The sequence below is a fragment of the Salmo salar genome, chromosome ssa29, assembly GCF_905237065.1.
Source record: "Salmo salar chromosome ssa29, Ssal_v3.1, whole genome shotgun sequence".
NCBI classification, from domain to species: domain Eukaryota; kingdom Metazoa; phylum Chordata; class Actinopteri; order Salmoniformes; family Salmonidae; genus Salmo; species Salmo salar.
Window position 1 is genome coordinate 27,085,024 of NC_059470.1, and position 143,571 is coordinate 27,228,594.

The window sequence follows — 143,571 nt, forward strand, 5'->3', positions numbered from 1 at the left end:
TTTGTTGCTTTTATGGATTTTGTCTTGTTGCTTTTTGTTCTATGTTGCTCTGTCTGTATGCTACATCTTGCTTGTCCTATGTTGCTCTGTCTGTATGCTATGTCTTGCTTGTCCTATGTTACTCTGCGTGTGCTCACTGTTCAATGATTGTCTATATTGTAATTGTTTTTAATAACCTGCCCAGGGACTGCGGTTGAAAATTAGCCGGGTGGCTAAAACCGGCACTTTTACTGAAACGTTGATTAATGTGCACTGTCCCTGTAAAAATTAAATAAACTCAATCAATCAATCAATCAATCAAATGTGAAGAAATCCAAGGGTTCTGAATACTTTTGCAAGGCACTATATACAGTGCATTCGGAAAGTATTCAGACCTTTTCCACATTTTGTTACGTTACAGGCTATAATGGAAGGACAACCATCTCTGCAGAACTCCACCAATCAGGCCTTTTATGGTAGAGTGGCCAGAAGGAAGCCACTCTTCAGTAAAAGGCACATGACAGCCCACTTGGAGTTTGCCAAAAGGCACCTAAAGGACTCTCAGACCATGAGAAACAAGATGCTCTGGTCTGATGAAACCAACATTGAACTCTTTCGCCTGAATGCCAAGCGTCACGTCTGGAGAAAACATGGCACCATCCCTACGGTGAAGCATGGCGATGGCAGCATCATGCTGTGTGGATGTTTTTCAGCGGCAGGGAATGGGAGACTAGTCAGGATCGAGGGAAAGAGTGAGATCCTTGATGAAAACCTGCTCCAGAGCGTTCAGGACCTCAGACTGGGGGCGAAGGTTCACATTCCAACAGGAAAATGACCCTAGGCACACAGCCAAGACAACACAGGAGTGGCTTCGGGACAAGTCTCTTGAGTGTCCTTGAGTGGCCCAGCCAGAGCCCAGACTTGAACCCGATTGATCATCTCTGGAGAGTCCTGAAAATAGTTGTGCAGCAACGCTCCCCATCCAACCTGACAGCGCTTGAGAGGATCTGCAGAGAAGAATGGGAGAAACTCCCCAAATACAGGTGTGCTAAGCTTGTAGCATCATACCCAAGAAGACTCAAAGCTGTAATCGCTGCAAAATGTAATTCAAAAAAGTACTGAGTAAAGGGTCTGAATACTTATGTAAATGTCAAATTTCCGTTTTTTTTTAAAATGTACATTTTCAATAATGCGTCATTATGGGGTATTGTGTGTAGATTGATAAGGGAAAAAAAACGTAACAAAATGTAGAAAAGGTGGTGTCCTGAATACTTTCCGAATGCACTGTATCTATGTTATAAAGGTTTTGTATAATTTCAGCTAGTAGTTTTGAAAGTAGTGCTCACGAGCCAAAACAGGCCCCTGAAAATTGTTTACTATTGTGTACGTCATCCATTTTGTATGATATGTTACGTTCTGCAATTCGCATGATATGTTACGAATTCCAAAGCGTACAATATGTTTCAAGTTTGTAAGTGCTTAAGATCTCGTTCAATCTCTTTAACTTGTGTGTGTTCGTTCTCCAGTGGATGTTCCAGAAGGTGCTCTCCTCCACAACATTCCTATTGATCACCAGGGAATGATCTCCCGCGACGCGCCCAGCCCTGTGCTCGAGGAACCAGACAACCCAGATCCCGAGGAACCCGAGGAACCTGACAACCCCGAACCCGACAACCCCGACCCCGAGGAACCAGACAACCTTGAGCCCGCGACCCCTAACTTGAGCCCTAACCCTCTCTGTGTTCTAGTGGAGCAGCTGCATACATCTTCCCTCTCCTTCTCTTCCCCAGTCTCCCCCGCCGAAAATATAGAGCAGATCATCATCATTAGAACATTGGACAACGACCTCTGCCCTGACCCCTGACTTGAACAACTCTGACCCCTAACCCAGACCCTAATGTTACTCTCTCAGGCTTGGAGTCGGTCTGCCGTTTCGACTGGATCACATATGAATCAGCTGTAGTCAGATATAGAACTGTGTGAGTAGTGGCGATGTTGACAAACGTTGATATGTCATGTAATTCTCTCCATCTCTGATCTAAAAGTGTTTTATTTTTCTGGTATGTTTTTAATTGCTGTATATAGTTAAGTGAGAGTCACTGAGGACGTACCCACAGAAAAGCCAGGCTCTCACCGTATGCTGGCTTGCATTTCTCTGATGGTTCTCTGTTCATTGTTCTGGTTTTAAACCCACGTCTCAGTAACATGGGGCTTATGTATAAGCTAGAGGTTATATTGAGATAGGATGGATATTTATGAAAAGTCAACTTTTTCTTTTCTTTAAATAAACAGCTATATTCTTTATTCTGAGGAATAAATATCTGAAATCTCTGGGCTTTCTCATCCTTTCCACAACATTTCAGTATATTTATAGATGCACCACTAGGATGCAATTTCACATCATTGTGGATTAAAGAGAGTTAACGTTTTTAAATACTGTTGATTTTTTAAAAAACAATTTCAGAGAATTAATTGTAATGAGTGTTGGCGCCCGTTTCCCCTTCCGTTTTCCCAGCGCCTGTTGCCATAGGAACGTAAACATTTTATTCTCGTCCTAGGCCTGGTGTTTTTTATATTCGCAGCTAGCCTCGTCTCTCTACTATGGGTAATATTACAGAAGTTTGTTTACTAATCTATCTGCCAAGAAAAACAACTACCAGCCAATAGATACATTTTAGAAGTCCTGCGTGAGATGGAGGGGAAGGCAGGGTAGGTTCGCAGCATCATGCAGTTCATTTTCTAGCCGCAAAAGCAACTTCTTGTACTGGCGTTCACTTTTCCTTCAGGAGTTTGACCAACCCCAGCATGTCTGTCTGCATTCCGTAGAAACATCACACTCAAACGGTCCAGACCCCTCTGAGACAACGACTCAGTTACAGGTAGCTAGGTCATGTTTACTGTTGAGACAACACATAGCTTGTATTGGCTGCATTCTAACACAAGCCTCAAGTGGGAACATCCATCTGCTCTGAGAAGTGAGTGAATAGGATAGGTGAACGCATGGAAGCACGGGGATATCATGTTTTCACCTGTCTCGTTCTCTCTGATCAGTGCAGGTAGAGGAAGTCGAGATATTGAGATGCACACGTGTGTTGTTATTCCAGGTGTGTTGTTGATTGACAGGTCTGGACTTGAGGTACAACTGCATCACAGACGAGGGCGGCGACACACCTCGCTGACCTCGAGGTGCTGTTCACATATATTGGAGGTTGATGAGAACACTGGTGGGTGCACCGTCTTATTAGATGTGTATTATCCTGTGTGCTATCTGTGTCAGGAGAATGTGCGTCTGCGCTTTCTGGACCTGATGTGTAATGACAGACAGACAGAGATGAATACATCGCCAAGAGTTTCACTGTATTTATTTATACATTAATTATAAACACTGGAGTAGCTAAAGTGCCATCAGAAAGTATTCATACCCCTTGACTTATGCCACATTTTGTTGTGTTACAGCCTGAATTCAAAATGGATTACATAAATTCAAAAATCTCACCTATCTACACACAATGCCCCAAAGTGAAAACATGTTTTTAGAAATTGTACATTTATTGAAAATGAAATACAGAAATATCTAATTTTCATAAAGCATTCACTCCTTTGGCAGTGATTAAAGCTATGAGTGTTTCTGGGTAAGTATCTAAGGGCTTTGCACACCTGGATCGTAACCGGAACAAAATATAAACGCAACATGCAACAATTTCTAAGATTTCACTGAGTTATAGTTCATAGAAGGAAATCAATCAATTAAAATACATTCATTAGGCCCTAATCTATGAATTTCACATGACTGGGCAGGGGCAAAGCCATGGGATGGCATAGGCCCACCCAGTGGCGATTTTAGCATGTAAATCTTTGTGGGGCAAACAACAAAAAAATGTGGGATGCATGTCAGCAAAGCCACAACACAACACTAAACAATACATTAATTGCACTGAAACAGTGACAAACTGTTAGGGCCTACACCTTAGTACTGCTACGGTTCATTCAGCCTCATTTACTGCCTTTTAAAAAACAGCTGATATGGCTGACTTGCTTAAATATGGTTTCTACTGACAATTGAGATGTACAAATTATGGCATAAGAGGCGATTAAGACAATGAGCAAGCGACGACGTGCACCACCAAGTTAGAACAGTAGGCGATTTAAGAGGTGAAAATAGACCAAATTATTAGGGTGAGGCACATGGACTACTAACAGCTTACTACACAACATACACTTAGTATTAATTTCTTAGCCACAGTATACATTTATCCCTGGCATATTTAATAATTTATGCAACAGCATACAAGACATTTTTGGACTCACCTTGTGAAGGTGGCCTTTGTAGGCAAATTATGTCATCAAAGTCTGGCATTCTCTGGATTTATGGTGGTAACTCAGAAAAAAAACTCAGCCACTCCATTGAGTAGCAGGCTAATGTTAGTGGTTTCTTTACAACGCTTGCAGTTAGCCACCTATTCCTTCCAAACGACTCATTGTTGAATTTACGATTTCCAACTTACATTTACATTACATTTAAGTCATTTAGCAGACGCTCTTATCCAGAGCGACTTACAAATTGGTGCATTCACCTTATGATATCCAGTGGAACAACCACTTTACAATAGTGCATCTAAATCTTTTAAGGGGGGGGTAGAAGGATTACTTTATCCTATCCTAGGTATTCCTTAAAGAGGTGGGGTTTCAGGTGTCTCCGGAAGGTGGTGATTGACTCCGCTGTCCTGGCGTCGTGAGGGAGCTTGTTCCACCATTGGGGTGCCAGAGCAGCGAACAGTTTTGACTGGGCTGAGCGGGAACTGTGCTTCCTCAGAGGTAGGGGGGCCAGAAGGCCAGTGGTGGATGAACGCAGTGCCCTTGTTTGGGTGTAGGGCCTGATCAGAGCCTGAAGGTATGGAGGTGCCGTTCCCTTCACAGCTCCGTAGGCAATCACCATGGTCTTGTAGCGGATGCGAGCTTCAACTGGAAGCCAGTGGAGAGAGCGGAGGAGCGGGGTGACGTGAGAGAACTTGGGAAGGTTGAACACCAGACGGGCTGCGGCGTTCTGGATGAGTTGTAGGGGTTTAATGGCACAGGCAGGGAGCCCAGCCAACAGCGAGTTGCAGTAATCCAGACGGGAGATGACAAGTGCCTGGATTAGGACCTGCGCCGCTTCCTGTGTGAGGCAGGGTCGTACTCTGCGAATGTTGTAGAGCATGAACCTACAGGATCGGGTCACCGCCTTGATGTTAGTGGAGAACGACAGGGTGTTGTCCAGGATCACGCCAAGGTTCTTAGCACTCTGGGAGGAGGACAGAAGGGAGTTGTCAACCGTGATGGCGAGATCATGGAACGGGCAGTCCTTCCCCGGGAGGAAGAGCAGCTCCGTCTTGCCGAGGTTCAGCTTGAGCTGGTGATCCGTCATCCACACTGATATGTCTGACAGACATGCAGAGATGCGATTCGCCGCCTGGTTATCAGAAGGGGGAAAGGAGAAGATTAATTGTGTGTCGTCTGCATAGCAATGATAGGAGAGACCATGTGAGGATATGACAGAGCCAAGTGACTTGGTGTATAGCGAGAATAGGAGAGGGCCTAGAACAGAGCCCTGGGGGACACCAGTGGTGAGAGCGCATGGTGCGGAGACAGATTCTCGCCACGCCACCTGGTAGGAGCGACCTGTCAGGTAGGACGCAATCCAAGCGTGGGCCGCGCCGGAGATGCCCAACTCGGAGAGGGTGGAGAGGAGGATCTGATGGTTCACAGTATCAAAGGCAGCAGAGAGAGAGTTAGCTTTAGCAGTGCGGAGAGCCTCCGTGACACAGAGAAGAGCAGTCTCAGTTGAATGCCCAGTCTTGAAACCTGACTGATTAGGATCAAGAAGGTCATTCTGAGAGAGATAGCAGGAGAGCTGGCCAAGGACGGCACGCTCAGGAGTTTTGGAGAGAAAAGAAAGAAGGGATACTGGTCTGTAGTTGTTGACATCGGAGGGATCGAGTGTAGGTTTTTTCAGAAGGGGTGCAACTCTCGCTCTCTTGAAGACGGAAGGGACGTAGCCAGCGGTCAAGGATGAGTTGATGAGCGAGGTGAGGAAGGGGAGAAGGTCTCCGGAAATGGTCTGGAGAAGAGAGGAGGGGATAGGGTCAAGTGGGCAGGTTGTTGGGCGGCCGGCCGTCACAAGACGCGAGATTTCATCTGGAGAGAGAGGGGAGAAAGAGGTCAAAGCACAGGGTAGGGCAGTGTGAGCAGGACCAGCGGTGTCGTTTGACTTAGCAAACGAGGATCGGATATCGTCAACCTTCTTTTCAAAATGGTTGACGAAGTCATCCGCAGAGAGGGAGGAGGGGGGGGAGGGGGAGGAGGATTCAGGAGGGAGGAGAAGGTAGCAAAGAGCTTCCTAGGGTTAGAGGCAGATGCTTGGAATTTAGAGTGGTAGAAAGTGGCTTTAGCAGCAGAGACAGAAGAGGAGAATGTAGAGAGGAGTGAGTGAAAGGATGCCAGGTCCGCAGGGAGGCGAGTTTTCCTCCATTTCCGCTCGGCTGCCCGGAGCCTTGTTCTGTGAGCTCGTAGTGAGTCGTCGAGCCACGGAGCAGGAGGGGAGGACCGAGCCGGCCTGGAGGATAGGGGACAGAGAAAATCAAAGGATGCAGAAAGGGAGGAGAGGAGGGTTGAGGAGGCAGAATCAGGAGATAGGTTGGAGAAGGTTTGAGCAGAGGGAAGAGATGATAGGATGGAAGAGGAGAGAGTAGCGGGAGAGAGAGAGCGAAGGTTGGGACGGCGCAATACCATCCGAGTAGGGGCAGAGTGAGAAGTGTTGGATGAGAGCAAGAGGGAAAAGGATACAAGGTAGTGGTCGGAGATTTGGAGGGGAGTTGCAATGAGATTAGTGGAAGAACAGCATCTAGTAAAGATGAGGTCAAGCGTATTGCCTGCCTTGTGAGTAGGGGGGGAAGGTGAGAGGGTGAGGTCAAAAGAGGAGAGGAGTGGAAAGAAGGAGGCAGAGAGGAATGAGTCAAAGGTAGACGTGGGGAGGTTAAAGTCACCCAGAACTGTGAGAGGTGAGCCATCCTCAGGAAAGGAACTTATCAAGGCGTCAAGCTCATTGATGAACTCTCCAAGGGAACCTGGAGGGCGATAAATGATAAGGATGTTAAGCTTGAAAGGGCTGGTAACTGTGACAGCATGGAATTCAAATGAGGAGATAGACAGATGGGTCAGGGGAGAAAGAGAGAATGTCCACTTGGGAGAGATGAGGATTCCAGTGCCACCACCCCGCTGGCTCGATGCTCTAGGGGTATGCGAGAACACGTGGGCAGACGAAGAGAGAGCAGTAGGAGTAGCAGTGTTATCTGTGGTAATCCATGTTTCCGTCAGCGCCAGGAAGTCTAGGGACTGGAGGGTAGCATAGGCTGAGATGAACTCAGCCTTGTTGGCTGCAGACCGGCAGTTCCAGAGGCTGCCGGAGACCTGGAACTCCACGTGGGTCGTGCGCGCTGGGACCACCAGGTTAGAGTGGCAGCGGCCACGCGGTGTGAAGCGTTTGTATGGCCTGTGCAGAGAGGAGAGAACAGGGATAGACAGACACATAGTTGACAAGCTACAGAAGTGTTGTTTCTTGTATTATTGTCTCCTGTGTCTTTAGAGAACTGTTTCACTTTGATATCCTTTTTCTTCTGTCCTGATTTTCTCTTTCTTTTCTTCTGTTAACTAGATATTCTTTGTTGTTCTTCATTAGCTAGCTAGCTTCTTCCAAAAGAGTCCCTAGCAACTGCTTAGCAACTGGTAAACAATTCAGCTTGCTAAGATAACTACAATTTTATGAAAAATAGTTATTTTTCAAAAGCCTATCTTCTTTGTTTGTTGCTTGTTTTTTCTCCTATTCAGTCTTGCAGTTTTCTTTTGCTTTTTTCCGATGTACTTCACTCTAAAAACCATGTAAATTTCAATATTTGTAGGAGCTCATTTTTCAGCTGCTGCTGCTCAAATTGGAGTTCCGGAACCCAAAACTTGTTGTGTAATGTTTATGCACAATGGCCGATGAGCACCGATACATTTTATCTGTAATTTCTCTTCATTATTTCTCTTCATATGACAAGGATTAAAAAGGATTTCCCAGTAGATTGTTGACAACTGATGATCACTGCTAGCTAAGACTTTGAAAGTAAGATGTTGATCAGTCCAATCAAAGCTACTGTTGATATAACGTGATTTTATGTCATTCTATCTGTGGCCAATGACCTTGAGCCTTCTTGGATGGGCACTTCTAATATAACTCTATGGCAGAACCCAAGGGGCAAAATTTTCGAGCTCTACCTTCAGAATTGGGGATGACGTACTGTCCCATGAGGGACAGAAAACTAAGACAGTCATGACAGAAAAATGAGCCAATCAGGTGCAACACACTGTATTTTCTGCTGGCTTGCCCCACCACCACAGAAAGCACTGAGCTAGGCTGAAGCACCTGCATTTTGGAGCTGCTTTACTCAAGAAAACAAAAAAGAGACCATGTTTGTATGCGTCTTTATTAACTCCATGACATTTATTTTTATTTATTTTTTACATTATTTGCAAACTGATATGTGACATGTATTAATGCCAAAATAACAAGCAAAACAGCCAACCCCAGTATTATTATTATTATTATTTTTATCTAAAAGTGTGGTGCTCAAAACAGGTGGGACTCTGCCCTGAATGACGAATGAAAGAATGAATGAATGAATGAATGAAGGAATGAATGACCACTGATCAGGGTGTTGTGGCAGAATTTGGGGTGAGCTGTTGTAACTTCTCAAGGGATATGTTCTGTGTTTTACTGTGATGTTATGCCTTTCATAGTATGTCTGGTATGTCTGCACCCTAACACAAGGCCATTGTGTTCTGGAACTGTTACTTGTATAAAAGATCTGTTATGTAAACAATATGATAGTATGATCACCTCCCACTATGTAAGGGACATGGAACCATTTACTCTTGGAGCTCCTTCCCTGACTGCGATCAGAGAGGGATCTACAGCTTGCAGCTGGTCGTATTTATTAAAGATTCACTATTATGATGATATATTAGTCTCTGCCTAATCTTTGGATCAAATTTTCCACAACATTTGGTGTTGTGACCCGGATGAGAGTGACCTGACTTTTTGACCCGTTTCGCTCGGCTTCAACCCAGACATCCCTCTGGCCACAATTAATAAGATAAGAGACCTTATTGAAAAATCTCAGTGAGGGACTGTCTGTTTTCTAGCCGAGCCTTAATGGTAAAAGATCTCCTGTCCTCCTTATCCATGACATTTTGGAGGTTCATTTTCCCTTTAAAAATGAATCACTATTATACAATTAAATTAGTCTCTGCCTAATCTTTAGATGGAATTTTCCACAACAGGGTTTCATCTGTCTGTCCTAGGAGGAGGCAGCAGACCAGATGTCAGGCATGTTGGTGGTTAATCAGTGTCTGAGGGAGATGCACCTGGGGAAGATGGGCATGACAGACTGGAGAGGAAAGACTCACTGAAGCCCTGAGAACCAACTCCACCCTCAAATACCTGGACCTAGGTTGGTAAGCCCCCCCCCATAAGTGCATTCATAGTTACTCACACCATACACTCCTCCTCTATGTCTCTCCTCTGCTCAGTAACCCTGTGACTCGTGGTGAGGCGTGGTGTCTCGGTGAGGTTCTGAAGAAAAATGGAACCTTGGACATTCTGGACCTGGTGTCCAATCACATCGAAGACGACGGTGTCCTCAGCCTCAGCCAGGCTGTCGCCCTGCCCACCTGGTCCTCTTGGACAGGAACCAGCTCCAACACATCCCGCCTGACATCTCCCACCACGCCAGCCTCTTCTCCACTTTAACCACAAGCAGCTGGCCACCGTGTGCCAGGAACTGGGATGCCTACTACGGCGCAGCTACGCTCCCTTGTCCTTAGCCACAACGCACTGGATCTCAGTCAGCTACGCTCCCTAGACTTCAGCCACAACCCACTGGACCTCAGTCAGCTACACTCCCTTGTCCTCAGCCACAACCCGCTGGACCTCAGTCAGCTACGCTCCCTAGACTTCAGCCACAACCCACTGGACCTCAGTCAGCTACGCTCCCTTGTCCTCAGCCACAACCCACTGGACCTCAGTCAGCTACCCTGCTGAAAAAAACTGCATAGGTCAGCCCAGATTTCAAGCTGGTCCATGCTGGTCAATGCTGGTCTAACCAACATGGTCTAACTGGTTAGGCTGGCCGACTAGCTGGTCAAGCTGGTCTGTAAAAACAGGCCCAGCATTGTCATATTTCCCAGCATTCTTTATTACAGTTAGATTTTTTTGAAGTGTTTTTTTCAATATCTGTGTTTTTGCATGTACATTGATTGTTTAATTTATCAATTAATTTATATTATGCTACACTAAGACAAATAACTTACAATGTTTCTAAACTAATGCACCTGTTGCTGATATGGTTGTTTCAGTTTAGGTGGTCTCGTTCACTCATCATTCCAACCCTGGCAGTCATTCTGAATGCAGATTGTGAGTGAATAAAATATGTTAGATATCCCCACTCTGGCTGGATTCCAATAGGAATTAAACATAATTTTTCAAGCACACATATTCACACACACCTAACTGCCTCCTCTCCCCCAGCTTTAAGGGAGTTGTATATACAGGATAACCATCTATCTGCTCTGCCCAGATCGCTGCCTCTTCTACGCCACCTGGTGGTTCTACAGTTGAATGACAACCCTCTGGTACACCCTCCCTACCACGTCTGTCAGTTAGGCCTCAAGGCTGTAATTCTCTACCTAAAGGAGACTGGCCGCGAGCTAATACACAAACACCCTTACACGTCTTACACGTGCATGCAAATAATGGAGTTTTGTCACTCCCCTCATATGATGAGTAGTACCCTTGCCCTAGACCAGAGGTTCCCAAACTGTTTCACTCAGGGCCACCCTTCCAGCAATGGGGAACATCCCTGCGCGCACGCGCAGGGATGGGCACAATCACTGTTCATGACACAATCACTGTTCATGACACAAACTGTTCACACCCCTCTTATTGGTGGAGAGAATTTTGCAGGTTTAAAGCTTATTTCCTGCAATTCTACACATTTTTTGGAGGGGGGTGGACCCCCACACATCCCCTGCCGAACCTCGCGCCAACCCACAGTTTGGGAACCACTTCCCTAGACCTGAAGGTCAGGCTGTAGCATACTAACTATAACTAACACAATGTTGTGGCGCACAGGACATCAAAGTTTGAACCAAGTTCGTCACACACATACATACTGTGCATTCTGTTTCTCTGTGGTCAGATCCGGGCGTGATGGCGGGGGCTAAAGGTGCGGAGGGGCCTTGGAATGTTCAGAGAACTTGAGGAGAACAGAAGTGCGTGGGACTGGAGGAGAGAGGGAGAAGAAACTTGCAGTGAAGGAGAAACATGTACCTGCCAGCAAGAGAAATAAATGAGAGGAGCATGTTGGTGTTTTTCTCTACTTTCAGCCTGCAGTCTTATTACAGACACACATAAAGGAGCCTTGTTATTCAAGTACCGGCACATCATGTATTCATACAATCATCAGCATGTCGGAGTGAAGTCAAAACCAACAGGTCAGATCAGTAGACTCACACTGTTAGTAGTTTGACAGATGGAATGTTCTTACTTTAATCAAAGTCATTTCCAGGGGGATCATGTGCAGAAGGTATTGTGAAGGTGCTTAATATCACAAGATTATTGTGTGCCTGATCTAAAAATACAATCTCAATAGCAAAGCCCTTAAATGTGACGGACCATTATGTCAGCATTCAAGTTTTCAAGATATATAACTTTAAAAATACAGAAATACAGCCGGTATGATGCAAAAGGCATGATGCGTTTCCTGAGGTTGTGCGTTTCCTGCGGATCTGGTTCATGATGGTGAACCAGCCTGCCCCCTCTGGACATCTGGCCAATCACAAACAGACATGAGCAGGTATTTTATCAATCCCACATTGATGGTTTCCACTAGCTTCTATATCCACAAAGTCCGATTCCACAGCCACAAAATCTAAATTGGCTACAGAAATATGCTTTTTGGTCTTAATTTAAGCTTCGGTTTAGGCATAAGGTTTGCAGTGTGTGCAGGGTTAGGGTTAAGATTAGGGTTATGTTTAAAATCAAACTGACCCCTGTCCCTTACTCTCCTCTCTTACTCTCCCAGCTCTGGAGAGCTACAGGGTGTGCAGGATTTTGTTCCAGCCCAGCTCTTGCACACACTATTCAGTCAAGTGAGCAATTGAGTCCAGGAATGATGTATGGCTGTAACCACAGATCATTCAGATGTTCTAATCTCATTCAAAAATCTTATTATAACTTAACCATCAGTAGGACATCATCAGTAGGCTAGGAGATCAATATCTGACCCTGGATCAGTAGGACATCATCAGTAGGCTAGGAGATCAATATCTGACCCTGGATCAGTAGAGCAAAAACACCATACCTGAGGATCCTTTAGTACAGCTCAGCAGCTGCCTATAGTAAGACGGGTACACAGACAGCACAGATCACACACACAGATACCATTATCAAATACGCTTTCTGACTAGAAGAGGAGCAAGAATTTTTTTGCAATCTGTGTGCCGAATTTAACAGTGAAATCTTAAAAACGCAGTGGTGCTTCCCCAAAGAAACACAAGTTACGGGCGTCTTGTCTCTTTTATCGTGACAAACAGAACATTCTTCGGCATTTAAAGTTTACAATGCATAACCTACTTTTTTAACCCAGTTTATCCATGTACTCACCTAACCACGGAGCAGCTTCTGTGGCACGTGAAGCCTATCTCAGTTTTAAGTAGCATAGAGGCTGTCCTGGTCAGATCTAGGATCGGCTTGCTCTCACCATCTAGGTGCGACTTCTTCGGATATTCGCTCAGGTGTGCCATCCATCCTGGAAGTGTACTATGGAACTACTTTATTAAATAGGACAGCTGGCAACATAATAAAGGAAATACTAAAATCTATTCTCTTATCTAGGTCAAAAGGTCAAACAGAGAGGGTTGAATAAGGCTGAGATGTTTGGATTGATCAATTAATATTTTATTAACATTCATATTACAACTTTATTATTATTATATTACTTATTACTCAAAGACTAGGCTATTAGACTACTCAAAGGAAACCTATGAGGAATTTATGTAGCCTACATTTGTACATAAAGGCCACATATTTACTTTATGTAAATATTTAGATTTGTTTTTACTGGAAATATGTTAGGCCTAATGTACAATAAAGGTACATTCAAAAATCTATCTCTACATTAAAAGGCCAGAATCTATACTTGTGACAAGGGGAATTGATATATAATTTGAATGTGGTTCCAGAGACAATAAACTGCTGGACTTGCACAGAGGCCTTCATTGGTAAGATCCTCAGAGGATGGAGACTACAACCATTACCAATAAATGGAAATACTCTCTCAGTGAAATGTGTGTAGTTATCAGTGTCAGATAATGTTTGGGAAAAAGCTGTTGCTCAGCAACTCACTGCCTTCCTTAAGACACATAATGTATACGAAACGCTCCAGTCTGGCTTTAGACCCCATCATAGTACTGAGACCACACTGATGAAGGTGGTAAAGTACCTTTTAATGGCATCAGACCAAGGCTCTGTGTCTCTCCTTGTGCTCCTAGACCTGTTTTTGACACCATCGATCACCACATTCTTTTGGAGAGGTTGGAAACCCGAATTGGTCTATGCGGACAAGTTCTTGCCTGGTTTAGATCTTATCTGTCGGAAAGATATCAGTTTGCCTCTGTGGATGGTTTGTCCTCTGAAAAATCAATGGTAAGTTTTGGTGTTCCACAAGGTTCCGTTTTAGGACCACTTTTGTTTTCAGTATATATGCTACGTCTTAATGATGGTTATGCAGAGGACACACAGCTGTACATTTAGATTAAACATGGTGAAGTCCCAAAATTGCCTACCCTGAAAGGCTGTGTTTCAGACATAAGGAAGTGGATGGCGGCAAATGTTGTATTTTTAAACTCAGACAAAACAGAGATGCTAGTTCTAGGTCCCAAAAAACAAAGAGATCTGTTTAATCTGAAAATGTATCTCAATGGTTTTACAGTCTTCTCAAATAAAACTGTGAAGGACCTCGGTGTTACTCTGGAGCCTGATCTCTCTTTTGACTAATATGTAAAAAACATTTTAAGAGCAGCTTTTTTCCATTGTCGTAACATTGCAAAATAATCTGAACCTTTTTGTCTAAAAATGATGCAGAAAAACGAATCTATGCTTTTGTCACTTCGAGATTAGACTACTGCAATGCTCTACTCTCCATCTACCCGGATAAAGCACTAAATACATTTCAGCTAGTGCTAAATACGGTTGCTGGAATCATGAGTAGAACCCCAAAATTAGAACATATTACTTCAGTGTTAGCCTCTCTACACTGGCTTCCTGATTTCAATTTTTTTTTAATCCTGGCCTCTTCATCTCGTAGAAACTGGTGAAGATTTTCAAACTCCTCCCTAATCTGTCTCTTTGTTTGCTGGGCCTGTGCTCTGGAGACAGTGAGAGGAATGGTAGTTATTATCAGGTAATCCCAGGCATCTACAGTATGTAGAGATCACAGAATTCTCTCCTCACATTGATGTGTTCCTGCTGTTTGATCACAGGTTTGTTGAATAATATTTAAATCCTACAGCTTCTCCTATAAGGGCTTCAGGCCAGTCTGGAATTCCTCCTGGTATGAGCGGTTGTTTACGGAGAAAGAGAGAAAGGAGCGTGGAGGATAACAATGACATATTTTTGCAGTGGTTTAAAAAGTACCCAATTGTCATACTTGTCGTAAAAGTAAAGATACCTTAATAGAAAATGACTCAAGTAAAAGTGAAAGTCACCCAGTAAAATATTACTTGAGTAAAAGTCTAAAAGTATTTGGTTTTCAATATACTTAAGTATCAAAAGTACATTTAATTGCTAAAATATACTTAAGTATCAAAAGTAAAAGTATAAATCATTTCAAATTCTTTATATTCAGCAAATCAGACAGCACTATTTTCTTGTTTTTAATTTTTATACTTACAGATAGCCAGGGGCACACTACATAATTTACAAACTAAGCATTTGTGTTTAGTGAGTCCGCCAGATCAATGGCAGTAGGGATGACAAGGAATGACCATTTTCCTGTCCTGCTAAGTACTCAAAATGTAACTAGTACTTTTGGGTGTCAGGGAAAATGTATAGAGTAAAAAGTACATTATTTTCTTCAGGAATCTAGAAAAGTAAAAGTTGTCCAAAGTATAAATAGTAAAGTACAGATACCCCAAAAAATGACTTAAGTTGTATTTTAAAGTATTTTTTACTTAAGTACTTTACACCACTATATTTTTGTTAATCTATATGAACAACTTCAGTGTCAAATTTAACATCTTTAACCAATTGTAACTTATGGTCCTGTGCAGCTTCTATGGGTCTGATTCTGAACTTGTTTTTTAAAATCCTCCAGCCAGAAGAGTTTGAGTTTCTCACTGTGCAGAGTGCAGAGCTACTCCGATCCTGTAGGACTTTTTTGGATCGCTTGTTGGACTTATTGGATCTCTTCTCCTACTAACAGGACATCCTTTCCTTCCTTCTCTCGCCAATGTTCCTGCAGACAGGATGCTTTGACCACACGGCAGGATGACAGGATCCCTGAAGATGTCAATACACACAGGACAGGAGCGCTCCTCCTTTGGGAGAGTCAGTTTGGGAGGCTTTTTCTCCTCTGGTGGAAGAGGTGCAGGAGCAGTTTCCTCCTGAGGTTGAGGTTTGCCTATCTTCTCACTTGTTACCACCTCCTCTGTAATGGCTGAAATGAAAGGTTTCAGTTTTAATATTGGTAATATGAACCCCAACATTTCACTTTGTCACACCTTTTCTATCACAATGTTAACAATAAGTAGAAATACATGGAATTACTAACAATGTGAGTCATTACCTGTTTATCTTTCAATTTGTAGTCTTTCAGCAAGACTGTTGAACTTCATATTCCTCAGGATCTCTAGTGAGATCCTCACAGCCCCCTCCAGTCCATAGGCCTCCCCCATCGTATCCACAGCCCCCTCCAGTCCATAGGCCTCCCCCATCGTATCCACAGCCCCCTCCAGTCCATAGGCCTCCCTGCGTTCTCTAGCTGTACTGTTGTGAGGGGACAAAAATCATCCAGCATGCCCTTTTTCCAGGTACTATTGAAATCGCTTTACTGTAAAAATCCAAGCACTCCATTGGGTAAGACTGAACTGATTTTCACCCCAAGTTGAGTTAACGGTGGAGTTTACAGGTAAATCATTAGCGTGCGCTTATACTGTAGCTGTATTTAGGCTTTACAGAAGCTGTGACTAATCCACAATAGGACAGGATCTTCAAAGATGGAAGCCATTTCCCCACCCTTCTTTTATTCTTTCCACAAGACTGCTTCGATTGGACAGAAACATACCTAAATAGAATAATAAATGGGGCCAATCACATTCTATAGCATATTAAAAACACACACACTTACAGGCTTTTGTTCCAAATGTGCATTTTATTAGATTCCACTGAAAGCAGTTGACAGCAGAACACACACAGCACTATCAACCCTCTGTTCCTCTCCCGTCTGTGGCAGGGCTTATTCCGGAGGGAGCAACGCTTACTGTACAGCCAGATAGAAATATAACAAGACAGGATTTTCCATCAGGTGGAATGAATAGGGACTCGTGTCATCTCAGCTCTATCCATTACATTGCCATCTGTAGCATTGTGAGTGTTGCCCCCTGTTCAGTCAGTCACAGTCCTGCTTTGGGAGACTCATCTTAAAACCCCTGACCAGCTACCTTCCCTTACCCCTCCCTGGACGTATCTCAATACTCTACTGTGGCTTCCTCTCCTCGTCTATTCTCCTTCGTCTGCACTGATCTGAAAACAAGACAGGTAAGCAGTAGATTTCTAATACAAGTAATCTGCTTTCCCCTGTCCCAGGTCTTTATAAGTGCAGATGAGAGAAGACAAAGTGATGAAGCCAGTTTAGACTATTGCGATGCAGCCTCCTCCCTTCCCCCTCCTGGGGCAGGTATTCTCTTTTTCAACTTGAACAGGTGTTGGTGTATGAAAAAGAGTATGTTGGGCATGTCGTCTGGTTGAGAGGGTGTTGCCATGAAGACACACTTCCTGTCTGGTTCCTCAGTCGTCGTCCACCGTGGGGGTGATGGTCACCCCCCTCCTGATCTGGCCCCAGCCAATCAGACTGCAGAGAGGGAAGAGAACCAATGAGACACGGGTTTGGAGGGGGTAGTCGCACTTCGCTTCACAGGTAATATTACATTTCATTACAACGGTTTGATTTGTTTGATCTGAGCAATTTTTTCTTAGCTAGCTACATAGCCGTCTTTGTATCAAAGATAATTGTGTAGTTTAGAGTTTAGAGTAATTATCGAGGTTAGCTAGCCAGCCAGCTGTTTTCGTCCTCCTAACTTAGTCAACACTGCTAGCTAGCCAACTAGCCAACTTCTACCGACTAGCAGCACTGTAGAAACTATTACATTACAACGGAACGACTTGATTAGTGTAGTGCTAGCTAGCTACATAGCTGTCTTTGCTGTATTTGTATCTAAGATAATTGTGTAGTTTAGAGTAATTTATCGAGGTTAGCTAGCCAGCCGCGCCGCCGTTGTCCAGACTTAGTCAACACACCTAGTCTTCATCAAACCCACTGCTAGCTAGCCAACCTTTACTGACTAGCAGCACTGTAGAAACTAATACACTACAACGGAACGATTTGACTAGTGCAGTGTTAGTTGTCTTTGTCATAGTTTGATAACTGTGTAGTTTAGAGTAATTATCGAGGTTAGCTAGCCAGCTATTTTTCGTCCCCCGCGACACCATAGTTGCTTTTGTATCATGATAAGGTGTAGTACTGAAACTATCGAGGTTACCTAGCCAGCTACACGTTCAAACAAAGTCAACAACGCAGCCACTGCTAGCTAGCCTACTTCACCAGCCAGCAGTACTGTATCATCTTCGTCATTTTAGTCAATAACATTTTTGCAACGTAAGCTTAACTTTCTGAACATTCGAGAAGTGTAGTCCACTTGTCATTCCAATCTCCTTTGCATTAGCGTAGCCTCTTCTGTAGCCTGTCAACTATGTGTCTGTCTATCCCTGTTCTCTCCCCTCTGCACAGGCCACACGAACGCTTCACACCGCGTGGCCGCTGCCACTCTAACCTGGTGGTCCCAGCGAGCACGACCCACGTGGAGTTCCAGGTCTCCGGCAGCCTCTGGAACTGCCGGTCTGCAGCCAACAAGGCAGAGTTAATCTCAGCCTATGCTACCCTCCAGCATCTCAACTTCTTGTCACTGACGGAAACATGGATTACCCCAGATAACACTCCTACTGCTCTGTTCTCGTCTGCCCACGTGTTCTCGCATACCCCGAGAGCATCTGGCCAGCGGGGTGGTGGCACTGGAATCCTCATCTCTCCCAAGTGGACATTCTCTCTTTCTCCCCTTACCCATCTGTCTATCTCCTCATTTGAATTCCATGCTGTCACAGTTACCAGCCCTTTCAAGCTTAACATCCTTATCATTTATCGCCCTCCAGGTTCCCTTGGAGAGTTCATCAATGAGCTTCACGTCTTGATAAGTTCCTTTCCTGAGGATGGCTCACCTATCACAGTTCTGGGTGACTTTAACCTCCCCACGTCTACCTTTGACTCATTCCTCTCTGCCTCCTTTCCACTCCTCTCCTCTTTTGACCTCACCCTCTAACCTTCCCCCCCCTACTCACAAGGCAGGCAATACGCTTGACCTCATCTTTACTAGATGCTGTTCGTCCACTAATCTCATTGCAACTCCCCTCCAAGTCGCCGACCACTACCTTGTATACTTTTCCCTCTCGCTCTCATCCAACACTTCTCACTCTGCCCCTACTCGGATGGTATTGCGCCGTCCCAACCTTCGCTCTCTCTCTCCCGCTACTCTCTCCTCTTCCATCCTATCATCTCTTCCCTCTGCTCAAACCTTCTCCAACCTATCCCCTGATTCTGCCTCCTCAACCCTCCTCTCCTCCCTTTCTGCATCCTTTGATTCTCTATGTCCCCTATCCTCCAGGCCGGCTCGGTCCTCCCCTCCTGCTCCGTGGCTCGACGACTCATTGCGAGCTCACAGAACAGGGCTCTGGGCAGCCGAGCGGAAATGGAGGAAAACTCGCCTCCCTGCGGACCTGGCATCCTTTCACTCCCTCCTCTCTACATTTTCCTCTTCTGTCTCTGCTGCTAAAGCCACTTTCTACCACTCTAAATTCCAAGCATCTGCCTCTAACCCTAGGAAGCTCTTTGCCACCTTCTCCTGAATCCTCCTCCCCCTCCCCCCTCCTCCCTCTCTGCGGATGACTTCGTCAACCATTTTGAAAAGAAGGTCGACGACATCCGAGCCTCGTTTGCTAAGTCAAACGACACCGCTGGTCCTGCTTACACTGCCCTACCCTGTGCTTTGACCTCTTTCTCCCCTCCCTCTCCAGATGAAATCTCGCGTCTTGTGACGGCCGGCCGCCCAACAACCTGTCCGCTTGACCCTATCCCCTCCTCTCTTCTCCAGACCATTTCCGGAGACCTTCTCCCTTACCTCACCTCGCTCATCAACTCATCCTTGACCGTTGGCTACGTCCCTCCCGTCTTCAAGAGAGCGAGAGTTGCACCCCTTCTGAAAAAACCTACACTCGATCCCTCCGATGTCAACAACTAGACCAGTATCCCTTCTTTCTTTTCTCTCCAAAATTCTTGAACGTGCCGTCCTTGGCCAGCTCTCCTGCTATCTCTCTCAGAATGACCTTCTCGATCCAAATCAGTCAGGTTTCAAGACTGGTCATTCAACTGAGACTGCTCTTCTCTGTGTCACGGAGGCTCTCCGCACTGCTAAAGCTAACTCTCTCTCCTCTGCTCTCATCCTCCTAGACCTATCTGCTGCCTTTGATACGGTGAACCATCAGATCCTCCTCTCCACCCTCTCAGAGTTGGGCATCTCCGGCGCGGCCCACGCTTGGATTGCGTCCTACCTGACAGGTCGCTCCTACCAGGTGGCGTGGCGAGAATCTGTCTCCGCACCACGTGCTCTCACCACTGGTGTCCCCCAGGGCTCTGTTCTAGGCCCTCTCCTATTCTCGCTATACACCAAGTCAATTGGCTCTGTCATATCCTCACATGGTCTCTCCTACCATTGCTATGCAGACGACACACAATTAATCTTCTCCTTTCCCCCTTCTGATAACCAGGTGGCGAATCGCATCTCTGCATGTCTGGCAGACATATCAGTGTGGATGACGGATCACCACCTCAAGCTGAACCTCGGCAAGACGGAGCTGCTCTTCCTCCCGGGGAAGGACTGCCCATTCCATGATCTCGCCATCACGGTTGACAACTCCATTGTGTCCTCCTCCCAGAGTGCTAAGAACCTTGGAGTGACCCTGGACAACACCCTGTCGTTCTCTACTAACATCAAGGCGGTGACCCGATCCTGTAGGTTCATGCTCTACAACATTCGCAGAGTACGACCCTGCCTCACACAGGAAGCGGCGCAGGTCCTAATCCAGGCACTTGTCATCTCCCGTCTGGATTACTGCAACTCGCTGTTGGCTGGGCTCCCTGCCTGTGCCATTAAACCCCTACAACTCATCCAGAACGCCGCAGCCCGTCTGGTGTTCAACCTTCCCAAGTTCTCTCACGTCACCCCGCTCCTCCGCTCTCTCCACTGGCTTCCTGTTGAAGCTAGCATCCGCTACAAGACCATGGTGCTTGCCTACGGAGCTGTGAAGAGAACGGCACCTCCGTACCTTCAGGCTCTGATCAGGCCCTACACCCAAACAAGGGCACTGCGTTCATCCACCTCTGGCCTGCTCGCCTCCCTACCTCTGAGGAAGCACAGTTCCCGCTCAGCCCAGTCAAAACTGTTCGCTGCTCTGGCACCCCAATGGTGGAACAAGCTCCCTCACGACGCCAGGACAGCGGAGTCAATCACCACCTTCCGGAGACACCTGAAACCCCACCTCTTTAAGGAATACCTAGGATAGGATAAAGTAATCCTTCTAACCCCCCCCTTAAAAGATTTAGATGCACTATTGTAAAGTGGTTGTTCCACTGGATATCATAAGGTGAATCCACCAATTTGTAAGTCGCTCTGGATAAGAGCGTCTGCTAAATGACTTAAATGTAAATGTAATAAACAGCCAAACACACAAAATCCAGTGAAATCAAACCCCCCTTCCCTATCTTACCGCCAATGTTTCTCCACACGACGACTGAGCGCAATCTTCTCTCCGACCTCGGTGCAGACGGGGTTGGTCAGGACGATCTTAGCCAAATCAGCCTTCACTGCACTCACTCTGCCGCCCGTAGACAGACTGCCGATGTTCACCATCAACACCTCGTTCTTAGACAGCTTCTGGACCTGAGGGGAGAAACAACAAACACAAAGACAGAAAAAAAGACCGCTTGAGTAAAAAAAAAAGACTCACTGCCTGCCGCCTCACACTGCGTCTCAGTAATCTAAAGATGCTTCCTCCTCTAAATTTAATACAAAAATCTGTATAAAATAAAAATAAAAAATATAAAAAATCACCAAGCCCAGGGTGCAGTGCTGACCTTGGCAGCCTTCTTGTCTCCTTCAGTGCGGACTCCCAGAAGCCTCCTCAACAGGAAGTAGGAGATTTCCAGCTCTGTGAAGATCTCTGGTAGCGCGCCGACCGCTCCCAGCACCTGACCAACCATACGGTCAGCTCTGCACAGGGTCGGGTCAATCTTAGTGCCAACACCTGGATAGGACAGAGAACACACACCTGAGTGTTTATACTGATATTAGAAACACACACCTGACCCACCATACCGTCACAACACACACACACACACACCAATGAGTCCTCCGGGTGCCGCATACTGCAGGTCGTTGTGTTCAGCGAACAGAGAGACGATCTTGGAAAAGATGGGTTTACACATCAGCTTCCCCTCATGGTCCTTAGACACAATGCCTGGACGTACCTCCAACTCCTGTCCCACCTGGAGAGACAGATATAAAAGAGGGAGGGAAGTACGGAGGGAGAGAGAACGAAGAGGAAGAGACAGGAGAGAGAAAAGAGGATGAAAGAGGTTAATGAAAAGCAGAGAGCTTCATAAGAACTTTGCACCATTGAACCACTTGCCCATGATGCTTTGAGGCAAAGGGAAGAAGCAGGTGTCCTACCTTGAGCACGCCTTTTAGTATACTACCTCCAGCCACGCCTCCTTTCAGGTCATCTACCTCACAACCCGGCTTGTTGACGTCAAATGACCGGATCACTGAAACACGTAAACGCACGCCACATCAACAAAACAGACAACACATTATTGTAAGCATAACAGAGACAGCACGTGTGTCTGTTCTTACCGATGAGTCTGGGTTCTGAGGTGAAGTCTCTGATGGGGACAGGGATCTTCTTGACAATGTATTCACACACCACCTCTATGTTGTACTTCAACTGTGCTGAGATAGGAATGATAGGTGCTCCCTCTGCCACTGTACCTACATACCCCAGGAGAGAGGTTACACACACTTCCCTCAGACAAACACACACAACAGGAAGGAGGTTACACACTTTTAAGAAGGCAGAGGGGTTAAACACAGACAGACATACTTCCCTCGGACAAACACAAACAAAGCTTTACAAGAGCGAGCTATTCCAGCCACTGACCCTGTACGAAGGCTAGGATCTGTTCGTACTGCTCTTTGGCCTGGCTCTCCTTGACCAGATCGATCTTGTTCTGGAGGATCAGGATGTGTTTGAGCTTCATGATCTCTATGGCAGCCAGGTGCTCAGAGGTCTGGGGCTGGGGACATGACTCGTTACCCGCTGGAAGAGAGGGAGGTGGGTTAAGTTACCAAGAGCTGATCAGGTGATAGGGGAGTGTGATTATTGTTCAATCAGTATTGATCAGCAGAAGTGTGTCTTACCAATGAGCAGGAGGGCAGCGTCCATGACAGCCGCTCCGTTCAGCATGGTGGCCATCAGAATGTCGTGACCGGGACAGTCCACGAAGGACACATGTCTGACCAGTTTGAAGTTGCCCTTGGTTCCAGGGATGTCTGTAGGGAACTCATCAGGAGTACTGGAGCCACACGACCTGTAGCACTCTGGCCTGGGACAGCTGGGGTCGTCCAGCTTATACACCTAGAGCAGTAAAGGGGAACTACGTCATCTATGCTTTTGGTACTGTACCATTTCCATTCACTCCTTCTACCAATGTCACGCCCCCTCGTGTGTTGCTAACAGTTACGGGTACTCCACCTTCATGTATTGGACCTAAACAGTGCGTTGTTAGCTTACCTTGGCGTTAGCGTAACCTAGCTTGATGGTGATGTTCCTCTCCAGCTCGTTCTTGAAGCGGACAGTGTGAACACCTGAGATGGCCTTGACCACCGTTGACTTTCCGTGGGCCACATGACCAATGGTGCCTACAGGGCAGGAGAGAACAGAGGGTGTTACAGGAGGTGCTCAGGCAGGAGAGAAGGGTGTTAGGGGTCAACACTCACAGCATAACATTGTCAATAATTAGCCTTTGAACCCTTATGTCAAATTTGCACATTTAATCACAGGCTAAAATTGTGAGGTCAGGTAAGGGGCAGACTATATATGGCTGAGGTCCCCAGATCTCATGTTAGACAAGACACCTGTTAGACAAAAACATCCTGTGGCGTAAGGCATTAGCATCGAATAGCCCCCGCGATATGCAACTTTCAGGGAAGTTAGGAACCAATATAAACAGGCAGTTTGAAAAAGCTAGCTTTTGCTTTCCTAACAGAAATGTGCATCCTGTAGCACAAACTCCAAAAGGTTCTGGGACACTTTAAAGTCCATTGAGAATAAGAGCACCTCCTCCCAGCTGCCCACTGCACTGAGGCTAGGAAACACTGTCACCACCAATAAACCTACGATAATTTCAATAAGCATTTTTCTACAGCTGGCCATGTTTTCCACCTGGCTACCCCTACCCCGGCCAACAGCTCTGCACCCCCCACAGCAACTTGCCCAAGCCTCCCCACTTCTCCTTCACCCAAATCCAGATAGCTGATGTTCTGAAAGAGCTGCAAAATCTGAAATGATCCGCTGCAATTGTTGCAACCCCTATTACTAGCCTGCTCAACCTCTCTTTCGTATCGTCTGAGATCCCTAAAGATTGGAAAGCTGCCGCGGTCATCCCCAGACTCTAGACCCAAACTGTTACAGACCTATATCTATCCTGCCTTTCTAAAGTCTTCAAAAGCCAAGTTGACAAACAGATCACAGATCATTTCGAATCCCGCCATGCCTTCTCCGCTATGCAATCTGGTTTCTGAGCTGGTCATGGGTGCACCTCAGCCACGCTCAAGGTCCTAAACGATATCATAACCTCCATCAATAAAAGACGATATTGTGCAGCCGTATTCATCGACCTGACCAAGGCTTTCGACTCGGTCAATCACCGCATTCTTATCGGCAGACTCGACAGCCTTGGTTTCTCAAATGACTGCCTCGCCTGGTTCACCAACTACTTCTTAGATAGAGTTCAGTGTGTCAAATCAGAGGGCCTGTTGTCCGGGCCTCTGGTAGTCTCTATGGGGGTGCCACAGGGTTCAATTCTCGGGCCGACTCTTTTCTCTGTATACATCAATGATGTTGCTCTTGCTGCTGGTGATTCTCCGATCCACCTCTACACTGACGACACCATTCTGTATACTTCTGGCCCTTCTTTGGACACTGTGTTAACAAACCTCCAGACGAGCTTCAATGCCATACAACACTCCTTCCGTGGCCTCCAACTGCAAGTAAAACTAAATGCATGCTCTTCAACCGATCGCTGCCTGCACCCGCCCGCCCGACTAGCATCACTACTCTGGATGGTTCGGACTTAGAATGGGTCAGAAATCTTTCTGATTGCCAGAAGAGCCAGAAATCTTTCTGATTGAGAGGGGGTCAAATACTTATTTCCCTCATTAAAATACAAATCAATTTATAACATTTTTGACATGCGTTTTTCTGGATGTTTTTGTTGTTATTCTGTCTCTCACTGTTCAAATAAACCTACCATTAAAATTATAGACTGATCATTTCTTTGTCAGTGGGCAAACATACAAAATCAGCAGGGGATCAAATACTTTTTTCCCCTCACTGTACAAATATCTAGGTGTTTGGTTAGACTGTAAACTCGCTTTCCAGACTCACATTAAGCATCTCCAATCCAAAATTAAATCTAGTATCGGCTTCCTATTTCGCAACAAAGCATCCTTCACTCATACTGCCAAACATACCCTCGTAAAACTGACTATCCTACCGATCCTCGACGATGTCATTTCCAAATAGCCTCCAACACTCTACTCAGCAAATTGGATGTAGTCTATCACAGAGCCATCCGTTTTGTCACCAAAGCCCCTCACTTCATATTCGTCGCCAAACCCACTGGCTCCAGGTCATCTAAGTCTTCCTAGGTAAAGCCCTGCCTTATCTCAGCTCACTGGTCACCATAGCAGCACCCACCCGTAGCACGCACCCCAGCAGGTATATTTCACTGGTCACGCCCAAAGCCAACTTCTCCTTTGGCCGCCTTTCCTTACAGTTCTCTGCTGCCAATGACTGGAACAAATTGCAAAAATCACTGAAGCTGGAGACATATCTCCGTCACTAACTTTAAGCATCAGCTGTCAGAGCAGCTTACTGATCATTGCACCTGTACATAGCCCATCTGTAAATAGCCCACCCAACTACCTCATCCCCATACTGTTATTTATATTTTTTGCTCCTTTGCACCCCAGTATCTCTACTTGCACATCTATTACTCCAGTGTAACTGTTTGTGTCGCACTGCTTTGCTTTATCTTGGCCAGGTCGCAGTTGTAAATGAGAACTTGTTCTCAGCTGGCCTACCTGATTAAATAAAAGGTGAAAAAAATAAAACACCACTGCTGCTATTAGTGTTGTCACCATACCAGTATCGCAATACTAGAAAGTAAGGAAGCAAAGAAAAAACAAAACATGAAGCAGACTTAATTTCTTGAGGAAAACAATCCTAAAGTCGGTAAAAACAGCCTTGTTGTCACATATTTATTTCTCAAGCTATAGCACACAATATTTGACAAAAGTATCATGACAATGCCTATTTCCCCTCAGGAGACTGAAAATATTTGGCATGAGTCCCCCAGATCCTCAAAAAGTTCTACAGCTACACCATCGAGAGCATCCTGACCGGTTGCGTCACCACCTGGTATGGCAACTGCTTGGCATCCGACCAGTGCGTATGGCCCAGTACATCACTGGGACCAAGCTTCCGACCATCCAGGACCTCTATACTAGGCAGTGTCAGAGGAAGGCCCAAGAAATTGTCAAAAAGTCACCCAAGTCATAGACTGTTCTCTCTGCTACCGCACAGCAAGCAGTGCCAGAGCACCAAGTCTAGGACCAAAAGGCTCATTAACAGCTTCTACCCCCCAGCCATAAGACTGCTGAACAATTAATCAAATGGCCACCCGGAGTATTTGCATTGGCACCCCCCCCCCCTTTGTTTTTACACTGCTGCTACTTGCTGTTTATCATCTATGCATAGTCACTTTACCCCTACATGGACAAATTACCTCTAACTTGTAGCCCCGCACATTGACTTGGTACCAGTAGCCTCGTGATTTTTATTTTATTGTTTTTTTTTTATTTACACTTTAATTTATTATTTAAATATTTTCTTAACTCTATTTTCTTAAAACTGCATTGTTGGTTAAGGGCTTGTAAGTAAGAATTTCATGGTAAGGTCTACTAGACCTGTTGCATTCAGCACATGTGACAAATTACATTTGATTTGATTTAAATGACCATAGAGTGGAGACTGCTTTGTGTTTCCTTTTTTGCCAAGGAAATTCTGGTATCATGACAACACTAGCTGCTACAGGGGACTGGTTCACTCACCAATGTTGATGGTGGCCTGTCTGCTGATGATCTCTTGGGAGAGAGGGGTCAGGATGGACACATCCTGTTGAGAAAACACACGTCAATGAATTAATTAAGGCATGGTACTTAATCTGGAGTGGGCTAAATAACAATGAGAGATGTAGCCATGAGAAATAAGGAATAGATTATTAATTTTGTGAGTATTATGAGCCATGACATTGTGAAGCAGACAGAGGACCGTCTGTATTATAACCTGGAAAGGGCCATCTATTCTGGATTAGTAAACGGGACCAGGCAAAGGCTGCGAGTTTAGCCTACGTACTCTGTTGACGTGACCATCAGGTGCAGATGGTACAATAAATAGTAACATCCACAGCAATAATATCTACTAATTTTACTGCTAAACATAGTTGAATTACAGCGTATCATTAAAAAAAAAGGTTTAAGTGTTGATTATAGGTCGTTCATACAAATGAATGGTTCAGACGTGCTGCTGCGACATTTCCTGTGCAGTCAGGGAAGATGATGTACTGAACAGCTGTTATACTTCCACAGACACATAAACAACGACAAATAGACCTGTAGGTCTAGAAAGCTAATGTTCCTGTATTTGAAAGAGGAAACTACATTTACTCATTAGGCGGGGCTGAATATGGACAAGCCCCACGCTGACAACCAAGCTAACGTTAGGTAGTTACTGTTAGCATGTGCCGGTAGAACAGCCGCTTTCCCGGTGCCCGCAACAACAGAATTATTCATATTTTTTCCGTTGACTTTTAGGGAACCAAACCATCACTATCCTTATCATCACTGTTGAAAAGATAAACACTCACCAGCGAATTTAAATCTTGTTTGGAAAGATGAGGCTGACCCAGCGTTATTCCAGACTCGTCACCCGCCATCTTGAACATAAAAGGAATTTCAGTATGCTGCGGAGATTGCTTGAATGATTTAATACACCGAATTCTACGCAGTACGAGTTTTCTATTGTATTATCACTAGTAAAACTTTGCAGTTATCAAAAATCAGCTGTTTTATCATGTGTCCTTTTGAATTTTACGATAGAAATGTATTATCTCGTTCTTCTTTTATGAATGAATAAAAAGAAAAGGGTCCTACAGGAGATGATGCAATATTCTAATTCACTCGCAATTCAATGTCCCTCTTTACACAGTATCCACCGTTGCGGTTGACAGCTACTGTGAATAACTATACAATTCATTCAGTTTCATCATTGTGCTTTTGTTTGATTTATTCCCTCCATCACAAAATAAAATAGAAAGAACTTCAGCTACCTGGGTCCGTCCTTTCTTGACAACGTCATTCATAATGTGTCCATTTGTAGTTTTTTCATAAGGTCCGCCCTAGTACAATTATAAATTCTCTCGCTCGCTTTGCCGATCCATAGTTTCTCATTCTCCGTATCCCTTCAATCCTTCACCTGCACATAGGGAAAGGCTACATATTTTAACATCTTCATCCCCTCTAGACCATTATGTTTTGCTCTAGCTGTCAGTGGGGCTGTACATATGAGTATGTGAGGGGTTATTTATTTATTTGTAAAAATTATTTCACCTTTATTTAACCAGGTAGGCCAGTTGAGAACAAGTTCTCATTTACAACTGCGACCTGGCCAAGATAAAGCAAAGCAGTGCGACAAAAAACAACAACGCAGAGTTACACAGTGGATAAACAAAAGTACAGTCAATAACACAATATAAAAATCTATATACAGTGTGTGCAAATGGAGTAAGGAGGTAAGGCAATACATAGGCCAATAGTAGCGAAGTAATTACAATTTAGCAAATGAACACTGGAGTGATAGATGTGCAGATGATGATGTGCAAGTAGAAATACTGGTGTGCAAAAAAAGTAAATAAAAACAATATGGGGATGAGGTAGGTAGTTGGATGGGCTATTTACAGATGGGCTGCGTACAGCTGCAGCGATCGGTAAGCTGCTCGGATAGCTGATGCTTAAAGTTAGTGAGGGAGATATAAGTCTCCAGCTTCAGCGATTTTTGCAAGTCGTTCCAGTCATTGGCAGCAGAGAACTGGAAGGAAAGGCGGCCAAAGGAGGTGTTGGCTATGGGGATGACCAGTGAGGTATACCTGCTGGAGCGCGTGCTACGGGGTGGGTGTTGTTATGGTGACCAGTGAACTGAGATAAGGCTGGGCTTTACCTAGGAAGACTTATAGATGACCTGGAGCCCGTGGGTCTGGCGACGAATATGATGCGAGGGCCAGCCAACGAGAGCATACAGGTCGCAGTGGTGGGTGGTATATGGGGTTTTGTAACAAAATGGATGGCACTGTGATAGACTGCATCCAGTTTGCTGAGTAGAGTGTTGGAGGCTATTTTGTAAATGACATCGCCGAAGTCGAGGATCGGTAGGATAGTCAGTTTTACGAGGGTATGTTTGGTAGCGTGAGTGAAGGAGGCTTTGTTGCGAAATAGGAAGCCAATTCTAGATTTAATTTTGGATTGGAGATGCTTAATATGAGTCTGGAAAGAGAGTTTATAGTCTAGCCAGACACCTACAACTATTTGTAGTTGTCCACATATTCTAAATTAGAACCGTCCAGAGTAGTGATGCTAGTCGGGCGGGCAGGTGCGGGCAGCGATCGGTTGAAGAGCATGCATTTAGTTTTACTAGCGTTTAAGAGCAGTTGTTTTATAATCTCATGTGCACACATACAGTGAAATGCCTTTCTTGCAAGCACTAAACCCAACAATGCAGTTATCAATAGTTATGTAATACAAAAAATAACAAGGTAGAACAAAAACACAAGAAATAAGAAGAATACAAGAAAGTAAGTAAGCATACTCTATACAGGGTCAGTCAGTTCTAGTACCATATTTACAATGTGCAGGGATACTGGATTGATAGAGGTAGATATGTAAGGTGACTAGGCATCAGGATATATGATAAACAAAGTAGCAGATGATTGTATGTGAGTGGGTGTGCGTTTGTGTAGAGTCAGTATAAATGTATGCTCATATTATGTGTGTGTGAGCAAATTATATAGTGTATGTGTGTGTGTGTGTGTGTTGGATTGTCACTGTGTGTGAGTGTGTAGGGCTATGTGAGTGTGCATAGAAAAAAATATAAATAAAATACAAGGGTCAACACAAAGAGAGAGAGAGAGAGAATAGTTGATTACAAGGTCAGTATGAGGAAGAGAGGCCTTAATTATTCTGTACTGCAGCTCTATAATCGCTCCTCAATTATTCTGCACTGCAGGTCTATAATAGCAGGTTGGCCCAGTACAGTACACCTGCTTGGTGATTTTGATTGACAGGCTCACTTCACTGCACAACGACGCCACTACAGTTCCGTTCGAATGGGCTATACCTCAGGAAATTACGTCAGTGCAGAGAATAATATGGCGTCTGCAATGGCTATGGATTCCATAGACAAACAGTATTTTGATATCCAGGTAAAAGAACGACAAATTGAAGCCGCAGGGGGATTCTAAATGGACGATAAGGAATCTTCGGCGATGCTTTTTTATTGTCCTTTTTCTTGATCTCGGCTCTAAACCCGCAGCCCATGTCAGAAGGAGCCAGGTCCGTCTGGTCGAAGAGGGGTTGTGGGGACTCGCAGCGCCGAGGTGAGAGACATTTTAGTCTGCTAAACTAGCTGCTAGGTAATTCCACGGGATGTCGTGAGCTACCAGTCACTGTTATTCTTGACCGTTATATTTGAAGAGTTTACATTGTAATACAGTGTGTATTGCCGTTAGCAAGTTGGATAGCTACATTGACTATCAATTTGACAGTCCTGTCATGGCCTTGCGTGAAAAATAATCAAGCTGTGATTCCCTCGACTGCGCGAGCTCACTGGTTAAACTCAGCGTCTACAAAATATATGACTCTGGTTTAGCTAACTTTAGTTTGCTAGCCAACACGATTAGATCAAAAGATTACATGGTGAGTCTATAGACATGTTTTTGAGTCAATTAAATGCACTAGCTAAATTACAATCATGATTTAATTCATATATTTTTTTATTTATTTCTACCTAGGTTTGTAGAACATATGTTTTTTTCTCTCTGTCTATGTCTGTCTATCTCTCTGTCTCTGTGTGTCTGTCTTTAGATCAGGGCAAACATAAACAAAGGAAATGTGAGCGTCCCCTCAGCATGCTGTCAGCTAAACCCGAGACTGGCCTCGAGGCCCCCAAAAGGTACCATCTCCATGACAACCATAACATCCATTCCTGGGGAAAACGGATGTCCCCTCTCATTAAAGCCACGGAAGTTCAAGGCCGACTGCGATACTGAATGCATTGTTAGCAAAAAACAGGAACCCCCATTTTAGTGGATGGAAAAATGGCAATCATCTTGTAAAAAAATTAATAAAAAAACTTTAGAAGATAATCATGGTACCAATAATTGCTTCTAATACACCAGATGTATGTTCTGAAACAGATTATTTTTTAAATCGCACTCAGAAAAAGTTAAGGATAATTTAGTTGCTAATGGTACCCTACCGTTGCTAATGGTAGGCCATCATTGTAAATAAGAATTTGTTCTTATTAACTGACTTGCCTAGTTAAATCAAAAACAGTACCCCTGTTGGCCCTCAAATGGAGTTTATCAATGAGAGGGGCAGCACTGAGCTAGCCTGCAACGTCACTTCCTGGAGTAGCTTAGACTGCGAATGTTATGTCTCCATGAGACGCCATCTTAACTGATTTAATGTGGCTTCAATGCGCTATCAAAACAGTACAGTATGAAGATAGGCAGAATCTGCTTCTCCAATAAAAATCCCTGATCACACTTGTAGGCGACGTCATGGTGACGTTGGCTAGCTCAGCTCATGCACAGAAAAACGTAATCGGGTTGAACAGTCGTTCGCTCCGAACTACGCATGTGCAGGCCGTCAAATCAAAGTCACTCCTTCCATATAAAGTTGTTTTTGACAAAAATGAAAACGTGACAGTTTGTCACTTTCACGAGATTGGAGTAATACTGAAGACATTGGCTCGAATCTAGGTTGTGCCTTTAGATTTTGGGAAAATGAACAACTAAGGAATAATTTTTCACTTCTCTCATTGACTTCTCAAACCCCGGCCTGGTCTGTTTCGCAAGCGTTCCCGGAAGTCTCCCAATGTTGCAGCTCTGGGTTAAGAAACTCTGTGGTGCTATTGAGTCTTCATGTAGGATTGAATGGTGTCACGTGATCGATGACTTTAGGTGGTGGGCTGAAAAATGAGGGAGGAGCTGATTATTTGTATATGTTCCTCATAAAAAGTATATTTCAACACTGTCTGCTCAGGCAAATTTACCGAACTGCTAAGCTTAGAACAAATCAAAACTCCCGTACATACCCCTCATGATGAAGGCAGCCAATGGCCTGCTTCTATCTAGGATGTAAACGCAGCCTACACATATAGCATACCTTGCAATACAATCTTCTCTAAAAACAGCTGGGCAAAATGTATACAATGTGCGCTGCAGTAAGATGACCAGGGTTTGATTATTATATATATATATATATATATTTCTTTTTTTTGTATTTTACCCCCTTTTTGTCCCCAATTTCAATGTTCTCTCATTGCTGCAACTCCCCAATGGGCTCGGGAGGCGAAGGTCGCATCATGCGTCATCCGAAACATAACCCGCCAAACCGCGTCTTAACACCCGCCTGCTTAACCCAGATGCCAGCCGCACCAATGTGTCGGAGGAAACACCGTTCAACTGACGACCGAGGTCAGCCTGCAGGCACCCGGTCTGACACAAGGAGTCGCTAGAGTGTGATAAGCAAAGTAAAGCCACTCCAGCCAAACCCTCCCCTAACCCGGACGACGCTGGGCCAATGAGACTCCTGATCATGGCCAGTTGTGATACAGCCAGGGATCGAACCCGGGTCTGTATTGATGCCTTAGACCGCTGTGCCACTCGGGAGCCCTTAGGGTTTGATTTCCAAACAAGATGAGTTCTCAAATTTCACAATCTGCCCAATACCATGGTGGGCATGCATAATGTTGGATGCATTGGAATATAAGGTATGGAGGAGAATGATAAATGGTCTGCAGGATTATAGAAAAAGCAGTTGGAAAATGAATGTTTGAGTTTTTAATACTAAATGTTCAGTGAATGTGAATACATGTTGGTGGTTTAAATGATTAGCTTAACTTTCCTACTGACCTTCCTTCTAAAAGTTGACGATGGCAAATTCATGCCAATCCATTATTCTACTGCTAACTATGACTGAATGAGGAATGTTTCCCATAATGTACACTACCGTTCAAAAGTTTGGGGTCACTTAGAAATGTCCTTGTTTTTGAAAGAAAAGCACATATTTTTGTCCATTAAAATAACATGAAATTGTTCATAAATACAGCGTAGACATTGTTAATGTTGTAAATGACTATTGCAGCTGGAAACGGAATATCTACATAGTCGTACAGAGGACCATTATCAGCAACCATCACTCCTGTGGTCCAATGGCACGTTGTGTTAGCTAATGCAAGTTTTATCATTTTAAAAGGCTAATTGATCAATAGAAAACCCTTTATCAATTATGTTAGCACAGCTGAAAACTGTTGTTCTGATTTAAAGAAGCAATACAACTGCCTTCTTTAGACTAGTTGAGTATCCGGAGCATCAGCATTTGTGGGTTCGATTTACAGGCTCAAAATGGCCAGAAACAAATACTTTCTTCTGAGAAATAAAGGCTATTCCATGCGAGAAATGACCAAGGAACTGAAGATCTCGTACAACGCTGTGTACTACTCCTTTCACAGAACAGCGCAAACTGGCTCTAACCAGAATAGAAAGAGGAGTGGGAGGCCCCTGGTGCACAACTTAGCAAAAGGACAAGTACATTAGAGTGTTTAGTTTGAGAAACAGACGCCTAACAAGTTCTCAACTGGTAGCTTCATTAAATAGTACCTGCAAAACACCAGTCTCAACGTCAACAGTGAAGAGTCAGGGATGCTGGCCTTCTAGCAGCCTTTTTATCCGGCCAGGAGGAAAGAAGAAATGTAATTTGAGTATAGTAATGGGGTCCTTGGAGTCTCAGTACGCGTTCTCCTCATTCAGGAAAAAGTTATATGCACACATCTGGCCAAACTTTCTCAGTAGCTTTAGGTCTAGGCCACGGCTTGGTTTGAATAATCTTTTGTATTGATTCTCAACATACAGTTTTGATGAACAATTTAATTTTGGGTTTGTCGTCCAGGTGATTCAGAGAAGGGCGTTGTTAGTTTCTCCCCGGACACAAGGGCCACTGTCCTCTGATTGGCTCGGAATACCCCCTCTGACATGCCCGTGGCCAATCAGAGGTGAGTGTGCAGTGTGCGAGCGTGCGTGCGTGTGTGTGTGGGAGTGATTAGAGTGTTTGTGCATGCATTTGTATCTGATTGTTTGTGGGTGGGTTTGCTGCTAGTGTGTGACGCTTCGAACACACCGACAGATTCATTCCATTTTGGTACACCAGAATTACATTCATTTCCAATGAAACGCTGCGTTTGCCTTGCAGCATTGTGTTGCAGAGGCAGTTGCAGTGTGTTCAGTGTGGTGCATAGGTTGGATGTATTGAACGTATGCGTAGACAACTTGACAGAAATAGTAGCAGAAGGTGAATGTTGAAATGTTGTTGCATACATATCCAGATGATGCTGTGTACTATTTAGCTCAAAGACGCTGTCGGGGTGTTCGAAGTGTGTGTGTGTGTGTGTGTGTGTGTGTGTGTGTGTGAGAGTGTATGCACGCAGCACCCATTTCTGTGTGGGTGTGTATTTCAGTGCCTGTGTGTACGAGCGCTGAACTGCTGAGGTGTGAATGTTCTTGACGTCATTCCAGAGCTTTTCACTGAGAGTCTTACACACACGTGTTAGAGAGAAAAACAGCATTGTGTTTGGTCTGTAGTGTGACGGATCCCTTTTGAGTGACATCGTTTTTCTACTCTTCCATCGGTCTGTGGTTGAACAGTAAAGCATTAGTCATATTACCAGTGTGTTATTGATCCCTCTCCTTACTGCAGGTATGTGTTGTCAAAGGGGAGGTGTGTGTTATTAAGCTCCTCTCCTCCTCCAGGTGTGTGATGTCGGGGGGGGAGGTGGAGGTGTACCTGTCCCAGGTTCATGATGGAAGCGTGTCCTCAGGGTTCCGGGCGCTGTACGAGGAGAGGCTCCTATTGGACGTCACGCTGCTGATAGAGGAACACCACTTCCATGTTAGCAACACACACACACACATATATATATATATATATATATATATATATATATATATATATATATATATATACACATACACATACACACACACACTCTTTCACTAACATGTAATTTAATGTTCTCCCCTCCTCCAGGCACACAAGGCCCTGCTGGCGACCCAGAGTGACTACTTCCGGGTCATGTTCACAGCAGACATGAGAGAGAGAGACCAGGACAAGATCCACATGAAGGGGTTAACGGCTGCCGGCTTCGGCCACGTCCTGAGGTTCATGTACTATGGTTCACTGGAGCTCAGCATGGTCACTGTGCAGGAGATACTACAGGTAACACACAGACCTTTAACCCTCTGAGCCAGGGGTATTCAACCTGGGGTCTGTGGCCCCCCAGGTGTCCGTGGAGGTACTGTAGGGGGTACGCAAAAATATATTTTTTAAAGTGATTTTATTCCCCCACTGTTTTTATGAATATCGCTAGCAACGATAATAAATACATTTTGAATTACGTACATACAGTAGAAAAGATGAGAATATCTTCTAATGACATCAACTTTATTTCTCAACTCCTAATATTGAGCTAATTACTCATTGGAGCTAATTGCACTCACTGGAGTATGTGACAATGAAAAAGAACCTGCTAGTAACAGTCGTAGGTCCAAGAAGTTGCCGCATTTTTTCCAGCACATGGCTAACCTTTGTTTAACCAGTTAAACAGCTGCTATTAGCGAAAATGTGTCTGAAGTGACCTTTCTAGCTAATAGACTGTTAGAGGTTACATTAAGAGTACATATTATTTTATGAGACAATATACAAACTTAAAATAAATAAAAAAAGATGTAAATGTTTTTATTTTTAAAGAGGAATGAAAATGTAAGCGTTTTGAAGGTTATTTGCTGATTTGGAGATCTAAATTGGCCGATTTTTAAGGTTGTCATACGGTAATGGGGTGGGTTCGCCAGAATTTCTTGCAAAACAAATGGGGTTCCCAGAAAATCGGCCAGAAAAAATGGTGTCCCCGCTGAAAAAGTTACTTGCGCCGAATACAACAGGTGTAGACCGTGAAATGCTTACTTATGAGCGCTTTCCCAACATTCCAGTGTTTAAAAGTAAGAAACATTTGCAAAATAAAAAAGGAAATGGTAACACAAAATAACAATAATGAGGCTATATACAAGGAGTACCGGTACTGAGTCAATGTGCAGGGATACGTGGTAGTTCAGGTAATACAGTATGTACATGCAAGTGGGGTGAAAGTGACTAGGCAATCAGGATAGACAATAAAAAGAGTAGCAGCAGCGTGTGTGTTGGAGTGTCAGTGTAGTGAGTGAGGGCTCATGTCAAATATTTTGGGCCTCCTGAGGGGGAAGAGGCATTGGGGTGCCTTCTTCACGACTGTGTTGGTGTGTTTGGACCATGATAGTTCCTTAGTGATGTGGACACAGGAAGTTGAAGCTCTCGATCCGCTCCACTACAGCCCCATCGATGTGAAAGGACCTCCGTTTCCTGTAGTCCACAGTTTGTCTTGCTGACGTTGAGGGAGAGGTTGTTGTCCTGGCACCATAATGCCAGGTCTCTGACCTCCTCCCTATAGGCTGTCTCATTGTCATCTGTGATCAGGCCTACCATCGTTGATAAACTTAATGATGGTGTTGGAGTCGTGCACGGCCACGCAGTCGTGGGTGAACAGGGAGTACAGGATGGGAGTAAGCACGCACCCCTGAGGAGTCCCTGTGTTGATGATAAGCATGGCGGATGTGTTGTTGCCTACCCTCACCACCTGGGAGTGGCCCGTCAGAAAGTCAACAGGTTTTAGGTCCGGTATAGAGCGCATTTTACGCCGGACGTAGAGTTACGACCAGTGGTGTAAAGTACTTAAGTAAAAATACTTTAAAGTACTACTTAAAACGTTTTTGGGGTATCTTTACTATAATATTTATAATTTTGACAACTTTTACTTCATTACATTCCTAAAGAAAATAATGTACTTTTTACGCCATACGTTTTCTCTGACACCCAAAAGTATATTTTGAATACGTAACAGGACAGGAAAATGGTCTAATTCACGCACTTATCAGGGGAACATCCCTGGTCATCCCTACTGCCTCTGATCTGGCAGACTCACTAAACACATGTTTCATTTGTAAATGATGTCTGAGTGTTGGAGTGTGCCCCTGGCTTTCCGTAAATAAATAAAAAATTGAAAATTGTGCCGTTTGTGCTTAATATAAGAATTTTAAATTATTTATACTTTTTGATACTTAAGTATATTTTAGCAATTACATTTACTTTTGATACAATAAGTATATATAAAACCAAATACCTTTTAACTTTTACTCAAGTAGTCTTTTACTGGATGATTAACTTTAACTTGAGTCATTTTCTATGAAGGTGTCTTTACTTTAACTCAAGTATGAAAATTGGGTACTTTTCCTGGTGCAACTGGCCCCAGCTGTCTAAGATCTGTCTCTCTCTCCTCACCCTCTAGGCAGCCATGTACGTCCAGCTGACGGAGGTGGTAGAGTTCTGCTGTTCCTTCCTGCTGTCTAAGATCTGTCTCTCTCTCCTCACCCTCTAGGCAGCCATGTACGTCCAGCTGACGGAGGTGGTAGAGTTCTGCTGTTCCTTCCTGCTGTCTAAGATCTGTCTCTCTCTCCTCACCCTCTAGGCAGCCATGTACGTCCAGCTGACGGAGGTGGTAGAGTTCTGCTGTTCCTTCCTGCTGTCTAAGATCTGTCTCTCTCTCCTCACCCTCTAGGCAGCCATGTACGTCCAGCTGACGGAGGTGGTAGAGTTCTGCTGTTCCTTCCTGCTGTCTAAGATCTGTCTCTCTCTCCTCACCCTCTAGGCAGCCATGTACGTCCAGCTGACGGAGGTGGTAGAGTTCTGCTGTTCCTTCCTGCTGTCTAAGATCTGTCTCTCTCTCCTCACCCTCTAGGCAGCCATGTACGTCCAGCTGACGGAGGTGGTAGAGTTCTGCTGTTCCTTCCTGCTGTCTAAGATCTGTCTCTCTCTCCTCACCCTCTAGGCAGCCATGTACGTCCAGCTGACGGAGGTGGTAGAGTTCTGCTGTTCCTTCCTGCTGTCTAAGATCTGTCTCTCTCTCCTCACCCTCTAGGCAGCCATGTACGTCCAGCTGACGGAGGTGGTAGAGTTCTGCTGTTCCTTCCTGCTGTCTAAGATCTGTCTCTCTCTCCTCACCCTCTAGGCAGCCATGTACGTCCAGCTGACGGAGGTGGTAGAGTTCTGCTGTTCCTTCCTGCTGTCTAAGATCTGTCTCTCTCTCCTCACCCTCTAGGCAGCCATGTACGTCCAGCTGACGGAGGTGGTAGAGTTCTGCTGTTCCTTCCTGCTGTCTAAGATCTGTCTCTCTCTCCTCACCCTCTAGGCAGCCATGTACGTCCAGCTGACGGAGGTGGTAGAGTTCTGCTGTTCCTTCCTGCTGTCTAAGATCTGTCTCTCTCTCCTCACCCTCTAGGCAGCCATGTACGTCCAGCTGACGGAGGTGGTAGAGTTCTGCTGTTCCTTCCTGCTGTCTAAGATCTGTCTGGAGAACTGTGCCGAGGTCATGAGACTTCTGGAGGACTTCAGCGTGGGGGTGGAGGGCGTGCAGGAGCAGCTCGACAACTTCCTGCTGGAGAACTTTGTTCCTTTGATGAGCAAACCTGACTTCCTGCTCTACCTCAGCCTGGAGAGACTGCAGGTGTGGTGGAAGAACTGACTGGCACCCCCTAGTTAACTCTGTGTGTGTGTGTGTGTACCTGAACAGTGATGCTTTGAGCTCTTTAAAACAGGTGATATATTCGGTGTGTGTGTGTGTGTCAGGCGTACCTGGACAGTGATGCCCTGAGTCGGTTCCCAGAGATAGAACTGTATGAGTCTGTCCAGGCCTGGCTCCGACACGACCGTCGCCGCTGGAGACACACAGACACTGTCGTCCAGTCTCTACGCTTCTGCCTCATGACTGCCGCTAACGTCTTCGAGAAGGTAAGACACACACAAATAGTGTTGTACGGTACACCAGTACTACGGTAGTATCACGGTACCGATGCTTATGATACCAACATTTTAGAGTACCGTAGTAATGTTTCATATGATTCTACCAAGTTTTTCAGCCCACCGATCTAAAGACCCTGCTGGCGCCTGTTATAATATGTTTATAAAGTCAGTTGAATTGAAGCCACATTGACTAGTCTCTGGTATGCACCGGTCCAATGATATCCACTTCACTTTCATGTGTATATCACGTGTGGCAGCTGTAATGAACCAGCCCATCCCCTACCAGCCCTCACTCACCTGCTTCTCTCCGTCCGCTCTTCACATCCCCTACCAGCCCTCACTCACCTGCTTCTCTCCGTCCGCTCTTCACATCCCCTACCAGCCCTCACTCACCTGCTTCTCTCCATCCGCTCTTCACATCCCCTACCAGCCCTCACTCACCTGCTTCTCTCCGTCCGCTCTTCACATCCCCTACCAGCCCTCACTCACCTGCTTCTCTCCGTCCGCTCTACACATCCCCTACCAGCCCTCACTCACCTGCTTCTCTCCATCCGCTCTACACATCCCCTACCAGCCCTCACTCACCTGCTTCTCTCCGTCCGCTCTTCACATCCCCTACCAGCCCTCACTCGCCTGCTTCTCTCCATCTGCTCTTCACATCCCCTACCAGCCCTCACTCACCTGCTTCTCTCCATCTGCTCTTCACATCCCCTACCAGCCCTCACTCACCTGCTTCTCTCCATCCGCTCTTCACATCCCCTACCAGCCCTCACTCACCTGCTTCTCTCCGTCCGCTCTACACATCCCCTACCAGCCCTCACTCACCTGCTTCTCTCCGTCCGCTCTTCACATCCCCTACCAGCCCTCACTCACCTGCTTCTCTCCGTCCGCTCTACATGCTCGTCTATTCCGCCGTCAGTTTTGAAAAATCTAATTTAGCCGTGATGGCGAGCGGCGATGCAGACCAAGACGCTGAGTCTTCTGTTGTTAGTTGTACATTTGTTATTTTGGAGCAGCGCGCTAAGCGAGCAGTGTTGACGCATTGTATAATTTAATTGCCTGTTTTAACCAAGAGCACAGACCAGTCTGAATAGACTTTGAAAGCTCACTGTCATGCAGCCTCTGAGTGTCAGAGAGGGGAAATGGAGAACTGCTTGGCGACAGGCATGCTTGCAGCTTTACAGCAAAGAAAACGGCTCGTTTCTAGCCTAAACGGTTAAAAACAGATGACCCATATTACAGGAGATGCCTTCCTTTCTTTGTATCAGGATTCACTCACATTTGAATTAATTTCACACATGTTACGGGCCATTTTAAACTAATCCGGGTCGCTAATGATTGGTTTGATAACAAACAACTGGTAACTTGGCAGTAGGTTCAGGCACATCTGACACAGGGGGAAAGGAAAATGGTCTGCTACTCATGAGATGTGCTTCAAAAGGTAGGATTCATATAGGCCTAATGGAAGCTTGAACTATACCAAATCTATTTATTTCTGCTGCTCCTTAAATTCTGTTTGGTGCCAAATGTTTTAAAAGTTGGGAGCAGTGTGTGTTTGTGGGAGAGAGAGAGTGCTGTGTGTTTATGAGAGAGCGGGAGAGAGAGAGTGCTGTGTGTTTATGAGAGAGCGGGAGACAGAGGGGGGTGTGTTTGAGAGGGAGACAGAGAGAGGGGGGTGTGTTTGAGAGGGAGACAGAGAGAGGGGGGTGTGTTTGAGAGGGAGACAGAGAGAGGGGGGGTGTGTTTGAGAGGGAGACAGAGAGAGGGGTGTGTGTTTGAGAGGGAGACAGAGAGAGGGGGGTGTGTTTGAGAGGGAGACAGAGAGAGGGGGGGTGTGTTTGAGAGGGAGACAGAGAGAGGGGGTGTGTTTGAGAGGGAGACAGAGAGAGGGGGGTGTGTTTGAGAGGGAGACAGAGAGAGGGGGGTGTGTTTGAGAAGGAGACAGAGGGGGGTGTGTTTGAGAAGGAGACAGAGAGGGGTGAGTGTGTGTTTGAGAGGGAGACAGAGAGAGGGGTGAGTGTGTGTTTGAGAGGGAGACAGAGAGAGGGGTGAGTGTGTGTTTGAGAGGGAGACAGAGAGAGGGGTGAGTGTGTGTTTGAGAGGGAGACAGAGAGAGGGGGGGTGTTTGAGAATGAGACAGAGAGAGGGGGGTGTGTTTGAGAAGGAGACAGAGAGGGGTGTGTGTTTGAGAAGGAGACAGAGAGGGGTGTGTGTTTGAGAGGGAGACAGAGAGAGGGGGGTGTGTTTGAGAGAGAGACAGAGAGAGGGGGGTGTGTTTGAGAGGGAGACAGAGAGAGGGGGGTGTGTTTGAGAGAGAGGGAGACAGAGAGGGGTGTGTGTTTGAGAGAGAGAGAGGGAGAGGTGTGTGTTTGAGAGAGGGAGACGGAGAGAGGGGGGTGTGTTTGAGAGAGGGAGACGGAGAGAGGGGGTGTGTTTGAGAGAGGGAGACGGAGAGAGGGGGTGTGTTTGAGAGGGAGACAGAGAGAGGGGGGTGTGTTTGAGAGGGAGACAGAGAGAGGGGGGTGTGTTTGAGAGGGAGACAGAGAGAGGGGGGTGTGTTTGAGAGGGAGACAGAGAGAGGGGGGGTGTGTTTGGAGAGGGAGACAGAGAGAGGGGGGTGTGTTTGAGAGGGAGACAGAGAGGGGTGTGTGTTTGAGAAGGAGACAGAGGGGTGTGTGTTTGAGAGAGAGAGAGGGAGACAGAGAGAGGGGTGAGTGTTTGAGAGAGGGAGACAGAGAGGGGTGTGTGTTTGAGAGGGAGACAGAGAGAGGGGGGGTGTTTGAGAGAGAGACAGAGAGAGGGGGGGTGTTTGAGAGGGAGACAGAGAGGGGGGGTGTGTTTGAGAGGGAGACAGAGAGAGGGGGGTGTGTTTGAGAGAGGGAGACGGAGAGGTGTGTGTTTGAGAGAGGGAGACGGAGAGAGGGGTGTGTGTTTGAGACGGAGAGAGGGGGGTGTGTGTTTGAGACGGAGACAGATTGTGTGAGGAAGGGAGGGAGAGTGTGTGCAACCTCTTCAGCGTCTCATCCCGTCAGCGGGATCAAAATCCAGCGAAAAATCATATCGCCATTAGCATAACAAAATGTAATAATTTGAAAAAAATAAAATAAAAAATTTCAAAAAGGTTTAACAGGAAAAGCAAATCATTAGATTATGTTAGAGGAGTCCATCGTAAAAAGCAGCAACATAGCCATTTTCCGACCAAACACATGCATCACAAATAACCAAAAAACAGCTAAATGCAGCACTAACCTTTTACAAACTTCATCAGATGACACACCTAGGACATCATGTTACACAATGCATGCATTCTTTTGTTCAATAAAGTTCATATTTATATATGAAAACAGCATTTTACATCGGCGTCTGACGTTGACTATTTTCCCGTCAAATGCATCCAGGGAAACAGTGCTACATTTTACTGAATTACTATTCGAAAACATTTTTTGAATGTAATATTGTCATTCTAAGATTTATAGATGAATATCTCTTGAAAGCACCTGTCATACCAGATTTAAAAATAACTTTACTGGGTAATCACACTTAGCGATAAAAGGGGATGCGATACTCAGAAAATGAGCAATTAAATACAGCTCGGCGCCATCTTGGAACAATCGCATTTCACATCTAATGTTGTATAATATTGTCAATAATCCCTTACCTTTAGTTGTCTTCATCAGAAAGCACTTCCAGGTCCACAACAGATGTATTTTCGGTCGAAAAAGTCCATCCTTTATGTTCCATTAGCTTGCTGATGTTAGTGCGTCCGAAGGGCATATCCAACTAATCTGCCTTGCGCGCCACAGTGGTTTCGAAATAATACTTTTTTTTCACATTTAGGTTCGTTCAAACATGTCAAACGTTGTATAACATAAATCTTCAGAGCCTGTTTCAACAAGAGAGCCAATAAGATTCGAGGGGGACGATTTCAATGTGTTTCAAAACGTTTCCAAAGGTGGGGGTAGACAGGGCCGCCGGCGTCATAATGGTGATGGCCCTCCCGCTGTGACCAATTTCCAACGCGTCTCATTCACTGAGTTTCGACAGTAGAAGGATCAAAACACTTTGTAAAGACTGGCGACATCTTGTGGAAGCAATAGGAAGTGCTCAATAAACGATATCTCACGGTGTGAATTATAGGCGACGACGTGAAGTTGAGTCCACAATTCAGAATTCCACTTCCTGGTTCAATCGGTCTCGGGGTTTTGACTGCCATATGAGTTCTGTTATACTCACAGACACCATTCAAACAGTTTTAGAAACTTTAGGGTGTTTTCTATCCACAGGTATTAATTATATGCATATCCTAGCTTCTGAGTCTGATTAGTAGGCCGTTGAAAATGGGCACGAATTCTTTCCAAAATGCGCTGTGGCGCCCCCTATCCTAGGGTAACGTCAAGAGGTTAACTAAAGAGTAAAGAAGGTTTCATGCAGTGTTTTCCCCTTACTGACACAATTGCATTTACATTTTTACATGTTGGTCATTTAGCAGAAGCTCATATCCAGAGTGCCCTACATACAGTGCTTTCGTGTTAAGATAGCTAGGAGGGACAACCACATATCACAGTCATAGAAAGTAAAATGTTCCTCAATAATGTAGCTGTCAGTAGAGTCAGAGCTAGAAGGGGGGGGGTCAAGTGCGAGTGTGCTGGTTAAGTGTATTTTTGTAATTTGTTATCATGTTTGAAGAAGTAGTCTTTCAGATGTTTTCAGAAGATGGGCAGGGACTCTGCTGTCCTAACTTCAGTGGGAAGCTGGTTCTACTATTGGGGTGCCAGGAGAGAGAAGAGCTTGGACTGCGCTGAGCGGGAGCTGCCCTCCCGTAGGGGTGGGAGGGCCAAGAGACCTGATGTGGCAGAACGGAGTACTCGGGTTGTGGTGTAGGGTTTGAGTAGAGCCTGAAGGTAGGGAGGGGCAGGTCCTCTTGCTGTTCCGTAGGTAAGCACCATGGTCTTGTCGTGTATGCGAGCTTCAACTGGAAGCCAGTGGAGTGTGCGGAGGAGTGGGGTGACATGAGAGAACTTGGGAAGGTTGAAAACCAGACGGGCTGTTGCGTCCTGGATAAGTTCCAGGGGTTTGATGGCAGTGCCTGGATTAGGACCTGCACCGCTTCCTGTGTGACGTAGGGTCGTACTCTACGGATGTTGTAGAGCATGAACCTGCAGGAGCGAGTCACTGCTTTGATGTTGGCAGGGAACAACAGGGAGTTGTCCAGGGTCACACCAAGTTTCATTGCACTCTGGGAGGGGGACACTGGAGTTGGCAACTGTGATGGAGAGGTCTTTGAGTGGGAAAACCTTCCCCGGGAGGAAGAGCAGTTCTGTCTTGAGTTTGAGGTGGTGGGCTGACAGCCATGCTGAGATATCTGCCAGGCATGCAGAGATGCATGTTGCCACCTGGGTGTCAGAAAGGGGGGGAAGGAGAACTTGTTGAGTGTCATCCACATAGCAATGATAGGAGAGACCATGTAAGGATATGACGGAGCCTAGTGACTTTGTGTATAGAGAGAAAAGGAGAGGACCTAGAACCGAGCCCTGGGGGACACCAGTAGTGAGACGTGGTGCAGACACAGTTCCTCTCCACGTCACCTGGGTGGAGCGGCCTGCCAGGTAGGATGCAATCCAAGAGTGTACAGAGCCTGAGACGCCCAGCCCTGAGAGGGTGGAGAGGAGGATCTGATGCTTCACGGTGTTGAAGGCAGCGGATAAATCGAGGAGGATGAGAACAGAGGAGAGAGAGGCAGCTTTGGTAGTGTGGAGAGCCTCCGTGACAGAGAAGAGGAGTCTCGGTTGAGTGACTCGTCTTGAAGCCTGACTGGTTAGGGTCAAGAAGATCGTTCTGAGAGACATGCAGATCATTATGCATATATATCACAGGAGGTTGGTGGCACCTTCATTGGGGAGGACGGGCTCGTGGTAATGGCTGGAGTGGAATGGTATCAAACACATGGTTTATATGTGTTTGGTACCATTCCATTTGTGACGTTCCAGCCATTATTATGATCCATCCTCCCTTCACCAGTCTCCACTGATGTATACTCCTTCCTCCCATTCCTCCAAATCACAGGTAAGCCTTTGCAAATATGAGCAAATCAGCCAATCTGTACAGTATTATACACTGAACAGTGTGACGTTAAATTGAATGTGTTGCATTGAGTAGGAGTGTGAATTTCAGTGACAGGTTTTTGCAGAAGGTTTAGAAAACAGGAACAAGCGTCCGGGAGACGGGGCGAACAGCATGATGGGTCACTGATTTTCTTCCCCCGTGGTATTGCGATACTACTCGGTATCATGATACTTGGCCTGGCATTGTATCATTGGTAAAATGTTGGTTTCGTGGCAAGCCTACACATCTATCTACCTACCTACCCACCCACGTCCCTTTTTCAGGACCCTGTCTTTCAAAGATATTTTGTAAAAATCCTAATAACTTCACAGATCTTCATTGTAAAGGGTTTAAACACTGTTTCCCATGCTTGTTCAATGAACTATAATCAATTAATGAACATGCATCTGTGGAACGGTCGTTAAGACACTAACAGCTTACAGACGGTTGTCAATTAAGGTTACAGTTCTGAAAACTTAGGACACTGAAGAGGCCTTTCTACTGACTATGGAAAACGCCAAAAGAAAGATGCCCAGGGTCCCTGCTCACCTGAGTGAACGTGCCTTAGGCATGCTGCAAGGAGGCATGAGGACTGCAGATGTGGCCAGGGCAATAAATTGCAATGTTCGTACTGTGAGACGCCTAAGACAGCGCTACAGGGAGACAGGACAGACAGCTGATCGTTCTCACAGTGGCAGACCACGTGTAACAACACCTGCACAGGATCGGTATATCCAAACATCACACCTGCGGGACTGGTACAGGATGGCAACAACAACTGACCGAGTTACACCAGGAACGCACAATCACTCCATCGGTGCTCGGACTGTCCGCAATGGGCTGAGAGAGGCAGGACTGAGGGCTTGTAGGCCTGTTGTAAGGCAGGTCCTCACCAGACATCACCTACAACAACGTCGCCTATGGGCCCGTCGCTGGACCAGACAGGACTGGCAAAAAAGTGCTCTTCACTGACGAGTTGCGGTTTTGTCTCACCAGGGGTGATGGTCGGATTCGCGTTTATCGTCGAAGGAATGAGCGTTACGCCGAGGCCTGGACTCTGGAGCGGGATCGATTTGGAGGTGGAGGGTCCGTCATGGTGTGGGGCGGTGTGTCACAGCATCATTGGACTGCCTGCATTGACAACAAGCTCTATCTCAATCCCATTGAGCACGTCTGGGACATGTTGGATCGGAGGGTGAGGGCTAGGCCCATTCCCCCCAGAAATGTCCGGGAACTTGCAGGTGTCTTGGTGGAAGAGTGGGGTAACATCTCACAGCAAGAACTGGCAAATCTGGTGCAGTCCATGAGGAGGAGATGCACTGCAGTACTTAATGCAGCTGGTGGCCACACCAGATACTGACTGTTACTTTTGATTTTGACCCCCCCTCCCTTTGATCAGAGACACATTATTCCATTTCTGTTAGTCACATATCTGTGGAACTTGTTCAGTTTATGTCTCAGTGGTTGAATCTTGTTATGTTCATTAAAATATTTACACATGTTAAGTTTGCTGAAAATAAATGTAGTTGACAGTGAGAGGACGTTTCTTTTTTTGCTGAGTTATATATATATATATATCACACACACACTGATACTGTTGCAAGATGAGGCATTCTGCCTTCCTCTATGACATCACCTCTGTCTAATTCGTCATCTCCCTCAGGTGAAGACGTCAGAGTTCTATCGTTACTCTCGACAGCTGCGTCAGGAGGTGGACCAGGCTCTCAGCTACTTCCACGACGTCAACGAGCAGCCACTGGTCGAGACGCGGTCCAACCGTATCCGCTCGGTCCGACCACAGACGGCCGTGTTCAGGGGCATGATCGGACACAGCATGGTCAACAGCAAGATCCTACTGCTGCACAGACCCAAGGTACGATCCTGCTGCCGCACAGACACAAGGTACGATCCTACTGCCGCACAGACCCAAGGTACGATCCCACTGCCGCACAGACACAAGGTACGATCCTACTGCCGCACAGACACAAGGTACGATCCCGCTGCCGCACAGACCCAAGGTACGATCCCGCTGCCGCACAGACCCAAGGTACGATCCCACTGCCGCACAGACACAAGGTACGATCCCACTGGCGCACAGACCCAAGGTACGATCCTGCTGCCGCACAGACCCAAGGTACGATCCTGCTGCCGCACAGACCCAAGGTACGATCCTGCTGCCGCACAGACCCAAGGTACGATCCTGCTGCCGCACAGACCCAAGGTACGATCCTGCTGCCGCACAGACCCAAGGTACGATCCTGCTGCCGCACAGACCCAAGGTACGATCCTGCTGCCGCACAGACCCAAGGTACGATCCTGCTGCCGCACAGACCCAAGGTACGATCCTGCTCCCGCACAGACCCAAGGTACGATCCTGCTGCCGCACAGACCCAAGGTACGATCCTGCTGCCGCACAGACCCAAGGTACGATCCCGCTGCCGCACAGACACAAGGTACGATCCCGCTGCCGCACAGACACAAGGTACGATCCCGCTGCCGCACAGACACAAGGTACGATCCCGCTGCCGCACAGACCCAAGGTACGATCCCACTGCCGCACAGACACAAGGTACGATCCCACTGCCGCACAGACACAAGGTACGATCCTACTGCCGCACAGACACAAGGATACAGCTGGGGGGTACCAACGCTCCTACTGAAGAGTTACTTTGTGTTGAGACTTGTTACAGCCATGCTCTAATATGTCAGGTTTAATGTCTATAATGTAACATTATACACTCATTATACACGTGTCTCTATAATGTCTACAATATCTGTGTGTCTATGATTTGTATAGTATGTATATAACTGTGTTAAAAAAAAATTATTTTACCGTTATTTTACCAGGTAAGTTGACTGAGAACACATTCTCATTTACAGCAACGACCTGGGGAATAGTTACAGGGGAGAGGAGGGGGATGAATGAGCCTATTGTAAGTTGGGGATGATTAGGTGACCGTGATGGTATGAGGGACAGCTTGGGAATTTAGCCAGGACACCGGGGTTAACACCTCTACTCTTACGATAAGTGCCCTGGGATCTTTAGTGACCACAGAGAGTCAGGACACCTGTTTAACGTCCCATCCGAAAGACGGCACCCTACACAGGGCAGTAATCACATTGGGATATTTTTTTTTAGACCAGAGGAAAAGGTGCCTCCTACTGGCCCTCCAACACCACTTCCAGCAGCATCTGTTCTCCCAATCCTGCTTAGCTTCAGAAACAAACCAGCAGTGGAATGCAGGGTGGTAATACCATACTAACATACTGTATACTACATACTTAATGAATACATACTATATACTATTTCATTTTAGTATACTGTGAACAAACGGTTTCTTTTCAGTTGAGTGTACTAGCGCTTCTACTGGAAGTTGATGCTGTTGCTATGCAACTTCTTTTTAGCTTGTTAGCGTGTCTAACAAATGATTAGATGGACAATGTCCATTGAGAACGCTCAACGATTACACCACTTAACTAAGCTAAGAATGACGTGAAAAATAAAGTCAATAAATGTTAGATAGCATATAGTTATATCCAAGTTCGGTGTATTAGTAGCCAACTAACGAGGTAGCTAGCTAACATACCGGTACATACAAGTAACTGCTGTAATGATATGCCGTCCGTAAGGCTAGCATAGCTAACAAATTGTCAGCCAACGTAACGTATTTGAAAAGTAATTACTTTCTTACATTGCTCAATTCTTAACAATTGTCATTCGTTAAAGCATTGAATTTGTATCCGCTCTCGTCGGACTTCGGCTGCATATTTTCAGACATTTTCTTCAAATCTGAATGTTGTGAAGCCTTTCCATTTTCTGAAGAATTTCATTATGGGCCCTAAAAGCATGGAAATAGTGTCCACAGTTTGTATACTGCATATTTTGGCGAATGTAGTACGACATCCGGGAACTTTTGGCATACTGACTACATCCACACTATGACCAATAAGCATACAAACTACATACTCATTTTACGTCACAAATAATGCGGTTAGTATGAGTATTCAAAAACGGCTTATGTCTATAATGTGTCTAATGTATATCATGGCTATAATGTGTCGTATATCATGGTTATAATGTGTATAATATGTCGATAATGTGCCTTATGTCTGTGTCTTATGTATATATGTCCGTTTATAATGCATATGTCTATTTGTAATGTGTGTATGGCCTGTCCGTAGGTGTGGTGGGAGTTGGAAGGTCCCCAGGTCCCTCTCCGACCAGACTGCTTGGCCATCGTCAACAACTTTGCCTTCCTGCTGGGGGGGGAGGAGCTAGGGCCTGACGGGGAGTTCCACGCCTCCTCTAAAGTCTACCGCTACGACCCCCGGCAGAACTCCTGGCTACGCATGGCCGACATGTCTGTACCCAGGTCTGTAGTTGTCTGTACCCAGGTCTGTACTTCCCAGGTGTGACGTGGCTTCATGTTTCTACAAGATCTATTAGGTGTAAAGAAAAGGGGGGAAAAAAACGTTTTGTTTTTTGTGTCTTCACTTCAAGGTCAGAGTTTGCAGTGGGGGTCATCGGTAAGTTCATCTACGCGGTGGCTGGGCGGACGCGGGATGAGACGTTTTACTCCACGGAACGCTATGACATCACGGGGGACCGCTGGGAGTTTGTGGATCCGTACCCGGTCAACAAGTACGGTCATGAGGGAACGGTCCTGAATGGTAAACTCTATATCACCGGAGGAATCACCTCCTCATCCACCTCCAAACAGGTGTGTGTGTTCGACCCGGGACGGGACGCGGGGGGAGGGGTGTGTCTCTTCGACCCGGGGCGGGACGCGGGGGGAGGTGTGTGTGTGTTCGACCCTGGACGGGACGCAGGGGGAGGGGTGTGTGTAGCAGGCTCTGCGGGAGCAGGAACGACGGACACACACAGGATGCGTTCAGCCCGCACCCCCCTCCCCAACACACACACCAGCTGCTGGGAGAACAAGTCGAAGATGAACTACGCTCGCTGCTTCCACAAGATGATCTCCCACAACGGGAAGCTGTACGTGTTCGGGGGGGTGTGTGTGATCCTCCGGGCGTCATTCGAGTCGCAGGGCTGCCCATCCACGGAGGTTTACGACCCTGAGACAGACGAGTGGACCATCCTGGCGTCGATGCCCATCGGGCGCAGTGGGCACGGCGTTGCGGTGCTGGACAGACAGATCATGGTACTGGGGGGCCTCTGCTATAACGGACATTACTCCGACTCCATCCTGACCTTTGACCCCGATGACAACAAGTGGAAGGAGGACGAGTATCCCAGGATGCCTTGCAAACTGGATGGGCTGCAGGTCTGCACTCTGCACTTCCCCGAGTACGTCCTGGAGCATGTCCGGCGCTGCAGTTGAAGTCTGGTTCAGTTCAGACACACCCCTTTAAGGTTTGGGAACGCCCCCCTTTTAAGACCGACTCCTACAGGCTCCAGGTGTGGGCAGGGAGGTGGAGGATTGGTGTTTACAGGTGTGACACTAACACTCTAACACAGAAGCTTTTCAACTAGACACAGACTGAACTAAACATGCCATAGTAATCTGTCCTCACGGGCAGAAAATTGAGCTATGCTAGTGATCAGTGGTGGTGGGCAACTCAAGCTGATCTTTTCAAAATAAGCTTTTCAGAAAAAGGGAAAAATGTAGAAGATTTTTCATGATTCAGCTGGTTTATTTTGGACTGAGGTCAGTTTCATATTGTTGTTATTATGATTCCGTTTCATCCTACAGTCCTACAAGCCCTGTCTGACTGAACCAATAATGTGTATAAACCCTGGATGACTGAAAATGGGGCGCTGTGTTGAAGCCATTTTGGTACTACAGTGTAAAAAAAGATTTTGGAAGCTATAGAAATAAATGTTTCAATGTCTACATGTTTTTTACTAGTATATTATAATGTATAACATATGTTAATTATGTGAACTAAACATACAAAAAAAAGTTTTATAAAAAGTAAATACTTTAGAGAGTACTAATGTTACTGTCCCCACTACAACAAGGAAATACTTAAATACATGTGATTTTTGTCCATTTTATTGGCTAATTAATAGCATCAGCAATCCAGGGTTTATTCATGTCATTGGTCTGAACCATGTCTGTCTGTGTCTCAACCATGCTGTCATGTTCATGTGATGTCATGTAGTCTCTCTGTAACCCTTTCTCTGATGCCGCTTTCAAGACAACTGGGAACTCGTAAATCTACTACCTCTGACTTCAAGACGTGCGTTCAAGACAACTGGGAAATCGGGGGGGAGCGAGCTCCGACTGGGGAAAAATAGTTTTGACCGGTTATCTAATTCGAAAGTCGGAAACTCTGGGATCATCCTAAATCTCTGACTTTCCGATCTGAAGATCACTGACGTCATGATTTGACCTTCCCAGTTCTCTTGAAAGCACCATTTAGTCTGTGGAGCTGGAGTGTGTGTGTGTGTGAGATACGTGAATGAGAAAAATAGAAATAATTATGCACTCATTATACTATTGGGATTGTGAGAAAGATGATCATGGGGATGATTTAGCGTTGTCATGACTACACTGCAATAACACTGTCCTGCTGACAGAGAGCCATGTAACAGGTCAGAGGTCAGGGATGACTGCAGTGTGAAGGTCCCCGTCTCTCTGGCAGTACTGTATGTAAGATTTCACTTTATTTCTTGACGTTAGCCATCTGCTCTGAGTGTTTCTGGGGCAGACTACTGGAGGGTGTGTTAGATGGTAGGAGTTGGCCCCAGAAATGTACCAGAAACAACTTGTGATTCAAAAAATAAAATAGTTGATACAGAAAAGGAGTTAATATTAAAGATCAATTTGAAATAGGCTCAAAACTCCCAGTAACGCATTAACTATTTTTGCCTGATCATATTTTGAGTGTCAAAGGTGATCTGGCTAACTTATGGATCCTACTTTGTAAAGCCCTACTCTGTCTGTCTGTCTGTCTGTCTGAGCCAGCTGCAGAATGTGAACCTGCTCATCTCTTTTGTTCTTCTTTTCATGAGCAACAATGAAAAGGGCTGAAGCACGTTCTTCTGCAGTTCTGTCTGTCAGCCATTTTTTGTATGTGTGTTTATCGAGCTCCATCCACCACCAGCTAACTCTGTGTGATTGTGGTTGGGTTGATGTGATTTGCATTTCAATAGAGCAAAGTCTTTATGATACTTTGAGAGATTGTCACTCTTTCTCTGATTCTACAACTTTCCCTCTCTCCTTTCCTCTACCCAGCGTCCTCTTGCCTGCACTCACGTCTCTATTCAATCAAACCTGCAGTGCAGTATTTATGCAGTAGCATACAAACATGCCTTTTCCCCCACAGTCAAAACGTCACAGAGCAGTTTGTAGTAGTGTATAAATACCAGGCAGACCCCCCTCACGGGCAGTGGCTCCATGTGACAGAATAAGATGTGTGCTTGATGTGGGCAGTAGTGTATAAACAGGGACTGTTAACATCACTAAGGCAGCTTAGATGTGATAAGGTATTTTGTCATCTCCCATCTGTGTCTTCGTCTATTTTCTCATGTAAAAATTACTATCGATATCATGAACACTTAGGCCCAGTTGGTTTTCCAGACGTTAAACCTACTTCTGGACTAAAAAGCAATGCGCAATAGTGAATCTCCACTGAAAGTGTTTTTTTTTTTGTCCAGGAATAGCATGCGTCTGGCAAACGGGCCAATATTATGCCAAACTTCAGTCTTTAAATAGCGGACTCCCTCTGCTGGTCAACATGTGTATTACTCCTGCTGTTTTTATTTGGGACAGGGCGTGTCTGTCTGTCATAGCTCAGCATTTATAATCAGCCCTCAGTCTCAGTAGGATAAAATGATAGAATATTGTGGATAAAAACACTCTGTACGATGACTATTTCTAAAAGAAAAAATTAACGAGAAACAATGCATTTACTATAATCTGAGTAGACACTGCTATTTGGAACACTTTGTAATTTCTATCCAGAAATAAATGTTCATACTGTTAAGCTTTTCAGCTTTACTTGAGTGTTTTATTGAATGTGTTGACAGTGGTGTAAAGTACTTAACCAAAAATACTTTAAAGTACAACTAGATCGTTTTTTGGGGTATCTGTACTTTACTATTTATATTTTTTACGACGTTTACTTCACTACATTCCTAAAGATAACACGTGGTCATCCCTATTGCCTCTGATCTGGCTGACTCACTAAACACATGATACTTTTGTAAATGATGTTGGAGTGTGCCCCTGGCTATCCGTACGTTTTAAAAACAAGAAAATGGTGCCATCTGCTTTGCGTAACACAAGAAATATGAAATGATTTATACTTTTGATACTTAAGTACACTGCTCAAAAAAATAAAGGGAACACTTAAACAACACATCCTAGATCTGAATGAAAGAAATAATCTTATTAAATACTTTTTTCTTTACATAGTTGAATGTGCTGACAACAAAATCACACAAAAATAATCAATGGAAATCCAATTTATCAACCCATGGAGGTCTGGATTTGGAGTCACACTCAAAATTAAAGTGGAAAACCACACTACAGGCTGATCCAACTTTGATGTAATGTCCTTAAAACAAGTCAAAATGAGGTTCAGTAGTGTGTGTGGCCTCCACGTGCCTGTATGACCTCCCTACAACGCCTGGGCATGCTCCTGATGAGGTGGCAGACGGTCTCCTGAGGGATCTCCTCCCAGACCTGGACTAAAGCATCCGCCAACTCCTGGACAGTCTGTGGTGCAACGTGGCGTTGGTGGATGGAGCGAGACATGATGTCCCAGATGTGCTCAATTGGATTCAGGTCTGGAGAACGGGCTGGCCAGTCCATAGCATCAATGCCTTCCTCTTGCAGGAACTGCTGACACACTCCAGCCACATGAGGTCTGCATTGTCTTGCATTAGGGGGAACCCAGGGCCAACCGCACCAGCATATGGTCTCACAAGGGGTCCGAGGATCTCATCTCGGTACCTAATGGCAGTCAGGCTACCTCTGGCGAGCACATGGAGGGCTGTGCGCCCCCCCAAAGAAATGCCACACCATGACTGACCCACCGCCAAACCGGTCATGCTGGAGGATGTTGCAGGCAGCAGAATGTTCTCCACGGCGTCTCCAGACTCTGTCACATGTGCTCAGTGTGAACCTGCTTTCATCTGTGAAGAGCACAGGGCGCCAGTGGCAAATTTGCCAATCTTGGTGTTCTCTGGCAAATGCCAAACGTCCTGCACGGTGTTGGGCTGTAAGCACAACCCCCACCTGTGGATGTCGGGCCCTCATACCACCCTTATGGAGTCTGTTTCTGACCGTTTGAGCAGACACATGCACATTTGTGGCCTGCTGGAGGTCATTTTGCAGGGCTCTGGCAGTGCTTCTCCTGCTCCTCCTTGCACAAAGGCGGAGGTAGCGGTCCTGCTGCTGGGTTGTTGCCCTCCTACGGCCTCCTCCACGTCTCCTGATGTACTGGCCTGTCTCCTGGTAGCGCCTCCATGCTCTGGACACTACGCTGACAGACACAGCAAACCTTCTTGCCACAGCTCGCATTGATGTGCCATCCTGGATGAGCTGCACTACCTGAGCCACTTGTGTGGGTTGTAGACTCCGTCTCATGCTACCACTAGAGTGAAAGCACCACCAGCATTCAAAAGTGACCAAAACATCAACCAGGAAGCATAGGAACTGAGAAGTGGTCTGTGGTCTCCACCTGCAGAACCACTCCTTTATTGGGGGTGTCTTGCTTATTGCCTATAATTTCCACCTGTTGTCTATTCCATTTGCACAACAGCATGTGAAATTTATTGTCAATCAGTGTTGCTTCCTAAGTGGACAGTTTGATTTCACAGATGTGTGATTGACTTGGAGTTACATTGTTGTTTAAGTGTTCCCTTTATTTTTTTGAGCAGTATATATTTACAACCTTATACTTTTACTCAAGTAGTATTTTACTGGGTGACTTTCCCTTTTACTTGAGGATTTTTCTATTAAGGTATCTAATCATTTTACTCAAGTATGACAAAGGGGTACTTTTTCCGTCACTGTTGCTGAAAGGTGTGTTGTGTGCTCATCTGTGATGCTCACTATAGTTTGCTACCACCAGAAGTTGCTGTTGATGATCATCGTTCTGCAATTTTGGAATCTGGTGTTTTTATCCCCGTTCGACTTGCCGTACAAAAGCAAAGTCACCAGGGAGAGAGATATCAAATGTTGGGAAACTGATAATGGTTAAACTGTTCTCTTATATGATACATTCAGGTTATCTTAGAATAGTACGGATGTAGCTAATGGCAGAGTACAATATGACAACAGTAAAATACTGTTTAAAATAGGGATGCACAATATATCAGTGTACATGTTGGAATCGTCCGATATTAGCTAAAAATGCCAACATCGGTATCGGCCCGATGTCTAGTTTAACGCTGATGTGCATACTTATATAACATAGGTACATGATGTAATGACGCACATGAATGTTGCGCTACATGTGCAACACAACATTCCTAACTTAGCCCACAATGTCTGCTGTTGATTTTGTATTTATTTCACCTTTATTTAACCAGGTAGGCTAGTTGAGAACAAGTTCTCATTTACAACTGCGACCTGGCCAAGATAAAGCAAAGCAGTGCGACACCAACAACACAGTTACACATGGAATAAACAAACAAAGTCAATAATACAATAGAAAAAGTCTATATACAGCGTGTGCAAATGAGGTAAGATAAGGGAGGTAAGGCAAATAGGCCGTAGTGGCGAAATAATTACAATATAGCAATTAGACACAAGTGATAGATATGCAGAAGATGAGTGTGCAAGGAGAGCTACTTGGGTGCAAAGGAGCAAAATAAATAACAGTATGGGCATGAGGTAGTTGGATGGGCTATGTGCAGTGATCTGTGAGCTGCTCTGACAGCTGGTACTTAAAATTAGGGAGGGAGATATGAGACTCTAGCTTCAGTGATTTTTGCAGTTCGTTCCAGTCATTGGCAGCAGATAACTAGAAGGAAAGGCGGCCAAAGGAGGAATTGGCTTTGGGGGTGACCAGTGAAATATACCTGCTGGAGCACGTGTTATGGGTGGGTGCTGCTATGGTGACCAGTGAGCTGAGATAAGGCGGGGCTTTACCTAGCAAAGACTTATAGATGACCTGGAGCCAGTGGGTTTGACGACCAATATGAAGTGAAGGCCAGCCAACAAGAGCGTACAGGTCGCAGTGGTGGGTAGTATATGGGGCTTTGGTGACAAAACGGATGGCACTGTGATAGACTGCATCCAATTTGTTGAGTAGAGTATTGGAGGCTATTTTGTAAATGACATCGCCGAAGTCAAGGATCGGTAGGATAGTCAGTTTTACGAGGGTATGTTTGGCAGCATGAGTGACGGATGCTTTGTTGCGAAATAGGAAGCCGATTGGAGATTTAATTTTGGATTGGAGATGCTTAACGTAAATCTGGAAGGAGAGTTTACAGTCTAACCAGACACCTAGAATATGTGGACAACTACAAATACCTAAGTCAGAACCGTCCAGAGTAATGATGCTGGACGTGTGGGCAGGTGTCATCTGCATAGAGGTGGATCAGAGAATCACCAGCAGCAAGAGCGACGACATTGATGTATACAGAGAAAAGAGTCGGCCCGAGGTTTGAACCCTGTGGCACCCCCATAGAGACTGCCAGAGGTCTGAGAAGTAGTTGGTGAACCAGGCGAGGCAGTCATTTGAGAAACCAAGGCTGTTGAGTCTGCCGATAAGAATGTGGTGATTGACAGAGTCGAAAGCCTTGGCCAGGTCGATGAATACAGCTGCACAGTATTGTCTCTTATCGATGGAGGTTATGATATCATTTAGGACCTTGAGCGTGGCTGAGGTGCACCCATGACCAGCTCAGACACCAGATTGCATAGCGAAGAAGGTACGGTGGGATTTGAAATGGTCTTTGATCTGTTTTGTTAACTTGGCTTTTGAAGACCTTAGAAAGGCAGGGTAGGATAGATATAGATCTGTAGCAGTTTGGGTCTAGAGTGTCACCCCCTTTGAAGAGGGGGATGACCGCGGCAGCTTTCCAATCTTTGGGCATCTCAGACAATACAAAAGAGAGGTTGAACAGGCTAGTAATAGGGGTTGCAACAATTTTGGTGGATAATTTTAGAAAGAGAGGGTCCAGATTGTCTAGCCCGGCTGATCTGTAGGGGTCCAGATTTTGCAGCTCTTTCAGAACATCAGCTATCTGGATTTGGGTGAAGTATAAATGGGGGAGGCTTGGGCAATTTGCTGTGGGGGGTGCAGGGCATTTGACCGGTGTAGGGGTAGCCAGGTGGAAAGCATGGCCAGCTGTAGAAAAATGCTTATTGAAATTCTCAATTATCGCAGATTTATCGGTGGTGACAGTGTTTCCTAGCCTCAGTGCAGTGGGCAGCTGGGAGGAGGTGCTCTTATTCTCCATGTACTTTAGTGTCCCAGAAGTTTTGGGAGTATGTTCTACAGGATGCAAATTTATGTTAGGAAAGCAAAGGCTAGCTTTTTCAAACTGCCTATGTATATTGGTTCCTAACTTCCCTGAAAAGTTGCATATCGCGGAGGCTATTCGATGCTAATGCAATACGCCACAGGATGTTTTTGTGCTGGTCAAGGGCAGTCAAGTCTGAAGTGAACCAAGGGCTATATCTGTTCTTATTTCTACATTTTTTGAATGGGACATGCTTATTGAAGATGGTGAGGAAGGCACTTTTAAAGAATAACCAGGCATCCTCTACTAATGGAATGAGATCAATATCCTTCCAGGATACCCGGGCCAGGTCAATTAGAATGGCCTGCTCGCTGAAGTGTTTTAGCGAGCGTTTGACAGTGATGAGGGGTGGTCGTTTGACCGCGGACCCACTACGGATGCAGGCAATGAGGCAGTGATCGCTGAGATCCTGGTTGAAGACAGCAGAGGTGTATTTAGAGGGCAGCTTGGTCAGGATGATATCTATGAGGGTGCCCATGTTTATAGATTTAGGGTTGTACCTGGTAGGTTCCTTGATAATTTGTGTGAGATTGAGGGCATCTAGCTTAGATTGTAGGATGGCCGGGGTGTTAAGCATGTCCCAGATTAGGTCACCTAACAGCACAAGCTCTGAAGATAGATTGGGGGGAAACCAATTCACATGTGGTGTCCAGGGCACAGCTGGGGGCAGAAGGTGGTCTATAGCAAGCGGCAACAGTGAGAGACTTGTTTCTGAAAAGGTGGAGTTTTAAAAGTAGAAGCTCAAATTGTTTGGGCACAGACCTGGATAGTAAGACAGAACTCTGTGTGGACCGAGAGTAAGAACATTTCAGCAAGACAACTCAAGGGCGAAATCCATTAATGCCAAGATAATGGAATTCATTGCCCTTGACAATCAATTGTTCTCTGTCGTGGGTGATGTTGGCCTTCACCGACTGGTCGAGCACCGGTACACACTACCAAGTGCACTATTTTTCAGATGTTACCCTACTGGAGTTACACAGTAATAGCGTCACTGCTATTAGCTTCACCATTTGGGTCTTTGCGTGTCAAGATACAGTAACACTGTCAAAGTTGTATAAAAAGCTGTATAAAAAAAGTATGAAAATAAAAACACCGGTTGTTCAACTGCAGCTTCTGGGGTAGCTAGCTTTAGCTTGGTACCTAGCTAGCATCAATATAACCACTCTGAAAACAATGACCAGTAGAAACTGCAGTCATTTTCATTATTCTTAGCAATGATTTAGGAATCCTTGTAAGTATTAGCTAGGTTGCCACTTGTCGAGTGCATGAAAATAAATAGCTAGCCAGCTACTTAACCCTGTTGCCAAAAGCTAACTTTATAAGCAGCCAGCTAGCTTCATCTGGCTAGGGTTATGCGTTGTGAAGCTAGCCACAATAAGGATTAGGCACAATAGTGGAATTTGCAGTTTGCCTCAAATAAAAGTATGTAATTGACAGTGATGCAAATTAATACAAATAGTAGAATTATGCGATACTTTCATTTTGAAGGCTAACAGCAAAGTCCACTATTGTGGCTAATCCTTATTGTGGCTAGCTTCACATAGATGGGTCCGACCATTAATCAAATATGAACTGTCTTATAAATTAGGGTTATTTTAGATGACACCTAGCCATATAGTTAGCTAGCTAACTATAGCTACTAAAATAGATGTCGTTTTGCGGGAAGAACATTGTTTGCATCCATGAGCTAGCTAGCATACGTATCGATTAATCGTTGTGACATAAAATACGAGTGATAGTGTAATCAATGTGTAATAACTACGTAAAATAATTATGGACTCGTTACACTATTGTGACGTGCAGTCATATTCCGGTCCTGATTGGTCAACAAGCTTAATTGACAAATATGCCAAATATTGTTATATAGTATCTTTTTTTGACAAGCAAAGACCCAAACGGTGTTTCAAAGACGTCCTGGTTGAGAATGAAACGACTGAACAAATGAACAACGAAACGGCACGGTAAGTAAGTGAAAGAAATAGGTTTTGGTTATATTTTACTGATAATGGGGACAAAGGTAAATGCCAACAAATGTAACTTTTTGGGGTGTGTATCCTTTAACTAGGCAAGGCAGTTAAGAACAAATTCAAGTCGGTTAGGACATCTACTCTGTGCATGACACAAGTAATTTTTCCAACTATTGTTAACAGACAGTTTATTTCACCTTTATTTATCTAGGCAGGTCAGTTAAGAACACATTCTTATTTTCAATGACGGCCTAGGAACAGTGGGTTAACTGCCTTATTCAGGGGCAGAACGACAGATTTGTAGCTTGTCAGCTCAGGGATTCGAACATGCAACCTTTCGGTAACTAGTCCAACGCTCTAACCACTAGGCTACTCCCAAGTTGACTGTGCCTTTAAAAACAAAAAATCTGGAAAATGATGTCATGGCTTTAGAAGCTTTTGATAGGCTAATTGACATCATTTGGGTCAATTGTAGGTGTACCTGTGGATGTATTTCAAGGCCTACCTTCAAACTCAGTGCCTCTGCTTGACATCATGGGAAAATCAACAGAAATCAGCCAAGATCTCAGAAAGAAAAAAATGTAGACCTCCACAGGTCTGGTTCATCCTTGGGAGCAATTTCCAAATGCCTGAAGGTACTTTCATCTATACAAACAATAGTATGCAAGTATAAACACCATGGGACCACGCAGCTGTCATACTGCTCAGGAGACGTGTTCTACATTTACATTTTAGTCATTTAGCAGACGCTCCTATCCAGAGCAACTTACAGTAGTGAATGCATACATTTAATTTCACACATTTTTTTTTTTTTGTACTGGCCCCCCGTGGGAATTGAACCCACAACCCTGGCGTTGCACACACCATGCTGGCGTTGCAAACACCATGCTCTACCAACTGAGCCACAGGGAAGCCGTTCTGCCTCCTAGAGATGAACGTACTTTGGTGCGAAAGTGCAAATCAATCCCAGAACAACAACAAAGGACGTTGTGAAGATGCTGAAGGAAACAGGTACAAAAGTATCTATATCCACATTAAAATGAGTCCTATATAGACATAACCTGAAAGGCCGCTCAGCAAGGAAGAAGCCACTGCTCCAAAACCGCCATAAACAAGCCAGACTACGGTTTGCAACTGCACATGGGGACAAAGGTCGTACTTTTTGGAGAAATGTCCTCTGGTCTGATGAAACAAAAATAGAACTGTTTGGCCATAATGACCATCGTTATGTTTGGAGGAAAAAGGGGTATGTTTGCAAGCCGAAGAACACCATCCCAACCGTGAAGCACGGGGGTGGCAGCATCATGTTGTGGGGGTGCTTTGCTGCAGGAGGGACCGGTGCACTTCACAAAATAGATGCCATCATGAGGGAAGAAATGTATGTGGATATATTGAGGCAACATCTCAAGACATCAGTCAGGAAGCTTGGTCGCAAATGGGTCTTCCAAATGGGCAATGACCCCAAGCATACTTCCAAAGTTGTGGCAAAATGGCTTAAGGACAACAAAGTCAAGATATTGGAGTGGCCATCACAAAGCCCTGACCTCAATCCCATATAACATTTGTGGGCAGAACTGAAAAAGCGTGTGTGAGCAATGAGGCCTACAAACCTGACTCAGTTACACCAGCTCTGTCAGGAGGAATGGGCCAAAATTCACCCAACTTATTGTGGGAAGCTTGTGGAAGGCTACCCGAAACATTTGACCCAAGTTAAACAATTTAAAGGCAATGCTACAAAATACTAATTGAGTGTATGTAAACTTCTGACCCACTGGGAATGTGATGAAAGAAATAAAAGCTGAAATAAATAATTCTCTCTACTATTATTCTGACATTTCACATTCTTAAAATAAAGTGGTGTTCCTAACTGACCAGACAGGGAATTTTTCCTAGGATTAAATGTCAGGAATTGTGAAAAACTGAGTTTAAATGTATTTGGCTAAGGTGTATGTAAACTTCTGACTTGAACTGTACTTGAGCTGCGGCTCTAAAGTAAAATAGAGGGACCGGAGCTGCAACACGCAAACATATTTCAATCGAGCAGCCTACAGCAACTTTGTGCTGTAAGTAATATTATCTGCAAAGTGCCTTGTGGGAGCCTGCCCCCACCCAAACAGCTCTTAATAGTAGATAAGATTTGACAAGCATGTCAACACTTCTTGACGAAAATACAGTGCCTTGCAAAAGTATTCATCCCCCTTGGCGTTTTTCCTATTTTGTTGCATTACAACCTGTAATTTGAATGGATTTTTATTTGGATTTCATGTAATGGACATACACAAAATAGTCCAAATTGGTGAAGTGAAAAAATAAATAATAATTGGTTAAAAAAATTCAAAAAAATGGAAATGTGGTGCGTGCATATGTATTTACCCCCTTTGCTATGAAGCCCCTAAATAAGATCTGGTGCAACCAATTACCTCCAGAAGTCACATAATTAGTTAGATTGCACACAGGTGGACTTTATTTAAGCGTTACATGATCTGTCACATGATCTCAGTGTATATATATATACACCTGTTCTGAAGGCCCCAGAGTCTGCAACACCACTAAGCAAGGGGCACCACCAAGCAAGTGGCACCATGAAGATCAAGGAGCTCTCCAAACAGGTCAGGGACAAAGTTGTGGAGAAGTACAGATCAGGGTTGGGTTATAAAATATCAGAAACTTTTAACATATCACGGAGCACCATTAAATCCATTATTAAGAAATCGAAAGAATATGGCACCACAGCAAACCTGCCAAGAGAGGACCGCCCACCAAAACTCACGGACCAGGCAAGGAGGGAATTAATCAGAGAGGCAACAAAGATACCAAAGATAACCCTGAACGAGCTGTAAAGCTCCACAGCGAAGATTTGAGTATCTGTCCATAGGACCACTTTAAGCCGTACACTCCACAGAGCTGGGCTTTACGGAAGACTGGCCAGAAAAAAGCCATTGTTAAAAAAAAACAATGCAAAGAGCATGTGGCAGACTCCCCAAACATATGGAAGAAGGTACTCTGGTCAGATGAGACAAACATTTTGCTTTTTGGCCATCAAGGAAAACACTATGTCTGGCGCAAACCCAACACCTCTCATTACCCCGAGAACACCATCCCCACAGTGAAGCATGGTGGTGGCAGCATCATGCTGTGGGGATGTTTTTCCTCGGCGGGGACTGGGAAACAGGTCAGAATTGAAGGAATGATGGATGGCGCTAAATACAGGGAAATTCTTGAGGGAAACCTATTTCAGTCTTCCAGAGATTTGAGACTGGGACGGAGGTTCACCTTCCAGCAGGACAATGACCCTAAGCATACTGCTAAAACAACACTTACAGTGAGGGAAAAAAGTATTTGATCCCCTGCTGATTTTGTACATTTGCACACTGACAAAGAAATGATCAATCTATAATTTTAATGGTAGGTTTATTTGAACAGTGAGAGACAGAATAACAACAAAAAAATCCAGAATAACGCATGTCAAAAATGTTATAAATTGATTTGCATTTTAATGAGGGAAATAAGTATTTGACCCCTCTGCAAAACATGACTTAGTACTTGGTGGCAAAACCCTTGTTGGCAATCACAGGGGTCAGATGTTTCTTGTAGTTGGCCACCAGGTTTGCACACATCTCAAGAGGGATTTTGTCCCACTCCTCTTTGCAGATCTTCTCCAAGTCATTAAGGTTTCGAGGCTGACGTTTGGCAACTCAAACCTTCAGCTCCCTCCACAGATTTTCTATGGGATTAAGCTCTGGAGACTGGCTAGGCCACTCCAGGACCTTAATGTGCTTCTTCTTGAGCCACTCCTTTGTTGCCTTGGCCGTGTGTTTTGGGTCATTGTCATCCTGGAATACCCATCCACGACCCATTTTCAATGCCCTGGCTGAGGGAAGGAGGCTCTCACCCAAGATTTGACGGTACATGGCCCCGTCCATCGTCCCTTTGATGCAGTGAAGTTGTCCTGTCCCCTTAGCAGAAAAACACCCCCAAAGCATAATGTTTCCACCTCCATGTTTGACGGTGGGGATGGTGTTCTTGGGGTCATAGGCAGCATTCCTCCTCCTCCAAACACGGCGAGTTGAGTTGATGCCAAAGAGCTCCATTTTGGTCTCATCTGACCACAACACTTTCACCCAGTTGTCCTCTGAATCATTCAGATGTTCATTGGCAAACTTCAGACGGGCATGTATATGTGCTTTCTTGAGCAGGGGGACCTTGTGGGCGCTGCAGGATTTCAGTCCTTCACGGCGTAGTGTGTTGCCAATTGTTTTCTTGGTGACTATGGTCCCAGCTGCCTTGAGATCATTGACAAGATCCTCCAGTGTAGTTCTGGGCTGATTCCTCACCGTTCTCATGATCATTGCAACTCCACGAGGTGAGATCTTGCATGGAGCCCCAGGCCGAGGGATATTGCCAGTTCTTTTGTGTTTCTTCCATTTGCAAATAATCGCACCAACTGTTGTCACCTTCTCAACAAGCTGTTTGGCGATGGTCTTGTAGCCCATTCCAGCCTTGTGTAGGTCTACAATCTTGTCCCTGACATCCTTGGAGAGCTCTTTGGTCTTGGCCATGGTGGAGAGTTTGGAATCTGATTGATTGATTGCTTCTGTGGACAGGTGTCTTTTATACAGGTAACAAGCTGCGATAAGGAGCACTCCTTTTAAGAGTGTGCTCCTAATCTCAGCTCGTTACCTATATAAAAGACACCTGGTAGCCAGAAATCTTTCTGATTGAGGGGGTTAAATACTTATTTCCCTCATTAAAATGCAAATCAATTTATAACATTTTTGACATGTGTTTTTCTGATTTCTTTTTGTTGTTATTCTGTCTCTCACTGTTCAAATAAACCTACCGTTAAAATTATAGACTGATCATTTCTTTGTCAGTGGGCAAACGTACAAAATCAGCAGGGGATCAAATACTTTTTTCCCTCACTGTAAGTAGTTTAAGGGGAAACATTTAAATGTCTTGGAATAGCCTAGTCAAAGCCCAGACCTCAATCCAATTGAGAATCTGTGGTATGACTTAAAGATTGCTGTATGCCAGCGGAACCCATTCAACTTAAAGGAGCTGGAGCAGTTTTGCCTTGAAGAATGGGCAAAAATCCCAGTGGCTAAATGTGCCAAGCTTATAGAGACATACCCTAACAAACTTGCAGCTGTAATTGCTACAAAAGGTGGCTCTACAAAGTATTGACTTTGGAAGGGGTGAATAGTTATGCACGCTCAAGTTTTCTGTTTTTTTGTCTTATTCCTTGTTTGTTTCACAATAAAACATATTTTGCATCTTCAGAGTGTTAGGCATGTTGTGTAAATCACATGATACAAACCCCCCAAAAATCCATTTTAATTCCAAGTTGTAAGGCAACAAAATAGGAAAAATGCCGAGGAGGGTGAATACTTTCACAAGACACTGTATGAAGAATATTTCAAGGACAGCTTATTTCCATCTTCGTAAGTTTTTGTCCAAAAATTATGCAAAAAAGCTAATCCATGCTTTTGTCACTTCTAGATTAGACTACTACAATGCTCTACCTTCTGGCTACACGGATAAAGCACTAAATAAACTTTGGTTAGTGCTAAACACGGCTGCTAAAATCTTGACTAGAACCCCAAAATTGGATCATATTACTCCAGCGTTAGACTCTCTACACTGGCTTCCTGTTATGGCTAGGGCTGATGTCAAGGTTTTACTGCTAACTTGCAAAACATTACATGGGCTTGCGCCTACCCATCTCTCCAATTTCTGTCCTGCCGTACATATCTACACGCAGGTCTCCTTATTGTCCCTAGAATTTCTAAGCAAACAGCTGGAACCAGGGCTTTCTCCTATAGAGCTCCATTTTTATGGAATAGTCTGCCTATCCATGTGAGAGATGCAGACTCGGTCACAACCTTTAAGGCTTTATTCAAGACTCATCTCTTCAGTAAGTCATATGATTGAGTGTAGTCTGGCCCAGGGGTGTGAAGGTGAACAGAAAGGCACTGGAGCGACGAAAAGCCCTTGCTGTTTCTGCCTGGCCGGTTCTCCTCTCTCCACTTTGATTCTCTGCCTCTGACCCTGTTACGGGGGCTGAGTCACTGGCTTACTAGTGCTCTTCCATGCCGTCCCTAGGAGGGGTGCGTCACTTGAATAGGTTGAGTCACTGACGCGATCTTCCTGTCTGGGTTGGTGCCCCCTCTGGTTCGTGCCGTGGGGGAGATCTTCGTGGGCTATACTCAACCTTGTCTCAGGGTAGTAAGTTGGTGGGCTGTGGATATCCCTCTGGTGGTGTGGGGGCTGTGCTTTGTCAAAGTGGGTGGGGTTATATCCTGTCTGGTTGGCCCTGTCCAGGGGTATCGTCAGATGGGGCCACAGTGTCTCCGACTCCTCCTGTCTCGACCTCCAGTATCTATGCTGCAATAGTTTGTGTCGAGGGGGCTAGGGTCAGTCTGTTATATCTGGTGTAATTCTCCTGTCTTATCATGTGTCCTGTGTGAATTTAAGTATGCTCCCTCTAATTCTCTCCCTCCCCTCCCGGAGGACCTGAGCCCTTTGACCATGCCTCAGGACTACGTGGCCTGATGACTCCTTGCTGTCCCCAGTCCACCTGGTCGTGCTGCTGCTCCAGTTAAAACTGTTCTGCCTGCGGCTATGGAACCCTGACCTGTTCACCAGACGTGCTACTTTGTCCCGGACCTACTGTTTTCGACTCTCTCTCTACCGCACCTGCTGTCTCAACTTCTGAATGCTCGGCTATGAAAAGCCAACTGACATACTGTATACTCATGAGGTGCTAACCTGTTGCACCCTCTACAACCACTGTGATGATTATTATTTGACCTTGCTGGTATCTATGAACGTTTGAACATCTTGGCCAATAACAGCTTTAATATCCACCTGGCACAGCCAGAAGAGGACTGGCCACCCCTCAGAGCCTGGATCCTCTCTAGGTTTCTTCGTAGGTTCCTGCCTTCTAGGGAGTTTTTCAAAGCTACCGTGCTTCTACATCTGCATTGCTTGCTGTTTGGGGTTTTAGGTTGGGTTTTTGTATAGCCCTTTGACATCGGCTGATGTGAAAGGGATTTATAAATACATTTGATTGATCCGTCCCTTCATATAACTGCCAAATAATTGTTCCTGGACAGGAGAGGAGACAGGCCAGCCATACTAGCTACCTCTTCAATACTGAGACTGAGCCTACATCCAAGTTGTCCTGTATGTTATTTTATCTGCAAAGTGCCTTGTGGGAGCCTGCACCCACCCAAACAGCTCTTATTAGCAGATAAGATTGGACACGCATGTCAACTGTGCCTTCGTGTAACTGCCAAATAATTGTTCCCGTAGAGGAGACAGGACAGCCACTATACTAGCTACCTCTTCAATACTGAGACTCAGAGCTGCAGGTTTCTTCTTCACCTCGCTGGTGGCCAGGACAGTCGCAGTGCCCGTCATCAGACCCAGGACCCCTGACACAGCGGCAGACTACGGCACCTGGCAGTGGTTACACATCATGATGCAGGATCATTACTTCATGGTAAATGTATGGCAAGAATCAGGACATTCATTTGTATTTATTAGGGATCTCCATTAGCTACTGCGAAAGCAGCAGCTACTCTTCCTGGGGTCCAAACACATTAAAGCACCTACATTACATACAAAACAAAAGATAACAATACATTATATAACATTATTAAACCACTACATATCTACAATACAAAATGTTTAATACCACCATACAACAAAATCACAATGTGTGCGTATGCATGCATCTGTACCATTGTGTGTGTCTCTTCACAGTCCCCGTTATTCCATAAGGTGTATTTTTACCTGTTTTTTAAAATCTGATTCTACTTCTTTCATCAGTTACCTGATGTGGAATAGAGTTCCATGAAGTCATGGCTCTATCTAGTACTGTGCGCCTCCCATAGTCTGTTCTGTACTTGGGGACTGTGACGAGACCTCTGGTGGCATGTCTTGTGGGGTATGCATGGGTGTCCAAGCTGTGTGCAAATATTTCAAACAGACAGCTCGATACATTCAGCTTGTCAATACCTCTTACAAAAATAAGTAGTGATGAAGTCAATCTCTCTTCCACATTGAGCCATGAGAGATTGACATGCATGTCATTAATGTTAACTCTCTGTGTACTTTTAAGGGCCAGCTGTGCTGCCCTGTTCTGAGCCAACTGCAATTTTCCCAAGTCCTTCTTTGTGGCATCTGACCACAGTAGTCTAGGTGCGACAAAACTAGGGCCGTAGGACCTGCCTTGTTGATAGTGTTGTTAAGAAGGCAGAGTAGTGCTTTATTATGGACAGACTTCTCCCCATCTTAGCTACTGTTGTATCAATATGTTTTGACCATGATAGTTTACAATCCAGGGTAACTCCAAGCAGTTTAGTCATCTCAACTTGCTCAATTTCCACATTATTCATAACTAGATGTAGTTGAGGTTTAGGGAATTGTGATTTGTCCAAAATACAATGCTTTTAGTTTTTGAAATATTTAGGACTAACATTCCTTGCTACACATTCCGAAACTAACTTCAGCTCTTTGTTAAGTGTTGCAGTCATTTCAGTTGCTGTAGTAGCTGACGTGTTTAGTGTTGAGTCATCCGCATACATAGACACACTGGCTTTACTCATGTTGTTAGTAAAGATAGAAAAAAAGTAAGGGGCCTAAACAGCTACCCTGGGGAATTCGTGATTCTACCTGGATTATGTTGGAGAGGCTTCCATTAAAGAACACCCTTTGTGTTCTATTGGGCAAGTAACTCTTTATCCACATTATAGCAGGGGGTGTAAAGCCGTAACACATATGTTTTTCCAACAGCAGACTATGATCAATAATGTCAAAAGCTGCACTGAAGTCTAAGACAGCCTCCACAATCATTTTATCATCAATTTCTCTCAGCCAATCTCAGTAATTTGTGTAAGTGCTGTGCTTGTTGAGTGTCCTTCCCTATAAGCGTGCTGAAAGTCTGTCAATTTGTTTACTGTGAAATAGCATTGTATCAGGTCAAACACCATTTTTTTCCACAAGTTCACTAAGGGTTGGTAAAAGGCTGATTGGTCGGCTATTTGGAATAGGAACGGCAATATCGTCCGCTATTATCCTCAGTAATTTTCCACCCAAATTGTCAGACCCCTGTGGCTTGTCATTGTTGATAGACAAAAACAAAAATGCACCTCTTCCACACTGACTTTATGGAATTTAAAAGTACAATTCTTGCTTTTCATAATTTGGTCAGATATACTTGGATGTATAGTGTCAGTGTTTGTTGCTGGCATGTCATCCCTAAGTTTGTTCATCTTGCCAATGAAAAAGTAATTAAAGTAGTTGGCAATATCAGCTGGTTTTGTGATGAACGAGCCATCTGATTCAAATGAATGATGGAGCCGAGTTTGCCTTTTTTCCCAAAATGTAATTTAAGGTGCTCCAAAGCTTTTCACTATTATTCTTTGTCTAATTTATTTTAGTTTCATAGTATAGATCTTTTTATTTTATTTAGCTCAGTCACATGATTTCTTAATTTGAGGTACGTTTGCCAATCAGTTTGGGCAGCCAGACTTAATTGCCAAACCTTCTGCCTCATCCCTCTCAACCATACCATTTTTCAATTCCTCGTCAATCCAAGGGGATTTCAGTTTTTACAGTCATTTTCTTAATGGGCATGTGCTTATTAGTAACTGGAATAAGTAGTTTCATAAATGTGTCAAGTGCAGCGTCTGGTTGCTCCTCATTACACACCACAGACCAGCAAATATTCTTTACATCATCAACATATGAATCACTACAAAACTTATTGTATGACCTCTTATACACTATATTAGGCCCAGCCTTTGGAACTTTGGTTTTCCTAGATATGGCTACTATATTGTGATCACTACATCCAATGGATTTGGATGCTGCTTTAAAGCAAATCTCTGCAGCATTAGTAAAGATGTGATCAATACATGTTGATGATTTCATTCCTGTGCTGTTTATAATTACCCTGGTAGGTTGACTGACAACCTGAATCAGGTTGCAGGCATTGGTTACAGTTAGAATTTTTTTCTTGAGTGGGCAGCTTGATGAGAGCCAGTCCATATTTAAATCACCCAGAAATGATGCTTCTCTGTTGATATCACATACATTATCAAGCATTTCACACATATTATCCAGATACTGTTGAATCCTTGTGACATATGCAATACGAGTGATAGTGTAATCAATGTGTAATAACTACGTAAAAAATCAATGAACGCTTTAAAGTATTATGTGACGTATTATCCAGATACTGACTGTTAGCACTTGGTGGTCTATAGCTGCTTCTCACAAGAACAGGCTTTAGGTGAGGCATATGAACCTGTAGCCATATTACTTCAACAGTATTTACCATGAGATCCTCTCTAAGCTTTACAAGAATGGGGTTCGGAATATAGACCGCAACATCGCTCCCGTTGGCATTTCTGTCTTTTCGCTAGATGCAGGTAGCCTAGTGTTTAGAGGGTTGGGCAAGTAACCGAAAGGTTGCCAGATCGAATCCCCGAGCTGACAAGGTAAAAATCTGTCGTTCTGCCCATGAACAAGGCAGTTAACCCACTGTTCCTAGGCCGTCATTGTAAATAAGAATGTGTTCTTAACTGACTTGCCGAGTTAAATAAAGGGTAAAAAATAAAATGTTAAATAACCATGTATTGCAACCACTATCAAACGTATTATCTAAGTGAGTTTGAGAGATACTCAGAATATGAATGTCATCTGTTACAAGCTAGTTTTTGACTTCATGGACCTTGTTTCTCAGGCTGCATATGTTATTATGGGCTATTTTTAGCTCTTTTCTGGGTTGTTTGATTGTTTTTAATGCTTTACTGGGAAGCTTATCAGAAGTAGACTTGCTCATGTTATTTACAGGTATTGAAAGTAAGTTACACTAACGTTAGCTTACATAACAAGGGCAAATTTTTGCACAAAACAAAGAATAAAGCTAACATTAGCTACAAGTATTTTTTTTAAATACTGTGACACACCCGTTTTGTCCAGTAACGTTAATGCCATGGCCATATTTATGAATTAAAATGTTTTACGAGATGAATAATTTTTTCTCAAATTCAGACAGTAAAACGTCTTCTCTTTTAGCTAGTCATAAATATGGCTAGATAGCTAATGTTAAATGTCAAAGATATTTATTAGGGATGCATGATATATCGGTGAACATATCGGAATCGGACGATAATAGCTAAAAATGCCAACATCGGTATCGGCCGATGTGCAAAACCTATGTCAAAGCTGACGTGCATACCTATATAACGTATGTACATGACGTAATGACACCACGTAAAATGTTGCACTACACGTGCATCACAGCATTCCTAACCTAGCCCACGTCGGTTGTGTGGTTCGAGCAGTCAACAAGTCAGTCATTTGAAAGAGTAAGAATATTTCAGCGAGACAACTCAAGGGTGAAATTCATTAAAGCCAAGATAATGGATTTCATTACCCTTGACAATCAACCGTTCTCTGTCGTGGGTGATGTTGGCTTTTGCCGACTGGTCGAGCACCGGTACAAACTACCAAGTGCGCTATTTTTCAGTTATTGCCCTACACAGTAATAGCGTCAATGCTATTATCTTCACAACATACATACTGTAATGACCCTGGGTTTATAAGGGCGGATATCGACTCTGCTGCACTAGCATTCTTTTGGGGCACAGTCGATAGTGCGCTGGACTTCGGGCTAGAAGGTCGAGGGTTCGAGACCTGTTCCCGGCCTGTTTCATTACAATATCATCAACACTTAGGCCCAGTTGGTTTTCCAGACGTTAAACCTACTTCTGGACTAAAAAGCAATGCGCAATAGTGAATCTCCACTGAAAGTGTTTTTTTTTTGTGCAGGAATAGCATGCATCTGGCAAACGGGCCAATATTATGACAAACTTCAGTCTTTAAATAGCGGACTCCCTCTGCTGGTCAACATGTGTATTACTCCTGCTGTTTTTATTTGGGACAGGGCGTGTCTGTCTGTCATAGCTCAGCATTTATAATCAGCCCTCAGTCTCAGTAGGATAAAATGTGGATAAAAACACCCTGTACGATGACTGTATTTCTAAAAGAAAAAAGAAATTAGATAAACAATGTATTTACTATAATCTGAGTAGACACTGGTATTTGGAACAGTTGTTGTTCATACTGTTATGCTTTTCAGCTTTACACCAACATAGTCTGATGGCAATATTGGTGTTTTATTGAGTGTGTTGGCAGTGGTGTAAAGTATTTAACTAAAAATACTTTAAAGTACAACTATTACTTAACTGCATTCTTAAAAATAACACGTGATCATCCATATTGCCTCTGATCTGGCTGACTCACTAAACACATGCAACTTTTGTAAATTATGTTGGTGTGCCCCTGTCTATCCGTACATTTTAAATACATTTGAAAGGATTTCAACTTTTACTTTTGATACTTAAGTATATTTAGAACCAAATACTTTAAGACTTTTACTCAAGTAGTATTTTACTGGGTGACTTTCACTTTTACTTGAGTAACTTTCTATTCAGGTATCTATACTTTTACTCAAGTATGACAAAGGGGTACTTTTTCCACCGCTGTGTTGGGGAAAAGTGTGTCGTGTGCTCACCTATGATGCTCACTATAGTGTGCTACCACCAGATGTCGCTGTTGAGATGAATATTGTTACACAATATCGAAATATGGTGTTTTTATTGCCATCCGACTTGCCGTACAAAAGCAAAGTCACCAGGAAGAGAAATGTCAAACGTTTGGAAACTGGTAACGGTTAAACTGTTCTCTTGTATGATACATTCAGATTATTTTAGAATAGTACGGACTACAAAATGACAACCGTAAAATACTGTTTAAAAGAGTGATGTTGGTTGGGCTGAGCAAAGGCTAGCTAGCTAACGTGAGCCTCAGCAAACCAAACCACTACAACAGTGTGGCCAGGGTCAATGAAGTTAACATAGACAGAAGGGGTTAGTTATAAATATTCGACATTAGCTAGCTAGCCATATGTATGACGAGCTAAAATTGAAGACGTTTAACGATCTGAATTCGCGATCAAAAAAATTATTAATCTCGTAAAACGTATTTTTATTCATACATTTGGCCATGGCATTACTGGACAAACCGGGTATGTCCGGGTTTATAAATATACTTAATATATTAGCCTTATTCTTTATTTTACGCAAAACTTTGCCCTTATGTAGGCTAACGTTAGTGTAACTTACAGTGCATTCGGGAAGTATTCAGACCTCTTGACTTTTTCCACATTTTGTTACGTTACGGCCTTATTCAAAAATGTATTTAAAGAATTCCCCCCTCAATCTAAACACAATACCCTATAATGACAAAGCAAAAACAGGTTGATATTTTTGCAAATTTAGTAGAAATAAAAAAAACAAGTTTACATAAGTATTCAGACCCTTTATACTCAGTACTTTGAAGCACCTTTGGCAGCGATTACAGCCTCGAGTATTCTTGGGTATGAAGCTACAAGCTTGGCACACCTGTATTTGGGGAGTTTCTCCCATTCTTCTCTTCAGATCCTCTCAAACTGTCAGGTTAGATGGGGAGCGTCGCTGCACAGCTATTTTCAGTTATCTCCAGAGATGTTCGATCGGGCTCTGGCTCAACTACATTCTCAACTCCTTCATTGTCTTGGCTGTGTGCTTAGGGTCGTTGTCCTGTTGGAAGGTGAACCTTCGCCAGGTTTCCTCCCGACATGACGCTTGGCATTCAGGCCAAAGAGTTCAATCTTGGTTTCATCAGACCAGAGAATCTTGTTTCTCATGGTCTGAGTCCTTTTTGGTAAACTCCAAGAGGGCTGTCATGTGACTTTTACTAGGAGTGGCTTCCATTTGGCCACTACCATAAAGGCTTGATTGGTGGAGTGTTGCAGAGAGGGTTGTCCTTCTGGAAGGTTCTCCCATCTCCACAGAGGAACTCTGGAGCTCTGTCAGAGTGACCATAGGGTTCTTGGTCATCTCCCTGACCAAGGCCCTTCTCCCCTGATTGCTCAGTTTGGCCGGGCATCCAGCTCTAGGAAGAGTCTTGGTGGTTCCAAACTTCTTCCATTTAAGAATGCTGGAGGCCACTGTGTTCTTGGGGACCTTCGATGCTGCAGACATTTTTTGGTACCCTTCCCCAGATCTGTGCCTCGACACAACCCTCTCTCAGAGATCTACAGACAATTTGTTCGACCTCATGGCTTGGTTTTTGCTCTGACATGCACTGTCAACTGTGTAACCTTATATAGACAGGTGTGTGCCTTTCCAAATCATGTCCAATCAATTGAATTTACCACAGGTGGACTCCAATCAAGTAATCTCAAGGATGAAACAGGATGCACCTGAGCTCAATTTCGAGTCTCATAGCAAGGGTCTGAATACTTAGGTAAATAAGGTATTTCTGTTTTTTATTTGTAATACATTTGCAAACATAAAAAAAAAAAAAATGTTTTTGCTTTGTCATTATGGGTGTAGATTAAGGACATTTTTTATTTAATCCATTTTAGAATAAGGCTGTAAATGTAACAAAATGTAGAAAAAGTCAAGGGGTCTGAATACCTGCCATGAATGTCCTGATTCTTGCCATACATTTACCCATTTACCATGAAGTAATGATCCTGCATCATGATGTGTAACCACTGCCAGGTGCCGCTGTCTGCCGCTGTGTCAGGGGTCCTGGGTCTGATGACGGGCACTGCGACTGTCCTGGCCAGCAGCGAGGTGAAGAAGAAAGCTGCAGCTCAGAGTCTCAGTATTGAAGAGGTAACTAGTATGGCTGTTCTGTCTCCTCTCCTGTCCGGGAACAATTATTTGGCAGTTATATGAAGGGACAGGTGACATGCGTGTCCAAGCTTATCTGCTAATAAGAGCTGTTTGGGTGGGTGCAGGCACAAGGCACTTTGCAGATAAAATTACTTAGACAGGACAACGTTGCTGTAGGCTGCTCGATTGAAAAGTGTGTGTGTGTATTGCAGCTCCCGTCCCTCTATGTTACTCCAGAGCCGCATCTCCGGTATGTGGAGCCAGAGGTGGGGCCAGTGGAACAGGGCGTGGCCGAGCTGAGGAAATGGGCCGAGCCTTACACCAACCAGTGCCAGGTACACCCCTCTCCCTCAGAGATGTATGCCTCTTACTTACCTGTCAACTGGAACACAATGGATGAATCTAGGCAATCTCATGTGGCATCTCTTTCATTTTCTTTTGAAATCCTCAGATTTAAGGTTTGTGGTAATAGTTATTGTTTTCCTGTAGGAAACGGGTCTGGTTGTCCTGGAGAAAGCTGAGGTAGGTGACAAACATTGTCTACCAAGACTAGACACACTAACATATACACAATGAGTTGTGCCTCATAGTAATGGCTGGAACGGAATACATGGAATGGTATCATACTCATCAAACACATGGTTTCCAGACCATTCCATTCCAGACATTATTATGAGCTGTCCTCCACTCAGCAGCTTCCTATGATTGAAGCATAGATTAAAGTTCTCTCTATCTCCTCTTTGTGATGTCATATCCTGTGAAACAGGAGGTCTACAGGACTGTAGAGCCCACTGTGAGCGCCTCCACCAGGACAGTGAGAGGTGAGAAGACACTCATATCATGCAGATACTTTCATATACACATACATACACAAAACTGTGTGTCCTTTCTCTGTCTCTCTCTTTCTCTCTTAGAGACATATGAGTTCCTCAATGATCCTCCTCCGGACCTCTATGCCAGCGTCGGGGTGGTTGGCTTCTCTGGCTTCTTAGGATTGTACCTGGCCAAAGGTAATGTGTACACACGCACACACACAACTAATTTACCGACGTCGGTTGAATTATTTGAAATCCATGTCGTTTTTTTCTTCTGTGAGCTCAATATGCCATTACTCTAGAGAGAGATCAGATCAAGCAAGAACTCTGGCATGTAGTAGGAAGTTGTAGTTTTCAACATAGTCATTAACTACAATGACCAGAATCCATTGCGAACTGCTGCCACTTGTCCTGGCAAGTCTGTAGATGGCTGGCTGGCTGCTACAGCCTGAGCAGAGATGTGATGATGACTTGGAATTAAATAATAAAGTGATAAAATAAAAAGTAGTATACACAACAACTGAAATATTGTATTAAAGGTAGAATCCTTAGTTGCTACATCCATTGATATACACGAGTATGTGGAGACCCCTTCACATTAGTCGATTTGGCTATTTCAGCCACACCCGTTGCTGACAGGTGTATAAAATCGAGCACACAGTCATGCAATCTCCATAGACAAACATTGGCAGTAGAATGGCCTTACTGAAGAGTTCAGTTACTTTCAACGTGGGAGCAGTGGAAACGCGTTCTCTGGAGTGATGAATCACGCTTCACCATTCAGCAGTCCAACGGACAAATCTGGTTTTGGCGGATGCCAGGAGAACGCTACCTGCCCGAAGGCATAGTGCCAACTAAAGTTTGGTGGAGGAGGAATAATGGTCATGGGGTTGTTTTTCATGGGCTAGGCCCCTTAGTTCCAGTGAAGGGAAATCTTAACACTACAGCATACAATGACATTCTAGACTATTCTGTGCTTCCAACTTTGTGGCAACAGTTTGGGGAAGGCCCTTTACTGTTTCAGCATGACAATGCTCCCTTGCGCGTGCGAGGTCCATACAGAAATGCTTTGTCGAGATTGGTGTGGAAGAACTTGACTGTCCTGCACAGAGCCCTGACCTCAACCCTATCGAACACCTTTGGGATGAATTGGAACGCCGACTGCGAGCCAGGCCTAATCGCCTAACATCAGTGCCCTACCTCAGTAATGCTCTTGTGGCTGAATGGATGCAAGTTCCCGCAGCAATGTTCCAACATCTAGTGGAAAGCCTTCCCAGAAGAGTGGAGGCTGTTATAGCAGCAAAGGGGGAACAACTCCATATTAACACCCATGATTTTGTAATGAGATGTTTGAAGAGCAGGTGTCCACATCCAGGCCCACCCCTCAGCTTTTTACCACAGATGAGGCAGGATGTCCACTTTATTCTTTCAATTAAGGCTTCTAGCTTTAAACTAAGATGAACAAATGATTGTTATTAAGTGATAAGCAGTAATGGGCAGTCACAACCATCATGGGACTTTTATTCATTGTTTCATTCTGTGTTACAGCATTCAACCCACAATGCATTTAATGTAATAATAAATAATCTAAAACCAGGAAAAAAATGTTTTAAACTGAACTGACCTCAAAAAGCAATAATCGCTCAGCACTAGTCTGTGTCTGTAGGTTCCAGGGTGAAGAGGCTGGTGTTTCCTATCGGGCTGATGGCTCTTAGTGCTTCCATGTTCTACCCCCAGCAGGCTGCCTCCTTAACCAAGGTGTGTGTGTGTGTGTGTGTGTGTGTGTGTGTGTGTGTGTGTGTGTGTGTGTGTGTGTGTGTGGTGCAATGTTAGTGTGTGTCTTCCATCCCTTTTTCCCCTCTCTCTAACGGGAAAGGCTGTGGTTTCCTGTAGGAAGTTCTGGCTGTGAAATAAGAGCGATTGTGTGTGGGGAGGGTATGTGATTGATAGTCTGCCCTTTGGTTTCAAAGCGGGGTGCCCTATTCTGGTGTGGATTCCTGGTATATTTTAGTCCTGTTTAATGTTGTTGTCTGAGAGAGGCACGCCCAGAGATAGAGAGGATACAGGTGTGTGTTTCTGTGTGCCACAACACAGCTAGATCAGACAGACAGGATGTATGATACAGCAGCAGGAAAGGAAAGTGATGAGGAGACAGCCGTTCAGAGGGAGGGAGGAAAGCTGGGACCTCTGACTGGTGACTGGGGGGGGGGTTTAATGGCTGTATTTCTGTGAGTTATGAATAGTTTAGACACTTAATGAATGATTAGTGTGTTGGGTGTTTTTGATATGACATTTTGGGCACTAAATCTGTCACATGATTTGTCTGATTGAGGTCAGACTTCATAGGTGTTTCCATTGTGTGTGTGTGTGTGTGTGTGTGTGTGTGTGTGTGTGTGTGTGTGTGTGTGTGTGTGTGTGTGTGTGTGTGTGTGTGTGTGTGTGTGTGGTTGTCTCCATCTCAGGTGAGCAGGGACTCTGTGTACAACTGGAGTCAGCAGGGTCGGGATGCTGTGGAGACGCTCTGGAAGGACCTGCCATTTGGCAAGGGCAAGGTTTGTCATCATGACAAAGAATCGAGGAAAGATGTTTGACATTCAGCTGAGGTGTGTTCAGTAATAATGATGTGTATTCCTGCTTCCTGTTTTTCCTCAGGCAGGTTGAGAAGACCGAGGACAAGAGCACTGCTAGCTGAGACAGAGAGCCTGGACACATCACCTGGCTGTCACACACACACACACACACACACATAATGCATCTGAAGAGTGCACTCAGAGTCATATACAGAGTTCATAGAACTTGGTTTGAGATTTTGAAAGTTAATGGCATCAAAGGTCCCAAAACAATCACATTTTGTTGCGTCATGGAACATTTGGTTCAAACGTAGAGGATAGGTTATAATTGGAGCCTGGCCGGTATATTGTTTCACCGATATTATCCGCCTATATTGGCCGTATTGACTGTGCATGTGTGTGTTCATGTTGTGGTCCTAATGTTGTGTCAGAGTCTTTGTGGGTGTGTGTGTGTGTGTGTGTGTGTGTGTGTGTGTGTGTGTGTGTGTGTGTGTGTGTGTGTGTGTGTGTGTGTGTGTGTGTGTGTGTGTGTGTGTGTGTGTGTGTGTGTGTGTGTGTGTGTGTGTGTGTGTGTGTGTGTGTGTGTGTGTGTGTGTTCCTAGGTGTGGATTGTTGCTGGCTCTCAGGCTCTTGTTCTCCTATGCCTTTGGCACCTGATTTGATTCATGAAATTGTGAAATCCTCAATGGCTGATGTGAATATAGGGGATTAGGATTCTTGGCATGATAACAACGGTTGTCAGAGGAGTTGGACTAGAAGTTCTGACAGAATCACCTATATTCACAACAGCCCTCTTTTCCTGAGAGTATTTCCCTAGGTGGCAAAGGTGTGCCACAAAGCTCCTCACGGTGCACTTAGTGTTGGCACACAAAACAGAAAAGTATTTGAATTTTGGAGGACATTACATCATGTCATCACACCCACCAGTGGTGAGAACCTGTTATTACCATCATCTACTGTATGTCTAAATGGGTTGGAACCAGGCTCTTGTCGTAAAAATACAATTTGTTTTCAGTGATATAACCTGGCTTACTAGAGGTGATATAAACTCTGTAGGTCTGGGTGTGCTGTACCAGTGTGGATCGAAATCACATTTAACACCCCTATATGCACAGCGCCTCCATGGTGTACACACACCGAAACACACCCTAGACAGAGCACCTTAACATACCTCTGTCTCTCCTGTAACATGATACATCACATTCCCTCTTGCTCTGTTACCTTGCCAACTAACCATGCCAACCTGTTGTAACCATGCCAACGGACACAGGAGACTCCTGTCAGCTGTCTGACCTCGTTTCCGTGGTTGTCTGAATCTTGTTGCTCATGCTTGTTTGTTTTGGTGATGTTTATGTATTTAGTTCTAAAGACATTCCCCCATCATTGATCCACTACAGAGTGCACTACGATAACGTTACATAAATTATTTAAAAAGTTAAACATGTACTTCTACTACTGAAGAATATTTAAACGTGGTGTATATTTGAAGTATTTTGTGTTTCAGGTGATGATTTTCATTTTCAAATGGTTGATTTTGTATTGATTGTCTGTTCCCGGAAAACGACTGTCTATAAACGGAGATATGGGAGGAATAAATCAAACTCATATCTGATTGTGATTGTGTTATTACAGTTAAACTTCAGCACATATTTACTGGTGCTGGATGCATGGAAAGTCATGGTCTGTGTATGCCTCTGGCATTCTCACAAAGACAGAAACAGAGAGAGTAGTCTGTCCATGCTATGAGATAAGTGGGTCATGTCCAAAGGCTATTTTTCCAGATGTATGTTATTGGTTATTCAAACAGGGATTTATCTTCCCTGCCTGTAAATTCATTTAACCATAAAAAGTACACACAGAGAAAAAGATACAGCGAGGAACTACAGCAGCTCTAGCCTGTCCCACATTTTGATGTGCTTTAGCCAACTCCAGGTTCACAACACTACTGAACCTACTGAATCTGCTGTTACCCTGTGATGGGAGTTACACAAAATGTTCACTACAGTCCAGTTTCCCTCCGCAGTGAGGGTGAGCGAGCTTGTGGGATAGGTGAGTTGGGGGTGGGAGTGTCTGTTGGTATGACTTGACCCTCAACCTTATCCGTCATGCCTTGGCGTGTGTGACTCACTGGGGTCATGTTTGCGTGGCTGTGAATGCCTGTGTACGAACATTTGTGTGTCTATTTGTGCAACAGAGTGATGAACACCTGGGCTAGAATAGAACATTGTGTTTAATTTGAAAAGGGTTATAAAAGCTCTCAAGGCCTCATGGGGAGTTAGTGTTTAATCTCCCGGGTGTGTCTTTAAATAGATGGAAACATCACAGGCTCTCTCTCTCAGCCTCAGCCAATGGTTAATCAGTAACGGGGCACCATTTAGAACTCTGGACATCAACAAGTCAGGTTCAAAGGTCAGCGAGGCTCATGGGGAATCTAGGATGAAAATATTATTCCCTGTCTGGAGATAAAGGATGCTGTCTCTTTTTCCCTCTTCTCTTCCCCGCCCTCTCAGATGTGCAGTGCATTCGGAAAATATTCAGACCCCTTGACTTTTCCCACAATTTATTACGTTACAGCCTTATTCTAAAGTTGATTCAATTTATTGTTTTTCCCCTCATCAACCTACACATAATAGCCCATAAGGACAAAGCAAAACCAGGTTTTAGATATTTTGGAAAATAAACTGAAATATCATATTTACATAAGTATTCAGACCCTTTACTCAGTACTTTGTTGAAGCACCTTTGGCAGCGATTACAGTCTCAAATCTTCTTGGGTATGATGCTACAAGCTTGGCACACCTGTATTTGGTTAGTTTCTAACATTGTTCTCTGCAGATCCTCTCAAGCCTTGTCAGGTTGGATGGGGAGCGTCGCTGCACAGCTATTTTCAGGTCTCTCCAGAGATGTTAGATCGGGTTCAAGTCTGGGCTCTGGCTGGGCCACTCAAGGACATTCAAAGACTTGTCTCAAAGCCACTCCTGTGTTGTCTTGGCTGTGTGCTTAGGGTCGTTGTCCTGTTGGAAGGGCAACAAACCTTTGCCCCAGTCTGTAGTCCTGAGCGCTCTGGAGCAGGTTTTCAAGGATCTCTCTGTACTTTGCTCCGTTCATCTTTCCCTCATTCCTGACTAGTTTTCCAGTCCCTGTCACTGAAAAACATCCCCACAGCATGATGCTGCCACCACCATGCTGCCACCACCATGCTTCAACTTAGGGATGGTCCCAGGTTTCCGCAAGACTTGAAGCTTGGCATTCAGGCCAAAGAGAATCTTGTTTCTCATGGTCGGGTGCCTTTTGGCAAACTCCAAGCGGGTTGGGGTGGCTTCTGTCTGGCCACTCGTCCATAAAGGTTTGATTGGTGGAGTACTGCAGAGACGGGAGAACCTTCCAGAAGAACAACCATCTCCACAAAGGAACTCAGGAACTCTGTCAGATTGACCATCAGGTTCTGTCTCACCTCCCAGACCAAGGCCCTTCTCCCCTGATTGTTTCATTTGGCCAGGCAGCCAGCTCTAGGAAGAGTCTTGGTGGTTCCAAACTTCCATTTAAGAATGGAGGCCACTGTTCCTGGGGACCTTCGATGCTGCAGAAATTTGATATCCTTCCCTTGACACAATCTTGTCTCGGCGCTATACGGACAATTCCTTTGTCCCCATGGCTTGGTTTTTACGCTGACAACTGTGTTTCTTGAAATCATGTCCAATCAATTGAATTTACCAGAGGTGGACTCCAATCAAGTTGTAGAAACATCAAGGATGTTCAATGGAAAAACTATGCACCTCAGCTCAATTTCAAGTCTCATAGTAAAAGATCTCAATACTAATGTAAATGAGGTTTGTTGGAATTATATCACATTTTCTGAAGACCTGTTTTCACTTTGTCATTATGGGTATTGGGTGTAGACTGAGGAAAATTGAATTTAATCCATTTTAGAATAAGGCTGTAATGTAACAAAATGTGGGAAAAGTGGTCTGAATACTTTCCAAATGCACTGTAAATATTACAGTCTATGCTGTATGTGGCTCAACAGTAACTAAGTCACTGTCCTGCCCTATTTATGTCCTTCATTGTATTTTATGGAGTAATGCCAAAGAAACATTCAGGAGATTTGAGTTCTTAGTAAGGTTTATAGTGGAGTACAAGTGTCTAGAGATGATTGCGGTTACAGTAAAGAGGATCTGTCTCTGCCTGGGCAAGGGGTTGGGGGAGGAGACGACAGGAGAGTGTAATATTCTCTAAACGCTACAGGGCCACTACAGTGATGGGTTCTGGCTGTGTGTGTGGTTCAGGCATTGCTGCACTGAATGTTCAAAATACAGTCAGTGAACACCAGACATCCCACTGATATGCATTTCTACACCCCTGGTTTCTGCTAAATCTGACTAGGATGTGTGTGTGTCTGAGCATTAGATACTGTGACAGTTTGGCGTCTTTCCAAGGTCAGTGCAGTAACTAAGTGTTCCTCTCTGTGGACTAATAGACCACACATCCCCCTTTCAGAGAAGGTATGACAGATGGAGGAGCAAGAGGACAAGGCTGCATTTAAGTGTCTTGATGACATTCTGAAATGACTCCAAGAGACGGAGGACAAAGGGCATATGAAGTGATGCATGTTCTGTAAAGCCCTCCCTTTCCACATCGTCATGATCCCCAACCTCTGACCTAACCCTACCTGCATTGGCGGCCAGGGATTTAATTTCCCCTCTTAGCGCTAGAGAAATCAGTCACCACACAAATGTGCTCTGAAACTTTTAATTACACCAAACATTTGAACTACAGAGAACGCTAGGAATCCTATGGTGTTGATTAGCAGAAAAAATATATATCCTACAACTACTAAAACAATGGCTTCAGATGTAAACTAATCTAAAACAGAACCCGAAATTAAGTTAGTACACATGATTAGTAATGTTTAATGCCCCTTTTAATCGTAATCTGTCAGTAGTCACCCCCCTCCCCAACTGCTGAAGTGAGACAGGCAAATAATTCAATTGACCCAAGTCTCACTCCCATCTTTCTATGTGTCTTGGGGCCAGCTCACTCTTCGGGGCCGGAGGACATCTTGAGGAGGGAGCTCTTGTCGATCTTGAAGAGCCTCCATCCCTCCTCCAGAGAGAGGTCAGCTGCGCCACGACGCTTGTAGAACTCTATCGACGCCTGGTTGCCCTCAGCGACGATGAAGTGCATGCTGCTGCAGCGAGTCTTGACTGCTGTCTGAGGGGGAGAGAGGAAGGGAGGGCAGGTGTTAGCACACATGCATCTGACAGCAAGCCCCCCCTTCACAAAGCCATCCACATCTAAAAGCAGCATTTCATACCTACATCTTTTCCCAACACATTCATTGATCATTTCAACAGCAATAACCAAAAATGCACAGAAGAACTGAATCAGTCTTTACAAAGAATAAATGAAATGGGCTCTATATGGGATTCTGTTTGAGGCATTGACCTACAACTGGATTCTGGCCAGAGCCATGTAACTGACTGACAGCTCCCATCTAGTTGCCATGTTTGTACAGGGTCATAACTCCTAAATTACTCACATGACTGAGGAGCTTGAGGATCTCTGAGCCGATGCCAAACCCTGGTGGAAGGATGACAGAATGAGATAATGGTTACTGGTCAGGTTCGAGAGGAAAGGAAGGCAAAAGAGTAGGAGGAATAGTTATTTTGCTTACCCCTGTACTCTTCCATGACAAAGAAGTCTTCCAGGTAAAGCAGCTTGCCAATCCAGGGGTCATAGGTGAAGTAGTACATGGCAAACCCAATCACTACAGGACCTGGACACAGAAGTAAACCCACACACATTAAAAACAAGCCAGATGTAATGTAACAGCTTGTACTGGAGTTACAAGACACTAATCTAAGGTCCGTTTAGCATCTCCCTAAATGGTTAAGGGTGGTTAGGACTTGGAGGGGCAGAGCTGCTCATAGATCTATGGTTAAGATTAACTTGTACTTTCAGTGGTTAACTCAGTCTGGTTGCCAGGGGACTGTGTAAAGAGGAGATGTGTCAGTTGGTTGTGTTGTGAGAACTGATGCGTGGAGACAGGCTGTTCTAGCTCAGAGAAGCTTCCAACGGAAGTTGGTTAGCGGGTGTGTATCGCACAAGTGTGTCTGGCCTACATCGGAGTGACATCCACATCATAACAGGAAGTAGGCCTAGACACTATACAAACCAGCCTGTCGCTGAGAGATGTGAGCATACAGCAACAATGTTTCAAACAAGACACCAACTGTCATCATTATGTATCACATAACTATTGTAAGGAAATGTGTGTGTAGATAGGAAACAGTACATATTGGCTAACAGGTTTGCTTTAGGTATGGCATAGGGGAAGTAGTTACATACTAGGGATTCCCATGGTGCAGAAACATATGCACCATTTCATTCACACCCATCTGATATAGTTTGCTATAACACTCGTATGTCACACTCAGCATATCCACCCAATTCTTAGATTTACAGGTGTACTCCAGGGAACAGGTGATATTATTTGAGGTATAGAATTTTACCGTTGTTGCTCTGCTTCTCACTGGGGACTTCCGCCACGATGCAATGGTAAAATGGATGGTCACCGAATCCGTCCTCGAGCAGATCTGTTATCACAAACGTAAAAAAAAAAAAAAAAGCCTTACACTCTGCATGCACTGCAGTCGCACGGTGCCCGAGACAGAAATGCGTAGCTTTAATTCACACTCACCTTTCTCAGTCAGTAGCACTTGATCTTCCATGTCTTCATATTTAGCCAGTTCCTGAACAGAAAAAACATTTCAGAATCAAAACCCAAGAGCGGGTCAGTAGGGAGAGTTTAAAGGTCACTGAGATAACTGACCGTCATCGAAGAGAACAGCGTTTAACCTTATAACCACAGAGAAAAACTGGCTCGTTGCCAACGTAATAAAGCCAAAGGTACAAAACTACAGAGCGAACTGTGATACCTACTGATATACAGCAGAAATTGTCGGTATTTATGCCACCTTCAAGACAGACACATTTGCGGAGTCTCTCAATGCAGTCAAACAAAACGGTTCCGACTCGGCTTAGCCTAGCCAGGGCTACAAAATAACAACAACGTATGGGTCAACTCCTTGTCAAAGTTTTTTGGGGGAAGTTTTAGGCCTACCTTTATGAGTCGTAGTATGTCAGGCACATCTTTGGGTTCAGCTTTTCGCAATTTAAAACGATCCATTTCCTTCTTTTACTCTTTTTCCCTTTTCTCACTAAACCTCTGTATGTGAAGTGAAGCAGGAGAAGTTTCTTCATTCGCGTCCCAGGAGTTTAAACCTCCGCAGTCAGTCTGGGATCCTGACGCCTATGTCGGGAGAGTTTTCATGCAGCAGGGACCTGTCTGGGTCGGATCAGCTGGACTAGATGGTTCTTTGTCTCTCACCAGGGTTTTATAGGGGCTCGTGGGGGTTGGGCGGTTAACCGGAACTCGGTCATTTATGGCCAATTGGAACGAGGGATCTAGGAGACGTCACGAGTTTCGCTGTTGTTTTCATTGGTTGTTTTCTCCGGTCACGAGATATTGACTACAAATTATAGTCGACCTACTGTATCTTGTCTACTCTGTAATTGAGCACTTTAAAAAAAATGTAATTACTACATTGTGGAATTCTATATAATGTATTGAGTTGGAATATTTTAAATACATGTGTTAAATTTCGCAAAGGCCTTGACTACAGTGGAATGTAGTAACGGCCTGTATCTTGTTTCCATTTGTTGAGGGAAAAGGTACTTGATAAGATTGTGTGATGTGTTGTCTTACCTTGCTATCTTAAGATGAATGTACTAATTGTAAGTCGCTCTGGATAAGAGCGTCTGCTACATGACATAAAATGTTTAATGTACATGTGAAATGAAGGACCGGATGTTGTTACTGGATTGTAGCCAATGCAGTTCAGACTTTACTCTCAAGTGTTTGTTTGTAAATAAGGGGGTGGAAAGAGTACAAAAATATACTCAAGTAGAAGTAATGTTACTTGAATTACATTTGACTCAAGTAGAAGTACAATTACTGGTTAAAAAAAACGACTAAAGTAAAAATAAATAGTAGCTAATTTAAAAATTAAATATATTATTAACTATTCACTTACTGACTCACTCACTCATTCACAAACCCCCTCTTCCACCCACTCACCAGTTGGAGAGTACTGAAATATCCTACTCAAGTAGAAGAAAAGTTACTGAAACATAAAAATAAGTAATATAAGTACTCAGAAAAGTAAATCAATTAGTATAAATAGAGTAGTTGTAATTAACTATGTTACACCTCTGGTAGCAAGTGAGGAACCATTGAATGATAATGAGCCCAGCCCAGAATAGCTCATTGAATGTGGAAAACTACTATTAATGACAAAGGCCTCGTGACCCAGGCATAATGAGGAGATTTAGATGGTAATTACAAGTTATCTACGTGATGAAGACAACAGATGTTTGATGTAACTCTCTAAATGATTGATGATTGATTTCCATTACCATTAGTATCTATCTATTTATCCTGCTACTGGCCAATATTACTCCTTTTTACATGTATTTATGTACAGTGCATTCGGAAAGTATTCAGACCCCTTGACTTTTCCCCCCCAAAATGTATGTTACAGCCTTATTCTTAAATGGATGAAAATGTTTTCCCCCTCCCCTCATTAAGCTACACACAACACCCCATAATGACAAAACAAAAACAGGTTTTTAGAAATGTTTACAAATTTATTTATTTTAAACAAAAAAGTTAATATCACATTTACATAAGTATTCAGACCCTTTTCTCAGTACTTTGTTGAAGCACCTTTGGCAGCGAGTACAGCCTCGAGTCTTCTTGGGTATGACGCTACAAGCTTGGCACACCTGTATTTGGGGAGTTTCTCCCATTCTTCTCTGCAGATCCTCTCAAGCTCTGTCAGGTTGGATGGGGAGCGTTGCTGCACAGCTATTTTCAGGTCTCTCCAGAGATGTTAGATTGGGTTCAAGTTTGGGCTCTGGCTGGGCCACTCAAGGACATTCATAAACTTGTCCCGAAGCCACTCCTTCATTGTCTTGGCTGTGTGCTTAAGGTTGTTATCCTGTTGGAAGGTGAACCTTCGCCCCAGTCTGAGGTCCTGAGCACTCTGGAGCAGGTTTTCATCAAGGATCTCTCTGTACTTTGCTCCGTTCATCTTTCCCTCGATCCTGACTAGTTTCCCAGTCCCTGCCTCAGAAAAATATCCCCACAGCATGATGCTGCCACCACCATGCTTCACCATAGGGACGGTGCCAGGTTTTCTCCAGATTTAACGCTTGGCATTCAGGCTTAAGAGTTCAATCTTGGTTTCATCAGACCAGAGAATCTTGTTTCTCATGGTCTGAGAGTCCTTTGGGTGCCTTTTGGCAAATTCCAAGCGGGCATTTATATGCCTTTTACTGAGGAGTGGTTCAGTCTGGCCAATCTACCATAAAGCCCTGATTGGTGGAGTGCTGCAGAGGTTGTTGTCCTTCTGGAATGTTCTCCCATCTCCACAGAGGAACTCTGGAGCTCTGTCAGAGTGACCATCAGGTTCTTGGTCATCTCCCTGACCAAGGCCCTTCTCCCCTGATTGCTCAGTTTGGCCGGGCATCCAGCTCTAGGAAGAGTCTCGGTGGTTCCAAACTTCTTCTTTTTAAGAATCATGGAGGCCACTGTGTTCTTGGGGACCGTCAATACTGCAGACATTTTTTGGTACCGTTCCCCAGATCTGTGCCTCGACACAATCCTCTCTCAGAGCTCTACAGACAATTTCTTCGACCTCATGTCTTGGTTTTTGCTTTGACATGCACTGTCAACTGGGACCTTATATAGTGGGACCTTATATAGACAGGTGTGTGGCTTTACAAATCATGTCCAATCAATTGAATTTACCACAGGTGGACTCCAATCAATTTGTAGAAACATCTCAAGGATGATCAATGGAAACAGAATGCACCTGACCTCAATTCAAGTCTCATTGCAAAGGGTCTGAATACTTATTTAAATTAGGTATCTGTTTTTTATTTTTAATAAATTAGCAAAAATGCTAAACCTGTTTTCACTTTGTGTATTGAGTATTGTGTGAGGATTTATGAGGACATTTAAAAAAAAATCAATTTTAGAATAAGGCTGTAACGTAACAAAATGTGGAAAAAGGGAAGGGGTCTGAATACATTCAGAATGCACTGTATATATTACCATGAGTATTCCTGCTACCAGTCACTTTTCAGACCCTGTTTACGTGTATATCCACCTATCAGGGCAAAAATGGCACTCTTACACACACACACACACACACACACACACACACACACACACACACACACACACACACACACACACACACACACACACACACACACACACACACACACACACACACACACACACACACACACACACAGCCCACTTATGCTGCTGCCATACTGTTTACTATTACTATTTTCTATTTATTTATTTTATTTAACTAGGCAAGTCAGTTAAGAACAAATTCTTATTTACAATGACGGCCTACCAAAAGACAAAAAGCCTCCTGCGGGGACGGGGGCCTGGGATTAAAAATAAATACAATATAAATATAGGACAAAACACACATCACAACAAGAGAGACAACACTACATAAAGAGAGACCTAAGATAACAACATAGCAAGACGGAAACACATGACAACACAGCAAGGTCGTTCTACCAGTCACACAGCATGTGACTGGTAGAACGGGTGTTGTATGTGGAGGATGAGGGCTGCAGTAGATATCTCAGATAGGGGGCGAGTGAGGCCTAAGAGGGTTTTATAAATAAGCATCAACCAGTGGGTCTTGCGACGGGTATACAGAGATGACCAGTTTACAGAGGAGTATAGAGTGCAGTGATGTGTCCTAAAAGGAGCATTGGTGGCAAATCTGATTGCCGAATGGTAAAGAACATCTAGCCGCTCGAGAGCACCCTTACCTGCCGATCTATAAATTATGTCTCCGTAATTTAGCATGGGTAGGATGGTCATCTGAATCAGGGTTAGTTTGGCAGCTGGGGTGAAAGAGGAGCGATTACGATAGAGGAAACCAAGTCTAGATTTAACTTTAGCCTGCAGCTTTGATATGTGCTGAGCCATACTCCCAAGTACTAGCCATACTCCCAAGTAGTTGTATGAGGTGACTACCTCAAGCTCTGAACCCTCAGAGGTAGTAATCACACCTGTGGGAGGAGGTGCATGCTTCTTACCAAACCACATTACCTTTGTTTTGGAGGTGTTCGTTAAGGGAAGAGAAAGCTTGCTGGACAATAAGAGAGATTTGTTGTAGATTGTTTAACATAAAATCCGGGGAGGGGCCAGCTGAGTATAAGACTGTATCATCTGCATATAAATGGATGAGAGAGCTTCCTACTGCCTGAGCTATGTTGTTGATGTAAATTGAGAAGAGCGTGGAGCTAGGATCAAGCCCTGGGTTACTTCCTTGGTGACAGGCAGTGGCTGAGACAGCAGATGTTCTGACTTTATACACTGCACTCTTTGAGAGAGGTAGTTAGCAAACCAGGCCAAAGACCCCTCAGAGACACCAATACTCCTTAGCCAGGTCCACAAGAATGGAATGGTCTACCGTATCAAAAGCTTTGGCCAAGTCAATAAAAATAGCATCACAATATTGCTTAGAATCAAGGTCAGTGGTGACATCATTTAGGACCTTTAAGGTTGCAGTGACATATCCATAAACTGAGCGGAAACCAAATTGCATACCCGAGAGAATACAATGGACATCAAGAAAGCCAGTCAGTTGATTATTGACAAGTTTTTCCCAACACTTTTGATAAACAGGGCAAAATAGAAATAGGCCTATAACAATTAGGATCAGCTTGATCTCCTCCTTTAAATAAAGGACGAACCGTGGCTGCCTTCCAAGCAATAGGAACCTTCCCAGAGAGGAGAGACATGTTAAAAAGTTCAGAGATAGGCTTGGCGATGATAGGGGCAGCAATCTTAAAGAAGAAAGGGTCTAAACCATCTGACCCAGATGTTTTTTTTGTGGTCAAGTTTAAGGAACTCCTTTAGCACCTCGGACTCAGTGACTGCCTGCAGGGAGAAACTTTGTTGCGGGGCAGGGGAAAAAGACGGAGAAGCATCAGGGATAGTCGCATTAGAAGGGGTGGGAGATGAGTAAATGTTGGACGGGCAAGGAGGCATGGCTGAGTCAAATAGGAATCCTGACTTAATGAAGTGGTGGTTAAGAGCTCAGCCATGTGCTTCTTGCCAGTAACAACCACATCATCAACATTAAGGGACATGGGCAGCTGTGAGGAGGAGGGTTTATTCTCCAGGTCTTTAACCGTTTTCCAGAACTTCAAGGGGTTAGACCCACAGAGAAACTGTTCCATAAAGTAACTAACTTTGGCCTTCCGGATAGCCTGAGTGCACTTATTTCTCATTTGCCTGAATGATAGCCAGTCAGCCTGAGTATGCGTGTGTGGAGCCTTTCGCCAAATGCAATTCTTGAGGTGGAGTAACTCTGCAAGATCACGGTCGAACCAGGGGCTGAACCTGTTTTTAATTCTCATTTTCTTTATGGGGGCGTGTTTGTTAACAATACCACTGAAAATATCATAAAAGAAGGTCCAAGCGTCTTCGAAAGAGAGGATCAAGCTGATTCCATACCATTTTACAGAGGTCAGTTCATGAAGGAAGGCTTGCTCATTAAAGGTTTTTAGCAAGCGTCTATGACAAATCAGGACATGTCGTTTCACTGAGCAGCCATTAAGAACACAGGCTTTAAAACAGTGATCACTAAGGTCATTACAGAAAACACCAGACTGATACCTATCAGGATTATTTGTGAGGATAACATTGAGCAGAGTAGCCTTTTCTGGGTGTTTGGAGTCATACCTTGTGGGATTTGTAATAATCTGAGAAATATTTAGAGAGTCCCATTACTTTAGGACTTGGTCAGGTAGTTTTGCATGTCCCAGTTTAGGTCACCAAGCAGGACAAATTCAGACTTAGTGTAAGGTGCCAGGAGAGAGCTTAGGGCAGGTAGGGTACAGGCCGGTGCTGATGGTGGACGATAGCACCCAGCAATAGTCAACAAAGAGCTATTTGAATGTTTAATGCTTAACACCAGCAAATCAAATTGTTTGGGGACAGACTTGGTGGAGACAACTGAGCACTGAAGGTGATCCTTGGTAAAGATTGCCACTCCACCACCTTTGGAAGATCTGTCTTACCGAAAAAGATTATAACCAGAAAGGTTAACGTCAGTATTCAAAACACTCTACCTTAACCACGTCTCAGTAATGACCAACACATCTGAATTGGAGCTGTGAACCCACACTTTCAATTGATCCATTTTATGTAATAAACTTCTAGTGTTAACATGAAGAAAACACAGGCTTTTACGAGAGCAGAAATCAGTGAAGCAGATATCAGAGCACAAGTCAGAATTGGGGCTAGCAACAGTAGATGGGCCAGGGTGTACATGCACATTTCCAGATATCATCAACAGTAATACAATCAAGGCATGGCATAGGACAGGGAGAGCTCTGCAGTGCTGATTTATGACATCTGAATGTGCATCAAACGGCAACAAGATCATATTGTACAGCAATTTCATCAGGTAACATGAATACAAAGCCGGCGAGAGGTGGTTAGAATAGGATGGGAGGCCAAAAGTCTGTCTAACCAATAGAGAGTCAGAGTCCCGAGTGTGGGAACAAACATAGTCTGTCCCACGGTTGGGGAAAAAAGTTTGTAGTCAACAAAGTATGCAGGAGTCATGAGGAAAATAGCAAAATAGCAAAATGCACAACAAAACAATTCAATATATAACGACTTGGGGCTAGCCTCTGAACGAGTCACTCACCCCAGTGAGTCCTCGAGGCGTGCGAAAGCTCGGGAGAGAGGGGTGAGTGTGGTGGGGGTACCTGTACTAGTCAGGGGGAGACAGGCCAGGGTAGATGGTGAACAGATCAACAGGTGGAATCCAAGCAGCAGTGCAGCAGGTAACAGAAGTAGGTGTCACACCTACTTGGGAGAAGCTTTTATTTCTGGAGGCAGATTTCTTGTAGAAAATGCCAGTGGATGTTCTTTGAACAGCAGAAGGGGGCTTCAGAGGACGCTTCAAAGACTCCTGCCACTTGTTGGGCCCAAAGGCCTCGACACCCTTTGCTTCACAACTTAGTACTAATTGAACTTGTATCTGGTCTGTCCTTGCAAGCCTGGGAGCCTTAACTCAGCATTCAGTCTCCATAAAATAAATCATTGTAATGTACTTATTTTTATTTTTATTCATGGCTTTCAAAACAGCATCAGACCAAACACTACTTACTCAGGTCCATGTTGGATGGTGTCCTCAGGTTTCTGCTGTTTGTTTGCTAGAGCACCCTCCATATTGCTTGGAAAAAGAAAACCTTGGAAGCAGTAATTTCCCCTTGTTAATTTTGGTAAAAATTAGGTTTTGGAGTTTTGATCTGGAGCGAAGGCCATGCTGTGGAAGGTAGCATCCTGCACATGTACCTGCCAAAAAAATCCAAGTTTATCTAACTCCAAATCTATCCTTTTGTAAAAAACATTTTGAAAAATGTGAGAGCTCACATGCAGCTGTGTCTCTCTCTCTGAGGGGGGCGTGTATACAGTTGAAGTAGGAAGATTACATACACTTAGGTTGGAGTCATTAAAACTCGTTTTTCAACCACTCCACAAATGTATTGTGAACAAACTACAGTTTTGGCAAGTTGGTTAGGACATCTACTTTGTGCATGACACACGTAATTTTTCCAACAAATGTTTACATACAGATTATTTCACTTATAATTCACTGTATCACAATTCCAGTGGGTCAGAAGTTTACATACACTAAGTTGTCTGTGCCTTTACAAAGCTTGGAAAATTCCAGAAAATGCATTAGACGCTTCTGATAGGCTAATTGACATAATTTGAGTCAATCGGAGGTGTACCTGTGGATGTATTTCAAGGCCTACCTTCAAACTCAGTGCTTCTTTGCTTAACATCATGAGAAAATCAAAAGAAATCCGCCAAGACCTCAGAAAAACAATTGTAGACCTCCACAAGTCTGGTACATCCTTGGGAGCAATTTCCAAACGCATGAAGGTACAACGTTGATCTGCACCAAAAAATAGCACGTAAGTATAGCACCATGGGACCACGCAGCCGTCATACCGCTCAGGAAGGAGACGCGTTCTGTCTCCTAGAGATGAACGTACTTTGGTGCGAAAGTGCAAATCAATCCCAGAACAACAGCAAAAGACCTTGTGAAGATGCTGGAGGAAACAGGTACAAAAGTATCTATATCCACAGTAAAACAAGTCCTATATCGACATAACCTGAAAGGCGGAAGAAACCACTACTCCAAAACGGCCATAAAAAAGCCAGACTACGGTTTGCAACTGCACATGGGGACAAAGATCGTACTTTTTGGAGAAATGTCCTCTGGTCTGATGAAACAAAAATAGAACCGTTTGGCCATAATGACCACTGTTATGTTTGGAGGAGAAAGGGGGAGGTTTGCAAGCCAAAGAACACCATCCCAACCGTGAAGCACAGTGTGGCAGCATCATGTTGTGGGTGTGCTTTGCTGCAGGAGGGACTGGTGCACTTCACAAAGTAGATGGCATCATGAGGAAGTAAAATTATGTGGATATATTGAAGCAACATCTCAAGACATCAGTCAGGAAGTTAAAGCTTGGTTGCAAATGGGTCTTCCAAATGGACAATGACCCCAAGCATACTTCCAAAGTTGTGTCAAAATGGCTTAAGGACAACAAAGTTAAGGTATTGGAGTGGCAATCACAAAGCCTTGACCTCAAGCCTATAGAAAATGTGTGGGCAAAGCGTGTGCGAGCAGGGAGGCCTACAAACCTGACTCAGTTACACCAGCTCTGTCAGGATGAATGCGCCAAAATTCACCCAACTTATTGTGGGAATCTTGTGGAAGGCTACCCGAAACATTTGACCCAAGTTAAACAATTTAAAGGCAATGCCACCAAATACTAATTGAGTGTATGTAAACTTCTGACCCACTGGGAATGTGATGAAAGAAATAAAAGCTGAAATAAATCATTGTCAACTATTATTCTAACATTTCTCATTCTTAAAATAAAGTGGTGATCCTAACTGACCTCAAACAGGGAATTTTTACTAGGATTAAATGTCAAGAATTGTGAAAAACTGAGTTTAAATGTATTTGGCTAAGGTGGATGTAAACTTCCGACTTCAACTGTAGCTTTAGAACAGCGTTCTACAGTTTTAGTAAAAATGTGATCAATACATGTGGATGATGTTGTTCTTGTAGTGTTTGTAAACACCCTGGTAGGTTGATTAATAACCTGAACCAGATTACAGGCACTGGTTACATTGAGAAGCTTCCTCTTGAGCAGACAGCTTGATGAAAACCAGTCAGTATTCAGGTCCCCAAGAAAGTAGAGCCTTGTTTAAATCTCATACACCATTAAACATTTCACACATTATTTACAGTAGCAGTCAAAAGTTTGGACACACCTACTCATTCAAGGGGTTTTCTTTATTTTCACTATCTTCTACAATGTAGAATAATAGTGAAGATATCAAAACTATAAAATAACACACAATCATGTAGTAACCAAAAAAAGTGTTAAACAAATCAAAATATATTTCATATTTTGCATTCTTAAAAGTAGCCACCCTTTGCCTTGACAGCTTTGCACACTCTTGGCTTTCTCTTAACCAGCTTCACCTGGAATGCTTTTCCAACAGTCTTGAAGGACTTCCCACATATGCTGAGCACTTGTTGGCTGCTTTTCCTTCACTCTGCGGTCCAACTCATCCCAAACCATATCAATTGGGTTGAGGTTGGGCGATTGTGTAGGCCAGGTCTTCTGATGCAGCACTCCATCACTCTCCTTCTTGGTCAAATAGCCCTTAGACTGCCTGGAAGTGTTTTTGGTAATTTTCCTATTGAAAAACAAATCAAGCGCAAACCAGATGGGATGGCGTATCGCTGCAGAATGCTGTGGTAGCCATGCTGGTTAAGTTTGCTTTGAATTCTAAATAAATCACAGACAGTGTCACCAGCAAAGCACCCCCACAACATCACACCTCCTCCTCCATGCTTCACGGTGGGAACCACACATTCGGAGATCATCTGTTCACCTACTCTGCGTCTTACAAAGAAATGGAGGTTGGAACCAAAAATCTCATATTTGGGCTCATCAGACCAAAGGACAATTTTCCATGAGTCTAATGTCCATTGCTCATGTTTCTTGACCCAAGCAAGTCTCTTCTTATTATTGGTGTCCTTTAGTAGTGTTTTTTTTGCAGCAATTCAACCATGAAGGCCTGATTCATGCAGTCTCTTCTGAACAGTTGATGTTGAGATGTGTCTGTTACTTCAACTATGTGAAGCATTTATTTGGGCTGCAATTTCTGTGGCTGGTAACTCTAATGAACGTATCCTCTGCAGCAGAGGTAACTCTGGGTCTTCCTTTACTGTGGTGGTCATCATGAGAGCCAGTTTCATCATAGTACTTCATGTTTTTTTGCGACTGCGCTTGAAGAAACTTCTAAAGCTCTTGAAATTTTCCAGATTGACTGACCTTCCTGTCTTAAAGTAATGATGGAGTGTTGTTTTTCTTTGCTTATTTGAGCTGTTCTTGCCATAATATCGACAAAGATGAAAAAAAAAATGCAGTTTGAGGCCATGTGGCAGAAAGTGATAAGGGTGCTAGAGATAGGGGTGGGGACTAGTGGGCAGGAGGGATGTAGTGATGTTTGTGTGATGTAGTCATTTGTATGTTTTGTATTGTTTATAAAATACATCTTGGAAACATACAGTACCAGTCAAAAGTTTGGACACACGTACTCAAAGAAAAACGTAAAAAATTCTTGAAATTTTCCAGATTGACTGACCTTCATGTCTTAAAGTAATGATGGACTGTTGTTTCTCTTTGCTTATTTGAGCTGTTCTTGCCATCATATGGACTTGGTCTTTTATCAAATAGGGCTATCTCCTGTATACCACCCCTACCTTGTCACAAAACAACTGATTGGCTCAAACCCATTAAGAAGTAAAGAAATTCCACAAATTAACTTTTAACAAGGCACACCTTTTAATTGAAATGCATTCCAGGTGACTACCTCATGGAGTTGGTTGAGAGAACTCCAAGAGTGTGCAAAGCTGTCAAGGCAAAGGGTGGCTACTTTGAAGAATCTCAAAAATAAAATATTTTGATTTGTTTAACACTTTTTTGGTTACTACATGATTCTATATGTGTTATTTCATAGTTTAGATGTCTTCACTATTATTCTACAATGTAGAAAATAGTAAAAATAAATAAAAACCCTTGAATGAGTAGGTGTGTCAAAGCTTTTGACTGGTACTGTAGATACTGACTGCTAGCCTATAGCAATGCCCCAAAATAATAGGCTTTAGATGAGGCAGGTGAACCTTCAGCCACCGTACTTCAATAACACTTGACATGAGATCTCTAAGCATTACTGGGATATGGTTCTGAATAAATATAGCAACACTTTCCCCATAAGCATTCCTGTCTCTTCTATAGGCTCCCAAGTGGAGCAGCGGTCTCAGTGCTAGAGGCGTCACTACAGACACCCTGGTTCGAATCCAGGCTATATCACAACGGGCCGTGATTGGGATCCTATATGGCGGCGCACAATTGGCCCAGCGTCCTGGTTTGGCTGGTGTAGGCGTCATTATGAATAAGAATGTGTTTTTATCTGACTTGCCTAGTTGAATAAAGATTCAATATAGATGTTATATCCTTGTATTGCTACTGTTCTATAATGAAAGAAATTATCTAAGTGAGTCTCAATGATGGCTAATATGCGAATGTTATCTAATGTTATATAACCTAGAAATGCCTCATGAGCTTTAAATTCAACTGTGGTACCCCATCACAATCCACGAATTTCAGATTGCTTATAAACCGCGCATTATATTCCCCAAATAATTGCGCACTTATTTCTAACATTACGGTATGTACCGGCAGGCCAAATGTCCACAAGGAAGTACACTTCTAAGTGCTGCCACTTGTCCCTGCGTCACTCTTTTCAAAATTTGCTTCATCTGTCCTCTCTTTTCAGAGTTGTATTTTGGTATTTAGCTAGCTAACTTCTCAAGCGTCTTTAAATAGCAAATAAACGATACACACGGACATGTTGCCGAGGTATGGGGTGGAGAAGAGTTAAACCAGTCGATTTGACAGAAAAGCTAACTATGGTATTTTGTGCAGTAACGTTAACTAGCTAAGGCTATTGACCAACGTTGGTTTATAGCTAAGCAAGCAGTGATTTTAGTTTGCGGCCTTCCTTTATCAGTCGCAGTATGTCAAGCACATCTTTGGGTTCTGCTTTGCGTATTTAAAAATGTGCCATTTTCTTTTAGGTTAATAAGAGCCAAACAGACGATTTGACAGAACATTTATCTAGTTAGCCTGGCTACGTAGCTAACGTTAGCTACCTGTTGGTTCTAACCTAAATAAGTCCTAACCTAAATATATTGTTAGATACATTACTGAGGCGCTTTTTCATCCTAGTTCTGGGTGAGCCAGCTCACGTGTTTAACAGAAGGCGTGTGTTTTACTGTCATAAATATATTAGAGGCTTCGTTCCACCCTCTCTGGCTAAATACCTAGCTATACTAACCACTTGGCTACTTTAGACTGTTGAGTCTGTCTAGTTACTAGCTACGACTGTAACCTAACGTTACTGAAATCCCAGATATCAAATTGAGCAGCTATAACTGGCAGTATCAGTGGGCTACGTGCCAGGGATTTGACAGACATCTGGGATTTCCATACAGTCTATTAGTGGGTTTACGGGACAGAGCTGTTGTAATTGGAACTCTGAGTTAGAATGTTGTGGGCTTGTTGTGTTGACATTTCAGTCTTCATTCCATTCCACAGGTTCTGTTTTTTAAGATCGGTGGCGTCTCTGACAATGAGGGCGTTCTCCCGGGGCCCTGTGTCTCTGCAGGGGAAGGCCCCGGACATGTCTGAGGGTAATGCCATACCCACCTTACTGACTGACTGATTATGTGTTTGATATATTGGTTGATTGATTGATTAGCTGACTCGCTCAGTGTTATGAATCTAATGTGAACTACTTGTGAGTTATGATGGCAAGACATTGAGTCTCCATCCAGTCTCCTTTTCTGACCTCTGTCCCCTGACTTGTTTTGTCTCCACAGGGAATACTCACTTGCTAGTGTCAAATGGTGTGTTGGTAAACAAACCTGAATCCTAACTGTATAAAGCACTTTCTTAATTCAGTTTCAATTCATCATAAATCTGCCTGCATGTAGCTTAGCTAACTGTCTCTCAAACACACTCTTGCGCACAAACTCTCACACACCGTCAATCTCTCTTGTGATATCCAGCACCCTGTCGCTATCTGTTGCGATATCCAGCAGCCTTCTGTGGTCTGTGTTGAGCTGGCCTGGTTGTACGGACTTGTTACCCTCTTCCTTTTTCTACAGACTGAACTGTGAATGCATCCCTGGCTTGTGGCAGTGGCTAGCTCTTCTTACAGATGCTGCAACCCTCCTGTAGTATATTTTAGTAGACAGACCTTTAAGGTTCTCTATACAAACTTGCATTATGTACTGTATCTACACTACTGTATGCTCCTCAGACATGGACCCATGTTTTGAGGTGGCTTCTGTCTTGGTGATTATAGGGCTGTACCTCTCTCCCTCTCTCAAGTGTCTTGTTTCATATCGGTTCATATCATCTCAACATTATGACAACACAGCGACTCAAGTCAGGTGGGCCACAAACTAATGGGCAAATCTCAAATGACGCTGTATTATCTTGTCAGTACTGATTTCTCCCCATTGCACACACACCCTCAGGCTGCAGTGCAGAGCCACTGTGGTTCCATGTGCCAGCTGGAACAACAGTAGAACTGATGTAGAGTATCCCATCCAGACCTCACTACTCTCTGGAGCTTGCTGCTGTCATTCTGTCTGAGGTCATATGTTTCCTGTTGTATTATGATTGATTAGGATTTATTTTATTTTAGTGTCATACACCTATTGGTGCCCAGCCCACATTGGCTAAGACAGTATTATTTCTTGAAGTAATATGTGCAAAAAACACAAAACAAAATTACATTTCACAATTGACCAATTTGTCACATTATATAAACACATTTCTCCTTTTCCCCCAGGCTTTAAAAATAAATTGAGCAATATTAAATACCGTAGCGCTGCTCTAAACTCTTCCGCCACAGTGCACTCAACCAAGCCTTTTCATCAAATACGCCCTGTCTGCAAAAGAATTCAAGCCTGTGCTCGTCATTTAACCAGAATGTTCTGTTCTGAGCTCAGTATCAGTACACACAAACACTGAGAGCTGATCAACTGTGTGGATTGTTTTTCAGTGCGAAACCGGCTGAGGGAGATTGTGGGAGCGTCCACTAACTGGAGGTACAATAACAGAACCAGTATAGCTACTTTGTATTGAGATATTGATACCACGACAAGGAAGACCTGTGTTGTTGACTGTTAGATATGTTCATGACTTTGTTAAACTCACAGCTCATTCCTGATGAATCTCTCTTTCCCTATCTCTCCTCCCATCCTGTAGGGACCACCAGCAGGCGTTAGCTGACCGTTTGTCGTTGTCCAATCAGCTGGCTGGTTCTCAAGATGAGCTTCCTGTCCGCAGGATGAAGGACAGCTACATAGAGGTCCACCTTCCCCTGGGCACAGACCCTACCCTTAGAGAGAAATACCTTAACTACCACAAAGGTGTCAGGTAACACATGCTCACAAACACATGCTCACACACACACACCCTTTCCCCCCTCTCAGTCCGGTTTCTCTGTTTCAGGTTTGGCCGTATCCTGGAGGATCTGGACAGTCTAGCAGGTATGACATCATTTCAACCACAGTGCACACTGGTACATGTTATTATAGTGTTATTTCTCTCTCTCCTCAGTGTTGATCTGTTACTCTCACACCCATAACAAGGAGCTTCAGAGATCTCCTCTGTCCATCGTCACTGCCCTGGTGGACAAGATAGGTATGACACCCAAAGGTGCTGATACAACACCAGGATGTACTGCGTAGACCAGTGTTTCTCAAGTCTAATCCTGGGACACTTTTCCCAGTATCATTGAATAGTTTGTTGCTGTTGCATTCTGGTAGGTATGACTTATTTTCCCTGTATGTGATGTCACAGACATGAGGAAGCAAGTCATCCACCCTGACTGTGACATCAAGTTCACTGGTCACGTGACCTGGGTGGGGAAGACCTCCATCGAAGCCAAGATGCACATGTCTCAGGTACACACACACACACACACACACACACACACACACACACACACACACACACACTAATGTCCACAATGGTGATGTTATGTCTCTGTGTATGTACAGTACCATGATGGGGCCTACACTCCAGTTCTGGATGCTACATTTGTTATGGTGGCCAGAGACCCTGAGAACAAGAGGTACACCCCAACCATCCATCCGTCACCCCAACCATCCATCCGTCACCCCAACCATCCATCCGTCACTCCAGCCAGCCATCCATCCATAGTATCCATCCATTATTAACTGTCTCTATTACTCTGTCTCTCTCTCTCTCTGTCTGTTTCTTTCTGTTTGTCTCTCTCTGTTTGTCTCTCTCTGTCTGTTTCTCTCTGTCTGTGTCTCTGTCGCTGTCTGTGTCTCTGTCTCTCTGTGTTTGTCTATCTGTCTGTCTCTCTCTGTTTGTCTCTCAGGGCAGCGTTTGTTAACCCTCTGAAACCAGAGGGGCCTGAGGAGGAGGAACTGTTTCAGCAGGGAGAGAGTAAGACACACTACATGAGTTTATTTATATATATATATATTACATTACATTACATTACTGTGTTTGTTTCTATTATTTACTGTGTGTGTGTGTGTGTCCCTCCAGTCAATAAGACGCGTCGTATAGAGCTGAGTACAGCGTCTCTACTGAAGGTGGCCCCTACTGCTGAGGAGAGGAAGATCGTACACAGCCTGTTCCTCAACACCCTGGACACCAAGTATGACACACAAATACACATACACACGCATCAGTAAAATGATGACGTGAACAATTAGCAACTTAACTTCCATAAAGTATTTTTAAATCACAATTATCATTTTTAGGACAAACATTTTTAGGACAAACACACAAACACTTATTGGGAGTCATATCCTGTCATATCAAATTGTTGTCACATTGATGTTCCCTGTAAAATGAGAGAAGTTCACTGAAGGTGTCAATCTTAATGGACTATTCATAATGTTGAGACGATATGAAACAAGACACTTGAGAGAGGTGCACCCCTTGAACGAACACAATTATTTATCTCTTGATGCACCATCTCGTTTTCAAGAGTGTCACAAAAAATGAAGTGTGTGTGTGTGTGTGTGTGTGTATATATGTATATATACACATATACATATACATATATATATATACAGTACCAGTCAAGTTTGGACACACCTACTCATTCCAGCGTTCCTCTTTATTTTTACTATTTTCTACATTGTAGAATAATAGTAAAGACATCAAAACTATGAAATAACACATATGGAATCAGGTAGTAACCAAAAAGTATTAAAGAAATAAAAATATATTTATATTTGAGATTCTTCAAAGTAGCCACCCTTTGCCTTGATGACAGCTTTGTACACTCTTGGCATTTCTCAACCAGCTTCACCTGGAATGCTTTTCCAACAGTCTTGAAGGAGTTCTTACATATGCTGTGTACTTGTTGGCTGCTTTTCCTTCACTCTGCGGTCCAACTCATCCCAAAACATCTCAATTGGGTTTAGGTCGGGTGATTGTGGAGGCCAGGTCATCTTATGCTGTAACTCTGGGTCTTCCTTTCCTGTGGCAGTCCTCATGAGAGACAGTTTCATCATAGCGATGGATGGTTTTTGCGACTGCACTTGAAGAAACTTTAAAAGTTCTTGAAAGCAAAGAGAAACGACAGTCATTACTTTAAGACATGAAGGTCAGTCAATCCGGAAAATTTGAAGAACTTTTAAAGTTTCAGTCGCAAAAACCATCAAGCGCTATGATGAAACTGGCTCTCATGAGGTCCGCCACAGGAAAGGAAGACAGACAATCTACAAGAGCAAACTCTACCTCACTGAAACATAAGTTGTTAAAATATTCTGCATTTTTTAGCTTCACTGTCCAAATATGAATATTACCTCATAATTATGACACATCATATAATCCAGGAAAACGTTTTGTGAGTGATGGTGTGTGTGTTGTCTGGTAGGACAGTGAGTTTCCGTAGCAGAGTTCTGCCTCCTAACTCCGTATGGATGGAGGACGCCAAAGTCAAAGGACTGGAGATCTGCCATCCACAGGTTAGAGAGAGGAGAGAGGGAGGGAGCGAGATTTACAACCTGACACTTTTGTAATTTGTGCTGACTAAGATGTGTGTGTTTTCAGGAGAGGAACATCTTTAACAGGATCTTTGGAGGGTTTCTGATGAGGAAAGCTTACGAGCTGGGCTGGGCTAACGCGTGCGCCTACGGGTGAGTGAGCAAGTCTGTTCACAGCAAACCAAGAACATTCTCAGTTACAGTGTGATGTTGTGACATGAAATATTTACCATAAACACACCTCAGAAATGATGTCTGGATTTAATGAAATTGGTTGTGAGAAAATATTACAGGAATGTCCTATTAATGTTGATGGTTATGTTATTCAAAACTCCCATAACAACAAGCAAGGAGCGTTCCCACAAGACTCATAAAGTTATAGTGTGGTGTTATGACATACATAATTGGTCCCGGGTGGCTCAGATGGTAGAGTATGGCACTTGCAACGCCAAGTTCGATTCCCACTGGGGAACAGTACAAATGAAAATGTATGCACTCAATTGTAAGTCACTCTGGATAAGAGCGTCTGCTAAATGGCTAAAATGTAAATGTACATTTATCCAATAACATTCCCTGAACATTCACAGAACCAATTTTGATTTGCTAGATTGTGTGTGTTTATGTTAGAGAAGATATACATTTGTCCCGGTGCACCACATACACCTGTGCATCCTCATTGTGTGTGTCCTCCCTCCCTCCAGGGGGTGTCGGCCTAACCTGATTGCCGTGGACGATATCCTCTTCCAGAAGCCTGTAGAAATTGGCTCCCTATTACTGCTCTCATCACAGGTGTGTGTGTGCATATGCGTTGGTGTGTCGTTTGATCGGCTCCAGTTTCAGTGCTGACACGTCCTTCTCTGTGTCTCCAGGTGTGTTACACAGAGGGGAACTACATTCAGGTCAGAGTTCATACAGAGGTCCTTGACCCCCTGACCCGGCATCACAACACCACTAACGTCTTCCACTTCACCTTCGTCACAGACAAAGACGTCCCCAACATAGTACCGCAGAGCTACGGAGGTAGGACCTCTAACGTAGTACCGCAGCGCTACGGAGGTAGGACCTCTAACGTAGTACCGCAGCGCTACGGAGGTAGGACCTCTAACGTAGTACCGCAGAGCTACGGAGGTACTCTTACTGGAACGTTTGTGCCAACACAAAGAGATTAAAGTTAACGTCTATTGTTTCCACACAGTCTAACATTGGTCTCATGTGTGTCTGTCTGTCGCTCTCTATAGAGTCCATGTTGTACCTGGATGGGAAGAGACACTTTAACCAGACCCTGGAGTCTCAGTGAGACAAGATGAACCCTGACCCAACACAACAATTGCCTGCCAAAGCCCTAGTGTCCAGCCACCCCAACCGCCATCCTTACTGTACGCTGTGTATGTGTGTGTCTATTTGCATGAACAATATGTCTTAATTTGTTTCTCACTATGTACTATATACACTTAGTGACCGTTTATTACGTACACCCATCTAGTACCGGGTCGGACCCCTCTTTGCCTCCAGAACAGCCTGAATTCTTCTGGGCATGGAAACGTTGCTCAATTGGTATCAAGGGAACTAATGTGTGCCAGGAAAACATTCCCCACACCATTACACTTCGCCACCAGCCTGTACTGTTGACACCAGGCAGGATGGGTCCATGGAATCATGCTGCTCATGCCAAATTCTGACTCTGCCATCAGCATGATTCGTCGGACCAGGCAATGTTTTTCCACTCCTGAATTGTCCAGTGTTGGCGGTGGCGTGCCCACTGGAGCCGCTTCTTGTTTTTAGCTGATAGGAGTGGAACCCGGTGTGGTCGTCTGCTGCAGTAGCCCATCCGTGACAAGGACCGCCAAGTTGTGCGTTCCAAGATGCCGTTCTGCAGACCAATGTTGTACTGCGCCGTTATTTGCCTGTTTGTGGACCGCTTGTTAAATTCTTGCCATTCTCCTTTAACCTCTCAATGAGGTGTTTTCGCCCACAGGACTGCTGCTGACTGGATGTTTTTTTTGTATGTCGCACCATTCTTAGGAAACCCTAGGCACTGTTGTGCATGAAAAGCCCAGGAGGCCGGCCATTTCTGAGATACTGGAACCGGAGTGCCTGGCACTGACAATTATACCACACTCAAAGTTGCTGAGGTCACTCGTTTTGCCCATTCTAACATTCAATCGAACAGTAGCGGGATGCCTGTTTGCCTGCTTTATATAGCAAACCACACACGATACAAATGCTTACTTCAAAAAGCGCTCCTTAAGCCACGCCACAGTGAGCAGAGCTCAGCATGTTGCACAGGGACACAGTTATTATAAAAAAGGAATATGATAGACTCACTTTACTATGGGTCCGCTGTGGTTCTGTGTAGCCTAGTTATCCTCCCTGGGCAAGGTGGGACATTTGCATCCCACCTAGTCAACAGCCAGTGGAATCGTGTGCGCGAAATACAAATACCTAAAAAATGCTATAACTTCAATTTCTCAAACATATGACTATTTTACACCATTTTCAAGACAAGACTCTCGTTAATCTAACCACATTGTCCGATTTCAAAAAGGCTTTACAGTGAAAGCAAAACATTAGATTGTCAGGAGAGTACCCTGCCAAAAATAATCACACAGCCATTTTCAAAGCAAGCATATATGTCACAAAAACCAAAACCACAGCTAAATGCAGCACTAACCTTTGATGATCTTCATCAGATGACACTCCTAGGACATTATGTTATACAATACATGCATGTTTTGTTCAATCAAGTTCATATTTATATCAAAAACCAGCTTTTTACATTAGCATGTGATGTTCAGAACTAGCATACCCACCGCAAACTTCCGGTGAATTTACTAAATTACTCACGATTAACGTTCACAAAATACATAACAATTATTTTAAGAATTATAGATACAGAACTCCTTTATGCAATCGCGGTATCAGATTTTAAAATAGCTTTTCGGCGAAAGCACATTTTGCAATATTCTGAGTACATAGCCCGGCCATCACGGCTAGCTAATTTGACACCCACCAAGTTTGGCCCTCACCAAACTCAGATTTACTATAAGAAAAATTGGATTACCTTTGCTGTTCTTGGTCAGAATGCACTCCCAGGACTTCTACTTCAACAACAAATGTTGTTTTGGTTCCAAATAATCTATAGTTATATTCAAATAGCTCCGTTTTGTTCGTGCGTTCAGGTCAGTATCCGAAGGGTGACGCGCGAGCGCATTTCGTGACAAAAAAATTAAAAATATTCCATTACCGTACTTCGAAGCATGTCAAACGCTGTTTAAAATCAATTTTTATGCTATTTTTCTCGTAAAATAGCGATAATATTCCAACCAGGCGACGTTGTATTCATTCAAAGAGAGAAAGAAAAACATGGAGAATTCACATGAACGCACATCTCCAGTGTCACTGTTCTCAGCCTGACCACTCACAAAATCTCCTGCTGTTTTTCGCCCAGAGACTGGAGAGACGTCATTCCACTTTCTGGCGCCTTCTGAGAGCCAATGGAAGCCTTAGAAAATGTCACGTTACAGCAGAGATGCTGTATTTTCGATAGAGATGCCACAGAAGGAGAACAAATTGTCAGACAGCGCACTTCCTGTATGGAATCTTCTCAGGTTTTGGCCTGCCATATGAGTTCTGTTATACCCAGACACCATTCAAACAGTTTTAGAAACTTTAGAGTGTTTTCTATCCAAATCTACTAATTATATGCATATTCTCGTTTCTGGGCAAGAGTAGTAACCATTTTAAATCGGGTACGTTTTTTTATCCGGCCGTGCAAATACTGCCCCCTAGCCCCAACAGGTTATACTAATATATTTGAGACCAGTGTATTGCAGTTAATTTCGTCTTTAACATTAAGTAAAATATATTTGAGTAGTGAACAGGAAATCAACGAGTCCCAGACAGTTCGCAATAGAACATACCGGGGGGGCATCGTTTACTGCCTAAATTATTGGGATCATCTGGTTACCATCTGCGTTTGGAATATATTAGAAATACAGATACAGTATAATTAAATGAAGTTTTCTTTGAAAAGATGGGCCTGGTTGAGAATAGAACATTCTGTTTTCTGCCTGAGTGTCACGCTGTTTGGCCCAATTTGCTCTACTATTTTTACTGTCAATGGCATTAAAACAAAGCATGGATGTCCACGTATACTGATGATTCAACCATATACGTACGCATCAGCAACCACAGCTAATGAAGTCACTGAAACCCTTAAAGAGTTGCAGTCTGTTTTGGAATGGGTGGCCAGTAATAAACTGGCCCTGAACATCTCTAAAACTAAGAGCATTAAATTTGGTACTAATCATTCCCTAAGTTCTAGACCTCAGCTGAATCAGATAATGAATGGTGTGGCTGTTGAACAAGTTGAGGAGACTAATTTACTTGTTATTACCATAGATTGTAAACTGTCTTGGTCAAAATATATATATTCAATGGTTGTAAAGATAAAGGGAGGTCTGTCCGTAATAAAGATATCTGCTTTTTTTTGAAACCGCAATCCACAAAGCAAGTCCTGCAGGCTCTAGTTTAATCTTATTGTCATTATTGTCCATTTATATGATCAACTGCTGCAAAGAAAGACCTAGTTCAGATGCAGCTGGCCCAGAACAGAGCGGCATGTCTTGCTCTTCATTGTAATCCGAGGGCAAAGATTAATATTATGCATGCCAGTCTTTCTTGGCTGAGAGTTGAAGATTTGTTTTTTTATAAGAAACATGAATTTGTTGGAAATTCCAAATTGTTTACGTAGTCAACTTACACACATATTTACCCCACCAGACACCAGGTGTCTTCACAGTGCCCAGGTCCAGAACAAATTCAAGTAAACATACAGTATTATAGAGAGACATGAGTGCATGGAACTCCCTTCCATCTTATATAGCGCAAGTGAACAGCAAAGCTGGTTTAAAAAAACAGATAAAACAACCCCTAACGGCACAACGCCTCTCCCCCATGTGACCTACTTGTTGTGTGCATGTACTGACATGTATGTGGAGCTGATAGATGCACACATACTACATGTTAATGTTTTTACATGTATGTAGTCTTTTGTCGGTTAATGGGGATTCTAATAAATCAAATCTCCATCCCGTTCCTCTAGTTAATGAAATGAAGGGGAGAGGCTGTGACTATAATTGATGTAGTAAATTACTTTTCCTGTCAATGACTTTATTTGATAAACTTACATTGTGTAGGTGTGTGTCCCTTTTTGAAGGTTTAATTAAATCTTAATTCAGCCAAGAAATCCATATTTTAATTGATGGAATATTCAGACTGAACAATCATGTTCCAATGAGATGAGTTAGTTACATTGTAGTTGTGTGGTGGTGTTTCCATTCAGCCCCATCTAGCCTTGGTATGGAATAACTCATCACTGACAAAGTACCTCAGCCTGAGGAAATCATTGGGGAAAGAAGTCACACTTCCAGTTTTCACAAATCTTTATTTAACTTGTTGTAATACAGAGATACAGACTCTATAAAAGCATACATTAAATCTAATAATGTCTTCATTGTATCTTAATTGAAAATGAAAGCAGTAATCCTTAATTCCCATTTCAATAAAGAAAGGGCAATACCAGTATTAATGGCCAGCAGGCTCAGACAATATCCATAATGACTATAGAGAAAGTAAAAAACGTAAAAAAACACTGGTTTTACTTTATAGATGCTTTTCATAAAGACGAAATGGTAATTAATGATATTCAAGTTTCTGGGTGTGTGGGGAGTGAGTGAAGAACCAGTGGCAGCAGAAACAGGCAGGTCGTAGGTAGAGGGAGGCCAGCTAGGTGGGATTGGGCCAGGCATGTCCCGGTGTCAGGCCAGGGTGTCCTCGTGTAACAGTATAGCTTCCGTCCCTCTCCTCGCCCCAACCTGGGCTTGAACAACTGACACCCCACGAAGCATGGTTAACCATCGCGCCACAAAAACCGCGGCCCTTGCAGAGCAAGGGGTTCAACAACTTAAGGTCGCAGAGCGAGTGACGTCACCGATTGAAACGCTATTAGTACGCACCACCGCTAACTAACTAGCCATTTCACATCGGTTACACTCAGTCAGCAGTCCTAGAGCCTAAGGCCCTCAAAAGGCGAGACAGAAAAGTTAGGGTTAGTTTGAGCATGGCTAAAACCATAGTACACCACATGCATTGGGGGTTGAGAATAATCAATAGTGTTGCTGTGGACAGGACACTGGATAATCTGACTAACACACACACACAGCTGTTTGACCTTGCTGTGATACCATAGGCCTACTTATGTTACGTTTCTGAATCAATTCAATATCCTGCGTTTGTGTTACCCATGCCAGCCAGCATTACAAATAAAGACTGCGAAGAAAGATAATCAGCCTTTGTGAATCCTTTCTCCTTAATGTATTTGTCATGTCAGCCAGGCCCATCTTTTCAAGCAAACGCCATTTATTTCAATCTCTAGTTGAGTAAAATATGTCGTTTTGTTGGGATCACAAGAAAATCCTAACAAATCAGGTAAAGAGTGACACAGTCAGGCAGAATATGAATGTTCTATTATAAAGTGAAAACAATTAGTTTCCTTGGCTGTTTGTTATATGGCTGCTACTTAGAAATACAATAACAGCAAATAAATATGCTATAAACATTGATATGAGCCAGAATTAAGCCTAGGCGACCGTACCACCGTGTGACTGTCATCTACCATTGAACTCCTTACTAACTTCTGCATTACGCCTGCGTGTAACTAACATGTTGTCATACCAACGCTTTACTAACGTGTTAATGAAACTCATATGGTGCATAGTTTTTATTAAATATATGAATTAAATCTCAACCATAAATGTTAGAAATGTACAGTTTTTACCATGCAAGCAGACATTCCGAAGTATACGCCTTGAGCTATAGTATGGCCTACGGCTTCTGTATTTCCTGTTATCGCCAATTGCCTAGAAAATATTATCTCCAATCTATAGGTAATGCGTATTTCCCTCAACACCCCATGGCATGGTATGTTATCTTATCTCGCTGTATACTGATCTAAATGTTGTTAGCCAAACACGGACTGTGCTGTTACCAGTTCCCAGTAGCCTACATCGGACAACCAATAACAGTTGTGTCCATGGCTTTCTGTCGAATATTGGAGTTCATAGGCTTTCCGTGAGGGTCTTCCTCAATCAAGTAGAAACGTAAAATGGTTAAGTTTAGTGTTAGTTTAGGGTAAGGACGTCCCAATGAATCCGGATAGCAGTGACCGTTCATAGAGTGAGAGACGGACACGGTATTTGAGAGCTCGGCCGCGACACAAATCCAATTTATTTATAAAGCCCTTCTTACATCAGCTGATATCTCAAAGTGCTGTACAGAAACCCAGCCTAAAACCCCAAGCAGCAAGTAATGTAGGTGTAGAAGCACGGTGGCTAGGAAAAACTCCCTAGAAAAGGCCAAAACCTAGGAAGAAACCTAGAGAGGAACCAGGCACTGAGGGGTTGCCAGTCCTCTTCTGGCTGTGCCGGGTGGAGATTATAACAGAACATGGCCTAGATGTTCAAATGTTCATAAATGACCAGCATTGTCAAATAATAATAATCATAGTAGTTGTCGAGGGTGCAACAAGTCAGCACCTCAGGAGTAAATGTCAGTTGGCTTTTCATAGCCGATCATTGAGAGACATTCAGTTACAATATGGCCTGCCCTGTAGCTCAGTTGGTAGAGCATGGTGTTTGCAACGCCAGGGTTGTGGGTTCGATTCCCACGGGGGGCCAGCACAGAAAAAAATAACAATAATGTATGAAATTGTATGACATGTACGCATTCACTACTGTAAGTCACTCTGGATAAGAGTGTCTGCTAAATGACGTAAATGTAAATATATATGTACAAGCGACAGACGCAATTTTCGAGAGTATCTGCCCCGGATAGTTTCCTAGAGACGATGAAAATAATTACCAGAATGTCCTTGATCCGATTGAGTAGTAAGTAGGCTATATTTAAGTTGTGATATTGTTAGGACATTTTTAAGCCAACTGTGTTGAAAAGGAACATTTGGTTTATTTGAAAATAATACATTTTTGTTTATAACGAGTTGATATCGTATTGTCGAAAGCACGTAGGCAATATTATTTGCATACTGTGTCGATAGGGAAGTAGGCTAGTGTACAATAACGTAATTTGATGTGCTAGTATTATTTATTTAATGGATGAATTAAATGATAAATTAAAATATACACACGTGGTGCTATAGGATATATACATATGTTACATTGTAATACACTACCCCTACATGCCACTGTGTGCTGGACCTTTTGGTTTATCTTTCCACTGTCACTAGGTCTACACATTCACACTCGATCTGAATGGGTGATGCATAGCTTCTTTTCACTGAAGAAGGGAACGAGGTACGACATACAACTTCGATCTAAGACCTTAAAATCATGCCTGACAAGACCAATGAAATCATAACGGTGTCCTAATATAGTTTGGATATAGGAGTAACCTATTCTACAATATTTGTTTTATTTAACTAGGCAAGTCAGTTAAGAACCAATTCGTATTTACAATGACGGCCTCCCCCGGCCAAACCCTCACCAAACTCCGATGACGCTGGGCCAATTGTGCCCTATGGGACTCCTGATCACGGCCGGTTGTTATACAGCTCGGGATCGAACCAGGGTCTGTAGTGACACTTCTAACACTGAAATGTAGTGCCTTAGACTGCTGCGCCACTCAGGAGGCCTTAATGTAACTGTATGTTTATTTTTATACATTTTATTTCACCTTTATTTAACCAGGTAGGCCAGTTGAGAACAAATTCTCATTTACAGTAAGGAAGGAGGAAATAAAGACAGCTCTTTCAGCGCTCTGGGAGGGAACTCTTGGTTGGCGCGACAGTTTGATTGTGTGTGTGCTATGCTGCAGAAGTTTTGTTTATTTTCAGCGTGTGTAGTTTATAAAGTATTTAACTCCATCATCGGTGTGACCGCTCTAGGTCGTGGTTGTTATCGTTTGGGACCGCGCCGGTTATGGGTCGCATGGATTAGTAGCGACATTGTTGCGAAGCTTTGACATACAAACCAACAAACCATCGGACGGTCAGACATACACCTGCACGCCTGAAGGCCACAGCTAAGATCTCTCTTGTTCTCTTTCACTTCCCTCTATCGTTCCAGTGCTTTACCCTGCAACAGACTTTCTGTTTTTCAAATGCACTTACTTCCCATTGATGTTCATTAGAGCTGGACTATTATTGCCCTGCCAGAAGTATTTGGGTGGACATTTGAGTTAAAAGGGAGGTTGCTTGCAAGTTGTGTATTGTTATTTGAACTGTATTGAGGTGGGGTGTACTAATGACGTGGCCGAGAAGATTGTGGACATTTTTAAGGCCTTTGTTGTGTCTATGAACACCCCCCACATTCATACCCTCTGCACTCCTCCACTGGAAGATAATACAGATTATTGCAAATCCTCTGTTGATGACTGGGTTCTTTCTTGTAAATTTGTTTCTATGAAGTTGCTGTTCAATTGCTCTGCCATTATTATTGTATGAGGTATTCTTGGTGGGGTTCCCCCTGTGCTGTGGGTTTTATAGGGGGTGTATTCTCTTTTCTCTCCACTGGCTATCTGGTAAACAGGCTACACTCTAGGCACTCTTCTGCTGATGTGTGTTGGTCTGGTAGTGGTACTCTCTATTCTACTCTTTTACTTTCGGCATGGTTAATACCTGCCTGGTGCCCCAACAAAATCTTTATCTTTACCCCTCTCTAATAAATACTGCTACACTTGTATTATTTATGTAATTGATAAATGAAATTGGAAATGTGGATGGGTACGCTACTTCATTCAATGATTACAGTATTGCACAAGGTATATACAAGAGTAGCCTATAGTCTACAATAATAACGTCATTGAATGTGCTATAGTATAATTTATTTATTTGATGAATGAAATTGTAAATGGGGATGGGTAGGCTACTCCATTCAGTGAATACTGAATGTCTTGCTATGTCTGGGAGTATGTTAATGAAGGCTTAACGACTGTTGAACTATGGCAAGGTCAAACAAATTTCTAAATCTATCTTTCTTTTAGTCAAGATGTGATGAGCCAGAGAACCCAATCAGCTGTTCTACCCACCACCCACACTGCTCTCCCTCCACAAGCAACCACATCCACTTCTCCTGTAAAACTCATTTACCCACCACCCACACTGCTCTCCCTCCACAAGCAACCACATCCTCTTCTCCTGTAAAACTCATTTACCCACCACCCACACTGCTCTCCCTCCACAAGCAACCACATCCTCTTCTCCTGTAAAACTCATTTACCCACCACCCACACTGCTCTCCCTCGACAAGCAACCACATCCTCTTCTCCTGTTCAACTCATTTACCCACCACCCACACTGCTCTCCCTCCACAAGCAACCACATCCTCTTCTCCTGTTCAACTCATTTACCCACCACCCACACTGCTCTCCCTCCACAAGCAACCACACCCTCTTCTCCTGTAAAACTCATTTACCCACCACCCACACTGCTCTCCCTCCACAAGCAACCACATCCTCTTCTCCTGTTCAACTCATTTACCCACCACCCACACTGCTCTCCCTCGACAAGCAACCACATCCTCTTCTCCTGTAAAACTCATTTACCCACAACCCACACTGCTCTCCCTCCACAAGCAACCACATCCTCTTCTCCTGGTCAACTCATTTACCCACCACCCACACTGCTCTCCCTCTACAAGCAACCACACCCTCTTCTCCTGTTCAACTCATTTGCCGCCACACTGAAAAGGACGTACCCCTGTGCCCATCTGCACCGTGATCCATCCAAGGCCTCAGCTGGATGCCTAAAATATGAGAAATGTAAACAAGATGCTGCAATAATGTGTGTGTGTGTGTGTGTATGGAGTTCCAAGAAACGCCAGGGTTGTGGGTTCGATTCCCACGGGGGACAAAACAAAAACCAAAAATCCCAGTCTGAGCTCATTTTGTTCTGAGTTCCAAGTTGTCTTGAACGCACTGAAGTCAGAGATTGCCAAGTTCCGAGTTGTTTTGATTGCGCCCCTAGAGACCTAGTCTACCTCTTATCTCTGACTATGGCTACCTCCAACAAAGAAGTCCTTGTGTCTGTATTGATGTGAGAAATAGGCATGTCTACACAGTAAAGGTGGCTGGCTGCGATATCAACTAGGCTAATCTTTTTTGTATTGAGGTAATAGGCCTATTTTAGCTAAATCGACAAATGAAATTGACTAGATTACTCTGGCAATGAAAAACATTTTTGACAAAATCATGTACATGTAGATGTTTGTAAGGTGTTCATGGAGAGATCTTTAATAATAAACTAAACAGACACTTAAACTAGCACGTGACTCATAACACATGTAGTCCTTTAAGGCATCCATGGTAAGGTCTTTTATAACAACCTTACAAGAAAACTGACAAGTGAGGTGGTCGGTGCCACATTACACAATGTGAACACTACATGTACATGACGTGTACACGTCGGCAGTTTGACGCCTTAGAACAAAAACTTTTTTCCATTGACAGTCCATGTTAATTCATGGTGGTATTTTATGGCGCTAGGAAGATGCAAGGTGATTTGGTGAGAAGTATTAGTAGCTTCACGAAGCTTAATTCTGGCACTTATCACACCCCATAGCAGTGTCAGTGCTCAATATGGTAGCTGCGTGAGTGGGAGGGAGATGCCCGTGTGCTTCGCGGTTTACCGGATTGTTTTTCTGCAGTTTTATTGAAGATCACTCTGCGACCCACACGCTGCAGCGCTGTCGTTCAGCAGCAGATGATGCGCGGTCAGCCACTGACTTGTCATTCTCACGCGCTATCACTCACCGTTGTCAGCACAAGGACTCAAGCCAACCACAAGTTCTGATACAGCGATGAGTTTCTCTCTCTTGGTTTCATACAAACTTTGGGAAATAACGAGGAGCAACCACAATGTGTTTTGTGCGTGGAAGTGCTTAGTAATTAGTCTCTTAAAACGAACAAATTGAAACGACACGTCCTGACCAAACCTCCACAGCATTACGGTAAACCCAGGGAGTTCTTTCAGAACACCTGCACACTGGGTAGGAACAACATAAATTGGCCAAAGTTTAATTACTGCCTTAGCAAGTGTAACAGTGTAGGTTCCGTCCCTCCCTTCGCCTCAACCCGGGCTCGAACCAGGGACCCTTGCACACATCAACAACTGACACCCCACGAACCATCGCGCCACAAAAGTCGCGGTCCTTGCAACGCAAGGGGAAACCCTACTTCAAGTCTCAGAGCGAGTGAAATCACTGATTGAAACGCTATTAGCGCGCACCACCGCTAACTAACTAGCCATTTCACATCGGTTACACAAGTTTATCCTGACTTAAATGATCATCGGAGGGCACCTGTGCCCAGGGGCGAAAATCTGATATCAACTTTGGAGGGGACAATTACATGAAATTTTCTGGACACCAAAAGTAGTGCTGTAACACATAGCCTACATTGTAATATGGTAAATGTATATTGAGGAACCAAAGAAATAAGGTGTTTGCCGTACTCCTAACTACCGGTACCCAAAACTACACAACTAATCACAACAGCAATACCATTGCCTTTAACAAATCTTAGTTCAGTCACCAGTTTAAGTTGAGAGTGGGGGTATCCATGGCATTTTCCAATGATGTTCCTATTTTACAAGTCAAAACAATTGAGAACCTTTCATAATGTTGCCAAACTCAACAAACTTACCTGAGACTCCCTGTCTCTGCCAGTCTGTCCCTGCATATCTGTCCCCAACTCTGCTGTCTGTGTGCCATCTGTTGCCTGCTCTGCCTAATGACATCATTGTGAAACATTTCCATTAGAATTTCATTTCTTTCTTATGAACATTTTATCAACTAGTCTTTGAGATATTAGGCTACTAGGGTTCTTACTATGCGTTTTGGTGTATTGAAAAATACTCTGATGTGCGTCTTTTATTTTTCTGCCATTTTTCTACCTGGCTGGCTGGCTGGCTACACACACACACACACACAGTGTGTAGGTTATTTACAGTAGGAGATGGGCTTCTATCATCTTCTATCATTCTATATGGGCTTTGATCTACAAGGTAGCTAGCGAATGTGAAACGGATTAAAATGACAAGAGTTGACAGCTGTATGAGTTCACCATTTACACAACATATGCTGCAACCTTTTGTAATTTTAATAGTTTGTTTCATATTGGCTGGCTTCCAACAATAGCTGAATTTGCAAAGCTAGCGACCACCAATTCAGTTTCAGTGGTGTTTGCTATAATCTTTGCTACCCGGGTTAAATAAAGGTGAAATAAAATAAATAAATAAAAGTTCCCTTGCGACAATTTAGCTTTTGCAACGAGACCATTAAATATATTTAAGACAATGGTAGAAGAGAGTGTAGTTCTGTTCAGTTTGGACTTCAGTTTATCGCTAACCTTATCACAGGGACTTTGAAGCACTAACTTACATCATCTGCATGCTGATCTTGGAATAAATTGACGATAGCAAAGATTCCATCTTTGACGATGCCACATAAATGGAATAGGTACTTGTTATATCTAGCCTAGCTGTAGAAGAACGCACGTCTGCACGGTTTCACATTGTACATCACTCTGTCGTTTAATGACATGTGCCACTCATCCTGACAACCCATTCATCCATAAAGCAGCACACTGTCGTAAACCATAACAACGTACAGTATGACGTACAGCACGTCGTACCATACATAACATTTCCCCCCCCTTTCCAAAACCAGGGACTGGTACCATATATAAAATGTCCATAGGGCAAGAACCTAGAGTGATACCTGTAAGAAATAAAACATTAACCTTTAAACAGAAGGACCCTCCAAACTAACCAGTTCAGTCCATTAACCTGGAGGTTGACTAAGACACCTACCGGAGCCTAAGAATGAAAAGAGGTTAAGTAGTCCCCCAGATGAGCAGGGCGAGTTCGTGCCCGCATAGGCCTTTCTTCAACCGCCACCGCTTGTGGCTCTGGCCCTTGGGGAGCCCGTAGAGGCTGGGGCTCGGGTGGTAGTGGTGGGGGAGGTCCATCCGGTGGCGTCTCTGGCCTGCATGTCTGTTCTGTGTGCATTCGTATTCCTTGAGGAGCAGGGACTTTCCTGAGGCGGCTGGCGTGCCAGCGTGATCCATTGCTCAACATGAATGTGGCGGGCCCCAGTTGTCGACTGACCTGCAGGGGTTCCGACCAGAATGAGGCCATTTTGTTGCACCGCTGAGGCCGTCGGGCTCGGACCCAGTCAGACACTTGGATGATCAACCTGTGTTGTTGTGTGTTTGCTTGCTCTGTAGTGCATTAGCGTTTGATTCAAAGCAGTTTGGAACGTGCACCCCTGGACCAGGTGCACTCTTATGCCGTTCTTCAGCGTTTGGTTGAAGCGTTCCACCCCTCCGTTAGCTTGTGGGTTGTAGTAGGCCGTGCGGATGTGTTTGATTCCCTTGTTGCTGAGATATGAGGAGAACTCGGCAGAGATTAGCTGGGGCCCATTGTCCGTGGTAAGGGTGAGGGGCAGGCCCCACCTTGTGAAAAGGCTGTCTAGGATGTCCACGATGGCCTGTGCTGTGACAGTTCCGACAGGAACCACTTCTGGCCACTTAGAGTGGAGGTCATACACCACCACCAGGAAGCGCTGATGGTGAGGGACTGCGTGACCATGGATCTCGCCACAGATGTCCAGTTGGATGTGCTCCCAGGGGCGGGACGGCCATGCGAGAGGCTGCAGGGGGGTGGGGCGGACTGTCCTGTTTTCCCACTGAGGAGGCATGCAGCACAATCCCTGACCAGGGCTTCAATGTCGTGGTCGATGCCTGGCCACCACACAAGGTCTCGACATCGCTGTTTGACCTTCACTATGCCCAAGTGCCCCTCGTGCGCCATGGATAGAACACGCGCACGCAGACCACTTGGGACCACAGTGCAAAACCCTCGAGAGACACAGACTTCTTCCCAGCAAGACAGTTCGTGCTTCACCCTGGCGAAAGTCGCCAGCTCTTCCGGCTACGTGTGCTGGCCATCCAGTGCGTATGTAGGTGCGCAGGGTAGACAGTGTGGGATCCTGTTCCGATGCTTGCTTCAGCTCCTCCAGTGAGACAACTGACTGAAGAGGAGCGTAAAGCATTTGTACGAGCTCTGTTTCGTTGTCGTCTGGCAAGACGGTCGGAGTAGGAGCGTCAAAGGAGCGTGAGAGGAGGTCTGCCACCACGTTATCCCTCCCTGGAGTGAACTTCAGCTGATAGTCGTACTGTCTGAGGCGGTCGGCCCATCTGTGCAGCCGAAGTGGCTTGTGGCCAGTTCCTGATGCCGACAGTAGCGTTGTGAGGGACTGGTGGTCGGTTCGGAGCGTGAACAGACGGCCATAGAGGTAGAGGTGCCACCTTTCGCACGCCCAGACACAGGCCAGTGCTTCTCGTTCGCCCACAGAGTACCGTTGTTCTGTGGGGCTCAGGGCCCTTGAGGCGAAGGCGACGGGCCTCTCAATGCCATTCTGCAGCTGTGAGAGGACAGCTCCTAGTGCTCCAGCTGAGGCGTCACATGTGACAATGGTGGGGCAGACGGGGTCAAAGTGAGACAAGACTGGGGCTGTGGTGAGCTGGCTCTTCAGTGAGCGGACCGCGTCTGAGCAGGCTGCCGTCCAGGCCCATGGCTCATCCTTCTTGAGGAGCTGGCGAAGGGGCGCTGTGGTCTGGGAGTAGTGGGGCAGAAACCGGAGGTAGTAGGCTGTCATGCCCAAGAATGATGCCACCTGAGAGGCTGAGGTCGGTCCCGGGATCCTGTGGAAGGCTTCAATGTTCGACATGAGTGGGGCAATGCCTTTGGCCGACAGGCGGAACCCCACAAACTCGACGGCTGGAGCTGCAAAGGTGCACTTTCCACCGTTAAGGGTCAGGTTGTTCTGCAGTAGAGCGCTGAATACTCTGTGGAGTCGATAATCATGGATGTGGAGGTCAGGACCGTGGACCACGATGTCATCCAGATAGACCGCCACCCCAGGTATTCCAGCGAGGATGGTGCTCATCACCTTCTGGAAGCAGCTGGGGGCGGAGTTAAGTCCAAAAGGCATGCGTGTATATCTGAACACGCCAGCATGTGTGACAAAGGTAGTGAGATCTCTGCTAGCTGCATGGAGGGGTACCTGAAGATAACCCTGACGAAGGTCAAGCTTCGTGAAGATCTTGGAGCCATGGAATTGTGCGGTCAGCTCCTCAGCTGTAGGCAACGGGTACTTATCCGGGACAACGGCCTTGTTCACAGCACGAAGATCCACGCAGGTCCGGATTCCACCTGACTTTTTGGTTGCAATGACTAAGTTTGAAATCCAGGGGGCAGCGTTGACTGGCTCAATGATGCCTGCATCCAACTGTGCCTGGAGATTTTTTGTGACGTCATCACGCAGTGCAAAGGGAATGCGCCGCAGGGGCTGCATGACTGGGCTCACTTCCGGATTCACTAGGGGCCTGTGAGTAAAGGCTGTGAGGCAGCCCAGTCCATCAAAAAGAGTTGGCCAGTTCTGTTGCCATGTGCAGGTAACCTGGTGGATAGCAGACCCACTGTCAGCTCTCAGCGTGAATCCCAAGCCTGTGAAGAGGTCGAGGCCCAAGAGGTTCGCACCCCGCTTTGCAACATGAAATGTGAATGATGGCAGATGCTTGGTGCCGTAGTGTACTGGGACCTGGAGGGTGCCTACAATGTCTATCTTGGATCTACCGTACCCACACAGGGCAGTGGAGGGCTGTTGGAGTGGTAGGTGACTGAAAAACTTGTAGTAAGTGGCAAGGTTGAGCAACGACACCACAGCGCCAGTATCCAGCAGCAAAGGCAAACCCACCTCACCCAGCTGCACAGTGCATGTCCTGAATGACACATGGTTGGTGGAGACAGTTCGGATTTCCGTGCGTTCATGTTGAGAGTGAGATGAAACTAAGGGCCTGTGCTGGGTGGAGCTAGTAGCTGGGGCAGAACGACACACTTTTGCAAAGTGATTGTATTTTGAACAGTTCTTGCATATTTTCCCACGGGCTGGGCAGTTTGAAGCCCTTGAATTGTGAGAGCTAGCCCCGCAGTTGCCACAGCTACTTCTGTTCGTTTGTCTGTGTGCCTGCTGCACGGGCATGCCGGTGTCTGTGTCCATGCAGCTATCAACGTGGGAGGCCATGCACAGCGCGTGATCGTTGTAGTGCGCCTGCTCGGGCTGAAGCTGCTGTGTGAGAATGGCTGGGGGCCGAGTGTATGCTGCAGATCTGTCTGTTAGCATAGTAGAGCATTCCAACGCCGCTTCAACCTGGAGTGCTATTTTAATAGCTCCATCTAGTTGTAAATTATCCGATTCCAAAAGCAGTTTCTCCCTTGTCTTTTCACATAACGTCCCCTCTATCAACTGATCCCTGATGATCTCGTCCTGAAGTGTCCCATAGTTACAAGAGCTAGCCAAATCCCTCAGATTAGCCACGTAGCTTTGAATGGACTCACCCGGCCGTTGGTGTCTCTTCCGTAGCCGGTAGCGTCGGAGGAGCACTAGCTCTTTCCCGGCGAAATGGTTCCGTAGGAGGCTGACTGCAGCAGTGAATGTAGGAGCCGATCCAAGCGCTCTGAAAATCCTTTGTCCCTCTGTACCGAGGCAGTGACGGAGCAGTGCTGTCCTCCGCTTGTCGGAGATTGTAGAAAAGTCCATAGCTTCGATATAAGTGTTAAAGCTATCAAGCCAGTTATTCCACGGGACTGGAGGTTCGCCAGGCACGGCGAGGAATGGTGCCGGCGGTGGTAAACTGAATTCAGCCATCTTCGTCGCCAATGTTATATCTAGCCTAGCTGTAGAAGAACGCACGTCTGCACGGTTTCACATTGTACATCACTCTGTCGTTTAATGACGTGCCACTCATCCTGACAACCCATTCATCCATAAAGCAGCACACTGTCGTAAACCATAACAACGTACAGTATGACGTACAGCACGCCGTACCATACATAACAGTACTAGCTAGCTTAATAGTTAATATTTGCGCGCTAGCTCTGCATATTCAGCTAGTGTGTGTGCGCGATTGACTGGATTAACCTTACGTCAGTTACGTTCATTGAGTGCCTTTCAGACAGTGGATACGACCCCTCTGTTACCTTGCCAACTAAGGAACTGGCAGTGGATCAAACCATTGTGAGGCAAAGGGTGGGGGGGGTCGCAATCTTTTGAAACTTAAAAACGCGCTATTAAGTGTCTATAATCAGCACAATTGCTTTCATTGCGTATTATTAATATTATTTAAATTACATAGTTATGTTTCAGTGATATATTGGGGGGGACAAATCATATTTTTCCCAGGATGGGGGGGTCGTGTCCCCCCCGTCCCCCCCCGGGATTTCCGCCCCTGCCTGTGCCGTCACTCTACGTTTGTTGAAGTCAGTTCAATTAATGTGACCTCCCGTCAGGCAGCAAAGGCTTCTCAAAGGATAAATAGCTAATTTGTCCTGGGATATAAACATTGAGTTGTTATTTTACCTGAAATGCACAAGATCCTCTACTCCACCAATTACTCCACACATAAAACGGTCAACTGAATCGTTTCTAGTCATCTCTCCTCCTTCCAGGCTTTTTCTTCTCTTGACTTTATATTGCGATTGGCAACTTTCATAAATTAGGTGCATTACTGCCACGGACCCATTTTGTCTTTCAGTCACCCACGTGGGTATAACCAATGATGAGATGGCACTTGAGTACCTGCTTCCATAAACAATGAGGAGATGGGAGAGGCAGGACTTGCAGCGTGATCTGTGTCAGAAATGGAACTGACTTCTATTTTAGCCCTTGGCAACACAAACACTCGTTGGCGTGCACAAGCAGTGTGGGTGCAATAATTGAATAATATAGATTTCTAAATTTATTTTGCAACGCTCGCACATGCGACGCGAGCGGTGTAGTCAGCCTGTAAGGAGGTGAGGGATCCGATTGAGGAAACAGTATTTCACAGAACAGACTTCTCTCGGTGGATAAACGGAACCCAAACCGGCTGCGCGTGTGTGCCATCGTGCATACATTTATTTTGTCACCCCACACCAAATGCAATCACGACACACAGGTTAAAATATCAAAACAAACTCTGAACCAATTACATTAATTTGGGGACAGGTCGAAAAGCAGTAAACCTTTATGGCAATTTAGCTAGATAGCTTGCACTTGCTAGCTAATTTGTCCTATTTAGCTAGCTTGCTGTTGCTAGCTAATTTGTCCTGGGATATAAACATTGAGTTGTTATTTTACCTGAAATGCACAAAGGTCCTCTACTTCGGCAATTAATCCACACATAAAACTGTAGCAATATTGATGTTACTCATATTGATGTTACACAGGAAACAAAAACCAGTTGTAACTTACTTTATTAATGTGCTGGTTGACAACATGCCTAGTAAAGTTTACTTAACTATATATCTTTGTCTGTTGTTACTACAACACAAAGCATATTGAAACATGGTGGCAGTGGTACTCAAAAGAACCTGGATCTCATCGATGTAAATGAAAAATACATCCCAGGCGTTTACAGGCTAGTTAACGCGCCTATCGTGAGTGACTATGCTAAAAGCTAGCTGGCTATTGAATACAAGCAGATTCGTGAGTAGCTAACTTTCCATTCTACAAATAAATCGCCATGGAAAATGCACTTACACCTCCGGGAAAAATAGACTTTGATGATTGTAATTTAGCAATGACCTGGAAAAGATGGAAAGAGGAATTCATTTTGTACATGGCTTTTACAATGAGAGAAAAACCTGAGGACTACATAGTGAAGCTACTGTATTATCTAATTGGGGAAAAGGCAGAGAGATTTGTGAGACCTTATGTGTGGGCAGTACAAAAGACAATCTCTCTGTTGAGAAAGTAATTGCTTACTCAGAGAGACTGATCTCAGTTTAGAGAAATGCATACAGATTGGAAGAGCTGCAGAACTGTCCAGACAGAGAGCTAAAGTCATAAATGTGCAGGGCCCTGTAGGAGTGCATTCAGTAACACAGAAAGAGAGACAGAGAGGGAGAGGAGAACCTACAGGGGGACAGAGCATTATACAATGCAGATACTGTGGACGGACACATGAGAAAAAAAAAGGGAAAATGCCCTGCATATGGACAAAAATTTAAATCCTGTGGAAAAAACAATCACTTCTCTACGGTTTTCAAAAGTGCAGGGACCAGCAAGAGAAACAGGGACCAACAAGAGAAAGAGTCCTGGTAATGGAAAATGTGTCAGCTGACTCAGAGAGCGGTGAGGATGTTCTGTGCATCACACTAGGGCCAAAGTCAGAGGCCATCAACGTGGTGAAGGAGAAAACCACAGACCCCAATGCAGCTCTCTTTGCAACCATGCTGGTCAACAAAAAGTCAGTCAGATTTCAGCTAGATTGTGGTGCTAGTTGTAATGTTATCCCTGCACACCTCATAAAAGCCAGTCACCTAGAGCCCTGCAGTCAGGTATTGGTGATATATAACAAGAGTACTCTGACGCCACTAGGGAAGTGCACACTTAAAGTGATCAATCCACGCAATAAGAAAACCTACCAAGTTGAGTACATCGTAGTCAACGGGAATGTGCACAGGCCCATTCTAGGCAGTAAGGCAATCCAGGTAATGGAGTTGATTACTGTGCAGCATCACAACATCCTAGCCTTTGAGAAAACAACAGGATCCTGGACTAAAGAGCAAATTAAACAAGAGTACTCTGATGTATTCCAGGGAGATGGATGCTTACCCGGCAAACTGAAGCTGGAAGTGGATGAGCGAGTGGAGCCCGTCCAGCTGCCAAAGAGAAGAGTGCCAGTAGCACTATATAAACCACTCAAAGAGGAGCTCAGTGGTCTAGAGAAAAGAAGGATGATGAAAGCAGTTGAAAAAAGCACAGATTGGATTAGCAGCCTAATTGTAGTGAAGAAACCGTCTGGAAAACTAAGAGTGTGTATTGATCCGAAACCTCTCAAGGCGCTCAAGAGGAGCCATTACCCACTTCCCACTATTGAAGACGTGCTGCCAGATCTGAACAGAGCACGCATGTTCTCTGTTTGTGATGTAAAAAACTGATTTTGGCATGTGGAACTGGAGGAGGAATCCAACTATCTCACCACGTTCTCTACCACCATGGGACGCTACAGGTGGCTGCGCCTGCCAATGGGAATCAGTCCAGCCCCAGAGATCTTTCAGAGGAAGTTGAACCAGGCAATGGAATGTCTTCCAGGAGTCAAAATCATTGCAGATGACATCCTGATTGTGGGAGAAGGAGACAATGATGAAGCGGTGACTCTGGACCATGACAAAAACCTGAAAATGCTCCTGGACAGATGCAGGAAGCTCAATATTAAGCTGAATCCGTAGAAGCTGCAGCTCAGGCTGAAGGAAGTGCCCTACATTGGCCACCTGCTAACATCAGATGGGTTGAAAGTGGACCCAGGAAAAGTGACAACCATCAAACAGATGCCTAGACCTACAGATGTGCAGGGGGTGCAGCGCTTCCTGGGCATGGTAAACTACCTAGCCAAGTTCTGCAGCCACGCCACGGAGCTCTGCGAGCCACTGCGACAGCTAACACACAAGGACTCACTGTGGGAGTGGTCAGAGAGACATGAGCAGGCTTTCAATAAAATCAGGGATAGCATTGCACAGACCCCTGTGCTGAAATACTACAACCCAACAGAGCAGGTTGTACTACAGTGTGATGCTTCAGAGAGTGGGTTAGGAGCAGCCTTGATGCAGGGAGGACAACCAACAGCATACGCCAGCAGAGCCCTGACAGAGACTGAAAAGGGTATGCACAGATAGAGAAGGAGCTGCTTGCAGTGCTGTTTGGCATGGAGAGGTTCCACCAATTCACATATGGACAAACTGTGGAAGTGCAGTCAGATCACAAGCCTCTAGAGAGCATCATGACAAAGCCTCTCCTCAGCGCACCAAAAAGACTACAACGCATGCTCATGAGACTCCAAAACTATGAGGTCAGTCTCCGATACGTTCTGGGAAAACATGTGGTGCTGGCCGACACCCTGAGCAGGGCGTACCTCACAGAACAAGACAACAGAGGCCCTGTGGAGGTCCAAGTGGAATCAATCAATATGATACACTACCTCCCTGTGTCAAGCGAGAGACTAAAGCATATCCAGAGAGCCACTGAACTGGACCGGGAGATCCAGACCCTGAAAAATGTGATCCTGCAGAGGTGGCCTGAAGTGAAAGGACATGTACCCTTGGAAGTAGCCATGTATTTTCACAACAGAGATGAGCTGAGTGTGCAAAATGGAGTTATCTTCAGAGGTGAGCGAGTCGTGCCTACTGCCCTCAGGTCAGAGATAATGGAGAGAATCCATTCCTCACACATAGGAACAGAAGGATGTCTGAGAAGAGCTCGCGTGTGTGTCTACTGGCCAGGCATGAATGCACAGCTGAGAACATACATGGCACAATGTAGCACCTGCACTGCATGGGATGTGAAGCAGCAGAAAGAAACGTTGAGGCCACACGAAGCACCAAAGTGTCCCTGTGAAAAAATAGGGACTGACCTGTTCCATTTCAATGACAGAGACTACATGGTCACAGTTGATTATCTCTCCAACTTCTGGGAAGTGGACCATTTGGAGAACACACAGTCGAAAATGGTCATTCGAAAACTGAAGACACACTTTGCACGCTATGGGATACCTGACATCCTGTACTCAGACAATGGTCCCCAGTAGTCTTCAGACGAGTTCTGAAGTTTCAGCAAGGCTTGGGACTTTACACACAAAACAACGTCTCCAAGATACCCGCAAAGTATGGGAAAGTGGAATCGGCAGTGAAAACAGCCAAAAGACTGATGGCAAAAGCAAAGAGAGCAGATGCTGACCCATACCTGGCCATGCTGGATCACAGAAATACCCCATCACAAGGAACAGACAGCAGCCCTGCAATGGTGCTCATGGGAAGACGTACAAAGACACTACTTATAATGAGTGAAAATCTTCTGAGATCGGGGATGGCAAACTGTCAGCTGGAGAAGTTCAAAGAAAGACAGCAGAACAGGCAAAGTACTACAACACCTCTGCTAAGGATCTCACAGAGCTGCAACAAGATTACAGGGTGAGAGTTCAGCCACTCACAGGACAGAAAGTGGTGACAGAGGGCCACAGTAGTCAGACCTGTGGAGCAAAGGTCCTATGAGGTGAAGACAGAACAGGGACAAGTCTTCAGGAGGAACAGGCGACACCCGAGGAAGAGCAGAGAAATAGAGGAGGATTTCCCCACTGTTGAGGAGCCTGGCACAGAGCCAGTAAACAGAGCACCAGCTGACGCCAAGCAGGATGCTGAACACAACCTAGAGGTGAATGCTGAACAAGACCTAGAGGTGAACACCTCAACAAGAAGATCCAAACATCTCAGGTCAAGCACCTCCTGATGTAATCAACACTCCCCACACAAGGTCTGGTAGGGCCATCCGAAGACCTATACACCTGAAAGACTTTGTGTGAAGGTAAAAAAAAAATATGTATTTTACCTTTATTTAACTAGGCAAGTCAGTTAAGAACAAATTCTTATTTTCAATGACGGCCTAGGAACAGTGGGTTAACTGCTTTGTTCAGGGGCAGAACGACAGATTTGTACTTTGTCAGCTCAGGGATTTGAACTTGCAACCTTTCGGTTACTAGTCCAACACTCTAACCACTAGGCTATGCTGCCGTAGCCTAGAAAATAATAATAATTAATGGACAGTCAGTTCACATTCCAGTTTATTGCAGACATGGACTACAAACCAAAGTTAGGTGGAGTCTGCCTTTGTTGTAAAAAAAAGAAAAAAAGAACATGTAGCAATATTGATGATGTTACTCATATTGATGTTACACAGGAAACAAAAAACAGTTATTACTTACTTTATTAATGTGCTGGTTGACAACATGCCTAGTAAAGTTTGCTTAACTGTATATCTTTGTCTGTCAGGACTACAACAGAAAGCACATTGAAACAAAAACGGTCAACCAAATTGTTTCTAGTCATCTGTCCTCCTAGGTTTTATCTTCTCTTGACTTTATATTGCGATTGGCAACTTTCATAAATTAGGTGCATTACCGCCACCGACCTCTTTCAGTCACCCACATGGGTATAACTAATGAGGAGATGGCACGTGGGTACCTACTTCTATAAACCAATGAGGAGATGGGAGAGGCAGGACTTGCAGCGCGATCTGCGTCAGAAATAGAACTGACTTCTATTTTAGCCCTTGGCAACGTAGACGCTCGTTGGCGCACGCAACCAGTGTGGGTGCAATAATTGAATAATATAGATTTCTAAATGTATTTTGCAATGCTCGTGCACACGACGCGAGCGGTGTAGTCAGCCTGTTAGAGTACTCTAACCTGAGTCTTTAGAATCACGATCTAATGTTTTAGTTAAACTATATCTACAGAAACATCAGCCTCATATGAGCTGATTTAAGGATCAGGAGAATGAAGGGAATAAGGTTCAAGGTTATAAGTAGGGTGTTCACGGGTGTGGGTGGGTTCATACTTCACCTTTCTTCAGGGTATAGAATACTACAAAGCTCCATTTACAATCGCTGACGGTGTATACCACTCCACTTTCTTTGTCCGGGCACAATGCTTCAGGAAACAGTGCTTCGACAGTGGAAAAGTAAATCAGCTAGCATTGTTGTAATTTTCTAACAGGTGATGATAAGCAGAAATAAGGGAGTACTATCGCTCATAAAAGTAGATGTGAATTTATCTTTCAAACAATCCCCTTGTACGCAGCTAATAGCTAGCTAACGTTAGCCAAAGCAAGTAAGTTAGCTACTGTACTTAGTGCAACCTAACAGTACAGATGAAGATGAAAAATGATCTGGCCTACTGTACATCTTACTGTAGAAGTTATTGTTGAAAACAAGTCAAGGTTGGAACTGTTGCTGTTAAAATGGAAGTAAATATTTTATTCTGGAATAAGCTGATTGAAGCAAGATGCTTTTTGAGGCAAACACTCAGGAAGTGGCCTTCTGCCTGACTGAGAAAGCAGTATATGTTCTGATCCAGTTTAGCACCACATACCTATGCAAGTCAGGGTTCTCAACTCTGGCATACTTAAAAAAACAAGTACAGAAACAGACTCATTGCTGAGCATGACCTCAGGGTTGCACTGTCAAAAACTGAGCCCAGAATAGACACACTTGTTGAAAACCTTAACCAGCCACACAACAATACTTTCTACAGCAGGATGTACAGTAGACCTGATTATTTTTCATCTGTACTCTTACTTAGGGTTGCACTATCAAAAACTAAACCTGTGAGTGTTCTGTCATACATCTGTGTGATGTGATCAATCAGTTTATTCCAGTTCAGAATGAAAATGATTTATTGTATTTTAACAGTTCCAACCTAGACAGATATGTAAGAGTGTTTTTAATGGGGAAAAATAAACAAACATTTTTATTTATACGGGTATTTCATTATTTCTTTTAGTCTATATTGCATTTGTTTTAGGCATACGTTCAATTGAATGCACCAATATTTACGTATGGTTGCATGTTTTCATAAGCTTGGGTTCCATGGAAAACACAGAATTTCTCATTTGGGTCCCAACTGAAAAAGTTTAAGAACCAAGGTTCTGTAAATAAAAAAGTTAGTGTTTTAATCTCCTTGGTGTGTCTTTAAATAGATGCCAATGGTTAATCAGTAACAGGGCACCGTTTAGAGCTCTGGACAGAAACAAGTCAGTTTCGAAGTTCAGCGAGGCTCATAGGAGTCTAGAATGAAAATATGATGGCCTGTCTGAGGATAAAGGATGCGGTCTCTTCTCAACCCCCCTATACTCTCTGCTCTTCCTCGCACTCTCTCCCTCCTTCCCTCTCTCAGATGGAGCTATTATAGTCTGTGCTGTATGTGGATCAACGGTAACTAAGTCACGTACACACTCTGTCCTGCCCCATTTCCTACCAGATTGATGTCCTTCATTGTATTTAATGGAGTAACGCCAAAGAAACGTTATTTTCAGGAGATATTTCTGAGTTCGTAGGAAGGTTTAGAGTGGAGTACAAGTGTCTACTAGAGATTGTGGACAGGGTTACAGTAAAGAGGATCTGTCTCTGCCTGGGCAAGGGGTTGGGGGAGGAGACGACAGGAGAGTGTAATATTCTCTAAACGCTACAGGGCCACTACAGTGATGGGTTCTGGCTGTGTGTGTGGTTCAGGCATTGCTGCACTGAATGTTCAAAATACAGTCAGTGAACACCAGACATCCTACTGATATGCATTTCCACGCCCCTGGTTTCTGCCAAATCTGACTAGGATGTGTGTGTCTGAGCATTAGATACTGTGACAGTTTGGCATCTTTCCAAGGTCAGTGCAGTAACTAAGTGTTCCACTCCTCTGCTCTCCATAGACTGTTATAACAGATCACACATCCCCCTTACACAAAGATATCAGAGGGGACAAGAGAGATGGAGGAGGAGAAAGAGGACAGGGCTGTATCTAATTTTCTTGATGTTACCATTCTGAAATGACTCCCACGAGAGACGGAGGATGAAGGGAGGGCATATGGAGTGATGCATGTTCTGTAAAGCCGTCCCCTCCCCTTCCACACGATCATGACCCATAACATCTGACCCCTGACCTAAGCCCACCGTAATGGGGGGCCAGGGATTTCATTGTAAAGCAATCACCCCACTTCCCTCCTAGCCGCACAGAAATCAGTCACCATAGAACATAATAACCACCAACATAAACACAAACTACAGAGAGAAAAATAAATAAATCACTGTATCATAGAATAGTAAAATACATTGGTCAATAATGAAACAGAGAACGCTAGGAAGTCTAAGGTGCGTTGATTAAATACTACAACTACTAAAACGATGCCTTCAGATAAAATACGTGACCTAAAAGAGTGACTAGATTGAGAAAGTTGGTGAACACATGATTAGTAATGTTTAATGCCCCTTTTAATAATAATAATAATCTACTTTCAGAAGTCACACCCCCCCCCCCCCCACCGCTGAAGTGAAAGACAGGCAAATAATTAAGTGAATTTAAATTGACCAAGTCTGTCACTCTTGTCCCCATATTTCTATGTGTCTTGGGGCCAGCTCACTCTTTGGAGCCGGAGGACATCTTGAAGAGGGAGCTCTTGTCGATCTTGAAGAGTCTCCATCCCTCATCCAGAGTGATGTCGGCCGCCCCACGACGCTTGTAGAACTCTATAGACTCCTTGTTGCCCCCGGCGACGACGAAGTGCATGCTATTGCAGTGAGTCTTGAATGCCATCTGAGGGGGAGAGAGGAAGGGAGAGCAGGTGTTAGCACACATAATTCAACCCAAAAGTGTTTGATGGGGTTGAGGTCAGGGCTCTGTGCAGGCCAGTCAAGTTCTTCCACACCGATCTTGACAAACCATTTCTGTATGGATCTCGCTTTGTGCACGGGGGCATTGTCTTGCTTAAACAGGAGAAGGCCTTCCTCAAACTGTTGCCACAAAGTTGTAAGCACAGACTCGTCTAGAATGTCATTGTATGCTGTGGTTTTGATTTCCCTTCACTGGAACTAAGTGCCTAGCCTGAACCATGAAAAACAGCCCCAGACCCTTATTCCTCCTCCATCAAACTTTACAGTTGGCACTATGCATTGGGGCAGGTAGCGTCCTCCTGGCATCCGTCTAAGCCAAATTTGTCCGTAGGACAAATAAAGCGTGATTCATCACTCCAGAGAACACGTTTCCACTGCTCCAGAGTCCAATGGCGGCGAGGTTTACACCACTCCAGCTGACGCTTGGCATGGTTATCTTAGGCTTGTGTGCGGCTGCTCGGCCATGGAAACCTATTTCATGAAGCTCCTGACGAACAGATCTTGTGCGGATGTTGCTTCCAGAAGCAGTTTGGAACTCAGTAGTGAATGCTGCAACCAAGGACAGACGATTTCAGCACTCTGCAGTCCTGTTCTGTGAGCTTGTGGCCTACCACTTCGCAGCTAAGCCGTTGTTGTTCCTAGACCTTTCCACATTACAATAACAGCACTTACAGTTGACCAGGGCAGCTCTAGCAGGGTAGAAATTTGACCAACTGACTTGTTGGAAAGGTGGCATCCTATGACTGTGCCACATTGAAAGTCACACAGCTCTTCAGTAAGGCCATTCTACTGCCAATGTTTGTCTATGGAGATTGCATGGCTGTGTGCTCGATTTTAAACACCTATCAGCAACAGTTGTGGCTGAAATTGCCGAATCAACTAATTTGAAGGGGTGTACATACTTTTTTATATATAGTGTACATCTTCTCTTTTCCCAACGCACATTCATTGATTATTTCAACAGCAATAACCAAACAAAACACACAGAAGAACAGAATCAATGGTATGTACAAAAAAATCATAACTCACTGAAATGGGCTCGATATGGGATTCTGTTTGAGGCATTGACCTACAACTGGATTCTGGCCAGAGCCATGTAACTGACTGACAGCTCCCATCTAGTTGCCATGTTTGTACAGGGTCATAACTCCTAAATTACTCACATGACTGAGGAGCTTGAGGATCTCTGAGCCGATGCCAATCTCTGGTGGAAGGATGACAGAGAAGGAGAGATACTGGTTACTGGTCAGAGAGGAAAGAGAGCGACAGATTAGGAGAGGAAAATAGTTATTTTGCTTACTCCTGTACTCTTCCATGACAAAGAAGTCTTCCAGGTAAAGCAGCTTGCCAATCCAGGGGTCATAGGTGAAGTAGTACATGGCAAACCCAATCACTACAGGACCTGGACACAGAAGTAAACCCACACACATTAAAAACAAGCCAGATGTAATGTAACAAGCTTGTACCGGAGTTACAAGACACTAATCTAAGGTCCGTTTAGCATCTCCCTAAATGGTTAAGGGAGGTTAGGACTTGGAGGGGCAGAGCTGCTCATAGATCTATGGTTAAGATTAACTTGTACTTTCAGCGGTTAACTCAGTCTGGTTGCCAGGGGACTGTGTAAAGAGGAGACGTGTCAGTTGGTTGTGTTGTGAGAACTGATGCGTGGAGACAGGCTGTTCTAGCTCAGAGAAGCTTCCAACAGAAGTTGGTTAGCGGGTGTGTATCGCACAAGTGTGTCTGGCCTACATGTGAGTGACATCTACATCCATAACAGGAAGTAGGCCTAGACACTATACACACCAGCCTTTCAATCAGAGAGACATGTGTTTGTGTGTGTGTACAGCAACAACATTTCAAACAAGACACCTAGTTACTTCTCATAGAGAATGTGCCAAAGTGTAGCTGAAATGTTTGTCTCCTCCCAGACATCCACTGTCATGTCATTGTGCATCACATCAATATACAGTGCATTCGGAATGTATTCAGACCCCTTCCCTTTTTCCACCTTTTGTTACATTACAGCCTTATTCTAAAATGGATTAAATAAAACAATTTCCTCAATCTACACACACACACACACACACACACACACACACACACACACACACACACACACACACACTACTACATAATGACTAATCAAAACCAGGTTATGCATCTTTGCACATTTATATAAATAAATACATATACACACTACCGTTCAAAAGTTTAGGGTCACTTAGAAATGTCCTTGTTTTTGAAATAAATGCTATTTTTTTGTCCATTAAAATAACATCAAATTGATCAGAAATACAGTGTAGACATTGTTAATGTTGTAAATGACTATTGTAGCTGGAAACGGCTGATTTTTAATGGAATATCTACATAGGCGTAGAGGCCCATCATCAGCAACCATCACTCTGTGTTCCAATGGCACGTTGTGTTAGCTAATCCAAGTTTATCATTTTAAAAGGCTAATTCATCATTAGAAAACCCTTTTGCAATTATGTTAGCACAGCTGAAAACTGTAATGCCGATTTAAAGAAGCAATAAAACTGGCCTTCTTTAGACTAGTTGAGTATCTGGAGCATCAGCATTTGTGGGTTTGATTACAGGCTCAAAATGGCCAGAAACAAAGAACTTTCTTATGAAACTCGTCAGTCTATTCTTGTTCTGAGAAATTAAGGCTATTCCATGTGAGAAATTGCCAAGAAACTTTGTCATTATAGGGTATTGTGTGCAGATTGGTGAGGGGGAAAAAAATTGTTTCATCCATTTTAGAATAAGTGGGAAAAAGTCAAGGAGCCTGAATACTTTACGAATGCACTAACTGTTTTAAGGAAAAAGGTGTCTCTGTATCGAGTAAGGACAGTACAAACTGGGCTAACAGTAAGGGCTGTGGCGGTCATGAAATTTTGTCAGCTGGGGATTGTCAAGCAAATAACTGCCAGTCTCACGGTAAGTGACCGTTAATTAACAAACGCATTTAGCATGTCCTGGCTTCCATGCATAGCCTACATGCCACTGATGCTGACCTTAAGAACATCCACATTTTAAAAAGTCTAATAAATCCATGTAATATAGCCTACATCATCACAATACATCTATTATGTATTTTAGACTGGTCTAAAGAAACATGATATGAAGAAAATGTTGTCTATTTCAAAAGAACAGAACAGCATACACCTTGTCCTTATGTTAGGCCCTGACCTGGGTATGTCATACGGCTGTGGGCTACACTAGTTCATTTAGCAGACAAGATTTGCTTAGAATTCCATGGCATTATATTATTTCATAATTTGAAGAATTCTATTGAACATAGCTGAATAAAATAGAATGTTTTCTCCAAAAGATTTCTGGGGGAGTGCACACATGCGGCTATTCTGTGTTGAGCGGTTAACAAAGAAACAGGTATTCCTATATGCTTCATTTATAATTTTTTATTCAATTTTAGTTGTGATGAAAACATATATAGTGATGAAAACATATATCTCGACGTTTGTATTTTTGATATATTCCAAGGCTTCATGATGCGACTAATGATGATTTGAAAAAAGTTCCATTAAAAAAGGCATGAGCTCTGCTTTGTTATTTGTGCAGGCTGCACACATTATCAGCCTCTCATTCACAATTTGACAAACACTTGATAATTCCTCGAATTTCCCAGCTGCTTCCACATTTTGTGGCCATAATACCCCCTAAATACATCTATGCCTTTTGCGGCCAGAGGCCGTTGTGCCCTTGGGCTGAATATAATAATTATAATTCCCTTCTCCCGGCTGCGTGCTCCGAAGCACCTCTCACTTACATGGCTCTATCGGCCCATCACGTGTTCGGGTCTTTCTCACAGGCTACAAGTGAAGACAGACACATCAGGGACACAACTGCGCGCGTCCTTATCCAATTCCGAGGCGCACATTGAAGATATAGGAAGAACTATCCACATTTACTTTTCGTCAGCCAGCAAGATGAGTAGGCCTAACAAACAGCAAAAGCACAAGCCTATGTCAATCTACTATCCCCCATAGTAAATATTCCAAACATAGCCTGGGATAGTTGTGTGATGCAATAGATCCCGAATTAATACAACCACTAGCATCAAAAAACCTTTAAGCAATGAGGCTGACGCAGCAGATCAAAACGTTTAGCTTAAAAATGTTGATAGCCTAATAGTTTATTTCGTTACATTATAAGGGCAGCAATGTGCAGACGGCAGTAGGCTATAAGCGCAAATGTTCCAAAATTCAATTCTCAAAAGTGCAATTATGCATGTATTGCTTTTATTATAAAGTGCATTTTTATGGTGAAAATTATCCCTCAAGCACTGTCTCAAAACAGGGGCATAAGGGGAAAATGCATGTCATCTACGCACTTAAATAGAGAATGGAGGACGCTTTTCCCGTGGTTAATTTTCATGCCAGCCAGGTGAGCTATACTCCTGTTGTACAGAGAAGCAATGCGCTTAATATTAGGAACGTTGAGAAATAAATATAGTAGGCCTAACCAATAGAAAGCTGATCTTCCTCTTCTCAGTAGAGGCCATCACTCTGTTTTCTCACTCAATTTCATAGCCTATAGAAATGTTGCGCAACATGAGCTCTCATGAAGTGTTTGATTTGATTTTCGATAACATTTGCATTGATGTCAGAGTGGTTAGAGGGACAATAGGGTGCTGAGTACCAGGCAGTTAGCAAGTTTGGTAGGATACTGATGACCATCAGCAGAATCAGAGCTTGGAGAAGACTAACTACTGTCACATGGAATTTGACTGACATCATGACTCGTGACTGCAGGTGTGGCGGTAATACTGTCACCGTAACAGCCCTAATTACAGGTTTGATTTATGTTTGGCATAGGGTCAGTAGCTACATGCCAGGGATCCCCATGGGGCAGACACATTCTTCTATGCATAGGAGAGGCACCGTTTCAGTCAAGCCCATCAGATATAGTTTGCTATAATACAATACTTGTCTATGTCGCACTCAACACATCCATCCAATCCTCTGAGATGTACAGGTGTGCTCCAGGGGATAGGCGGGATGAGACGATATACAAAATCTCTTACCGATGTTGCTCTGCTGCTCACTGGGGACTTCTGCCACCACGCAGTGGTATAATGGGTGGTCACCGAATCCGTCCTCGAGCAGATCTGTTATTACAACGTTAGAAATGCCTTATAAACTCTATGCACTGCAGTCAATCACACGGTGACCGAAACAGAAATGCTTTAGTTTCATTCAGACTCACCTTCCTCAGTCAGTATCACTTTGTCTTCCATTTCTTCATATTTAGCCAGTTCCTGGCCAGAATAAATATTTCAGATTCAAAACCAAGAACAGCGAGTCAATAGGGAAGGTTTCTCATTCACTGAGATAAGTGACGGTCAACAAAGAGAACAGTATTTAACTTTAGAAACACATGATCAAATGGAGGAAACCGGGCTCGTTGACAACATAATAAACACAAAAAGGTACAAACAGAGCTAACTGTGATACAGACGGATATCCAGCGGAAGTTGTGTGTTTTTGTCACCTTCAAGACAGACAAGTGTGCAGAGTTTATCTCTGAATGCAGTTAGGATGAGCACATTTAAAATACCCAAATGGGGGATAACAGGCTGGATTTTCAGGACATTCCCTGGTCATTGTAACCACCACCCGGAGGGCAATGCAAAAAAAATGTATCACAATTTCTCCGTTTGTACCGACATATTGAATATTATTATAGAATATGCATAAAATTCATCCTCCAATTGCAACGTCTGCCTTTTGTCTCAAAACGTTCAATTTTTAATACCTTCAAACAGTAAGTTAGGTAAGCCTAACTTCAAAATAGTCCAGGGCATCATCACTGTCAATCGTGAATGATAATTATTCAGGTTTTACAAATGAAATATTCAAACTGCGTCTGCATGCCAATCATTTGGTCTCAATCAGTTTAAATTGGAATACGCATTTAGATTTTCTTGAATTGCAGAGCAACTTAGAGGAGATGGTGTTCAACTACACTGAACAAAAATATAAAGCGTGTTGGTCCCATGATTCATGATCTGAAATAAAAGATCCCAGAAATGTTCCATACGCACAAAAAGCTTATAATGAAGATATACGGAAACGTGTGCTCTACCCAAAATTACAACCAACTAATTTCAGCATTACCGCAAAAATGGAAGAGGCAAGTGGCAGGGGGAGAAAGTAAGGAACTTGTCTGTCGGCCCTGCATTAAAAGACCAAAATTGGTTAAAGAAAATTCAGCTAAATGAAACTGGTATACTTTTTATTTAAAGGACCCAAAAATTGACAGCTGTGCTATATAGATTGCAAAATCGTTGGTAAGATATTTTTGATATACTGATTACATGGCACATGGTTTATGAACTGATACACAAAACGACGCTTGATTCAAAATAGTTTTTCAGTTTAAGCTATTACAGTGTATATATTTGGTAGTGAGAGGAAACCGCGAAACGGATGCTTCACATTTATACATCTGGTGAAATATCTGTCTCATTATTTTGTGTTCTTGGCCTTGGGTCCTATGTGATTTTTCTTGACTTTTCCTTTTCTTTATATCTAGGTGATATCGCCAGCTGCAATGAGTACCTGACAGTCAAGAAGGACCAATGTTTAGGGAGGTCATTTTCAGTCTCCAAATTGTAAGCATTTTGTGCCGTATAGTTATAAGGAAATGATGGTCAGTTTACGAACATGTGTAACGGAGGGCTAAAGGACTGTAATATTCTTAGGTTTCTGGTTTGAGTTGTTCCCCTCCGGGCGTCGGTCAGAACGCAATGATGGAAAGACACAGTGAACGGCTGGCTTGTAGTTTACTGAAGGAACAGACTAAATAACACCACAGTATGTGCAGGGCTATGGCTTAATCCCTAGAAAGGCTGTACCACTGATCCATAACTGTGGATGTGGAAAGGGGATAGTTATTGTGTGTGGTTGTCCTATAGGAGGAAGCAGAATGCAGACTACCATTAATAATAACCATGAAAAATATACAGCAATTATACAATGACTTTACTTGACACCATTTACAATAAAGGCATCACTGTAACAGGTTACTACACATAAAGGGCCTAATCTAAAGCACCACTAGGTGGCAGTAGTAACACATGACTGGTGCATCACTACATAACTGAATGGTGGAATCTCACTGGATCCTACAAGACAGCGGAATGGATGGGGCACAATACTGAAGGAAACATACACTGTAGGCTTGACGACCTTTATCACTAACTCTCATAACAGGCCTACACTGAAAAAGCACACTCAAGTGCTATGATAACCTAAATAGTACACATAAGCATACAAACATAATCCACTGGGCGTATAATAACTCCTTTATAAAAAATTCAATGACTGTGGCAAGAAAAGAGATCCATGAAGTGAACATGGACAGCATCTGTAAGTCTGATTTGTCATTGAGTAAAGGTAAGGATGGCTCACCTCAGGAACTGAATGGACATTCTTATGGAGAAATCAAACGTTGCAAGGATCTGTACAAAATTCCTGGAATCTGAACATGTCCCTATTCTTCCATGGCCTGCATACCAGATACCTATTGAGCATGTTTGGGATGCTCTGGATCAACGTGTACGACAGTGTGGTCCAGTTCCCGTCAATATACAGCCACTTCACACAGCCATTGAAGAGGAGTGGTACAACATTCCACGATCAACAGCCTGATGAACTCTATGCGAAGAAGATGTTGCGGTACACCAGTTATTGACTGGTTTTATGATCCACACCCCTACGTTTTTAAGGTATCTGTGACAGATGCATATCTGTATTCCCAGTCAAGAAAATCCATAGATTAGGGCCTAATGAATTCATATATAATGCATTCTGAAAGTATTCAGACACCTTGACTTTTGACACATTTTGTTACATTACAGCCTTATTCTAAAATGGAATAAATATTTTTTCCCATCAATCTACACACAATACCCCATAATGACAAAGCAAAAACGTTTTTTTAGAAATGTTATACAAATGCATAAAAAATATAAAAATGAAATATACATTTACATAAGTATTGAGACCCTTTACGCAGTACTTTGTTGAAGCACCTTTGGCAGCGATTACAGCCTTGAGTATGACGCTACAAGCTTGGCACACCTGTATTTGGGCAGTTTCTCCCATTCTTCTCTGTAGATCCTCTCAAGCTCTGTCAGGTTGGATGGGGAGCGTCGCTGCACAGCTATTTTCAGGTCACTCCAGAATGCCAAATCAGGTTCAAGTCCGGGCTCTGGCTGGGCCAAAAAAAGGACATTCAGAGACTTGTCTCGAAGCCACTCCTGCGATGTCTTGGCTGTGTGCTTAGGGTCGTTGTCTGGTTGGAAGGTGAACCTTCAGCCCAGTCTGAGGTCCTGAGCGCTCTGGAGCAGGTTTTCATCAAGAAGAGCTCTTTACTTTTATCTGTTAATCTTTCCCTCGATCCCGACTAGCTTCCAAGTCCCTGAAAAATATCCACACAGCATGATGCTGCCATGCTTCACCGTAGGGATGGTGCCAGGTTTCCTCCAGACATGACGTTTGGCATTCAGGCCAGAGTTCAATCTCGGTTTCATCAGACCAGAGAATCTTGTTTCTCATGGTCTGAGAGTCCTTTAGGAGCCTTTTGGCAAACTCCAAGCGTGCGGTCATGTGCCTTTTATTGAGGAATGGCTTCCATCTGGCCACTCTACCATAAAGGCCTGATTGATGGAGTGCTGCAGAGATGGTTGTCCCATCTCCACAGAGGAACTCCGGGGCTCTGTCAGAGTGACCAAGGCCCTTCTCCCCCAATTGCTCAATTTGGCCAGGCGGTTAGCTCTAGGAAGAGTCTTCGTGGTTCCAAACTTTTTCCATTTAAGAATGATGGAGGCCAATGTGTTCTTGGGGACCTTCTATGCTGCAGAAGTGTTTTGGTATCTTTCCCCAGATCTGTGCCTCGACACAATCCCGTCTCAGAGCTCTATGGACAATTCCTTCAACCTCATGGCTTGGTTTTTGCTCTGACATGCACTGTTAACTGTGGGACCTTATAGACAGGTGTGTACCTTTCCAAATCATGTCCAATAAATTGAATTTACCACAGGTGGACTCCAATCAAGTTGTAGAAACATCTCAAGGATGATCAATGGAAACAGGATGCAGCTGAGCTCAATTTCGAGTCTCATAGCAAAGGGTCTGAATACTTATGTAAATAAGGTATTTTTTAAAATGTTATAAATGTGCAACAATGTCTAAACCTGCTTTCAATTCATCATTATGGGGTATTGTGGGAAGATTTGAGGATTTGTTTTATTTAATCCATTTTAGAATGAGGCTGTAACGTAACGTGGAAAAAGTCAAGGGGTCTGAATACTTTCCGAATGAACTCCATCTTAGGTTGGCCTTAGCCTGACGGTGAAAGCGCAAAATGGGATTAATCAATTTAGGTCATTCAGAGTACATGTCACTGTTTCTAATCTAATTTTTCACACAGGGTGCCTTCCCTTAGCCCGGCGGGCCAGGTTGGGACATTTTAGAAAGAAATGGAGTATACTCACTTCTCCAGGCACCACTACACCACTGGCTGTAGCGCAACAAAGTGTGGAATAAGTCAATTTCTGAAGGCACTGTATATCTGCCTATCACGCCAACACTGACATTCACACACACACACACACACACACACACACACACACACACACACACACACACACACACACACACACACACACACACACACACACACACCACACACACCACTTATGCTGTTGCCATAAAGTATATACTGTTTACTATCAACCAACTTTAAGGTGCATTACCACCACCAACTGGCCTGGAGTGTGGAGCTCAGTTCATCTTTCAATCACACACATAGGCATATGCTCCTAAAAACCTATGAGGAGATGGGAGAGGCAGTGCATCAAGCGTCAATAATAGAACTAAGTTCTATTTTAGCGCCTGGCTACCAGACCCTCGTTAACCTGCGTGAGCAGTTTGGATGAAATGACTGAATAACATGTGTACATTTATTTTGCATAACGCGAGTGGTGTGGTCTGCATGTATAGGTGTGGTGATAGCTAGCAGAGTAGAACCCTTGACAAAATAGAGTTGCACACTAGGAGCTCAGAAGCAATCATTGTATAACCAACGTTTCAATAGCCAAGCTGTCTTCATCAGGATATAATGACACACAATGCATGTCACTAGTTTATATAGTTTGAAAGGACACACAGGTGTCTAATCATGGCCGGCTGTGGCTTGATTTAGAGATATAAAAAAAGCATGAATGGATAACATAAGATCATAAATACAATTTGGCTACATAGGCCTACAAACATTATTTACAATTGATAGCAAAAACACAATCACAAAAATGGCTTCAGATCAAACTCTACTTTGCCACCGAAGTGAGAAAGAGTAATAATGCTTCCTTGAAAGAGATCACGTCTCGATTTGTTTTGCATTTTCTCAACGGCAGTATTAATCTGACAATTGTTGTACCCTCTTTCCTTGAATCTCAGCCATGTTTCTATCAAAATTTGACTCTACAAAATTGGCTCGAGAGCAAACTGTTTTTCAAGGGAAGCAGGTGACAGCTATCAGCCCTCAAACTGTTGCAATCAGTGAGTTTCCTGTAAAGATCAGTGTATAGAACATTATCCTCACGCCCCTCCATAAAACAAAAATATCAATGTACGTTTCCAAATAATGGTAGGCCAAAAAAAAACATTTTTGACAAGATGGAAATTGACTGTTTCTCAATGTAACCCACATACAAACTGGCATAGTTAGGAGCCATAGGGGATCACATAGCAGTACCCTTCATCTGGGTAAATAAATTGTTTTGAAACATGAAATAGTTGTGTGAGTACTGTTATAATACAGGCTCCCGAGTGGCGCAGTGGTCTAGGGCACTGCATCTCACTGCTAGAGGCATCACTGCAGACCCTGGTTCCATCCCGGGCTGTATCACAAACGGCCGTTATCAGGAGTCCATAGGGCGGCGCACAATTGACCCAGCGTTATTGGGTTAGTAGAGGCTTTGGCCGGGGTTGGCCGACATTTGAAAATAAGAATTTGTTCTAGCCTCCTGAGTGGCGCAGTCTAGTTGTGCCGCTAGTTAGGCACGGATGTCCTTGTCCCATCACGCACTAGCGACTCCTGTGGCGGTCCGGGTGCAGTGCATGCTGACACGGTCACCAGGTGCACAGTGTTTCCTCTGACACATTGGTGCCACTAGAGTTAGCTTCTGGGTTAAGTGGGCAAGTTTCGGAGGACGCACGACTCTCGACCTTATAATAAAACAAATAATCATTTGTTCTTAACGGATATTACAAAACAAAAGTAATTCAAGTATTCAGGGGAGGTTCAAGAGATTCAATGATCAAGTCGTGTAATATTTTGGCGATTTGACCAGAACTTAAAATACCCATCTATGACAGAGAAGATAGTGTTATGAAAACACTGACGCACACCCCACCACCTTATGCTGTTTACTATTTTTATTAATCTTGCTACCAGTCCCTTTCTCCTAATCGCTGGCTACATGTAAATATCTACCTCAAATATTCCAGTATCCCTGCACATTGTATATTTGGTACTGGCTCTGATTCTGTATATAGCTTACTCTTTCCTCATGTAAAAAATAAATACATTGGAATATAACGCTTGAATGGATGTCAAGCCCAAAACATGTTCATGTCATAGTAACCAATCAACTGCATTACAGTTAAACACTGACTAACATCAAAGATGTATGTATGCTAGCATTGCTAACCCGCTTATTCTAACGGGAGTTAGCATTTAACAGTTACTTCTTCTAAACCTGCATTTTTTTTCCTTCTACATGTTATGCAGCGAAAACAGCCAAATAAATCCAAATTGGACTTAACCACATTGTGGGTCTGTTACAATACATAGATCATGACGGATTTGACGAATATCCACGTTGTTAGATCACCAATCTGGTAAATGCAATGGAACAATCCAATGAATCCTTTACCGCATCTATAGAGGGAGGTTAAAAGGGGCAAACTGTGATTGGTACATCCATTTCTAGACTTTTAAAGCTGCAATATGTAACTTTATGGGCGACTTGACCAAATACACATAGAAATGTGAGTTATAGAAAGCAAGTATAAGAAGCGGTAGATATGTTCTGTGTGTGCTATTTCTATGCTTCCCGTTTAGTTTTTGGGTCTTTTATTTTCGGTTTTGTACACCAGCTTCAAACAGCTGAAAATACAATGTTGGTTATGGAAAATATATTTCACAGCAGTTTAGATGGTACAATGATTCTCTACACCAGGGGTTGGCAACCTTTGTGTGGAGTGCCAATTTACCCTACCATTTCTAACGATCTGCGTGCCAGTTATGATTTTCATGTTTGCATTATAATTTGTGTCTGAATGTCTAAATGCTCACAAACGGATGCATTCCATAGCTCGCTACAAACAGAGGTGCTGTGCATTAGCACCACGGAGCTCCACTATAGGCCTACCAGCATCAGATGAACGACGCCGCACCAAGGCGCTGTTCAAGGTGTTGAATCCGGCGCGGTCTTTGCTATTTTTAAAACGCTTCTAGAGATCGTTATTGTTTGGCAAGCGTCCTTGATGATTGTAAGTAATTCCTTTGATGTTATGTCTCGTATTCCATTGCATTATGTGTATTTGTCTGACATGCAGTTGTGGTCAGCAGTTTTAAAGCGGTGGTCATTTTAATTTTGAGGTCTGCATTTGAAGTCGGCCTTATTGTGACTTGATGGCCTGTAGTAGTGGCTTAGGTATATTTTGTTTCGTAAAGCTGACCAAATGTTGGTTTTTATTTATGGTTTTGATTTATGGACAATATTCACTTGATGCGTTTTATATATGGACATTGCGTTAGAACACGTGGAAATATGATTTATACATCTTCGTTTATTATAATAATAATAATAATGATAAAGTGTATACATTGCTATTCTTTCATGTATTTCTGTGTCCCATTTCAATATAGGCTACAAAATTACAAAGGCCAAATAATACACATGATTAAAAAGTAAAACTTTTTTGAAAGACACAAGGTTCAATTAAAAAAAAGACAGACGACTGTTAGGCCTACCAACAGCTCTAAACATAACTGGAGCCTGCTCCGTCTCTTATTCGAAATCCCAGGCAACACACAGGTTCTCATTACTACTTGTTGAAATTAACTGGAATAAACATTGCAAGGTTATATAATTTGGTATTGAAAATCACATCTTAACGATTTAGTGTGATCCCTGTCCCTGCTTTCCATCGCTGAGCCGTGTAATATCTGGGCTATATTTGGAGACTGAGCTGCACACAGACCTCGGAGCGGTCCGTTGTCAGCCGGCCGCGTGAGGGGTTCAGGATTGACTTCATGTGTTTAAAGATCTGTTCACATAGATACGTGGAATGTCATTTATATCCACTCTCATCAAGAGCCACACTAAACACAGGTGCATCTTTTAACGCTACAGTTTGCTGCTCATTTACAACATCTCAGTAATGCACCTTTGAACGGTTCTGGCTGACACAGGCATGCCTTTTATATTTGAGATGATTGTGCATTTTAGGCAATCAATCAAATGAAGCCTGCGAACTACTGAGGAAAGCCTCCTTGATATTTTCTCCAGTAAAAATATCAGTAAATGGCTTTGTATGTTTAGCAATGCACTAAGCAACTTTGTAGCTCCCCTCTGTAGCTTGATTTTTGACTGCATTTCGATTTGTAAACACACCGCTTTGCGTTTCATACCTTGACACGGCCCTCCGGATTCCTTCAGCCTTGTCTGCCTCATCCTTGAAGTTTTTCCATGTGTCGTTTCAAAATGACGCTGTCCACTTGACGTCCAACAAACAACAATTTTACAAGAGAGCGCAAACAGCCAGACCCTTCAGTAAAACAAATCCATATTCCTTTGTCCAAGTGGCAATAAATAGATGAGTGGACACAGATCCAGGCGGCCCTATATGCTCACTACGCAAGTTGCGTAGGGCCCCGCAAATTACGCAAGGGCCCCGCCTCCCCGTCGTGTCAATCTTTACAACTTCGATGAAAGGATAAAGCGGAACTGTCCTTCTGGTAACGAAAAGAGAGAGGGAAAAAAACACCATGAGAGTGAATTGCGGGAACAGCAATCAGGTAAACTTGTGTTCTCCTCTCCAAGTTTGATCTCAGCAAATAACAGTAACGTTAAGTTGATGTGCTAGCTTGCAGTGCATCTCTCTCTA

General features: G+C 44.0%; 7 protein-coding genes across 24 annotated transcripts in view; 4 read left to right on the top strand and 3 right to left on the bottom strand.

Annotated features, from left to right (window-relative positions):
- Positions 1–2,310, top strand: part of LOC106590491 (myoneurin) — a 15,529-nt gene extending 13,219 nt beyond the window's left edge. For both annotated transcript variants that reach the window (XM_014181577.2, XM_014181578.2), the window contains exon 9: positions 1,506–2,310. In XM_014181577.2, the coding sequence (XP_014037052.1) occupies positions 1,506–1,843 (338 nt within the window). In that variant the 3' untranslated portion in view covers positions 1,844–2,310. The remainder of the gene's footprint in view (positions 1–1,505) is intronic.
- A 14,154-nt stretch (positions 2,311–16,464) lies between these two features.
- Positions 16,465–28,010, bottom strand: LOC106590489 (eukaryotic translation initiation factor 2 subunit 3). The gene is made up of 11 exons (XM_014181576.2): positions 27,705–28,010; positions 26,890–26,953; positions 23,288–23,415; positions 22,915–23,131; positions 22,655–22,813; positions 22,351–22,485; positions 22,168–22,262; positions 21,839–21,983; positions 21,573–21,742; positions 21,206–21,378; positions 16,465–17,183 (listed from the first exon to the last, which is right to left on the bottom strand). Exons 1-11 carry the CDS (start codon positions 27,780–27,782, stop codon positions 17,120–17,122), a joined length of 1,428 nt encoding a protein of 475 aa, XP_014037051.1. The 5' UTR covers positions 27,783–28,010; the 3' UTR covers positions 16,465–17,119.
- Positions 28,011–30,230: 2,220 nt separating this feature from the next.
- Positions 30,231–53,117, top strand: LOC106590487 (kelch-like protein 15). Of its 6 annotated transcripts, none has more exons than XM_014181568.2 (10): positions 30,249–30,485; positions 30,973–31,060; positions 34,063–34,165; positions 34,920–35,058; positions 35,197–35,385; positions 38,534–38,758; positions 38,881–39,042; positions 46,820–47,029; positions 49,339–49,529; positions 49,658–53,117. In XM_014181568.2, the coding sequence occupies exons 3-10, from the start codon at positions 34,146–34,148 to the stop codon at positions 50,499–50,501; spliced, it is 1,980 nt and encodes a 659-aa protein (XP_014037043.1). In that variant the 5' UTR covers positions 30,249–30,485; positions 30,973–31,060; positions 34,063–34,145; the 3' UTR covers positions 50,502–53,117. The 6 variants fall into 6 exon arrangements, with proteins under 6 accessions (XP_014037041.1, XP_014037043.1, XP_014037044.1 ...); XM_045710847.1 differs by lacking the exon at positions 30,249–30,485 and adding an exon at positions 30,510–30,804; XM_014181566.2 differs by lacking the exon at positions 34,063–34,165 and having other exon boundaries at positions 30,231–30,485.
- A 13,754-nt stretch (positions 53,118–66,871) lies between these two features.
- Positions 66,872–79,315, top strand: apoob (apolipoprotein O, b). 9 transcript variants are annotated; one of them, XM_045710853.1, is made up of 9 exons: positions 67,043–67,081; positions 74,202–74,318; positions 74,531–74,653; positions 74,808–74,840; positions 75,085–75,139; positions 75,233–75,328; positions 76,800–76,891; positions 77,596–77,685; positions 77,786–79,315. In XM_045710853.1, the coding sequence occupies exons 1-9, from the start codon at positions 67,058–67,060 to the stop codon at positions 77,792–77,794; spliced, it is 639 nt and encodes a 212-aa protein (XP_045566809.1). In that variant the 5' UTR covers positions 67,043–67,057; the 3' UTR covers positions 77,795–79,315. The 9 variants fall into 9 exon arrangements, with proteins under 9 accessions (XP_045566810.1, XP_045566809.1, XP_045566807.1 ...); XM_045710851.1 differs by having other exon boundaries at positions 77,790–79,315; XM_014181571.2 differs by lacking the exon at positions 67,043–67,081 and adding an exon at positions 72,032–72,318 and having other exon boundaries at positions 77,790–79,315.
- A 3,123-nt stretch (positions 79,316–82,438) lies between these two features.
- On the bottom strand, positions 82,439–85,107 carry LOC106590486 (diamine acetyltransferase 1). Its single transcript, XM_014181565.2, has 6 exons — positions 84,827–85,107; positions 84,404–84,455; positions 84,216–84,299; positions 83,378–83,479; positions 83,243–83,283; positions 82,439–82,914 (listed from the first exon to the last, which is right to left on the bottom strand). Exons 1-6 carry the CDS (start codon positions 84,890–84,892, stop codon positions 82,738–82,740), a joined length of 522 nt encoding a protein of 173 aa, XP_014037040.1. The 5' UTR covers positions 84,893–85,107; the 3' UTR covers positions 82,439–82,737.
- Positions 85,108–96,681: 11,574 nt separating this feature from the next.
- LOC106590485 (acyl-coenzyme A thioesterase 9, mitochondrial) lies at positions 96,682–104,367 on the top strand. Of its 4 annotated transcripts, none has more exons than XM_014181560.2 (16): positions 96,682–96,846; positions 97,585–97,679; positions 97,869–97,895; positions 99,062–99,107; positions 99,268–99,438; positions 99,514–99,551; positions 99,622–99,705; positions 99,865–99,968; positions 100,065–100,138; positions 100,412–100,479; positions 100,585–100,696; positions 101,930–102,020; positions 102,106–102,191; positions 102,740–102,827; positions 102,908–103,058; positions 103,277–104,367. In XM_014181560.2, the coding sequence occupies exons 1-16, from the start codon at positions 96,836–96,838 to the stop codon at positions 103,333–103,335; spliced, it is 1,305 nt and encodes a 434-aa protein (XP_014037035.1). In that variant the 5' UTR covers positions 96,682–96,835; the 3' UTR covers positions 103,336–104,367. The 4 variants fall into 4 exon arrangements, with proteins under 4 accessions (XP_014037035.1, XP_014037036.1, XP_014037037.1 ...); XM_014181562.2 differs by having other exon boundaries at positions 96,692–96,899; XM_014181561.2 differs by lacking the exon at positions 97,869–97,895 and having other exon boundaries at positions 96,688–96,846.
- Positions 104,368–125,893: 21,526 nt separating this feature from the next.
- Positions 125,894–143,571, bottom strand: part of LOC106590481 (diamine acetyltransferase 1-like) — a 28,915-nt gene continuing 11,237 nt past the window's right edge. Inside the window, exons 2-6 of the mRNA XM_045710965.1 lie at positions 134,594–134,645; positions 134,412–134,495; positions 130,665–130,766; positions 130,528–130,568; positions 125,894–129,287 (exon numbers count right to left, since the gene is read on the bottom strand). Of these exons, the coding sequence (XP_045566921.1) occupies positions 129,111–129,287; positions 130,528–130,568; positions 130,665–130,766; positions 134,412–134,495; positions 134,594–134,645 (456 nt within the window). The 3' untranslated portion in view covers positions 125,894–129,110. The remainder of the gene's footprint in view (positions 129,288–130,527; positions 130,569–130,664; positions 130,767–134,411; positions 134,496–134,593; positions 134,646–143,571) is intronic.

Bases quoted from the DNA above. Each gene is read 5' to 3' on its own strand.
- LOC106590486 (XM_014181565.2), bottom strand. From the start codon at position 84,892: ATGGATCGTTTTAAATTGCGAAAAGCTGAACCCAAAGATGTGCCTGAC. The intron at 84,456-84,826 runs GTAGGCCTAAAA...TTTTCTGTTCAG, and splicing joins ACATACTACGACTCATAAAG to GAACTGGCTAAATATGAAGA. The intron at 83,480-84,215 runs GTAAAATTCTAT...TTCTGTGTCCAG, and splicing joins TGAGAAGCAGAGCAACAACG to GTCCTGTAGTGATTGGGTTT.
- LOC106590487 (XM_014181566.2), top strand. From the start codon at position 30,425: ATGTCAGAAGGAGCCAGGTCCGTCTGGTCGAAGAGGGGTTGTGGGGAC. The intron at 38,759-38,880 runs GTGTGGTGGAAG...TGTGTGTGTCAG, and splicing joins TCAGCCTGGAGAGACTGCAG to GCGTACCTGGACAGTGATGC. The intron at 49,530-49,657 runs GTCTGTAGTTGT...CTTCACTTCAAG, and splicing joins GCCGACATGTCTGTACCCAG to GTCAGAGTTTGCAGTGGGGG.
- LOC106590485 (XM_014181560.2), top strand. The intron at 100,697-101,929 runs GTATGACACACA...GTTGTCTGGTAG, and splicing joins CTCAACACCCTGGACACCAA to GACAGTGAGTTTCCGTAGCA. The intron at 102,021-102,105 runs GTTAGAGAGAGG...GTGTGTTTTCAG, and splicing joins TGGAGATCTGCCATCCACAG to GAGAGGAACATCTTTAACAG.
- LOC106590489 (XM_014181576.2), bottom strand. From the start codon at position 27,782: ATGTTCAAGATGGCGGGTGACGAGTCTGGAATAACGCTGGGTCAGCCT. The intron at 22,486-22,654 runs GTCAGTGGCTGG...TGGGGTATGTAG, and splicing joins GATCCTAGCCTTCGTACAGG to GTACAGTGGCAGAGGGAGCA. The intron at 22,263-22,350 runs GTAAGAACAGAC...TACGTGTTTCAG, and splicing joins CTCAGAACCCAGACTCATCG to TGATCCGGTCATTTGACGTC.
- apoob (XM_045710854.1), top strand. From the start codon at position 67,058: ATGATGCAGGATCATTACTTCATG. The intron at 74,841-75,084 runs GTAGGTGACAAA...CCTGTGAAACAG, and splicing joins TTGTCCTGGAGAAAGCTGAG to GAGGTCTACAGGACTGTAGA. The intron at 75,329-76,799 runs GTAATGTGTACA...CTGTGTCTGTAG, and splicing joins AGGATTGTACCTGGCCAAAG to GTTCCAGGGTGAAGAGGCTG.